General features: G+C 36.2%; 2 pseudogenes; one reads left to right on the top strand and one right to left on the bottom strand.

The window, feature by feature from the left end:
• Window positions 1-74,568: 74,568 nt before the first annotated feature.
• Window positions 74,569-131,317, top strand: LOC123824301 (annotated as a pseudogene).
• On the bottom strand, window positions 98,797-98,945 carry LOC123824852 (annotated as a pseudogene).
• Window positions 131,318-144,179: the final 12,862 nt, after the last annotated feature.

Genomic DNA, 144,179 nt, shown 5'->3' with positions numbered 1-144,179 from the left:
GTAGGGTTATGTCAGGAAATCATACTGCTAAAAAAAAGCCTCCACAACTTCTTAAAGAAAAAAGGATAGGCTGTACTATTCTTTGCATTTTTTCCAACATAACCACGAATGTTAACTAATTTTTTTCTAATGAAGCATTTGCAAAGAAATACTGTCACTAATCTTTGAATTTTGATATCTACTTCCTAGATTTGTGTCTCAAATTCATGGTTTATTATTTAAACAATAGAGAATGATCTATGTGATGCAAATTCCATATTTTTTAGTAAGACTAGTGCATTTTGACCTTGAAGAACTGTGCTAATAGTAATAAAAATAAATACTTCAATAAAGGATGACATCATATCTTGATTCAATTTGCATTGTGTATGTTTAATGAAATACTAGAATTTCCTTCTGATATTTTTAATACCTTGGGAACTATGTTGACTTTTCTTTCTGTCTTGCCCCAGAGTCATACTGGGAAATTAGAACCAGATTTAGCCAGTCAACAACAACATAGAAAAACAATGTTGAAATGTTTTTGGACTAGATAGCACTTTTAAAATATTTTCCTTATGTCAGTCATGTAAATGAAAAAATATATACACCGATGAAAGAAAAGGGAACCAAAATGTTGACAAACATCTTGATGAATAATTTAATATGGATCAAATTTTTGGAAATAAGATTTTTCTAGTATTACTTTCTGTTATTTGGGCCACATTTTAAGTTTCTTTGATAATATTTCCTGGAATGAATGGTTGAGATTATAAAATTAGAATAACTTGCATGTGCTAGCATAAATGTGAGTGTACTAGACATTAGAACTAAATTTAATACTAACCACAATAAGCTTGGTAAAAAATTCAGCTGTTGGAAGTAAGTACTTCATGCTTCATTATCATCAAAAGTATTTTATATTCGTTAAAAAATTTAGCATAGTTTTTGGCACATAGTAAGGGACAGTTATAGATGTAATTTTGTTGAATATAATACATGAAAGAATATTTCAAACAAATCAAGTACATTTCAGAAATTTTCATTCTTTAAAAACAGTGCTTAAAAATACAATTGTATAGAACAACTAAGAAAAAATGGAAAATAAACAGTGAGCAAATCATAAAGCAACAGAATTAACTGCTCTCTCAACTCCCAGTGAAACATGCACGCATTTGGTAAAATCTTAACTTTTGGCACCTGGTGCTTTTATTCAGTAATGCATACAGTATGGTAGATTAGTATTTTTTAAAAGATTTTATTTATTTATCTTTAAAGGGGAAGGGAAGGAGAGAGGTTGAGAAATATCAGTGTATGGTTGCCTCTTGTGTATCTCCTGCTGGGAACTGGCCTGCAACTCAGGAATGTGCCCTGACTGGGAATGGAACCATGATCCTTTGGTTTGCAGGCCCACACTCAATCCACTGAGCTACACCAGCTATGGCTGGTAGATTAGTATTTAAAAACTCCAGAGGGCAATTCATAATTGCTTTTATTAACATATTCCAATCCTGGCACTTTCCATATAAAGGAAACTTTTTGTTATAGCTAACACTTTGTTTCATTCCCTCTCTCCCTTTCTCTTCAATTTTTCTATCTCTATCTCTTTTACCCTATTTCTGGATCCTGAAATATTGTAATGGGCTCAAATAAGACCTTTTTTTACTTTCTTTCACTCATGCATTTATTCATAAACTCATTGTTTCTTTTATCCACATCTACCACTCTCATATGAACCACCCAATCATCTTAATATATATAAATATATATTGTGTTATGCTAATAATATAAACATATGTGTTGTGTATACATATATTTGTTTAAATGTGTCTTATTGAAGTATTTTTGCATATTTTTTTTAATTTTCACATATAATATTGCACATTGGATTTTTTTTCCTACCCAGATCAAGTTTTTATCCATCATGGTGCTTTATAAATCTCTTATCCATTTCTCCTGCATATAGATCTTGCTATCACACTACTTATTGGTTACATAATAATGGATACATTTCTTAAACTAAGAAAATGTCTTCATCTATAAAATCTGAATGATAGTTCAACTGATAAAATTGTGCAAAAATTAAGTTAACAACTCTGGTCAGGTGGCTCAGTTGGTTGGAACACTGTCCCATACACTAAAAGTTTGCAGGATTGATTCCTAGTCAAAGGCTGACAAAGTAGTATAAAAGATGGTGCAAGAATGTGGGTATTATATAAGATGAAATTGGAGCGTTGGAAGAACCAGATTACAAAAGATTTTTCTAAAATACAACAGGGAATTTGCATTTGGAATTATAAGTCGCTATTTCTACTAGAATCACCTGAGATAAAGAATTTATATTTATGGGTTCTACCTACAGAGATTTGGTATACTTATGTGATTAAAATAAACTTTTGTAATGCAATGGAGTTGATTATATGTTTCTATGATGTGTCATGTTGACTTCTGCACCTGATATTTGAGGTAGGAGAGGGATAGCACTCCTAGATCTGAGCTTTAAAAATATTAAAACTTAGAACAGGGAAGCACTTGAAGCACTTTGTTTAAAACAAGGTAAATAAGCCTGTGAATATGGGGGTGGTGGAAGTTAGGTCAGTACTGTATCAACCATTTTTCTGATCTTAGGCCAAAGCTATTAGTCTCCTTTCTTAGTTCTGTCCATCTCTAAAGAAGAAAAAACAAAGATAATCCCATCTAGCCTCATCACCTTCAATCTCTGGGGAAAAATAATTACTAATCTAGTAGGCAGGCCCTCAACCTTTTTCTTCTATAAGCAAATAAACAAGCAAATAAACAAAATAAAACATCAACATCTGCTTTTCTAATAAACTACTCAGAGAGCAATGTTTACTCAGGCATGTTTAAATTTGAGAATTTTTGGCAATGGCAAACTGTCACAAGGCACATATATTTTAGAACCATGATATCCAATATTATAGCCATCAGTCACATGCAGCTATTTAGATTTAACATGGTTGAAATTAAATAAAAACCAATGTTTATTTTGTTGCCCTAGACGCATTTTACCTGCCCAACAGTCATATTTGTCTAGTGGCTACTATATTGGACAATTCAGACATAGGACTTTCATTATATACTGTAATTGCAGAGTATCATTGATAACAATGTTTCAGAGAGTTCATTCTAGTATCAAACATAGCAGATGCATCAGAAGGGGGGGGCGCAGTTAAAAGCACATGTTACAAATTTTGACAAAAGACTCTTCTATGGAACAGAAACTGTAAAGATAAAGAAGATTGAATAAATATGAAAGATATTTTATTTTTACTAATTCTTTGAAAATATACTTATAAACATATTTTTTTCCTGAATTGTTCTTAAGAAAATGGAGATTCAAGTTACATTAGAGAAAAGGCAGAGTAAGAGATTTCCTTGGAATCTCCCTCTGAAATTTCAACTTGAACAGTGATAACTCAATGAAGGATTCGCTGGTCAACATACAGGCATGCTTGAGAGAATTGCATGTTGAAGCAATTAAGATGGGAAAGGGAGAACAAACAGGAAAGGTGAGGAGGGAAGAGAGTGTAGACTGGGCATGGACATTGTCCTGTAACTGGGAGCTCACTGTGGAATCAGCCCAGAGAGGGGAGAAAGCCAGCTGTGTCCAGCACTTCCTTCAGCCAAGAGGAGCACAGAGACTCACTGCAGGAGTGAGCACTGTGAACTGTGGCTGAACCAAGAGATCTGAGCAAAGACATAGCACAGAGGTTCAGCCAAGGCTGTTGAATGGTTGGCATTGCAGACAAAGAAAGAAAGCTGCAGAGCTCTGTTGCCTCATGGACTCTCAAAACTTGCCTCCTATCGCCCTTGGTGTTAGGTTGCAGAGAACACTATCTGAAAACTGAAGGACTAATACTAGAGAATAAAAGTTTCACTGAGCAAAGGGAACACTTTTAAGAGATCTCTGGTTGGGGCATGTGTATGGGATCCCTATGAAAGTCTACACTTGCCATTACTGAGAGGACAAAACAAAGAAGATGGTGGATTCCAATAGACAGCCCACCCCAAAGTATAACAGCTATACTTATGGCAGCTGTAGAGATCAGTTTTAGAATTTCAAAGAGCTACAAAAAACTTGTATTTAGTATCAACTACTGGAAAACAATAAAAAGACCTCTTCATAGCAATCTGCTAGACCCTGACAGAGAAGGAACACATTAAATAACATGAATAATCAAGGTAGTGAGGCAGTTCAGAAAGAAAAAAAAATATTCAGAATGCAAACTGAAACACATGGAAATATGTGATATAAATGAAAGAGAATTCAAGATTGCAGTCCTGGATATATTCAGTGAAATGAGGGTAAATATAGACAGGCAATTTAGCTAGCTCAGAAAACAACTAAGCAAACAAATGAGTGTGTTACCAAAGATATTGAAACTTTAAAAAAGAACCAAACAGAAATACTAGAGATGGATAATTCAATGAAAGAGATGAAGAATGAACTAGTGAGCATAGGTAATGGAGTAAAACAAATCAAGGAAAGGATCAGTGATATTGAAGATAGAAATCTAGAAATGACACAGAAAGAAGAAAAGATAATCTTGAACATAAAAAAAATGAAAGAGCTATATGAGAACTACCTGATTCTATCAGAAAAGACAATATAAGAAGAATAGGTGAATAAAAGTAAGAATAAGAATATGAATAAAAGAATAAGAAAGAGAAGGAGGAGAAGGAGAAGGGGAAGGAGAAGAAGAAAACAGAAGAAAAAGAGGAGGAGGAGGAGGAATGGAGAAAGGAAGGAAGGAAGGAAGGAAAGGAGGAAGGAAGGGAGAAAGGAAGAAAGAAAGGAAGGAATGGAGTATCTATTCTAACAAATAGTGAATTAGAAGTTTCCATTCTTATGGAAAAAACTATGTCCTTGAATCCAAGGGCAAACAGAGCACCTAGTTACCTTAATCCAAAGAAGTCTTTGCTAAGGCACATTGTATTAAAACTGTCGAAAATTAATGACAAAGAAAAAATTCTCAAAGCAGCCAGGGAAAAATATGAAGTGATCTATAAAGGAAAATCTGTCAGGTTATCATCACACTTCTCAGTAGTAACTCTACAAGCCAGAAGAGAGCAGAAATTAATACTGAAACTACTGAAAGAGGAATTAACAGCCAAAAATAATATTTCCAGCAAAGTTATCATTTAAATATGAAGAAGAAATAAAGACTTTTCCAGATATACAGAAGCTGAGGAAATTTATCACCAGAAAACCTTCACTGCAGGAAATGCTCAAAGTGGTTATTCTACCAGAAACAAAGAACAAAAGATCACAATACTATGAATAAGATCACCAAAAAAAAACTTACATCAAAAACAGGGATACTTTGTGACAACAAAAACATAAAAGGGGAAGGGGGTAAATGTCTGAATTTCCAAAGGAGAATGGAGGTCAGATGTACTCAAAAGGAAAAAAAAAGTGACTTCTGGTCAAGATGGAGGTGTAGGTAAATATGCTTTGCTTTCTTGCACAACTGCAGAAAAAAAGAATTACAAGTAGATTTCAATACAAATAATACCCAGAACCATCAGAAAATCAAACTGTGTAGAAGTCTGACAACCAAGGATATAAAGGAGCCAAATTCTTCCAAATAGGTGGGAGGGGTGGAGACATGAAGACAGGGGAAGAGGTGCACAGAGGTGGAGTGGTGTGATGAGGCAGTGGTGGTGGAACAGGTGGTCCTACATTCACATGTGGTGGATAAAAATTGGGAGGGATACCTTGGGAGCGAGCAATCCAGCCCTAGGCCTGGCAGCCCAAGGTTCCAGCACTAGGAATATAAATCCACATAAATTCTTGCTGTAAAAAACTAGTGTAGGTAGGGCTGGTGGAGGAAAATGTCATGTTTTCAGGAGACTCTGCTTAAAAGGCCTGATGGACAGAATATATGCAACCACTAACCTCTGGGATTCAGCACCAGGGCAACAGCTGGAAGTCCACCAGTCACATATGGGGAGTGGGTGAAGTGACTGTAAACATAGAGAGTGCTGGGAAAACTACCAGAAGTCAGGCAGCAGCACTGTCCCCTTTATAAGCTCTCCCATAACACACAGCAACAAAGTGGTGAAGCAGGGTGCCCCACCCTGGTGATTATCTAAGGTTCCGCCTCACAATTTATAGGTGCCTTTTCTACAACAGGCCAGTCTACTAAGACAAAGAGTCAAAGCAGTTCTACCTAAACCACAAAAACAAATACAAGGAGGATAACAAATTGAGGAGACAAAGATATTTAGCCCAAATTAAAGAGCAGAACAAAATCCCAGAAAAAGACCTAAATTGAAATGAAGATAACTAACCTATCAGATTCAGAGTTCATAACACTGGTGATCAGGATGCTCAAAGAATTCACTGAGTATGGCAACAACATAAAAAAAAGACCCAGGAAGAAATGAAGGTTCTACTAAATGAAATAAAGAAATATCTAAAGAAATAGTTGAGGGGATGAAGCCAGCATTCAAATCAACAATTTGGAACATAAGGAAGAAATAAGTGTTCGACTAGCACAATAAGAAGAAAAAAAATCACAAAAATTATGATAGTATAAGGAACCTTTGGGACATCTCCAAATGTACCAACATCTGAATCACAGGGATGCCTGAAGATGAGGAAGATGAAGAAACTGAAAACTTGTTTGAAAAAATAATGAAAGAAAACATCACTAATTTGGTGAAGGGAATAAACATACAAGTCCAGAAAGCACATAGAATATCAAATAAGTTTTAACTAAAGAGGACTACACCAAGATACATTATAATTAAAATGCCAAAGGTTAAAGATAGAGAATCCTAAAAAGAATAAGAGAAAAGAAGAAAGTTACTTACAAAGGAGTATCCATAAGACTGTCAACCTATTTCTCAAAAGAAACTTTGCTGGCAAGAAGGGACTGGCAAAAAGTGTTCAAAGTGATGAAAAGCAAGGACCTACAACCTAGATTACTCTATCCAGCAAAGCTATAATTTAGAATGAGTGGACAGATAAAGGGCTTCCCAGATAAGGTAAAGCTAAAGGGGTTTATTATCACCAAGCCATTATTACATGAAGGGACTTTTAAGAAAAACAAGATCAAAACTATGAACATTAAAATGGCAACAGATTCACAACTATCAACAACTGAATCTGAAAACAAACTAATGAAACAAAATAAAATGGCAAACTAAGCAAACAAAAGAACAGGAACAGAATCATAGATATGAATATGGTATAGAGGATTATCAGCTGGGAGGTGGAAGGGAGAGAATGGGGGAAAAGGTACAAGGGTTAAGAAGCATAATTTGTGGGTGTTGGACACCTCCCTGCCTGGTCTCAGGAAGCTGTAACCCCCTGTGACTTAAGCTGAGTGAGAGACCTCTGGGCCAGGGGCCACGAAGGAGACAAAACTTATTTCCCTGGCATGAACGCTGCTTATTCTGTGCCTGACCTCCTAAACTTGATCAGTTAGCCCATGATGGGTAAGATTTCCCATGGAGGGAATCACCTCAGACAGGCATGATCACAAGGAGACCTCTGGGAAGAGATTTGGAGCTGTGGAAATGAAGAGGTGATGGACATCAACCCCTGCCCCCTCATCTTTGTCAAAGCCTGAGTCCTTGTTCTTAGAAGTGAGAAATCCAAGTCTCCTGGCTGCCTTTGTCTCCTCTGTTGACTCAGGCCTATGGAAAGAGCAGGGGCAGTGCAGCCCAGACCAGAAATAGCGGAACCCCAGGGTAATCAGTCCTGGGACATAGAATATGCAAGATCCTGTGAGATCTGTTTGCTGGAGGATGTTATTAGATTAGAATTTGAAGGCACAGGCAGGAAACCAAAACTTGCCCTTTGAGCCATGCATTTTTTCATATGTTAAAACTCCAGGTTCTGCCCAGAATCACAGGAGGGGTTCTGTCTGCACCTTTGTAAGTCACCTACTTCTTTTGATGTTTTCTGCCAGACTGTGAATCCACAAACTAAGTCTGTATTCTTAATAAAATTCTGCTTGGGGATGGAGAATGGGCGCTGTCCACTAGAGAGAGTGTCTGTTCTATCCATATTTCCCCACAGGACCTGGTTGTCTTTGTGTATGTTTTTCTTGCATTTTTGATGAGCATCCACAGCAGAAATGGATTCTGCCGGTATCTGCCACAGGTGGGTACAAAATAGACAGGCTATGTTAAGAATAGTATAGGAAATAAAGAAGCCAAAGAATATATATGCACAACCCATAAACATGAACTAAGGGATAGATTGCTGGAGGGAATGGGGGTACTAGGTGGAGTGGGGCAAAGAGGGAAAAATTGGACAACTATAATAGCATAATCAATAAAGTATTTTTTAAAAAGGAAAAAAACTAATGTGTATATGAAACTTTATTTTTCATAAACCTAATGGTAAACACAGACAAAAACTGAAACAGAAGGATTAAATAAAAGAGGAAAGAATTATGGAATGCCACCAAACAAAAACAATAGACAAAAAAAGGAAAGGGACCAATGGAGGCACATAGTTACCAGAAAACAAAAGATAAAATGGCTATAGGAAATCCTCATACATCAATAGTTACCCTAAGTATAAATAGGACAATTCAATAATGAGGCACAGAGTAGCATACTGGATCAGAAAACAAAACCCAACCATGTGCTGCCTTCAGTACAAACATATAAGCTATAAAGATGAAGGTAAATTCAAAGTGCAGGGTGGGAAATGATTCTCCAATCAAGTAACATTCACAGAAAAGCAGGAGTAACAATATGTAGGGCTGACAAAATAGATTTTAAGATAAAAAGGTAACAGGAGACAAAGATAAAGACATTTTATAATGGTAAAAAGGACAGTACATCAAGAAGATATAACATTTCTCAATATATACACAGCCAATTACAGGCACCAATATATAAAGCAATTACTCACAGAACTAAAAAAGATTGGACTGAAACATAATCAAAGTTGGGGACCTTAATCCTCTACTGACAGTTTTAGATAGATTATCTCCAAACAGCAAATCAATTAAGAAATATTTGTCTTAAGTGACACATTAGATCAAATGAACATAATTTATATTTTCAGAGCCTTTCACCCCAAAATATCAGATTATACATTCTCCAGTGCTCATGGAACATTCTGAAGGATATACCATATATTGTGTCACAAAACTATCAACAAATTCAAGAAAACTGCAGTTATACCAAAAAATTATCTAACTACAACACCTTGAAATTAGAAATCAACTGCAAAAAGAAAATAAAGAAACCCATGAATATGTGTAAATTAAACAACATGCTACTAAAAAATGACTTGACCAATTAAGAAATAATGGATGATATAAAAAGATATAGAGACATATGCAAATGACAATACGACATACCACAATTTATGGGATGCGGTGAAAGCAGTAATAAGAGGGAAATTTATGAGGTCAGTACAGAAAAAGTCCAACCATTGTAAACATAACAAGAATGATTTGCACAACATCAAAGTAACCTGGCAGCCAAGGAAAGTGGACTGGAAATTTCATGCATGAACAATGGCAACTTCACTGTACTAGTCAAGGGCCAGTATATGCCATTGAGTGAGCATGTATATTGTGTGGCTGTCACATTCAAAATGGCTGAGTGAGTAAAGCAATGAATCAGCATCAAACTTTGCATTAAGCTTGAACATTCCTCTGAAGAAACTATTCAGATGATACAGAAGGACACAGCTATGGGCAACTGGTGATTGGCAGCTTCATCACAACAACCTGCCTGCTAAAACATTAAGTCATGTGAAGAGTTTTTTGGTGAAACATCAAGTCACTCATGTGACTTAGTCCCCCTGTAGCCCAGATTTGGCACCCTGTGATTTCTGGATATTCCTAAAACTAAAATTACCTTTGAAAGGGAAGAGATTTCAGATCATCTACAAGACTGAGGAAAATGCAATGGGACAGCTGATGGTGACTGAAAGAACTTTGTGAGGTCACAAGGTATGTACTTTGAAGGGGACTGAGGTTTCCTTGTCTATGTACACCGTTTCTTGTATCTTGTATCTTCTTCAATAAATGTCTCTATTTTTCATATTATATGGATGGATACTTTCTGGACAGATGTGGTGTTGCAGGCTTATTACAGGCTTATCTCAAGAAATGAGAAATTCCAAGTAAATGACCTAATTTTACATCTTAAAAAGCTAGAAAAAGAGAACAAAGCAATTCAAAATCAGCAGAAGAAAGTAATAAAAATTAGATCAGAATTGAGTGAGGGAGCAAAAGTATTTACAAAAAAATTAATTAACAAAGAGCAGATTATTTTACAAGATTAACAAAATTGACAGATCCCTGGCTAGACTCACTAAGAAAAAAAAGAAAAAAAAGACTTATATAAACAAAATCAGAAATGAAACAAAGTTACCACATATATTACAGATATACCAAGACTCATATTAGAATACTATGAAAGACTATCTATCACCAAATTCAATAACCTAGAAGACATGGATTTTCTAAAAATATATAACCTTTCTAGACTGAATCATAAAATATTGGAAAATCTAAACAGACTGATCAGAAGTGAGGAAATTGAAACTACCAGCAAAACCCTCCCCAGAAATAAGTCCCAGACCAGATGGCTTCATGAGGGAATTCTACCAAACACTCAAAGAAGATTTGAAACCTATCTTTCTCAGAATCTCCCAAAAATTGAAGAAGCAATACTTCTTAACATATTTTATGAAGCCAACATAACTCTAATACCAAAACCTGACAAAGATAACACACAAAAATGAAAACCACAGATCAATATCTCTGATGAATACAGATATAAAAATCCTAAATAAAATACTAGCAAATCACATACAACACTACATTAAAAATAAATACATCATGACCAAGTGGGGTTCACTCCAGGGGCACAAGAATAGTTCAATACATGCAAATTGATTAATGTAATACACCATATTAATAAAACAAAGAATAAATGTTATATAATTTATCAATAGATGCAGGAACAAAAGCATTTGATAAGATACAACATCATTTATGATTAAAACCCTCAATAATAAAAGCCACATATGACAAACTGTCAGCCAATATCATACTGAATAGTGAAATACTAAAAGCTTGTCCTCTACATTCAGGAACAAGACAAAGATCCCCCCTCTCATTCTTATTTAACATAGTTCGGGAAGTCCTAGACAGAGCAATCAGGCAAGAGAAAGGAATAAAAGGCATCCAAAATGAGAAGGAAGAAGTAAAATAGTCACTTTTTTAGGAGATGACATGATTCTGTACATAGAAAACCCTAAAAACTCCACCAAAATACTATTAGAAACAAAAAACAAAGACAGCAAATGTGGAGGATGCAAAATCAATATACAAATATTCACAGATTTTCTATGTCATAACAAAAATTTTAAAAAATTCCTTTTTCAATTGCAAACAAAAGAATAAAATGCCAAGTAATAAGCTTAACAAAGGATGTGAAAAAGATATACACTGAAAACTACACAGAATTACTAAAAGAGGTTGAAAAAAACACAACAAAATGAAAAAAATCCATTTTCTTGGATTGGAAGAATCGATACAGTTAAAATAGTCATATTATACAAAAGCAATAAACAGATTTAAAACATCCCCATCAAAATCCCAATGTCATTTTTAAAAGAAATACTTGTAGAACCAAAAAGCATAAGATGTGTGTGGAACCACAAAGGACCCAGAATAAGCAAAGCAATCCAGAGAAAAAGGAACAAAGCTGGAGGTATCACATTACCTGCCTTCAAATTTTACAGAGCTATGATATTCAAAACAGCTTGGTATTGGGTGTTTTGACACACAGATCAATGGAATGAAATTGAGAGCCAAGAAATAAAATCTCATGTATATGGGCAGATAATTTGCAAAAAAGGAGCCAAAGACACAAAATGGAGAAAATAAAGTCTCTTTAATAAATGGTGCTGGGGAAAGTAGAAAGCCATATACAAAAGAATGAAACTCAATTACAGTTTGTCCCTATATACAAAAATTAATTCAAGATGGATCAAAGACAAATAAAAAATCTGAACTAATAAATTACATAGAAGGAAACATAGGTACTATACTTATGGACCTTGGTTGTAGAGGATGTTTTATGAATCTGACGTCAAAAGGCAAAAGAAGTAAAGGCAAAAACAAATGAATGTGACTATGTCAAACTAGAAATATTCAGCACAGCAAAGGAAATTGACAAAAAAGGCAACTGACAGAATGGGAGATGATATTTACAAATGACAACTCCAACAAAGGGTTAATATAGAAAATATATAAAGAACTCATAAAACTCAACACCAAGCCAAGAAACGGTTCAACCAAAAAGGGGCAGAGGACACACACTTCTCCCAAGAAGACATACAAATGGCAAACAGATATATGAAAAGATGTTCAACTTTACTACATTTTAGGGAAATGAAAATGAAGACTACAATGAAGTACCACCTAATGCCTGTTAGAATGGCTATTATCAACAAGAAAGGAAATAAGTGTTGGAGAGGAGGTGATGAACAGGGAATCCTCACTGACTACTGGTGGGAATGCAAACTAGTACAGTCACTATGGAAGACTATGGCAACTACTCAAAAAATTAAGAGCAGAGTTATCATGAAGAGTATTCTGCATGTCAGTGAAAATAGTTTATGAGAATCTTAGGTAGGATCTAGTAGAATGGATTGGGCTAACTCATAAAAACTATTAGAATATTATAGGAATAAGATATATTTTTGTTTCAGGTGATAGATGTAAGAAAGAGAAGCAACAATTTTATATGAGTTATTTTGAAGTAATTAACATCTTTAAAGATTACCTAGATATATGGGATGAGGAACTATGAATGAGAGAGGTTTCTGCTTTTAACCCAGAACGACTGAAAGACTTGTGGACTAATGATTAAGAAAATTAAATTGGATGAAAACATGATATGTTTTGAAATGACTGATTTGGGAAAATAGACACATAACCAAGTGGAAACCAGTAGGTATTTTAAGGTAAGGAGTTAGAGCTCAGTCTAGAGGAAGGCAAAACAATATGGCTTTGGATTCAGAGAAAGTACTCAAACTAAGAAAAATAAAATTCTCTTAAGGAGATGTTTATAAAGAAAAGAACCAAATCTCCCAGTTCAAGCAATTCCCTTAATCCCTTCCTCTCTTCCCAGCTCCACCATGTTTTATGTGCACTTAGATATGAGTCACAACTCATTCTCTTTGTAGGTAATCAGCTCAAAACACATCTTCATCAAAGTTATACTGCTTTTTTCTCTATACTTCCATAGTCCCCATTACTTTGCCCCACTGCCAGTCTATTCTCAACACAGAAATGCTAACTATTCTGTGCCAATATCATTCCTCTACCTAAAACCCTGAATAAAAGCCAACATTCTTTTAAAGATGGCTTCCAGGCTCAACTTGTTTACACGGTCTACTCACACCCAATCGCTCTTTGATCTGGTTGCTTGCCTATAGCTCTCCCACTCATATTTGCTTTTCCAGCCACACTAATTTCCTTGCTCTTCCTCCACATGCCGTGCATGCTCACACCTCAGAACTTTGTCTCTAGCTGTTCCTTCTGCCTGAAACACCTCTCCCTAACTTAACACTTGACATGCTTTTAGATTTTCAAGTCTTTGCTTAAATTTCAATGAGTCTTACCCTGACTATTCTATCTATACTCCTTGAGTAGAACTGAAACTTCAAACTTTTATTCTATTTTTATCCACTGCATATCAACTTCTAACACACTATGTAATTTACTATGTTTATTATCTGTTTTTCTTACTCCAGAACATAAGCCCCATCAAGGCATCTGAATTACTCGAGCACAAAGACTGATACATAGTATGTGCTCAACAAATACTTCTTTGCTCTAAAATTAATAACTTCAGTGTTTTATACTTTTTTCTGTTAAGTAACTTTGCCATTTTTACCGTAGCTCAGAGCTGTGCTCTTAATTTTATTTACTTTTTCTGAAAGTCGCTTTATTGGACCAATGGTTTCAATACTACATTGTTTATCATTTTGTATTTGAATTTTATATAATCCACCAGCCTGCTTGTCTGAATGATTTGTGTCAGCAAAAATGGTGCTTACCAGCCACCCACCCCTGTCTTGCTGATGTTTGATGGCTTGGTTTATTTTATTTGGTTCATTTCATAATTTCTTGGGAAATTTGACACAGCCCTTTCCAATGGTGTGAAAGTATTTTCTATGGGTTTGCTGATACTGTGACTATTTCCCTCCAGTGTTATAACTTTCTGGTGTAAAATAACAGGCTGAATTATTCCTACACCCTGCAATCTTTGTTGTTGCACTTGATCAACTCAGTCCTACTATCACTAATTTATTTTACCTACATGCATACACAAGCATTGTGAAAAGGAATATGCAAAAATGCCACCAAATAAAGTGTCTTCTTCATTGTGCAACTGACATTTGTATAAAGCAGAAGACTTCTCTTGAAAATTCTCTTAAATTTTTCTGTAAAAAGTAATCTCCCTTTCGTATGGAAAGTAATCTCAATATGAAAATGGCAACAAAATCACTTTTATTACTTTTTAAATACTACAGAAAATCCTTGCATTGTCATCATTTACCTCATATGTTTTTATACAATCAGTGGATGAAGAAAGACTCAAGAACATTTTTACAATTCCACTTTTCTTAGATCCACCAGGGCATTATCTTCTCATATTTTTAAAAATTCAGAATGTCAATTTTCCTTGATATCTTTTTCTTTCTTTATGTTTTAATTTGTATATTTTATTGTTTATGCTATTACAGTTGTCCCAATTTTTCTCCCTTTGCACTGCCCTCAACTTACCCCCCTCCATTTGTGCAATCTCCACACCATTATTCATATCCATGGGTTATGCATATATGTTCTTTGTCTAATCCCTTCACCTTTTTCAACCTCTCTGTTATCTTTAACTTTAACTCAAAAGAAAATTAGAGGTTATTTATCTAGTTCTTGCACTGTTGGAAATTGATTGGAACACAAGACATTGGATTTCTTATTTAATGCTTTTCTTATACACACACAGAAGTGTCATATATGTATATGTTAATATAATATATAAACAAATACCTACAGTTTGGGGAAAAATCTGGTTCAGAATTGTTACTACCAAGTGGATAAAATACTATTTCTTCAGTTTACAGACAAGACAACTGAGATCTTCAGACTTTATGAAACTCTTCCAATATTGTAGTTAAGTTGCGCTGGAATTTATGCTGCTCAATTCATCAAGCCCTCCAGATTATAATGACATAAACAAAACTACTTAATATAAAGCATCATAGTGATTCAGTTAATCTTTTACTTAAATGAGTTGTTAGTTTATTTATAAATATTTGCAGAATTTTTGGCCCTGGTGATAGCCTGATCTTTGTATTGCATGTTTTGAAGAATATCTATTCTTCAAAGTATAGTCACTGTAATTTTTGGTTTCTCACAAAATATTTATTAATACTAATGATAATAAAATAATTCCATAGCAATTATGCTGTTCAGTTATTAATGCCCTAAAAAGGTAGTTTTTATTTTGGTTCACTGTTATTTAAAGTATTAACTTACATCATGTGTGTAACAAATTACTTCAGGAATCAGGCTAGACACAATTGTCAAGGGTCTGAAGATTGTCTTCCTTGTAGCATTCACATTCAATCTGTTGCCATATCTTCTAGAGCTGTTTCCATGATGCATCTCACATATATTTCCTATTCCCTTCATTGTATCATCACTATTGCTGCCTAAGTTAGGTCTTTCTTACCTCTTATTTAGAGAACTGCATTAGTAATTGGCTGCTTCACTGTCATCCTACCTATACTCCTAACTGTCCTATAAAGCTGCCAGATCAGCCTTCTCCCAACATGGCTCTGCTTCTTCATGGAAATTTAAACTTTGGACCTACCTTTAAATACCTTCATCTGTACACACACAGAATGGTCACAAACACACACATATACACACAGACATTCTCAACCTTGGTTCATATTAGCATCTTACATAGAACTTTACACATAATGATTCTGAGTAACAGAAGTGGAGTGTGGTCTGGGCATCAGAGTTTATGTGGCTCCCCAGGTGATTCTAGTATGCCCTCAAGGCTGAGAACCACTTAAAAAAAAACATATTAAAAGAGGTAAGTAATGTAAGAGCGAAGGTAATACCTCATAAAGTTAGCAAACTATTGCTCACTTCTAGATTTTACCTTGAAGATCTCAAATCTATCAAGTGCAATTTCACTAAACCTCCCTCATGTGTAAATGCAACATTAAATAATCAGGCCACATTCATATATTTAACTAACATTAACATAGCACTTGTCTACACTCAGCTCTGTATTTGAAGCTAAAAATTTAGCATTGAATAGGGCATAACAAAGTCTCTGCTGTAATCAACTTTACAAAGCATAAGAGACAATAAATAATTTAAGAAATAAAATACCACATTTTATGATGGTAGTGAACATTTTTTGCCCAAATTTTTGAGGGAAAAATAAGAATGTACATTATACATGGGTACGGCCTGAAATACCTTGTATCTGTTCTGGTGTTTTGTAATTATTTGTTATGTAAAATTTCCTGTACCATATTATGTTAAAGAATAAATGCTAAAATTACTTAATAATACAAAAACAAGTATATAAATACAAATGAATAAAAATTGAATTAAAAAATGAAAATCAAATATTTTTCCCGAGAGTTTGGGTCAAAAATATGGGCATGCATTAAAATAGCAAAATAGGATAATTACATATTAATGTAAAAACTGTGAGAGAAATAATTGATAATGTTATGACAAAAAAAACTGGGGGGTATTGAACACTGTATAAAAAGAACAGTCAAAAACTATATTCTCATATTTTAGATGATCCTGATCCCAATTTTGCAAAAATCAGAAAGTAGATTATACTAACAAAAGGAAACCACAAATTCCTTAAGGCTTTATATTTAACGTATAACATCTGATAGACTAAAATTTCTTGTTTGGCAGCACTAAGCAAGAGATTCTGTTTCAGTATTTCCCCACTTTATATATCGGAGTTTTTCTTTTTCTTTCTTTTTATTGTACTGTTTTACATTATAATTTAGTCCCCTTATACTCTCCTCACCCCAACACCACACTGTTGTCCATGCCCATGAGTCCTTTTTTTTCTTCAATCCCTCCATTTCCTACTGTCTATCCCTTAGCTGTCATCCTGCTTTCTATGAGTCTATCTCTATTTTGTTAGTTTAGTTTGTTCAGTTGATTCCACATATGAGTGAAATCATATATATACACACACACATATATGTATGTATATATATATATATGTAAAGTTTTGATGAATCAGTGATATACAATCTATTTTTGCACTCTTTGAAACTAACAAAAATTGATTTAGGATGATGAAACTCAAGATGAATAATTGTTTCTACTATACAATGAGGCTATAGTACAAATATCAAATTCTTTATTGGAGATTGAGGAAAACTAAGTCCATTGTTCCTGGAGCACAGATTCTGAACAAAAAACATTTCCAAACCTTATAAATTATCCAGATATTGCTAATCTTTGGTTGTTTATCCCCACTGACAGTGCTAAGCTGCTACTTTATTCTGCTTGTACTATCTTTGATCTCTTATGGGAAGACTTCTCAAGATTGCACTTGAGGCTAAGAGAGGCAATATTGAGGGCTATTGCTAGTGTTAGGATGTCTGGAACTTTGTAAGCTATTCATGAATTAGAAAATCTAAGTCCTTGTTAACAAGCCCAAGTAAAATAAGACAAGAAGTGTGAGCCAAGATTCTAAGCCAAGAAAGCCTGTTACCATGATTTGGCTACCACTGGGAAGAATCCCATAAATCAAAGAGGGGCAAGGAGATTATTGAGGCTGAAAATGGAGATGTATCTGAAAGTTTAAGAAAGTGTCAGGCAGTGAACACTTTTACTTTTTATCCAAAGAGATCTAATTTTGCTGTAGTTTTCCCATTTACTATGAATTCCAACTTTTTTGATGTTATTAATAAAGAGATTTGATTCCTCCAATTCTCATATAAAATTCTCTTGGGGTAATTTTTTTCTGTCCTTGTAAATGACTACCTCTATCTTCAGCCACAATACTAGTAGTAATAATAATCGTAATTATTACTATTAAACCATAACATTTATAGAAGACTTGTCATCTGTCTGGCACTGTGCTGAAATCTTAATTCTTTGGTTTATACTCTGCCTCTGTCTAATCTGAAAGCTAACCCTAAACCATGACTTTAAAAAGATTCTTGACTACTTGTCAAGAAGTTGACATAGGCAGAGATGCCTTGCCTTTTCTCACAACCACATTAAAATTACAACTAAAATATAGAACAACCATCACACAAAACTATCATAAATTGAGTTGAATGGAAGTCGGACAACAATGGAATTAAAGAAACTACATCCATCCAGACTGGTAGGAGGGACACAGACACAGAAGAAGCTGGTCCCATATATACATATGGGACATATGTATACATATGGTGGATAAAAATTATGGAGGGATATCTCAGGAGACAGGAGTCTCAGCTCCATACAAGGCTCCCCAGCCCAGGGTTCCAGTGCCAGGAAAATAAGTCCTCACAACTTCTGGCTGTAAAAACCAGTGGGGATTGAGCTGGTGGAAGAAACTTCTTGAACACCAAGCAGTTTCTCTTAAAGAACCCACACACAGACTCAGCTACTCAGACTCACTCTCTCTGAGCTCCAGAACTAGGGTAGCACCTGGAAAGGCACCAGTGGTATACAGGGAGAAACTGAATTGCCTGGCATCAAGATGAGCAGAGGCCATTGTCTATTTTCTAAATCTTCCTCTCACAGAGCTAGCAAGCTGGTGGCATATCTGAGACTTCATCAACCTGGCTAACATTGTTTGACCTGCCTTGGAGATCCTGATAGACTCTGCCCCATCCAACTATAGGCCCACCCAAGCTACTTTTCCAAATTGGTCTTGGATCATGCTTCACAACTTCCTAAATCCTACCAAACAAGCAGGAGCTAGCTTCAGTGAGCCCCTGACCTGGCACAAATAGCAACCAGCTTAAATTCAAAGCTTGGCTTCAATTTGGAATGTCCAAACCAGCACAAGTAACATCCATCTCAGATTGCTTTATAGCTCAGACAGGATGTCCCAGGAAAAATACAGTTGGGGGCTGACCTTGGCCTGTACCACCTGAAAACTCCAGGACCAGCACACCCAATATAGAGCTATGGAACACATCAGAGAACCACCACTTTGTCTCTGCACAGCTGATCCTCTATGTAGAGTAGATGTTGGATGTCAGTAGTCACAGCCAGTCCTTGCAGCTGACTGGCCTGGGTAAATCCCTCCCATTGATCTGCCAACAGCAACCAAGGCTCAACTACAAGAGAAGGGTATACTCAGCTTACATAAAGGCACACCTGGAGTACCCAACTTGGGTGATGGAGCGGCTGTGCCACTTGACCCTGTAGGACACCTACTACATTACGCCACACTGTCAAGACAAGGAGTCAAAACAGCTCTACCTACTAGACAGAAACAAACACAGGGAGGCCACCAAAACAAGGAGACAAAAAAGCATGGCCCAAATGAAAGAACAGATCAAAACTCCAGAAAAAGAGCTAAGTGAAATGGAGATAAGCAATCCATCAGGTGCAGTGTTCAAAACACTGGTTGTAAGGATGCTGAAGAAACTCAGTGAGGACCTCAACAGCATAAAAAAACCCAATCAGAAATGTATGATTCACTAATTGAAATAAGGAACAATTTAAAGGGAAACAACAGTAGAGTAATTGAAGCTGAGAGTCAAATCAATGATTTGGAACATAAAGAACAAAACAAAACCAACCAATTGGAACAACAAGAAGAAAAAATAGAATCCCCCCAAATGAGGAGAGTATAGACAACTTCTGGGACAACTTCAATTGGTCCAACATTCATTCACACCACAGGAGTGCCAGAAGGAGAAGAGAAACAGCAAGAAATTGGAAATCTATTTGACAAATAATGCAAGAAAATTTTCTTAATTTGGTGAAGGAAATAGACATGTAAGTCCAGAAAGCACAGAGAGTCCCAAACAAGATAGATGCAAAGAGGCTCATTCCAGGTATAATTAAAATGCCAAAGGTTAAAGATAAAGAGAGACTCAACAGCAGCAAGATAAAAGCAATTAGTTATCTAAAGGGGAGTTTCCATAAGACTGGCAGCTCATTTATCAAAAGAAACTTTGCAGGCTAGAAGGGATCGATTGGCAAGAAGGGATTCAAAGTCATAAAAAGTGGGGACCTACAGCCAAGACTGTTCTACCAAGCAAAGATATCATTTAGAATTGAAGGGCACATAAATAGCTTCTCAGACAGGAAAAAAACTAAAGGAATTCATTGTTACCAAACCATTATTATATGAAATGTTAAAGGGACTTATTTAAGAAAAAGAAGATCAAAAGTATGAACAATAAAATGGCAAAAAATGCAAATCTATCAGTAATTGAGTCTAGAAAACAAACCAAACAAAGAAGAAGAACAGAGAAAAATTGTGGATACAGAAAGCATTTTGATGGTTGCTCAATGGGTGGGGGATATGAGGGAATGGGTGAAGAGTTGAGGGGATTAAGAAGTACAAATAAGTAGTTACAGAGTAGCCATAGGGATGTAAAGTACAGTGTAGGAAAATGGAATAGCCAAAGAACTTATATGCATGACCCATGGACATGAACAATGTGGGGGGGTTGCCTGAGGGAATGGGGGTGCTGAGTGGAGGGTGGCAAAGAGGGAAAAATCAGGACAACTATAATAGCATAATAAATAAAATATAATTTAAATAAAGAAGAAAATAATAATAATGAATCTGCCTTTTGATCCAGAGATCCCACTTCTGGGCATATATTAGAAGAAATTCAAAACACTAATTTGAAAGAATATAAGCACCGCTATGTTTGTTGCAGCATTATTTATAATTTCCAGGATATGGAAGCAGCCCAAGTGTCCATCAGTAAATGACTGGATAAAACAACGATGGGGCATTTACATGATGGAATACTACTTGGCTATAAAAAAGGAGATTTTATCATTTATAACAGCATGGATGGACCCAGAGAACATTATGCTAAGTGAAAAAGCCAGTCAGAGAAAGAAAATACCATATGATTTCACTTATACATAGAATGTAATGGACAAACTGAACTAACAAGCAAAATAGAGCCCATCTCATAGATAGAGAGCAGGATTACAACTATGGTTGGGGGACGTTAGAGGGTGGTGGGATCAAGCAAAAAGTTAAAAATACTCATGGACATGGACAATAGGGTGGTTATTTTGGGGGAGGGCTATATGGTAATTAAATAGTAATGGAAAAACAATAAGAAATAAAAAGAGATAAAAAAACGTTCTTTATATCCAATTGCTTTGGCAGAGAAAGAATATCTAGAGAGAGTAGGTACATTCTCTTATGTATTCTGTCTGTATGCTTTTGGAAAACTGATAACTTTTCTGCTGTCAGGGTCTTGCTTCAAGAATTTCATGTAGAGATATAATGCTGTAGGTGTTATGAGGAGGTACGCAGTTTCAGTGTTAATGGTAAGAAAACAGCAAGTGTAGGCTAATTGGTTTTGCTACTATGCAGCCAGAGAGCAAAATCGGGGACTGGCACTAAGGGAATAATGCAGCAGAATTCTGGGGTCTGTGAAATCAGGAGGGGAGAGTGATTTACATTCATTGTCCTGAGAGTCCACAAAACATGTGTAACCTTCTGACTTGTAGCAGAAACTGGTTTCCACCTATGCTACCTTATCAGTCCTTCAGGAGTTATTGTATTCTCATTGTTTTACCTATTTTTTGGTGGGGGAAGGAATCACTTTTTGCAGCTAGAGAGGACTGAGAAGATCTGAACCACTGAAGGATCAAGTGCCAACTTTTACTATAGATCCTCTCATCTCTGCCACCTTCCTCCACAGACTGAAGAGTAGCCTAGTCACAGAAACCCTAATACCTGTTTTCTTTTTTGATTCAGCATATGGTTGTTCTTTCAAGTTCACAGGCTTCATTGCTTAAATGCACAGATTATATATTATAACTGCATGGGAGCACAGTTATAAACATTAGAGAAAGGTAGAGGACATTGATAGGCAGCTCACTAAAAAAGAAATGAAAAACAGTAGCACTGTTACAAAGACTAGTTATGTTAACTTATTCCATCTTTTTCATAATATTATAAAGTAGGTTCTATTATTACTCTGATTTTACAAATGTAGAGACTGAGGCATAGAAAAATGTAACAACCACCAAAGGTCAAAGAGTCACTTAGGGAATGAGCAGGACTTTTTAGCTTGGGAAATCTGACTCTACAAACTGTGTTTGTAACCACTACATTCTAGAGAAAGTTATATTTAAACATAACTTATAAATTTCCCCCAAGTTTTATGTAGTATTTAATAAAGTATATGAGGTGAGGTCTTCCACAGTCTGCCACTTAGGCACAAGATTAATGTGTTGAAGTATCATCAGGGTAAACTATCATGCTGTTCTGTAAGTTAATCTTGGTGTTCTCTAGTTAGACTGTATTGGAAAGTGAAAATTTTTTTTTAATTTTACGTCTTCCTCATTTACTCACAGGCAATGCCAGATAAGCCCAAACTTGCTTATTTCTGGACTATACTCTACTAAACTCTCCTATAAACCTACATTAATTTTATTTGGAAGATTAAAATGTGGTTATATAGATTTGTGAGGTACAAGATTATTTTTATTGTATTTGTCTATTTTTATTGTAAATAAAAAATTTTACCCCTCAATTTTTATTGTAAATATCACCTTTAGAGTAGTGCCAAAATGAGTCTTTTAGGATGTCATTTTTCTATGCATCTTTCATAAGAAACTGATACTTTTCTACTTCAATATGATGGAATCTCTCTCCATTGGTATGGTGTTACATGCTAATTGGAAACTGTTTAAGAAAAAGCTTAGTTGATGTAAATAAACTCAGACTATGAAGTACTGTATCCATTATGTAAAGCTACTCTTTTTAAAATATTTTTATTGTTTAGTTACAATTGTCCCCATTTTTCCCTAATTACTCTCCCCTGCCCTATCCACCCCCACCTCCCAAATTCAACTTTCCCTCCACATTGTCTTTACTCTAACTGGTTTTACCTTAACATAAATATTAGTACATGAATGAGCAACTTATGGTATTCAAGGCAAAAAATGAGAAAGACACCCATAATTTAAATAAATAAAGAGGGTGGAAAGGATTATTGGAGTAAAGGTAGAAATTTATGTTTTAGAAAACAGTAAATTTTTCAAGTAAATCCAAGCACATATTTAACCAACTGATAATACGTACAAACGATACATGTAGGGGCACTTCCAGCCAAGATGGAGCCATAGGTAGACACACTGTGCCTCCTCACACAACCAAGAGAGGGACAACAACAATTTAGAAACAGAATAACAACCAGAACTAATGGAAAATTGATCTGTATGGAAGTCAGACAACCAAGAAGTTAAAATAGACACGTTCATCCAGACCAGTAGGAGGGACGGAGTCAGGCAGCTGGGCGGGGTCACAGCGTGGAGAGCAGAGAACGTTGGGACCAGGCACATAAGGCATCCGGGGTGCACAAGACTGTAGTGGGCAGACCCTGAGTGCACAAGTGGCAACTGGCAGACCCCGGCTGAGGGGTGGCAACCAGCAGACCCAGCTAGGTGGTGACTGTGAAGCAAGGCACTGCATGCAACCCAGGATCACAGCGCTGGGAAACTGAACCTTGGGACACTGATTGAAAACACCTGTGGGGGTTGAGGTGTAGGGAGAGACTCCCAGCCTCACAAGAGAGGTCACTGGAAAGTCCCATGGGGTACACAAGCCCACCCACACCAGAGGGGCCCAGTTTGCTTGGGAGAAGTGGCGGAAGGGACTGAGGTCTGATGGGGAGTGGAGCAAGCACCATTGTTCCCTCTCGGACCCTGCCCCCACATACATCATCAAAACCCAGCAACTGAGGTGCCCTGCCCTGGTGAACACCTAAGGCTCTGCCCCTCATACGTAACAGGCACAACCAGACCAAAGGGGGAAAAAAGATGGCTCACTCAGAATTGAGAGCCCCACAATCAGTACTTTTAAGCAACTGAGAGACAGCCAACCTATCAGATGCACAGTTCAAAGCACTGGTGATCAGGATGCACACAGAATTGGTTGATTTTGGTCACAAATTAGATGAAAAAATGAAGGCTACAATAAGTGAAATGAAGAAAAATGCACAGGGGACCAATAGTGATGGAAAGAAAGCTGGGTCTCACATCAATGGAGTGGACCAGAAGGAAGAAAAAAAAAACATCCAATCAGAAAAGAATGAATTCAAAAAAATGAGGAGAGGCTTAGGAACCTCCAGGACACCTTTATACGTTCCAACATCCGAATTATAGGGATACCAGAAGGAGAAGAGGAAAAGCAACAGATTGAACACGTATTTGAACAAATAATAAAGAACTTCCCCACTCTGGCAAAGGAAATAGACCTCCAGGAAGTCCAGGAAGCTCAGAGAGTCCCAAAGAAGTTGGACCCAAGAATCAACACACCACGGCAAATCGTAATTACATTAGCCAAGGTAAAAATGAAGGACAGAATCCTAGAAGCAGCAAGAGATAAGGAGACAGTAACCTACAAAGGATTTCCCATTGGACTGTCAGCTGATTTCTCAAAAGACCTTACAGGCAAGAAGGGGCTGGAAAGAAGTATTTGAAGTCACGAAAGGCAAAGACCTATATCCCAGATTGCTCTATCCAGCAAAGCTTTCATTTAGAATGGAAGGGCAGATAAAGTGCTTCTCAGATAAGGTCAAGTTAAAGGAGTTCATCATCACCAAGCCCTTATTTCATGAAATGTTAAAGGGACTTATCTAAGAAAAAGAAGATAAAAAACATGTGCAGTAAAATGACAGCAAACTCACAATTATTAACAACCACACCTAAAACAAAAAAAACAAAAACAAACTAAGCAACTAGAACAGGAACAGAACCACAGAAATGGAGATCACATGGAGGGTTAGCAACAGGGGAGTGGGAGGAGAAGAGAGGAGGGAAAGGTACGGAGAATAAGTAGCATAGATGGTAGGTAGAAAATAGGGGGAGGGCAAGAATAGTATGGGAAGTGTAGAAGCTAAAGAACTTATGACACATGGACATGAACTAAATGTGGGGAATGTGGGTGGGAGAGGGTGTGCAGGGTGGAGGGGAATGAAGGGGGGTAATGGGACAACTGTAATAGCATAATCAATAAAATGTATTTAAAAAATCAAAAAAACCATAAATATAATTTTGTCAAAAAATTAAAACACATGCACATACAATGATGTAGTGAGTAATTTACCTCCCAACACCTTCTCCTGACATTACCCTTGATTTTCATGTAATAAGCTACTACCAAAATCTAGTAATTGGACTGTATGGCTACAAGGCTGATGTTGACCCCAAGAGAATAACTCAGGGCATTTTCTGGAATAAAATTTCTTGCTCTTTTAAGTTTTATTTGAAACTGGAAATATCTTGGGAGATAGTTGCTTCAGTCTGGTGGCATAAAAAAGAAACTATTTGAGACAATACTTAGAACAGAGGCTATATTGTTTTGTAAAATATTTTGAGTCACTATATTTAGTAATGCCTGGAGTAAAATGAAACTATTTTTTTTACAATGTAAATCAATGACATGCCACTATTGCTTAAGCTGATTTAAGTTCAGTTTTCTGTCACTTTACACAAAAATTTTTCTGTCCTATGTATACATTAAATTAGGTATACATACTAAATTAAGAATAGGGGAATAAAATAACAGACTTGGATTCTGTTTTATACAAAAAAAAGGTATATCTTTGCTGCAAAAAAAGGAATGACACACTTCTGTGCTGCTTGAGTATGTAGCTCAATGTGGAGCATAAACTGATAAAACTTTTCTAAGAGAAAATTAATAACACTAAGTCAAACCTAACAGAAACATAATTATTTGAGATTATTGCCCCCAAATATTCAGTTACCCATAAAGATTACAGACTGATGTGTGTCACAAGGTTAGTTACATTAATAACAAATTTATTGTAGAGTGCTTCTCAGGCATAGGAGACTAGTTAAGTAATTCATTTTATATTCAAGAAATGCAACATACACACCTTAAATTGTTGACATTGAATACTGTCTATTGGTAGGGGGAACTATTTTTAAAACTTTTGTCATTAAAGTTTGTAACAAATATACCAAAATGCAAAATAAAAGGGGATTGAATTAATAAACATTTATTTTTTTATGTTTTCTTCTGTTTGCTATACTTTTTCTGTTGAGTATGTATTATTTTTTTAATACATGTTAAAATTTAAGGTTTGGACTTTTCACTTGCTTTTATGTTTTTCAGAGCTTAAACATAACAAGTATAACTGAAACATCTCTTTGTAAAATAAACTGATAGATATATAAAAATATTTTATTTTACAATGAAGTACTCCAAATTGTGTGTACCTGGACTCTCAGAATCCAGAAACAAATTCTTCAGCTAACATTGTTGTTGACTATTAAGGCCACCCAAATGCATTTACCCTTGGATGTGTTTCAATGGATGTCACATGGATGGCTAGGTCTAAAAATGAAAATTGACCCTATTTAGATATTAACTGTTCCAGGTGAACTTCTGCTTATCCCATTTTTGGTCTCATTTCTCCTTTTTTCCCTCCCACTTCTTTGAAATACACACAAAAACAAATAATCTTCTTGTACAGAATTTTTATTTCTGAGTAAACACAGCTTTTGACTTTTCATAGTAATCTTAACTAAGAGGAGAGCAACATGTATTTCTTGAAGAGGCTTAAGACTTATTCTCTGACTCACCTTTTATCTAGCCTTTAACTGCTAAGCATTCTTCTCATATTTATTTTTTGTTGCTATCATTCTTATTTTTGATGAATATTAAGAGAATTCACTTTTTTAAAACAAAAAATATTCATTTTCATCATCCATGTTCATTTTTTGTACTCTATTTTTCTATACAAGTCTTGTCTGCTCTATTATCCACCCCCCAATAGTAACTGTAGCTATTTATTCATTCACCTTTTTTCTTCTCTATTTCATCTTGATTCTAAATCCTAAGGCATTGGCTTTTTGCTTATGACAGTTTCATATCCCATCTGCTGACAAATATTTTGCTTTGATTTACATAATCTTCATTAGAAAGTTGTAAGCTGATATGGTTTCCTATCCTGAGCCTGAAGCAAATTGAAAACTTCATTCTCATTACAGAAGGGAAAACAAAACAAAACAGAAAACTAAGCATTAGAATCCCTCAAAAATGGCACTTCTATTTTGACTTAAAGAGCTTAATTTAGTAATTATTAATACCATGCTGCCAGAACTTCTGATTCCCCAAGAGAAACTAAAAACTGAATAAAGTTGAACTACAATTTAAAAATTTTAGTTCAATTAAAAACAAATTAATATATAATTTCCAGGCCAAAACAGCAGGGCTGCAGGCCCCACCTGGAATCTAGGACACTGATGTATCCCTCTAATTCCAGATCATTCTTCCAGGTAAAAGTTATGGACAAACTGTGTTGAGTGGAGAATATTTTTCAAGACAATTCTTTTCAGGTATACTGTGAAATTTATTAAATTACAGAAATAATTAAAGTTTAGCATAATATTTATACTTATAAAGTCCTAGCATGTTTTCCTTGCAAAATTCTCACAAATGTTCATGCAACTTAAAAAGACTCTTTTTTTTTCTTAAATACTAGTGCAAAGGACCTTTAAGAGTGATAATGCTACCCAGAGTCACTAGGAAACTTTAATATTATATATACTAGAGAAACTTCCCAAGCCTATTGAATCAGAATGTACAGGGATGTAGACCTACAATTTATGTTTAGAAAAGATGTGTGCACACAGCTGAGAAATGCCATATTGGTCTGTGGTTGGTTTCTATTGTGCTTGCTACTAAATTCAGTTGTAAGTATACATAATTCTATTGATCTTATAAGTAACACAATGATATTGTTTCCATTTTAAGTAATAAACATTTCACACATGTTAAAAATAATACAAGAATAATTATAAGACCAGAAACTTACATTTAGAAGTAGAATGAAACAACTTATTGACAAATATTATATGTATTACATAATCATTACATTTCATACATGAAAGTTATATAGTACTTGTGATACCAAGTAGTCAGTAGAGGAGTAAGTATTGATATTGATATTGACCTGCAAATCTGAAATATTGATATTGACCTCCACTCAAAATCTACTTAATAGTTGTAACTATGACTCAAAAGTAATTAATATACTTCTCCCCAGTTACACATATTTTTGTCAATATAAAAGTTTCTAAATATGCATAAATTACTTGGACATAAATTTAAATATACTAGGCAGAATGAGAGGTTGGATAAAAATTTATTAATAAAGTACTAAATATTTGGCTTGTTAATTTTTAAAAAGGCTTTGAAAAAGTAATTCTTCTAGAAATCCTTTAGAACATTTTGGAGTTGGTGATAATCATATAACAATGAGTGCACTAACAGATTATTCACACAGGATTACCAATTTACAACAATGGTTTTTTTTTGCTGTTTTTTTTTAAATACATTTTATTGATTATGCTATTACAGTTGTCCCATTACCCCCCTTCATTCCCCTCCACCCTGCACACCCTCTCCCACCCACATTCCCCACATTTAGTTCATGTCCATGTGTCATAAGTTCTTTAGCTTCTACACTTCCCATACTATTCTTGCCCTCCCCCTATTTTCTACCTACCATCTATGCTACTTATTCTCCGTACCTTTCCCTCCTCTCTTCTCCTCCCACTCCCCTGTTGCTAACCCTCCATGTGATCTCCATTTCTGTGGTTCTGTTCCTGTTCTAGTTGCTTAGTTTGTTTTTGTTTTTTTTGTTTTAGGTGTGGTTGTTAATAATTGTGAGTTTGCTGTCATTTTACTGCACATGTTTTTTATCTTCTTTTTCTTAGATAAGTCCCTTTAACATTTCATGAAATAAGGGCTTGGTGATGATGAACTCCTTTAACTTGACCTTATCTGAGAAGCACTTTATCTGCCCTTCCATTCTAAATGAAAGCTTTGCTGGATAGAGCAATCTGGGATATAGGTCTTTGCCTTTCGTGACTTCAAATACTTCTTTCCAGCCCCTTCTTGCCTGTAAGGTCTTTTGAGAAATCAGCTGACAGTCCAATGGGAAATCCTTTGTAGGTTACTGTCTCCTTATCTCTTGCTGCTTCTAGGATTCTGTCCTTCATTTTTACCTTGGCTAATGTAATTACGATTTGCCGTGGTGTGTTGATTCTTGGGTCCAACTTCTTTGGGACTCTCTGAGCTTCCTGGACTTCCTGGAGGTCTATTTCCTTTGCCAGAGTGGGGAAGTTCTTTATTATTTGTTCAAATACGTGTTCAATCTGTTGCTTTTCCTCTTCTCCTTCTGGTATCCCTATAATTCGGATGTTGGAACGTATAAAGGTGTCCTGGAGGTTCCTAAGCCTCTCCTCATTTTTTTTGAATTCATTCTTTTCTGATTGGATGTTTTTTTTTCTTCCTTCTGGTCCACTCCATTGATGTGAGACCCAGCTTTCTTTCCATCACTATTGGTCCCCTGTGCATTTTTCTTCATTTCACTTATTGTAGCCTTCATTTTTTTCATCTAATTTGTGACCAAAATCAACCAATTCTGTGTGCATCCTGATCACCAGTGCTTTGAACTGTGCATCTGATAGGTTGGCTGTCTCTCAGTTGCTTAAAAGTACTGATTGTGGGGCTCTCAATTCTGAGTGAGCCATCTTTTTTCCCCCTTTGGTCTGGTTGTGCCTGTTACGTATGAGGGCAGAGCCTTAGGTGTTCACCAGGGCAGGGCACCTCAGTTGCTGGGTTTTGATGATGTATGTGGGGGGCAGGGTCCGAGAGGGAACAATGGTGCTTGCTCCACTCCCCCATCAGACCTCAGTCCCTTCCGCCACTTCTCCCAAGCAAACTGGGCCCCTCTGGTGTGGGTGGGCTTGTGTACCCCATGGGACTTTCCAGTGACCTCTCCTGTGAGGCTGGGAGTCTCTCCCTACACCTCAACCCCCACAGGTGTTTTCAATCAGTGTCCCAAGGTTCAGTTTCCCAGCGCTGTGATCCTGGGTTGCATGCAGTGCCTTGCTTCACAGTCACCACCTAGCTGGGTCTGCTGGTTGCCACCCCTCAGCCGGGGTCTGCCAGTTGCCACTTGTGCACTCAGGGTCTGCCCACTACAGTCTTGTGCACCCCGGATGCCTTATGTGCCTGGTCCCAACGTTCTCTGCTCTCCACGCTGTGACCCCGCCCAGCTGCCTGACTCCGTCCCTCCTACTGGTCTGGATGAACGTGTCTATTTTAACTTCTTGGTTGTCTGACTTCCATACAGATCAATTTTCCATTAGTTCTGGTTGTTATTCTGTTTCTAAATTGTTGTTGTCCCTCTCTTGGTTGTGTGAGGAGGCACAGTGTGTCTACCTATGGCTCCATCTTGGCTGGAATAATTTTTATACCAATATTTTTAAAAGTATATTTTATTGATTATGCTATTACAGTTGTCACATTTTTTCTCCCCTCTATACCCCTTTGCCCTGCAACGCCCCCTCCCACCATCATTGCCCCACCACTTAGTTCATGTTCATGGGTCATACATGAACATGATAATATAAATTCTTTGGCTTCCTCATTTCCTATAGTATTCTTAATCTTCTGTCTATCTAGTTTGTGCCTTCTATTTATGCTTCTTATTCCATGTACCCTTTCTCCATTCTCTCCCATGCCCTTCACCTCTGATAACCCTTCATGTGATCTCCATTTCTGTGATTCTGTTTCTGTGCTAGTTGTTTTCTTAGTTTGTTTTTGTTTTTACGTTCAGTTCTTGATAGTTGTGAATTTGTTGTCATTTTAGTATTCATAACTTTCATCTTTTTCTTCGGTACGTCCCTTTAACATCTCATATAATAAGGGCTTGGTGATGATGAACTCCTTTAACTTGACCTTATTTAGGAAGTACTTTATCTGCCCTTCCATTCTAAATGATAGCATTGCTGGGTGGAGAAATCTTGGATGTAGGTCTTTGGCTTTCATGACTTGGAATACTTTTTTTCCAGCCCCTTTTGCTTCTAAAGTTTCTTTTGAAAAGTCAGCTGATAGTCTTATGGGCACTTCTTTGTAGGGAACTCCCTTCTTTTCTCTCGCTGTTTTAAGATTCACTCCTTCTCTTTAATCTTGGGGAAATTTAATCAGTGTATCTTGGTGTTTTTCCTTGGGTCCAACTTCTTTGGGACTCTGTGAGTTTCCTGGGCTTCCTGGGCTTCCTGGAAGTCTATTTACTTCACTAGATTGACAAGTTCTCCTTCATTATTTGTTCAAATAAGTTTTCAACTTCTTGCTCTTCCTCTTCTCCTTCTGACACCCCTATGATTTGGATGTTGGAATGTTTAAAATTGTCCCAGAATTTCCTAAGCCCCTCCTCGTTTTTTTGAAATCTTGTTTCATCAGTCTGTTCTAGTGAAAGATTTATTTCTTCCTTCTGCTCCATATTGTTGATTTGAGTACCAGTTTCCTTCCCTTCACTGCTGGTTCCCTATATATTTTTCTTTATTTCACTTTTCATGACTTTCACTTCTTCCTCCGTTTTGCATTTCTACACAATCATTTCTGTGAGCATCCTGATTACCAGTGCTTTGAATTCTGAATCAGATAGGTTGGCTATCTCCTCATCATTTAGTTCCTTTTCTTGAGTTTTGATCTGTTCTTTCATTTGGGCCATATTTCTTTGTTTCAGTATGCTTGTTGTGTTGTAAGGAGTAGAACCTTATTTATTTGCCAGGGTAGATCACCCCACCTCACTGTGTTTTGGCACTGTGTGTGGGGGAGGGTTCAGAGGGAACAATGTCACTTGCTTGGCTCTTGCTCCACTTTCAATCACTTCCCCTGCTATCCAGAAGCAAATTGGCCCTTCTTTTGTTGATTCCTGGTGGGTGGGCTTGTGTATGTTCTAGGGCACCATGGGTCTCTCCAGTGAACCTTCCTGAGAGGCTGGGAGTTTCTCCCACTGCTCCAACCCCTGTAAGTTTTTACAGCCAGAGGTTTTGAGGCTTTGTTTCCCACACTGGAAACCAGGGTTGTGCTATCTATCTCACTCCTCAGTGGATCATCCACACACAAATGTGGGACCACCTCATCTGCTAGCTCCTGCCTGGATTGGCCTGGTCTGTTGCCTTGCTGCTTGTCATCTCTGCCCTGGCTGCCTGTCTCTGCCCCTCCTGACAATATGGATGAATGTTTCTTCATTAACTCCTTGGTCGTCAGACTTCCATATAGTACAATTTTCTGTCAGTTCTGGTTGTTTTGGGGTTTTAAATGTTTGTTGTCCTTCTTTTGGTTGTGTGAAGAAGCATAGCCTATCTAGCTATGTCTTCATCTTGGCCAGAACTCCTCCCAACTTACAGCAACTTTTGCAGTACTTTCTTGTCTTAATTCTTTTTTCAAGCTTGGTTGCCATAACAACGTAAGATAGGTCTTTTATTTGTAAGTGGAAGAATTGCTGTATTTTTTATTTTCTCTGAAGAACCTTAAAACATGATAGGTGAAATTTTATATTGAATAATACTAAGTTTGGAACAGTTAAGAGATACAGTTGAGGAAAAAATATCTCTAGAGTTCCATTAGCCATGTTAATTCTCCCTTTTCCTCTCTAGGTATTGGCCACATGTTTTGCCAATATAGTTTATATTTAGAAGTTGTAAAATTATTTTACTTACCAGTAGCTATATTTTTAATAGCATAGTCTTTTTACTTGAACTTTTTTGTTTTAATTTTGACACAATTACAAATTCTCCTTCCTTTGCCCACCCCCACCTATCCTCTACCACACCCCCTTCCCTCTGGCTATCACCACACTGTTTTCTGTGTCTATGTGTTATACATATATGTTCTCTGGTTCATGCCCTCACTATCTTTTATCCATCTCCTTCACCCACCTCTCTGAAAGCTGTCATTCTTAAATTAAAATACCTGTCATGGTAAACTATACTTAGGAAAAATATGTAAAAGCTATATATGCTTTAAATAAAGCAAAGATTTAAAAAGTTGAGACCCAAATATCTCTGTCATTCTAAGACTCTCTCTCCATAGCTGAATTACTTTAGATTATCTATGAGGCAGAGAAAATTATAGGTTAAATAGATAAAAACTTAAAGACTAAATGATCATTTAAAAACTAGGTTTAGTGTTGTGGAAATTCAGTTAGAACTGCTAGAGTTAAATAAGAAAAAATAAAGGACTATAGGAATAAATATAAAGCTTGATCTAGACCCAAGTCCTTTCTTTAGAAGTCTTCTCTCACTGTCCCTGAATCAGCACAGGGTCCTAGATGTGAGGTTGGCTCTGTGCACTTCTGATTCAAGGATGTAGATTTGACAATTCCTGGAAACCATATTAAAATTCTCATTACTATAATCAATTTCCTTGATGTCAATACTACAAAAAGAAGTTTTCATCTATTTATATATTTTTTCAGGTTTAAATGCATCTATTTGATTTTTCCATATGATACCTTTTTGTGCAGTTTATTTTTTATTGTATTTTTCCATTACCATTTGTTGCACTTATATCCCTCTCCCCACCACCCCTACAATCACTACACTGTCATCCATGCCCATGAGTCCTTTTTCCTTTTGGCTTGATCCTCGACCTGCTACCTCCCCCAGAGTTGTCCAGCTGTTATCTATGAGCCTGTCTGTATTTTGCTTATTGGTTCAATTTGTTCATTAGATTCCACAAAGGGTAAAATCATATAGTATTTATCTTTCTCTGACTGGCTTATTTCATTTAGTATAATGTTCGCCAGGTCCATTCATGCTGTCATAAAGGGTAAAATTTTCTTCTTTTTTATGTCTGAGTAGTATTCCACTGTGCAAATGTCCAAAAGTTCTCTGTTGGCAGAAGGGTCAGGCTATGGGAGTAGGGTTGGTCCCAGCTATCTTATCAAAATCTGGAAAATCTGTGTGGACCATTTGGCCATTTTTGGAGAGTCCTGCTCTTTTCACAACACTGAGATATTCTCTTTCTCTTATTATTTTATTTTCTTCAGAGCATTTATCAAAATCAATCTTACCTTGTTTATTTTTAAAAAAGAATTTAAATTTTTTCATTCATGTGCCATTATTCTAGATACTTGTTAATTATCTTTGTCCTTCACAGAAAGAGAAAATTACATGGGCAGGGAATTTTTCTTTTTTTGTTTAAAGCTTTATCTTCAAAATAGGAACTACATAAATATTTGTTAAGTGAACTAATGAATGAATTAATAATTTTAATAAGTTTTTAACTCTAAAAGAAACATTTAATTTTAACTGCTTATTAGATAAAAGATAAATGAGTTTAAGTTCTAATCTCAATCATGTTCTTTCAAGTGACACAGCTTTGTTCCCTTAATTTTAGCATATTCATAACATTTATTATCCAAAATGGCTAATTTTGAAAGTTAAAGGGAGGATATTAAATACACAGGAAGTAAATGGACTTTTTTTTTAAAGAAGGCATTCAAATAGCCAACAGTTACATAAAAGACACTCAGCATCACCAATCATCAAGAAAATGCAAATCAAGACCACAATGAGATATTGCCTCTCACTGTTAAAATGGCTTTCGTCAAGAAGACAAAACAAGTGTTGAGAAGGATGAGGAGAAAGGGGAACACTTGTGCACTGCCAACAGGAATGAATGTAAATCAGTTCAGCCCCTATGGGAAACAATATGGAGCATCTTCACAAAATTCAAAAGGCTACATATGATCATCCTGGGAAAACTGAGGTTGTTTCAGTTAATCCAAACTGTATGGTCAGCTCACTAAACTGTATTCTACAGTTACAAAGTCTGTTTCAACTTTCTAGAGTAATTTTCAAATCAATACATGGTGCATCTAAGAATCATTTGTAACTTAGATTTTAACAAGAGGAATAACTTATACTTTGATACTTCTCACCATGATAAACATAAAAATTAACACTTATGATTACTGCATACCAGGCTATACATCATTGACTTATTTTCATGTATTTAGTTTCACAACAATCTTACAATGTAGGCGATTGTTATTTCCCTCCTTTTAGAGATGAGTAAATTGATGTTATATTTTATTTTTAATTCTTGTAGTTTTAAAAAAATATTGTTATTCTATTACAGTTGTTCCAGTTTTTCCCTGTTTTCCCTCTTCTGCCCAGCCCATTCCCCCTCTCTTTTCACCAGTAAATGGCAGTAAACTGATATTACATTTTAAGCTTCAATCATTTTTAATTTTTTTGTTTCAAAATTACTTTTAAAATAATATAGTGATTTTCATTTCTGCCTCTAGGAAGCTTGGAAATTATCACTCTCTTCTCCTCAAAACTATAAAGCTGAACAGACTAAAAAGCCAGCACCTCTTTCTGGGTCCATAAGAAAGGGGAGGGCACAGGGCAAATGGATGTCTCCAAGACTGAAGAGACAGACGAATGGATACAGGGTGACAATGTGCCTGAGTAGAGACTCAAGAGCAGACATGACCACAGGGAAAAAAGCCAGGGTAGGAAAGTAGACAAATTACTGAAGGCTCAATGTGGAAAAGTCTAGAATTTAAAAATTCCAAGGGTACCCAGTCATAGAAGAGGCCTCAACAATATTTTGAGATTTATCTCTAGGGGCTCTTCTAGGTTTCCACAGTAAATACAAGAAAAATATCATCTCCTGCTCCCAGCAAGAGGAATGGAAATGAACAACTTTGAAATACTCCAGAGCTCTCTCTTCTTAATAAGGTCTGCCCTTAGGTAAAACTAATTAACTAAAGCCTAACCTGCTCAGATATTATTGGAAAGTAACTGACCTAAAGGAAGGGAAACACCTAATTAAGCTTTAGCCTTCCACATAGAAGAAGAGTAGACATACCTTATACCAGCCAACACATCTGGTCCTATCCAAAAGGATAGGAAAAAACTGAATGAAATTTGTGAAGTTCATGGTCCAGAGGTATAGGTTCACTATCAGACTGAGTCATAATCAAAGAACTATAGAGCATGCTTCCTTCTCACTACCACCACATTACTAAAAGCTTATTTATAGCTATTTCTTTTATATGGTATATCATGTCTGGCTATCAAGAAAATATGACAAGGCATGTCAAAAGGAAAAGAAGCACAATTTGAAGGGAAAAGCGAAACATCATAACTAGACATGGCAGGGATATTGAAATTATCAAACTGGAAATGTAAAGCAACTATAATTAACATGCCAAGGGCTCCAAATGGATAAAGTAGACAGTATACAAGAACAAATCAGCAATGTAAGGAGAAAGAAAGAGCTAAAAGGAAATACTAGAGATCAAAAATAAAGTAACAGAAATGAAGAATGCCTTTCATGGGCTCGTGAGTAGATTGTACAGTGCCAAGTTGTTAAAATACAAAATTCAACAGAATAAATTTGAAGATCTAATTGGTTTTATTAAAAAATTCATGAATTAAGCAACTTTCCATCTAACAACTAGAAAAGTGCTCTGAGGGGTTGTACAAAATGGATGATTTTTATAAGAAAAAGAATGTGATAAGGAAGCTATTAACAACAGAAAATATTATGTTTAGACCAAGACATCGTATTTTGGGTAGGGGAAAATGGCAAGGGTTTTTATCATGAACATTACCTTTTTTATCTATGGGGGATAGAGAGGTCCATAAGACAGATTTACCTTACTTGTTCTTGACCAGTAAATGCCAGGCTAGTTGATTAAGTTTATATTATTAGTAAAAGCTGAAATAGCAATTAGGCCAGGTATATATAGGCTTGATATCATGGGCTGTAGCATAAAATACACTGTTTTGGGTCTGTGGCTTTCTCTTTAACAGTGGAAACAATCTCTGAGTTTCAAGATATATCAATAGAATCCTGAGAATTTAAAAAACAAAGAAAGCAGAGACTAGGAAAAAAAAACCCCAGCAGCATATGTTACCAGACTAAAAGGGGTCTGTTTGCCAGCACTCATAAGAGCCCAGGAAAACACAAACAGAAGCTTGCAGTCAAGAAAATAAGGGTTTACTTTTAGGAAGTAGCCCATGCCCAAAGAGAGGTAAGCCAATGCTCAAAGTTCTGGCTCCCCAGTGGATTCCAGGTAATGGGAAAAAATGATTGATCATGGTGACTAAGGGAGTTAGTATCATGTTCATGGTTGTGTTTTTTAATTGATTGGTTGACACCAAAGTGGGGGTGGCTGATGAGTGCATCTGGTCCCGACATTAGCAATGGTCTCATTTCATCTGGTTTTGCCACTTCTGGGCCTGGAGCTGCAATATAACTGAGGCCTAGATGTCAGCTCTAGTTTGACTAAAACCTCTGTGTCTGTGGTCAACAGACAGGCTTTTGATATAGTAGGTAGTCAGATGGGCATGAGCAAAATAGGATCAATAGACCAAGTACAGAAGGTCACCAAGGTGGAAAGTCCCTGCTGTCTAGCAATGGACAATTGTAAGATGGAACCTTGCCCCCAGAGTGATATTTCCTCCCCTGACATATCAGTGATCATTTGATTTAGACCCCCTTGACCTTTCATATCATTGGTTATGGGATTCAAACTCTCCCCTCATCTCTCCCCTGGCATGTTGCTAGTATGTGGTAAACCCACTTAGAGGAGGAACAAGGGTGCCAGAGAAAAGTCACATACAACTTCCATGTAAACCCTTGCACTACCATTCCCTTAAGCATTGAGTCCTCAAGACAATGAAGGCTTGACCCACATCAAAAAATCTTAGGAACAAAGCCTCAAGTTTGTTGACTACAGAAACAGAGATTTGGACAAACTAGAGATAACATTTATGCCTCAGTTGCCTTTCAGATTCAGGCCAAGAATAGCAGTAAAGCCAGATAAAGTGACATCAATGGCATAATGGAGAACATGACACTGAAGACACACACCTGGTATTTGGTGAGTTCTACAATGAGATCCTCCCCTGAGACCTCCAGGTAAAAGTCCTTAAGACAAAGCACTCAGCATGGCACTTTCACTCAGATACGCACCTTGCATATTACCCTCTCCCTTTTCCTTGGGCACATTTTCTTCACCTTATTCTTAAACTGAAAGGTCCCTTCCCTTGCCTTTGTAACTTGTTTCCTGAGCCTGCATAGCCCAGCTGCCTCATTTCTTCTACCTCTATAACTGTCTACAAATACTTTTGATTGAATTTTATTCTTGGCTCTGATTTTTTTCTTAGCTAAAAATCAAGGACCAAGGTTTAGTATTCTGGTGCTATTTGCTGTTAACACTTTGTTCCTAAGATTATTTGATGCTGACCAGAAACTCATTGTCCTGAAGGTTTAAGGATTAAGGGAGTGGCTATATAAGACAGAAGCAGGCAGGTGAATCAGGATGCTGGATGTGGCTAGTTTGAATCAAAAGGAAAGAAAAGAGAAAAGACCATATTGAAGAAATGAAGTTTCTACATGTTTACAAATATTGAAAAAAAACACTATGAGACAACTCCAAAAGGTTTAAAATATGTGTAATAGAAATAACAGGAGGAGTTCTGGCCAGGAGGAGGTAGAAATGTTTCACTTCTTTGCACAACCAAAAGAAGGATATAACAACCAAATTAAAACAATAAACAACCAGAACTGCCAGAAAATTGAACTGTATGAAACTACAGCAACCAAAGAGTTAAAGAAACATTCATCCACAGGTTGCAGGGGCGGAGATGGGCAGCCAGGTGGAGAGGATCCCCAGCAAGATTTAGGACCACACAGGTGAGGAGGGGGATGGCTGACCAGGAAAATAAAGACTCAAAACCTCTAGCTATAAAATCTTGTGGAGGCTGCGAAGGCAGGAGAAACTCCCAGCCTCACAGGAGAGTTCGGTGGAAAGTGGGGCTATGGCAGAGCAAGCAAGTGGCATTGTTCCCTCTCTGACCCCTCAACCACAGACAGTGCCACAATGCAGCAAAGACAGTTGCCCCACCCTTGTTAACCCCTAAGGCTCCTCCCACTTACAACATAAAAAGGTGCACCAAGACAAACAAATATGGCCTAAATGAAAGAACAGATAAAAATTCCAAAAAAAGAACTAAGCAATGGGGAGACAGACAACCTATCTGATGCAGAGTTCAAAACACTGGTAATCAGAATGCTCACAGAATTGATTGAGCCTGGTTGCAAAATGAAGGAAGAAATGAAAGCTTTGACAAGTGAAGTAAAGCAAAATATACAGGGAACCAATAGTGAAGGGAAGGAAACTGGGTCTCAAATCAATGATTTGGAACAAAAGCAAGAAATAAACCTCCACTTGGACAGAATGAAAATACAAGAATTTGAAAAAGTAAGGAGAGACTTGGGAACGTTTGGGAAAACTTTAAGCACTCCAATGATGCTGACACCAGCCAGCAGTGTCCTCGACATTGTGGATTAGACACAAGACAAATTCACATGGACTACCAAGTCCTGTGGATAAAAAGGGATGGCACAGCCACTCTCTCAAGGGGAGAGTGCCCTGACCCTTGCCTTGACAAGCTTTTCTTGCTTTTCTGGGCACATTACATTGAGGATGGTCCTCATTTACTATGCACAAGTTTGCTTTAGGTGGTTACATTTTATAGAAAACAAAGGAGAGGATGCCACTAATCATATCACAGAAGAAGGATATTTGCAAATGCAAAGGGAAAAGTGGTTGAACTGGTTACACTTATCCTTGGAAGGCTTAGCATAGTTTTTAGGAAGTTACTTTAAAGATATGTAGTAAATGTTTGCTGCCTTAATTCAGGGTGAGGGAGTTTTAGCAAAAAGCAAGTCTCAAAGTGGCCTATGCAGGCTACAATGCAGGTCTGATTCTTCATGGGAGAACCTATCTGTGGGTATGACTCCTGTGCACCTGACCTCGTTTTCCACTGGCCTTTCTGAATGGGAGTTGGGCCCACTCTACGCAGAACAGCCTCCTATACTCCAACATATGAATCATACAGCTGCCAGAAGGAGAAGAGGAAGAGCAAGAAATTGAAAACTTATTTGAACAAATAATGAAGGAAAATTTCCCCAATCTGGCAAAGGAAACTAACTTCCAGGAATTCCAGGAAGACTAGAGAGTTCCAAAGAAATTGGACCTGAGGAGGAATATACCAAGGCACATCATAATTAAGTTATTTAATATTAAAGAAAAGGAGAGAATCTTAACAGCATCAAGAGAAAAAGAAAGGGTTGCCTACAAAGGAGTGCCCACAAGACTATCAGCTGTTTTCTCAAAAGAAACCTTGCAGGCAAGAAGGGGCTGGACAGAAACGTTTGAAGTCATGAAAGGCAAGGACCTACGTCCAAGATTACTCTAACCAACAAAGCTATCATTTAGAATTGAAAGGCAGATAAAATGCTTCCCAGATAAGGTCAAGTTAAAGGAGTTCACCATCACCAAGTCCTTATTATATGAAATGTTAAAGGGACTTATCTAAGAAAAAGAAGATAAAAAATATGAACAGTAAAATGATAACAAACTCACAACTATCAACAATTGAGCCTAAAGACAAAAACAAACAAGCAAACAACTAGAACAAACTAGAACAGGAACAGAATCACAGAAATGGAGATCACATGGAGGTTTATAAGTGGAGAAGGGGAGAAAAGTGGAGAAAAGTTACAGGGAATAAGAAGCATAATTGGTAGACATAAGATAGACAGATGGAGGTCAAGAATAGTATAGGAAATAGAGAAGTCAAGGACCTTATGTGTACAGTCTATAGACATGAACTAAGGTGTGGAGAGTGCTGTAGGGTGGTTCAGGGTGTAGGAGGGTTAAAGGGGAGAAACAATTGGGACAACTGTAATAGCATAATCCATAAACTATATTTTTTAAAATATATAAATAATTAAATAAATAATAAATAAAATTTATGGGGAGCAATATTCCCAAAATAGCCAATAGAATATTGAAGATGAACAAAGTTGGGGAATAGTCACTATCCAACTTGAGGACTTAGTATAAAGTTGTAAAAATAGAGATTGTGTGATATTGGCAAGAGAATAAACAAAGAGACCAAACAAATAGAGCAATGAAACAGAATAGAGAGCCCAGAAATAGATGCACATGTAAAAGTCAACTGATCTTTGACCAAGGAGCAAAGGCAGTACAATGGGGAAACAGTCTTTTAATAGGTAGTGCCAGAACATGTGGACCTCCATGTGAAATACTAAATAAATTTATACACAGAATTTATATATTTCATAAAAATTACATCAAAATGGATCATAGGCCTAAATATTAAACACAAAATTATAACATTTCATTATCCAGAAGATAATAGGAGTAAACCTAGATGACCTTGGCTATAAGGATGACCTTTTGGATAAAAGAAATATTTGACAAACTGGTCCTCATTAAAATTAAAAACTTCTGTGAAGTTAAGGGGTATATGGGAAAGTCTCTGTACCTTTCTCTTAAATTTACTGTGAACCTAAAACTGTTCACAAAATTAAAGTCTTAAAAATTTACATATTTTGATTATAAATATTTATTAATATAGAAGACAGTACAGTAAATGTTTAACAGTCAGTTAAAATCAAATAATCTGAAATATCATTATTAATTAAAATTAATATTATTTAATGTGCTATGTATTTAAATATAGAGTGATGAATAGATAATTTTATAATAAGACCATGCCATTATTTAAACTAATTTAAATTATTGGATTTAACAGAATTTAAATACTGAAGTGAAACTGATGAAATTTCTAAACTCTAGATAAACTTTATCATTACTAGAGATGTAATTTATCAAATAATCTATCTGAGATTAAGACAAATATAATACAAATATTGAATATAAAATAAAATTTTAAAGTAGCTATTTTTCTGGTGTGTATTCAGGTGAATGGGATAAAAGAACTACTCCAACATGCTCCTTCATTTCCTCTCCCAATCCTAATTGCTAACAAACTGGGGCTACTTGACTTGAATAACACAGTGCTGATGATTCCTACATAGAACAATATTTTGAAGGAGTGGTAAGTAAAAATTTCTGTACATAAATTAATTTTCTGGTTAGCTAAAGAGCTATTTTCCAAAGCATCACTTCCTCCCAAGTTTCCTAAGCCTTATTTTTATTTATATACATTTCCAAGAAAATAATATGAATTTTCTTTGATTTCTACATTTTAATTCTTTTATACATAAATGAATTAAAAACTCACTGTCATTTCTTTTCTCACTGTCAATTTCATTGTTTCTCAAGTCTGAACTTTAACTTGAATATAGTTTTAAAGTTTTTATTGTATTTCAATTATAGTTGTCCTTATTTTTCTCTCATTTCTTTCCCTCACCCTGCCCCATCCACCTCTCACAATCAATCCTTTCCCCTGCTGTCTTTGTCCAGAGGTTCTTTATACATGTTCCTTGTCAAGTCTGAATTTTTTTAAAAATCCATCTCTTGGGACAAATTTTCATTAATTATTTTTGTTTGTTTACTTATTATGCTTGCTTGCTTTTTTTTCTCCAGAAATTTTATTCTTGCTGCATCTCCTCTATTAATGAATTTTTTCCATTGTAATTGGCTGCCAACTTGGCTAAATATACATTTATTGACTCATACTTTACCTCATTGTTTTGTAGTTATTGCTTTACTATCTTTGGTCATTTCTAGAAAGCTTTCTTTTTTCTTTTACCCCTAGCATCTCCAGTCATGCATCTTTTTTTGGTTGGTTTTATAACATCAAGTATTTTCTTTCCTTTTTATTCAGGAAGGGCTTGTGGGTTGTATATTCTCTGAGTATTTTTTGGTAGTTGCTTTTTCTTTAAATTTATCAAATGTCTTTCTGATGACAAAATTGTTTGATAACTTAGTTGTGTATAACTATCTTTATTTCCCATTGAATGTTGCTAATATTTATTCCCTTTTTTTCTGATGTCTTCCAGAACTGGGTTAGGTTAATAGAACTCTGGGGTCAGTTACACATTTCACCTTTTATTATTTATGCACACATATATGTCACCCACATTATTTTTGACAGAAGAATGTTTTATGTACATCTAAGTATTAACATTTCATCAGTAGTTTTCTTTGTGTAGATTGTTGAATGGGGCTCTAGCAACTACAAAATTAAAGAAACCACATCCATCCAGACTGGTAAGAGAGGTGGAGATGCGGAGTTAAGATGGTCCCACACTCATGTGTGGTAGATAAAAACAGAGATAGATATCTTGGGAGTGAGGGTACCCAGACCCACACCAGTACCCCCAGTCCAGAGTTCTAGTACCAGGAATATAAGTCCCCATAACTTCTGGATATAAAAACCAGGTGGTTTGTATGAACCAGTCTATGGGAAAAATTGCTGGATTCTCAAGAACTTCCTCTTGAAGGACCCACACAGGGGTTTATGCACACTTACCCCCTCTGAGCTCCAGCACTGTAGTACAAGCTTGAAAGGATCAGTGGTAGAACTGAAGTATCTGGCATTAGGGTGAGAGAAGGGGAACAGCTTTCTCCCAGACAGAGCTGAAGGAAAAGGTCATCGTTCCTTTTCTGAGCCCTTCCCAAGAGTGACAGAGCCAGCAGGCAGGTGTGCTATCTGAGACTACACCAACCTGGATTACACTGTTTGCCCCACCCAGGTGATTATCTGAGCCTCTATGCCATCCATCTTACAGGCCCATCCAAGCTGTTAACACTGGCTTTTCCATATGGATGTCTTATCTTGGTTTATGCTTCAGATCTTCCTAAATCCTCTCAAACTACCAACAGCCAGCCTCAGTGAGTCCCTAGCCCCTGTATTTCTTGCTAAGGCCCCAGGCCTGGCACTAGCAGCAGCTGGCCTTGATTTACAGCCTGGCCTCACCAAGGCACCTCTAAACCCAACACAAATAGCAGCCATCTGCACATCACTTTATAGCTTTTGCCAAGTGGTACCAGACAGAATTTAGGTAGTGGCTGACCTTGGCCTACACCATCTTGGAAACCTCAGAGCCTGCACACCCAGTGAACAACTATGGATCACATTGGAGCACCACCACCCTACCTCTTCCACAGATGACACACTCAAGGGGCAAATTTAGCAGGCTCCAGAGCACTACTGAAGTAAATTCTGCTCTGTGGAGAGGGCTCCTGCAAAGCTGATCCTCCATGGAGGCCATAGGTTTGTGGTCAGTGGTCATAGCCAGTCGTTGCAGCTGACTGGCCTGGGAAAGTCTCTGTCATTGATCTGTCAAGAGCAATCAAGATTCAACTACAAAAAGATGTACTCAGCACACAGGGGGTGAATCCTAAGTACCCAGTTTGGGTGACAGGGGAGGCTGTGTCAAGGGACCCTACAGGGCACCTATGACAGTAGGTCATGCTCTCAAGACAAGTAGTCACTCTACCTAATACATAGAAACAAACACAGGGAGGCTGCCAAAATGGAGAGACAAAGAAATATAGCCCAAATGAAAGAACAGAGTGAAGTTCCAGAAAAAGAACTAAACAAAATGAAGATAAGCAATCTATCAGATGCCAAGTTCTAAACCCTGGTTATAAGGATGCTTAAGGAACTTAACAAATACCTCAACAGCATAAAATAGATTCGGTCAAAAATGAAGGAGACACTAATTGAAATAAAGAACAATTTATAGGAAATCAACGATAGAGGGGATGAAGTCGAGAGTCAAATCAATGTTTTAGAGTATAAGGAAGCAAAAATAATCAACAGAACATGAGTAAGAAAACAAAATCCAAAAGAAATGAGGATAGTATAAGGAGTCACTTCAAATGTATGAACATTTGCTTCATAGGGGTGCCAGAAGAAAAAAAAAGACAATAAATTGGAAACCTACATAAAACATAATGAAAGAGCCCTAGCTGGTGTAGCTAAGTGGATTGAGTATGGGCCTGTGAACCAATGGGTCATCAGTTTGATTCCCAGTCAGGGCACATGCCTGGGTTTCAAGCCAGGTCCCCAGTAGGGGGCATGCTAGAGGCAACCACACTTTGATGTTTCTCTCCTCTCTTTCTACCTCCCTTCTCCCTCTCTAAAAATAAATAAATAAACTATTTTTAAAAATAATGAAAGAAAACTTCCCTAATTTGGTGAAGAAGAAAACAGACACACTAGTCCAGAAAGCACAGAGAGTCCCAAACAAAATGGATACAGAGGCCCACACAAAGACTCATCATAATTAAAATGCCAAAGATTAAAGTAAAATCTTAAAGGCAGCAAGAGAAAAGCAGTTAGTTACCTACAGTAGAGAAATACTATTGGCTGATCTCTCAAAAGAAACTTTGCAGGCTGGAAGAGATTGGCAAGAAATATTCAAAGTCATGCAAAGTGGGGACCAACAGCCAAAATTGTTCTACTAAGCAAAACTATCATTAAGAATTGAAGGGAAACTTCTGGCCAAAACAGATGTAGGTAGACACACTGTGTCTCCTCATATAACAAAAAGAACAATAACAAATTTAAAAATAAAAAACAACCAGCACTGACAGAAAATTGAACTTTATGGAAGTCCAACAACCAAGGAGTTGAAGAAGAAACATTCATCCAGACTGGTAGGAGGTGTGGAGATGGGCACCCGATGGAGAGGACCCGCAGCAAGTCAGCAGATGGAGAACTGGGACAAGTGAGGAGGTGTCTGGTGGAGTGGTGGTCTCACATTTGCGTGCAGATAAACAGGGAGGAACAACTGGAGAGGGAGACAGGCTGCTCAACCCAGGGTTCCAGCTCGGGGAAATAAAGCCTCAAAGTCTGACTGAAAACACCTGTGGGGGTTGATGCCCCAGCAGGAGAAACTCTCAGACACACAGGAGAGTTCATTGGTGAGACCCATAGGGTCCTTGAATATACACAAACCCATCCACATTGGAATCAGAACCAGAAGGGCCCAACTTGATTGTGAATAGCCAGGGAAGTGACTGAAAACTGGCAGAGAGCAGAGCAAGTGGCATTGTTACCTCTCTGACCCCTCCCCACATATAGTGTCACAATGAAGCTACGCCGGATGCCCCACCCTAGTGAGCACCTAAGTCTCTGCTCCTTATTACATAACAGATGTACTAAGACAGGAAAAAAAATGGCCCAAATGAAAGAACAGATCAAAACTCAAGAAAAAATATAACTAAGTGATAAAGAAATAGCCAACCTATCAGATGCACAGTTCAAAACACTGGTAATCAGGATGCTCACAGAATATGGTTGCAAATTAGAGGGAAAAATAAAGGCTATGCTAAGTGAAATAAAGGAAAATGTACAGGGGACCAACAGTGACAGGAAGGAAACCAGGACTCAAATCAACTGTGTGGACCAGAAGGAAGAAAGAACATTCAACCAGAAAAGAATGAAGAAACAAGAATTCAAAAAAATGAGGAGAGGCTTAGGAACCTCCAGGACACCTTTAAATGTTCCAACATCTGAATCATAGGGGTGCCAGAAGGACAAGAGGAAGAGCAAGAAGTCGAAAACTTATTTGAACAAATAATGAAGAAGAACTTCCCCAATCTGGCAAAGGAAATAGACTTCCAGGAATTCCATGAAGCTCAGAGAGTCCCAAAAAAGTTGGACTCAAGGAGGAACACTCCAAGGCACATCATAATTACATTACCCAAGATTAAAGATAAGGAGAGAATCTTAAAAGCATCAAGAGAAAAGGAAACAGTTACCTACAAAAGAGTTCCCAAAAGACTGTCAGTCGTTTTCTCAAAAGAAACCTTTCTGGCAAGAAAGGGCTGGAAAGAAGCATTTGAAGTCATGAAAGGCAAGGACCTCTATCCAAGATTACTCTATCCAGCAAAGCTACCATTTAGAGTGGAAGGGCAGATACAGTGCTTCCCAGATAAGGTCAAGTTAAAGGAGTTCATCATTGCCAAGCCCTTATTATATGAACTGTTAAAGGGACTTATCTAAGAAAAGGAAGATACAAAATATGTACAATAAAATGACAACAAACTCACAAACTCACAGCTACCAACAACTGAACCTAAAAACAAAAACAAACTTAGCAAACAACTAGAACAGGAACAGATTCACAGAAATGGAGATCACATGGAGGGTTATCAACAGGGGAGTGGAAGGGGGAGAGAGGGATGAAAGGTAAAGAGAATAATTAGCATAAATGGTAGGTAGAAAATAGACAGGGGAGGGGGTGTTTGAGAATAGTATAGGAAATGTAGAAGCCAAAGAACTTACATGTCTGACCAATGGACATGAACTAAAGGGGGAATGCAGGAGGGAGGGGGTATGCAGGGTGGAGGGGAATAAAGGGGTGGAAATGGGACAACTTTAATAGCATAATCAATAAAATATATTTAATAAAAAAGAGGAAGGAAAAAAAAAGAATCAAAGGGCAGATAAAGAGCTTTCCAGACAGGAAAAAGCTAAAACAGTTCATCATCACCGGACCATTATTATATAAAATGTTAAAGGAACTTTTTTAAGAAAAATAAGATAAAAACTATGAAGAATAAAATGGCAATAAATACATATCTAACAATTGAATGTAAAAAACAAACTAAGAAACCAAGCAGATCAGAGACTGAATCTGGATACAAAGAGCGTTTTGAAGGTTTCCAGATGGTAGGTGGTTTTGGGTGAATGGATGAGCAGGTGAGAAGATTAAGAAGTATAAACTGGTAGTTACAGAACAGCTAGAGGGATGTAAAGCTGAAGAACCTATATGCCTTATCCATGGACATGAACAAAGGTGTGGGAACTCCCTGAGGGAGTGGGAAATGCTGAATGGAGGGGGGCAAAAGGGGAATATTGGGACAAATGTAATAGCATAATCAATAAAGTATAATTTAAAAATGGTAAAAACATTACAATTCTTTCTTGAATTATTCACTGTGATGCAATTACAAAACAGTAGTTTCATGCAACATAAAATTATTTTGAAGTCCTTTGTTGTCTTGATTGCAGTGATCATTGTGAGTAAAGAGCAATATAACTTTGTGAACAGAAATAGTAATACACACAGTCACCTCACTTATTTGGTTCTCATTTGAACTTCTCAAATTACTTAATGCTATATTATTTCAAAATTGCCTTAATTTTATTTCAAGTGTAATCACTGAGATATGTTTTTATTTTACTGCTTTGTCTCTGCCATGTTGTTTTGCTCAAGCTAGCCCAATATGATGATGATTCAAGGTATTTTGATTTTAGCCATAGTTTATCAAAATGTCAACTAGTAGTACAGTTTTCCTTTCCCCAAATTTTAAAAGTTCAGAGTACTCTTAGTACTCTTAGCTCTTTCATGGTACTTGAATAATGTTGCCCATCCCCTGAAGTTCACATCAGCTATTAAACTCCAATTTTTAACATTTGGAAGTCTCAAAGATCTGCAATTTCAAGTTCTGCTTCTGCTTTCCCAGAGTTATAAGTATTAAGTTGTACTTGCCCTGAAGCAAAAGTGTATTCACCAAGATATTTGCTGAGAACAGGAGTCTCTGAGCCTCATTTAAAAACAATAGTATTAATACCACAACACATATGAAATATGAAAAAAGTAATAGAAACAAAAATTCAGAATTTTTAAATAAAGTTAAAATATATCCATAGGTTGAAAGTTATTCTGAGTGATGAAGCAGAACATTTCACATAAGGCTGATGTTAAATATTTTTTTTACTTTTTTTAAGTTTTTTTAAAAGATTTTATTTATTTATTTTTTAGAGAGGGAAGGAGGGAGAAAGAGAGAGAGAGAGAGAGAGAGAGAGAGAGAGAGAGAGAAACATCAATGTGCGGTTGCTGGGGGTCATGGCCTGCAACCCAGACATATACCCTGACTGGGAATCGAACCTGCGACACTTCGGTTCGCAGCCCGCACTCAATCCACTGAGCTACTCCAGACAGGGCCTGATGTTAAATATTTTTTTCTTAAAAAATATTTATGACAGTGAAAGGCCTTTGGATTTTGACACTGTAATTACTACCCTTGGATTTCATTTGTGTGGACTTCCCAGATATTACATTTTTAGGAAATACTTCAGAAACTGATTATATATGGTAAGTTACAATTACATGTTTCAGTTACATAATAATGTTATTTGGAAATTAAATATAACATAACCATAAAAATTATTTATTGTTGCAAGTGTAAATGAAAAAGAATCAATTTTACTCCAAATAGAATTTCTTGATCATATCTGTCTTTGCTATCAGGAAAGCATATCAGGATGGATCATCCAGAAGTCTATAGGATTATGTCACTACCAATAGGACAGCTTCAAATTCTACTTGCTTTATTTGAGCTTTTATTTATTTTTACCTATTTAACTTATAAAGGAAAATAATTCACTATTTTTGTAATTTTTTACCTAGTCTTTGAAAGAAAGAAAACTTTTAATTTCAATGTTTTCCCAGACATATCTACAGAGACTAAAAGACCTCTGAATTTAAATTCCAAAGTGTGCAACATCATGCTGCATAGGTAGCAACCACAGTATACTATGATCAAAACTTCTGAGGCAAGTCTAGATTATCTACTCTCAGGAACTCTTGACTTTGTAAATCTCCCTAATACCAGAGCTAAAATCTTTTAAGTTGTTGACAATATTACAGATGTTCCCCTTTCCTCTCCTTTACCCACCTCCACCCAGCCCCCCATCCCAGTCCCGAACCTTTGCTGTATTGCTGTCTGTGTCCATGGGCTATGAATACATTAAGATCTATTCAACAAGACTGTCTCCCTAGGCTATCACATTCATTTTGTTTTTCTTACTCTCAGCAGGGAGAAACTTTTAGCACTCCTCTCAAACTACTCTCAAGTGTTAGATCAAATCTAGAAGATGTTCAAAGAATCTATAGATTAGGAAAAACAAAAACAGAATACAAAAAAAAGAAAAAAGATAACCCCAAACTCAGCTAACTATATTGATAATTTGGCTCCAGGTCAACAATAATAAAAACAAAGAGAAAATTCATATGTTACTAAAAAGAAGCAGTAGGCACTTTTAAGTAAATTAAGATGTTAAGTTCAATAATTGCATTCCACAGTCTTAAAAGTTTAATAGTTATGTATTGTCTAGTGAACTGAATCCAATTCTTGGTTAAATTAATGTTTAAGGATCCCCCCAAATTGGCAATTACCTAGTTTTCCAGTATCATTACACCAAAATGCTTTTTAAAATGTTCCATCCAAATACCTCTATTGCCAGCAAAAGTCATGTTATATCCCTGGGGTCTGATACACCTAGTATACTTTGATCTTTAAAATTTGTGCATTTTGTCTTAATAGGAAAACTGTCCTTAATATTGAATTAAATCCATATTCCCAGAAATGTACCGTCTTAACTCTGTAGCTCAAGTTAATTTCTAGCTCATTGTCCTATATAACTGAGGATATTAACATTCCAGTGTAGGGAAGTGGCAAGTGGAAAGATCTAAAGCCTCAGGTTCTAGTCCTAGCCTGAGATTCACTAGTTATGTGATACTGGCTGAACCTCTCAAATCTTTCTTTGCACCAGTTGCCTATCTGAGAAATGAAGTCATGTTACACTAGTGAATTTCATTTTTTCCTCTTTTGATCTTGTGAAATTGGTATGTGCAACAGATAAAAGTGGACCTTTTCATGTATAAGAGACATGGTCATGCAGTCAGCTCTGGGTTATAAGGTATAAAATCATAGGAATGGGTGGTATGAGTACCCTATACCTTCCTTCTCTTCTATTATACTTTTATAGTATTGACATTGCTTTTTCTGATTCTGTTGGAAATATTTGCACCCTCTCTGCAACCAGTATGGATTTCCCTTATCTTCATGTTTTCCAGTTGTTACTGAGCAGACCAGGGCTGTGCACTTGGTGCATTGGTGAAGGACCCAATTAATGCTGGAAGGAGCTGGTCTTTATTTACAACATTCCAACCTTAGGAGAGCTTAGAGCACCTCAGCTCGGAACCCTCCTTTTCTACCAGATCTAGCACTTCCCATGATCTCCACAAGGCTACTAGCCAAGAATATCCCCCAAAGCCTCCCATGTTCTTATCAGGTCTTAATTCAGATGTGCATACAGTTCTCCAGTCCCTATGTAAGGTACCAAAGTCACTATCCTCATGCAGTAGCTCTCTGCTTCAGGATCTGGGGTATGTAGCATCCAGCAAACACAAGAACAAATATAGGAGACTTTCAGGGTATCAAAGATGTTACTTTATTGGCCAAGTTTAACCTGCGCAGGGGCGAGCTCTCAAAGTGTCCAGCGACACAGTGCCCACAAGGAGCTGCAAACAAGAGCCCTGCCAAGCGCTTACAACTAAGTCCTTATATAGGGGCGGGCAAGCAAGCGTTATACAGAAGCAGACGTGGCAGTTAGCAATTCGCTTACAAAGACCGTGCGGGAATTTCAAACCAAGCATTCTGGTATAAGGCGGGAAGGCAGGATGTTTATTCATTAACCTGGTAATCTCCTGGCTCTAGCTAGCTAGGTTCCTATTTTCTCATGGTCTAAGTTTTTCCCTACTCCTTACAGGGTACTCATTAGCTTCCCTGTAACAGTCCAGAAAAGCACAAGTTTCAAGAGTCCAGGTAAAATCCAGGTGTAGCAGGTCAAAGTCTTGCAAAGAAGTCCTTCAAAGCTATGAAGTCAGCTAGAGCAGACATGATCACAGCAGCAACATCTACTTTCTTATTAGTCCAGGCCACATGGCTTCCTTCCTCACTATAAACTACATAGCTGTTTGCTAACTTCTCACGTCTCCCTGCTCTTTTTCAAAGTGCATGGCAAAAATCCCTTACTACAGACAGTGTGTCTCCCCACATAGGCAAGAGCAGCAGGGAAAGAGAGAGAGAGAGAGAGAGAACCTCACGGCTGTTACATCATTCTTTATGGCTTTTCTATTCCCTTAAAAGCTGCATGGCCTACAGCCCAAACGACTGCTGTGCCTAGTTTAAATTCTGGTGCCTCCTCCATAACTCCATTTCCAACTCTTCCCACAATTGGCTACATCTACCAATCCTCCATATCTTCTGCCTTTCTCTGACTGCTATTATGCTATTGTTATTCCAGGTAGGCATGGCCCAACCACCTGAAGCATACCGCATCCAAGCTCTCGCTTTAAGCTCTTGCTTAGGTGCGGTAAGCAGTAGTTACATCAAGGGTTAAAGTCATGCCCCTGCCCCAAGTGCTGAAGGTGCAGACTCAGCTACTTAGCATAACTATGAAGCTAGCCAAGTTGCCAAAGATATGCAAATTCTCTCAGTTGTTGTGCTCAGCTACTCCCTCCCCCAAGCCAAGGCAGTGAAGGCTTTCTCTTCTTTTTTTTTCCTGACACCTGCTCTACCCGCTACACTATCACCTGGCTTTTGGGCTGAATTTGTTCTGTACACAATACTCACCCATTTGCTCTAAAAATTTTGTGTACCTCGCACTGTCCAGATTTATATTATTATCTCATGGAAGACTTCAGTTTTCTTTGTCAGAAGAAATTCCTCTCTCTAAACTTATAAAAACTTTTTGTTTCTTCTATTTCATTGTCTTGATTACTTATTTGTTTTCTAATCTGTTAAATTATAAACTCCTTTATTGATAGAACCATATTTTGTTTATCTATAGTAGGAAATAATACATTCCTTCTTCTTACCCCCCAAATTATTAGATCTAATAGAAATAGCTGTTATACATTCCAGAGGACTAAATGAAAGCAATTTATAGTCAATATGAAACCAGGTGGCATCCGAGTCCAAGGCTCATGCTGTCTGCCACCACTCAGCCAAAAAGTAGAGACAGGGTTTGGATTATAATTTCACTTTTATTTATATCAGAGGCCAGAAATCTGAGAAGGTAGTGTGTAAAAACCCTAACATACACCTTACCTTGAGCTTTCAGAAGCAAGTTTATATAGTAGAAACTTGCTTATATAGTAGAAGTGAGTTTATATAGAGCAATTTGCCAGGGTGGGGTGAGTGTGCAATTCCTAAGGGGAGCTGTTAAACAAATTTGTTGTTTCTCTTGGAAGGGACAGTGAAAGGGGAGTCTCACAGATTCTTCCCAAACTGGGTCCCTTTGTTCTAGTGCACTTTGTTTGCATTAGCCTTCCTCTCTTCCTCTAGACACCTGTGGTTTATGGCCAGGGACAATGTGTATTCTCTGATTAGGGAGGAGATATACAAATGATTTGCTCTCAAGTGTCCTTGGTTAGGCAAGATACAGTCTTGTAATTCACCAGCTAGCTATCACATGCTCAAACTGTTTGACCTTTTTTAAAGTCTTAGTTTTCCCATTCCACTTGCCCAGGGATTTTCCTAGCTTCTTACTATCCTGTCTCAAATATAATTGTTTTAATGTAGGTTAAGTCTAAAATGAGTCATGCCTTCTACAGTAAACTAAGACTCACCTTGGTGAGATTTACTTTAGGGCTAGCTATGGGCCAAGAGTGCCTTTGAACAAATGAAGAAGAGACACTTTTCTTGGTGAATGTAGCCCTGTTACAGGGTACACACTGGAAGAGTCAAGTGCAGACTGGAGAGTTCATCGTCTACCTGTCCTTTCACCTGGGTGTTTGTAAAATTTGCACAAATTTGTGGGTTGATCCCAAATGCTTCTTTGGTAATTAGTGAGAAATTTAATTAGTAGAGAGAGTGAACTTGAATGAGCACCTGCTCTCTTACTATATCACAATAGTATATTTTCTATTTCAAGAGAACCTTTTAGAGTTTGTAGACAAAGCTTGAGTTCTTCAATTTGTAAACTCAGTGATGAAAGTGTTAGGGTAGGAGGGTGGTACTTCCTTCAACTGAAAGAAAGGGAAAGAAGAGAAACACTGAATTGCTGGGTGGGACAGGTTGAAAGAGGAGAATTGAGGCAAGTAGCCATGAGTGAGAGAGCAGTAAAGGACTGAAATGGTCTTTTCTAGAAGGCCTTAGTTTTTAACCTATAAGACCAAAAATGACTCTGCTCTGGTAAATTTTACTTTGTTCTGCTCTGAATAAACTTTGTATTCTACTGCTAGACCAGTGTTTCAACCCAGAAATTTGGTGAAGTAGGGCTCACATGGGTAATATACTTTCCTATATTATGTCCTATATACTCAGCATCATATATCCTCACTCCTATGACTACTTGGCTCAGTAATCTGCAGAGTTATGTCCATAGACGTATAGACCTAAAGGCTAAGAGCAAGAGAGATGACTCCGTAGGGAAAAAATGTGATGCTACTTTGACCATCTTTTGTTGAAAGTAAGAATAGGCACCTCTCACTGGTTCAATAAGCTTTTATCCAATGAATTAATGAGATTATGTAAATTATCTACCTTACTCTTAGTGTTTATAAATTAAAACATGATTCAACTCTGATTTCTTTTAGGATTGAGTGGACAAGTTTAAACTTGAATCTTTTACCTTAGAATTACAAGATTTTTCAGGATACGTTTCTGGTCTTGGGAAATAGTTCCATCTGCTCACTCTAGCTAGAAACCTGTCATTGCTATCTACACTTTTCTCTCCAACTTTAATAATTGCTTTAAATTCTTGCACTTAAACTTGATTTAAATTATTTTAAAAATTTTTTATTTTAATTGTTGCAGTACAATTTTCTATCTTTTACTCCCATCCCAACCCACCCACCCAGCCCTCCTCTTTTCCCTCCCATTTCTACCCACCCCTAGTTTTTATCCATGTGTCCTTTATACTTGTTCCTGCAAATCCTTCCCCTTTCGCCCTGAAATTCCCTCTCCTGTCCCCTCTGAACACTGTCAGTCTGTTCTCTATTTCAGTGTCTTTGACTATATTTTGCTTGTTTCTTTGTTTTGTTGTTTAGGTTCCTGTTAAAGGTGAGATCATATGGTATTTGGCTTTCACTGCCTGGCTTATTTCACTTAGCATAATGCTTTCCAGTTCTGTCCATGCTGTCACAAAGGGTAGGAGCTCCTTCTTTCTTTCTGCTGCATAGAATTCCATTGTGTAAATGTACCATAGTTTTTTGATCCACTCATTTACTGATGGGCATCTAGGTTGCTTCCAGCACTTGGCTATTGTAAATTGTGCTGCTATGAACACTGAGGTGCAAAGGTTCTTTTGGATTGGTGTTTCAGGGTTCTTAGGATATAACCTAGCAGTGGAATTGCTGGGTCAAAAGGCAGATCCATTATTAGTTTTCTGAGAAAATTCCATATTGTTTTTCATAGTGGTTGTAGCAATCTACAATCCCACCAACAGTGCACTAGGGTCCCCTTTTCTCCACAACCTCTCCAACACTTGTTTGTTGCTTTGTTTGTGATGGCCATTCTGACTGGTGTGAAGTCGTATCTCACTGTGGTTTTAATTTGCATCTCTCTGATAACTGGTGATATTGAGCATCTTTTCATATGTGTCTGGACCCTCTGTGTGTCCTCCTTGGAGAAGTGTCTGTTCAAGTCCTTTGCACATTTTTAATTGGGTTGCTTGTCTTCTTAGAGTGGAGTCCTGTAAGTTCTTTATATATTTTGGAGATTAAACCCTTGTCTGAGGTATCATCGACAAATATGTTTTCCGATACAGTTGGTTCTCTTTTTATTTTGATACAGTTTTCTTTAGCTGTGCAGAAGCTTTTTATTTTGATGAGGTCCCATTTGTTTATTCTTTCCTTTATGTCTCTCGCTCTAGGGGACATGTCAGTAAAAATGTTGCTGCATGAAATATCTGAGATTCTCCTGCCTATGTTCTCCTCTAGGACTTTAATGGTGACATGGCTTATATTTAAGTCTTTTATCCACCTTTAATTATTTTTGTGTATGGTGTAAGCCGGTGCTCGAGTTTCATTTTTTTTTTCACATAGCTGTCCAGTTCTCCCAATACCATTTGCTGAAGAGGCTATTTTTATTCCATTTTATGTTGCTGCTCCCTTTGTCAAATATTAATTGACCATAGAGACTTGGGCTTATTTCTGGGCTCTCAGTTCTGTTCCATTTGTTCATGTGCCTGTTTTTATGCCAGTACAAGGCTGTTTTGATTACAGTGGCCTTGTAATACAGTTTGGTATCAGATATTGTAATCCCTCCTACTTTGCTTTTCTTTCTCAAAATTGCAGAAACTATTTGGGGTCATTTATGGTTCCATATAAATTTTTGAAATGTTTCTTCTATGTGTGTAAAATATGCCTTTGGTACTTTAATAGGTATTGCATTGAATATGTAAATTGCTTTGGATTGTATGGACATTTTGATGATCTTAATACTTCCAACCCATGAACACAGTATATGTTTCCATTTGTTTGTGCCTTCCTTAATTTCTTTTTCCAGTGTTGTATAGTTTTCTGTATACAGGTCTTTTACTTCCTTGGTTAGATTTATTCCTAGGTATTTTATTTGTCTTGTTGCTATAGCAAATGGGATTTTTTTCTTGATTTCTGCTTCTGCTGTTTCATTGTTGGTATACAAAAATGCCTTTGATTTCTGGATATTGACTTTGTATTCCGCTGTTTTGCCAAATTTGTTTATTAGATCAAGTAGTTTTTTGGCAGTGTCTATAGGATTGTCTACATACACTATCATGTCATCTACAAACAATGACATTTTTGTTTCTTCCTTTCCAATTTGGAGGCCTTTTATTTCCTTTTCTTGTCTGATCACTGTGGCTAAAACTTCCAATACTATGTTGAATAGAAGTGGTGAAAGTGGACAACCTTGTCTTCTTCCTGATATTAGTGGAAAAGATTTTAGTTTTTATCCATTGAGTATGATATCGGCTGTAGGTCTCTCATATATGGCCTTTATTATGTTGGAGAATGCTCCCTCTATTCCCACTTTGCTGAGTGTTTTTATCATAAACAGGTGTTGTACCTTATCAAATGCTTTTTCCACATCTATTGATATGATCATGTGATTTTTGTCTTTGCTTTTGTTTATGTGATGTATTATATTTACTGATTTGAGAATATTGAGCTATTCTTGCATCCCTGGAATAAATCCCACTTGGTCATGGTGTATGATCTGTTTAATGTATTGTTGGATGTGGTTTGCCAATATTTTGTTGAGAGTTTTAGCCTCTATGTTCATCAGTGATATTGGCCTGAAGTTTTCTTTCTTTCTTGTGTCTTTATCTGGTTTTGGAATTAGGATGATACTGGCTTAATAAAAAAGAATTTGGGAGCCTTCCATCATTTTGGATTTTTTGGAATAGTCTGTGAAGGATAGGGGTTAGCTCTTCCTTAAATGCTTTGTAGAATTCTCCTGTGAAACCATCTGGTCCAGGGATTTTGTGTGTTGGGAGTTTTTTGATTACTGCTTCAATTTATTTTGCTGTTATTGGTCTATTCAGGCTTTCTGCTTCTTTTTTTATTGAGTTTTGGAAGATTATATTTTTCTAGAAATTTGTCCATATCACCTGGATTTTCAAATTTCTTGGCATACTGTTCTTCATAGTAATTTTCTTACAATCCTTTGTATTTCTGTGGTATCTGTTGTAATTGCTCCTCTTTCATTTCTGATTATGTTTATTTGGGTTCTTTCTCTTTTTTTCTTGATGAGCCTGCTTAAAGGCTTGTTAATTTTGTTTATCTTTTCAAAGAACCAGGTCCTGGATTCATTGATCCTTAGAATTGTGGTTTTAGTCTCTATGTCATTTAATTCTGCTCTGATCTTGGTTATTTCCTTCCTTCTACTTGCTCTGGGCTGTCTTTGTTGTTTTTCCTTGAGTTCTTGTAGATGAAGGGTTAGGTTGTTTGTCTGGAATGTTTCTAACTTTTATAGGTGGGCCTGTATCGCTATGAACTTCCCTCTCAGGGCTGCCTTGGCTGTTTCTCATAAGTTTTGTGTTGTTGTGAGTTCATTTTCATTTGTTTCCAGAAACTTTTTGATTTCTTCCTTTATTTCTTTCTTGACTCATTCATTATTTAATAGCATGCTATTCGATCTCCATGATTTTGAGTGTTTTGGGTTTTTTTCCCTTGGGGTTGGTTTCTAGTTTCAGTTCTTTGTGGTCACAGAAAATGCTTGGTATAATTTCAATTTTCTTGAATTTGTGAGGCTTGCTTTGTGTTCTATCATGTGGTCTGTCTTTGAAAATGATCCATGTGTGTTTGAAAAGAATGTGCATTTTGCTTCTTTGGGATGAAAGGGCTTTATATATATCAGTTAAGTCCATATCCTCTAGAGCATTGTCCAATGCTACACTGTCTTTGTTGACATTTTATTTGGAATATCTGTCCATTTTTGACAGTGGGGTATTAAACTCCCTAGTATAATTGTGTTGCTGTCCATATCTTTCTTGAAGTCCCCTAAGATTTTTTTTTATGTATTTGGGTGCTCCTATGTTGAGTGCATATATATTTACAATGTTTAAGTCTTCTTGGTGGACTCTTCCTTTGAGTATTATGAAGTGACCTTCTGGGTCTCTTTTTATGGCTCTTTTTTGAAGTCTATTGTGTCTGATATGAGTATTGCTACACTGGCTTTTTTTCCCCTTTCCATTTGCTTGGAAAATTTGTTTCCCGCCCTTTACTTTTAGTCTGTTTATATCTTTTGTCCTGAGGTGGGTCTCTTGTAGGCAACATATATGTGGGTCATGCTTTCTTATCCATTCGGCTATTCTTTTCGTTGGAGCACTTAACCCATTTATATTTAAGGTTATTACTGATAGGTACTTATTCATTGCCATTTTCATACCTGTATTCCTTTCTCTCTCTTTTCCTTCTTTTCCTTAAAGCAGGCCCTTTAGCATCTCTTGCAGAGCTGGTTTGGTGGAGGCCTATTCTTTTAGACTTCTTTTGTCTGGGAAGCTTCTTATTTGGCCTTCTATCTTGATTGAGAGCCTTGATGGGTAAAGTAGCCTTGGTTGCAGACCTCTGGCTCTCATTACTTGGAATATTTCTTGCCATTCTCTTCTGGCTTGGAGTGTTTCCATTGAGAAGTCAGCTGCTAACCTTATTTGGGGCTCCCTTGATTGTTACTTCCTGTTTCTCCCTTGCTGTTTTTAAGAGTCTCTCTTTGTCTTAGTATTTTGCCATTTTAATTATGATATGTCTTGAAGTGACCCTCTTTGGGTTCCTCTTGATTGGAACTCTTTGTGTTCCCTGGATTTGTGTGACTTTTTCTCTCATCAAATTAGGGAAGTTTTCCATCATTTTTCAAATAGGTTTTCTATCCCTTGCTGTTCTTCTTCTCCTTCTGGTATCCCTATTATACACATATTATTACACTTCATATTGTCTTGCATTTCTCTTAATCTCTCTTCATTGTTTTTGAGCCTCTTTTCCTTTTCTTAGTCCTTCTGGGTGATTTATTCTACTTTGTCCTCTAGCTTGCTGATCTGATCTTCTGCTTCATTGATCCTGCTTTTCATTCCTTCTACTGTGTTCTTTAGTTCAGAAATTGTATTCATTTCCTCTTGGCCCTTGTTGATAGTTTTTATTTCCTTTTTTGTGTTGATATAGTTTGTAGTGAGCTCATTGTAGCTTTCCTGTAGTTTCTGGTAGCTCATTGTGAGCTCATTGAGCTTCCTGACAATCATTGTTTTGAACTCAATATCTGATAATTGAGTTACTTCTATTTCATTTAGCATTCTTTCTGAGGCTTCCTCCTTTCCTTTTACTTCGGGATTTTTTTTTTGTCTTCTCATTGTTTGTGAGACTCTTCTTGTTAGCCTCAGCTTCTTAAATTGATTTGTTCTAGCTCCCTGGGTTTGTGGTGTCAACTTCTTTAGTAGAATAGCAGTGAGTTTCAGTGGTGAAGTTTCCTTGATCTCCTTAGCCCACTGGTCTTGGGCTGTCATTTAAGTTGGCTCTGTGTTTGTCTTTGGGTTTTGATGGTTGTTGGGTCTTTCTTTGGTGGCTCCTTCCCACCAGCTGGTTAAATGAGGGTCACTCTGTCCACCACCTTTTGTATTTTCTTGTGATGGTGAGGGTAGTTTGTGTTGAATCTGGTTCTTCTGTGTGTATAAGGTTTTGAGGATTCTCTCTTGCTCTTGTTCAGTTGTTTGTACTTGGATCTGTCTCTACTGTTTAGTTGTATTTCCAGATATGTCCTAGATTGAGGTTTGTGTGTTTTCCACTCCCTGCATCACCTTCTTCTGTTGTTATCTGTTAGTGGTTCCTTTGTTGTTGGGTTTCCTCTTCCAGTGGGTATCTTGGTGTTCACTGCTTCCACCTACTCTTTTTTTGTGATCAGTTGGAGGGGAAGGCAAAATGGTTCAAGACAGCAAGAGAGTATTGTATTATATTTACAGTAACAGCCAGAAGAGAAGGGATAGGAGATCCTTTGGCTATGTATAGTGTTAACCATGATCTTTCACCCAGTTAGCTGATTTTTAGAAAGGATGGAAAAAAGATAAGATTCTTGTGGAAGGAAGGATTGTGATTTGGATCTAGAAAGCAGTGATATTGTGGGAGGTCAGTTTCTGAGGTAAGGTAAGAGTAAAGGATAGTATATAGGTATAGTGTGTGAGAGAATAGAGTTAACCACTACACTAATAGAGCTCAGGAGACTTTGAAGTGGGCTAAGATCTGGGGTGGGGGTGGAGGTTGTTGTGAAGTATTTACAATTTCATGGAACAGCAATTATTTACAATAATATTAGAGGAACAATCATATGACAGAATCTATGAGATCTAGATAACAAGAATAGGGAGTATAAAACCTTGAGTAGTGTGCTGATGGGACACAGGTGAGCTGAAGGACCGTAAATTAGCCATAAACTATGAAAGAGATATCAGAGGAAACCTGTCAGGTGATACAGTATAACCAGCCTAGCAAATCAGACTATACAGAAAAAAGAGGAATGCAAAAATACTATTAAAAGTAAGAAAAATGGAAAAATTATAATAATACAAATATGCAATAACTTGCAGGTTCTCTGTAATAGCAGATTGAAATTTGTCTCACTGTCACAGATGTTGTGATGCCCCTTCTTTGGGTTCAACTCTGGTCTTTTCATAGATCCAGGTTTTTGTCTCACTTGTAGGTATTTAAAGAAAATAAAAAATAAAAAAGGCAGACGAAGGAAGAAAGAAGAGATAAAACTGGAGGAAAGAAAGGAGGAAGGAATAGAACAAGATAGCAGGAAGGAGAGGAAAAATAAATTAAAAGGGAATAAAAATAATAAAAATTAAAAAATTGAGAATTGTTAAAAAATAGAATAAAATTAAAAAGTCTCTTGGTTTCAAAATGGCCAAACTGGTTTTTCTGGTCTTTCTGGCTGCGGCAGGCTGAGGGGTGATTGATATGGCTTTTCTTCCTTTCAGATCTGCACTTGTTCAGCGGTGCTGCACTGTCTGGGGAGCCACTGTGGCTCCTTGGCCCTGCACCCTGGGTATGGGAATTAGGTCTTTCCGCAGGGTTACTGTTGTGGACTGGAGTGCATCTATGTGCTCCCATGCATGCACGCACACATGTGCATGTGCCCTCAGCCAGACTTCCTCACCCTTCCCAGTTCTATGGGGGTGTGCAGGGTCCTCTACACAAGCACAACCTTCTGTGCGAATTCAGGAGGCTGAAGGAATTGCTGTAGGAGAATTCCCCAAACAGTGCCTGTCTTTTCACTACTTCCCCTTGAGAAATTCCTCCTATTCAAGCCTGCCACTCCATACCTTGGCCTGGCTTCTCTCGCAGCCCAACTGTCCAGCCAGACCGGTGACCGTGGGGGTCAGAGCCCGTTGCGAGACACAACCCTGCCGGTGTCTAGAGACTCTGAGGGTGCTCACAGCCCTTGTGTGTTTGCTAGTAACTGGGTTCTTCCCAGTGCCTCTCAGACCTCGTTTGGCTGGGGAGGAAGCAGTTGTCCTGGCTCTCTCCCAAGGACTCTGTGGCAAACCTGGCAGTGGGCACTGGGCCTGGGGCTGCAGCCCCAGTTTAAATTCTTTATAGTCTTCTCATCTCCAAGAAAAGAGTTATAAGCACCCTGAACCAGCATCCTTGGGATGGTGGATTAGGAATCTCAAGGTTATTGCTTTCTCTTCCATCAGCATCGACCTCATCTGCCTTCCCTTCCTATTCACCATTCCTTTCACATCCTCCATTCCAATCTTTTCAGCCTTAATTTCCTTTTTGGAATAGCTCTTCTTCTGTGTCATATTTCTGGTATACTTCTCATCTTTCAAACTCAGTAAAAATACTGTTAAGAAATACTCATTAACTCATTTCTCACATTTTCATAGAAAGAAATGGGACTTCCTCTCCACCTACCAGGAGGATGTATTCACCATTTCATAAGAAACATGGAGTGATACAACATTTACAAACCTACTGTCCCTTTTGGAGCTACAGTTATGTCCTGCATAGCAACATTTCTGTCAGTAACTAACTACATATGTGATGGTGGTCTCCTAAAATTATAATGGAGCTAAAAATTTCCTATCATATAGTGATGTTGTAGCCATATTGACAGTTTAGTACAATGCATAACTAGACTGTTTGTAATGAAGCTGCTGTAAACAAACCTTCTGCACTGCTAAGTCATATAAAAATATAGCACATACAATAATGTATAGTGTATAATATTTTATAATGATAACAAACAGCTATGTTTATATATCTACTATAATATACTATTATCATCATTTTAGAGTATCCACTTTCTAATTATTAAAAAAGTTTTCTGTGAAATAATATGCCAACTTATGCTAGCCACAGCCTCATACATCTTGTGTTTACTGCAGTTCTTGATTACATCATTTCTCTTGGGCTTTATTTAATATAATATTGTTTTGTGCAGTAACATGTTGTACAAACTAGTAGACTAGGAGCAATAGCCTATACCATATAGTTTACATGTATACTAGGTTATACCATCTAGGTTTATATAAGTACACTCTGTTATGTTCACACAATGATGAAATTTTTAACAACTAATTTCTCAGAACATATCCCCATCATTAAATGGCATGTAACTGTATATTATTTAGTTTTATTTAAAAAATTATTTATTTTTTTATTTATTTTTAGAGACAGGGGGAGGGAGAGAGAAAGAGAGGGAAACATCAGTGTGTGGTTGCCTCTTGCTCAACCCCTACTGGGGACTTGGCCTACAAACCAGACATGTGCCCTGACTGGGAATTGAACTGGTGACCCTTTGGTTCACAGGCCAACATGCAATCCACTGAGCCACACCAGCCAGGGTTGTATTGTTTTATTTTAGATATACCTGTCTAATAATGTGTGGCTTTCTCTTCTCTTTCTGAATCCATAAGGAAATCACATTTGGGTTAAGACATGGGGCTTATATTCAGGAGGCTAAGCTAGAAGTCCATCTTTCTATATCCCCATTCTCTGAGCTCCATGAGGGCAAGGACCCTTTATGTTGCATGGTGGTTTGGTGTCCATTTTGCAGATCCTCATCTATACTGCGTGGACGCTGCATTCGAACATGTTGGGGAAATAGGGTAGGAAGTCAGATTCTGGCTATAGTCCTAAACTCTGATCTACAATCCACTTTTAATGAATAAGTCATCAAGTTGATTTCACTCTGACTTCCTACACATCGTGTTACAGAACAAACAAGGGGGTGATGGGATGATATACTATTATTGGAAAAAAAAAAGCCCTCAGGTCCGTTATGTCCGCTGCCAGAGGAGAGACGTCTCTCAATGCCAGAGATTTGTGAAAAGGAAAGGAAATGTTTATTTAATGCTATACAAACTTAAAATAGTCACCTAATGTCTTTATCACAAATCCTAAAGTCCCTTAAAACACCCACAAACAGACACAGTCCTTCCTTCCTTCCCCCTTTGCCCAGTCCAGAGTACCATATCTCAGGAAAGGAAATAGAAGTCCATGGCTCAGGCAGTCCTCTGGTTATTCCCAGTTAGTACTCCATCTTGACTGGGAGACCTCCCTGGGTTCCTGGCACCCTCAGCTGAGCTGCCAGGATCTCTGCTAAAACCAGGTGGTGGTTCCCCCTTCTAAAGCTGCGGGGGTCCCCACTCTGGCAAAGGCATGTGGTCCTCTCTCGCAGGGCCACAGGAGTCCCCACTCAGCCAAAACTGAGTGCTCCCCCCCCCCCCCACAAAGCTGCGGGAAGGGGGAGTTCCCACTCTGCCAAAGCCACGGGGTTCTCCCTTCAATGGCTGCCGTGTCTGGGTTTAAATCCCCGCGCCAATCTTCCTCTGCAGCCCCATTTCTGACTCCTCCTACACTCGGGCACACTTGTCCTCAATCTGCTGTCTTCTCCAGCTTTTCTGGTCGCCATCATGGGTCTGGGCAGGTGTGACCCCATGTCATGGAGCCAGTCTTCTCCGAGCTCCCACGCAGGCGCTGTAACTCGGGGGACCTGCCCCCCAGTCACATCTTGGAGGGAGGTCCCTTTCCATCCCCCTGGCCTAGAGCATGGCCATAGCTATTTAGCATATCTAAGTGACCAGCCAAAGGCTATAGGTATGTTAAATGACCATGCCATGGATTAGCTGCAAAGCTGCCCTGCATGTTCTTTCTCTGTGTACACCCCTTCCCCAAACTCACACCTGTTGGGGAAGGGGTGGAGACATCTTAAAATTTCCTGGACACCTTGAGTTCTGGACCCCATTTCAAATGCCTATTTGGGGTCCCCCCCTCTTGGCTGCACCCTGTAACAATGGGTGTACTACTTAGCAAGCATTTGATACAAATTTATTGGACTAATAAATCAATGGTGTTGACCCTTCCAATGCTTCAGAGCAGTTTATAGAAAATAATTTTAGAGGAAGATTTCTCATATTCCAACCTAAATTTTCTCAAAGTCATAGTGATCCATTAATCACACTAACCTCACAGAATTAAATAAACAAATTATGTTTTAATGCCTTTTGCTTCCTTTCCTAACCATGGACCCAGTAAGTAATCCCTTCTGTAATCAAAGGATCCTAGCCACTTGATAAACTATCTCAAAGTTTCTTTTCTTTAGTAGAACTTTTCTGCTTCTGGGTTTGCTAATTTCTTTCTTTTTTTTAAGACTTTATTTATTTATTTTTAGAGAGGGAAGGGAGGGAGATAAAGAGAGAGAGAGAGACATCAGTGTGCGGTTGCTGGGGGTAATGGCCTGCAACCCAGGAATGTACCCTGGCTGGGAATCGAACCTGGGACACTTTGGTTCCCAGCCTGCGCTCAATCCACTGAGCTACGCCAGCCAGGGCTGGTTTGCTAATTTCTTTAAATGCTATGGTTAAGTATATATTAGTAACTTACCTATAACTCCAAATAAATCACCCGCTTATACCATAAGACAATTACTTTCAGTAAGATATTGGGATTGCCAAATACATACATATATATATATATATATATAAACAATATATAAAATAAAAGCACAAGATATCCTAGCATTTAAAAATAAATGTGCATTAAAAATAAAGCAAAAGATTATTTGACTATATATATGCATATATATAAATATATGTATATAATTTGTTTATCCTGGAGGATAGAATATTATAAATACAACAATTATGCATTTTTGCTTTTCTACATACATTCCTTTTCCTAAATAATAAACACGAAACATTTTATGGTCATTACTCCAGGACTATACTTGTGAAGTTTCCTTCCTTTACGTATTCTAAATTTGAAGTTGAGCTGTAAACCATGATACAACTTTGTGGGGGGGCTCCACCCACAGGGCCCCCTCCCCTCCCCAGCTGCCACAGATGAGAATAAGTCTACCAAGACATAATCTGCTTGGGGAGGAAAGGTGGCCAGTCTCTCACAGGAGAAGGACTAAGAGCCTTTTCCTCAAAGGCTTTTATTGGGTTCATTTACACAGGAGTTCAGGTAAAGCTCATTACTCATTGCCTGGAAGTAGGGATCAAACAATTAATAACAAGGAACTCTGAGGGCCTATTTTGAGTCTAGGTCAGATAGCTAAAGAGCTGTAAAAAACTTTAAGGAACAAACTTACTTCTTCTGTGGACCCTTATCATTTAGTTGAGAGCATTCTAAACAAAGCAGGTTTCACAGGATTTTACATATTCTTACTTAGGCCTGGTCACCTGAGGAACCTGCCCTTTCCAGCCAGCACAGGGCAGCACCACCCTCTGTCATTGTTTCAGGTTTAGGTGGAGCAAGGGAAGTAAGGCAGCCAAAAGTTTAGGAGATTTTCTCACAGACAATGAGGACTCAGGCTATGTCAAAGCTGAGGGGCGAGGGTCCATCACCCCCTTTTGCTGTAGCCCCCCAAAGTCCTTCCTTGGGGGCCTCCCACGTGATCATGTCTGTCTTAGATTATTCCCCCCTTGGGGAATCTTACCTATCATTGGCTAACCAACCAAGCATTGGGGGCCAGTTATGGATAAAGTAGCAGAAGCACTGCTTCTGCCAGGGAGATAAGCTTGTCTCCTTGGTGGTTTATGGTTCCAAGGTCATTCCCTCAGCCTTAGCCTTGGAGGGGGTTACAGCTTCTGATACCAGGCAGGGCGGTTCCCAACACAACTTCATTATTTTGACCCAATCCAGATAACATTCCAATTACATGAATCACTTTGGCAGTGTTTTGATTGTTATGTTTTTTCAATCACATTCCCTATCTATAGCACTTTATTTGCCCAAACCAATCTTTCCAGCTTTCACTTTTTAACAATAGCTGTTTGCTCTTCTCAAAAAATCATGTCATAATAACAATGCACTAAATTCTTAACCTAGCTGATAGATGCATATAAAGAGCTCTTGGAACTGAAACAATCCCACTGTGGAATATAAGTATTTAAAAAAATAGCTTAAAATAAGTGAAAATATCTCCTTGTTAGTTCTTTCTTTTTCAGAAAGTGATGTTTCCTATTAAATTTATAGTGGAAGCATCATTTTGTGAGTGGATTAGCTGGAAGGTAATCTCCATTTTCACCAATACTTAACTATGATGAACAACTTTAGACAACACAAATAAGCTTCTTTATAAAAATAATGAGCAAAATAAGTTTTTATGCACTTTTCACAAAGTATGGATATTAATTTCTATTCTTAGCAACAATAATAATTATTATAGGAATTTTATTTTAGTACCTGCTTCTTTAAGCACACGTACTGGGTGTGTTACCTGCTCTAATTCTCATAATAACATTGTGAAAAAGAAATTATTCTTCTTGACTTACAAATAAGAAAATTCGGTAGAGAAAAAGTAATTTTCCATTATTTACAGTCAATAAGTGGAACAATTACAGATTAAATATTGTGTTTTAACTGCTCTTTTCCTAAACAGTATCCATAACTCTTTTTGTTTTCATTTTTTTCTAAACCATTCTGGTATTAGCCCTTAGTTGTTTCCTGTTTTGAAATGCAATAAAAATCCCCACATTAGGAGAAATGAGGGACTCTATCATCAAAAGAGTACTTCAGGAAAAATTATTTTACTTAACTTTGGATCTAGTGAACTTGGTATCAAATGTCCTCTCTTACCACTAAATACTCTCAGGTGTATCCCAATTCTTAGTTTGTAAAATACAACTTCTAAAATAGTAGCCCTAACACACTCAGCAGAATTTTCAAATTGAACAGAAGTAAAACCCATCTCTAGCAGAGATACTTCAGCAGATATTCTGGATGTATTTCATGAAGACTTTCTGTAGATCCATAAGTTATACTTTGTAGGTGGCCATCAACTTTGTTGCTTGATAATCTTGGTCCTGAAGCTTTACTTTTCTAAAAAAAATAAAGGGTTTCTGGAGAGTAAAAAGAACAATATTCTGGTTAGTGAGAAATGAGAGAAACCATGCAAAAGGGGAAAATTTGGACAACTGTAATAGCATAATCAATAGAATAAAAAAGGAGAGAGAGAAAAATAAAAGAAAAAGAATTTTACTCACAGGACTAGTGCATAAGTCAGGTAAATATGTTTCAAATGTTGTTTTAGATTCCATACATGAGTGACATCTGAACCTGGAAGTTGGTTGCATAATTTTTTTAAATGCAACATACAAACTTTATTTAACAAAAGTTACAGGTAAAGTCAAACATGCACTTATATTAAGAGAATAAGTAACCAGAAGAAATTTTATCTTAAACACCTTACAGTAACCTGCTTGCAGTTGCATTTAACTGAGCTCTGTTGCTGTGAGTAATACAGCTCTTGCACATGTGTATAATATATAAAAGTATTGAATTAATAAGTTGTATACCTTAAACTTATACAATGTTATATATCAATTATGTCACAATAAAAATAAAATTAATTAACTCATTAGTTTTTAAAGGTGTTTCAAAGTAAGGATTTATATGTGCAGAGACAACAGAGGAATCCATTTACTGGACACAAAGCCCAATGTCACACTGAAATATCAAAGAGATGAGCTTTGGAGTTACAGGTTCAGGCTTCTTAAACAATTCTTGATTTGTGACAAGTTGGCTCCATGGTCTTTGGACAAACAGATAGGAATTTTAAAACGCTAGTTGAAAACTCAAAGTGGAAAGGGGTAAGGCCAGAAAGCAGACAGCTGAGTAGAAAAGCATATAAGAAGCAGTCCAAGTTGGTATAAGTTCTTGATACTGTAGGAAATAGTTCGTCTATAGGTATAGCCTCCCTCTCCACTTTGTCTTTCCTCTCTTCAAGTTTCTTAACCTCACAGTTTTGTTGTTACTATTCAAGGAGTTAGGAAAATTGAGCTCTTTTGATAAACCTTTGTCTTCTACTTTTTTTCTCTTTGGATGATATAGAACAAACAAAAAACACTGTTCAAGGTTGTATTTCTAAGTGTGTGTCTCTGTGTATGTGTGTGTATGTGTAGATATGTCAAGCAGAAATGAAATGGATTTGTTATAACCTAAAGTTGGCTCTGTATGAAAAGAACTTTTCATTTCAATAAATTAAAATTATAAGGTAAATATCTGAAATATCTCTTCTTCATCATAGTTATGTTCATATCATCATATATAACAATGGTTATCAATCTTACTTGATCATTAGAACTACTTGGAAAGATTTTTAAAAATCCCAATGCCCAGGCTATACCCTAGATTAGTTACAGAATCATGGGACCCAGGCAACAGTATTTTTAAAGCTCCCAGGTGACTCTTATTATACAAAGTCAATGAGAACAATAATCATTATATCATTATCACACTATTTTCTTTGATGTTTAATTATGTAAGGCATCAATGTAAATGACACAAAATAATTGTTTTTAATTATGAGTGCTTTGCAGCTCTTCCTAATCTAGAATTTTAGCATTTGTTTTCCCTTTTGTTCAATAATAAACATATTCAATAAATATGAACTATAGGCTAAGGTACTGTGCGAGATAGTAAACATATGGTTTACTATTGTTAGTTAATTTTCAAGACTTGTGAATTAAGACGTATGTTTTAAATTTCCTACTTATATTCTTGATGCTCTGTAAAACTAACCACTACCACCAACAAAAGCTCTTCTGCCCAATACATTAAATAAATTTGTACCTCCTGATAAAAATCTTGGGAAGAGAAAGCATGATGTATCCTTGCTCATTGCAGCAATAGTCATTAGTTTTGAGAAAACAATTAGTCCAGAAAAAGACTAATAAAAACTTTAGTCATTTACTTGCTAACTAGATATAGTTCAATATCCTTCAAAATATATATATAAGTGGTCATTTAGAAATGCAAAATAGTTATTTCAGATAAATGCATTAGACTGATATATTAAAGAGATGTATAGAACACAAATTAGGAAAAATGTTAGAAATTAGAGTAAACAGTGTTTTTTAATTTTAATGAAATTGTTTTAATTGATTAAAAATTTTTCCCATTATGTTTCCTGATCAAACATCATTAGCATATAATAAACGTATCATGTGGCATACATCTGTGTCAAAATTACTGTGAGCTTTGGGGCTTTCTCGCTGGGACTAATATATAGTTGAGCTAATTAGTCTTCTATTGTTCTTTTAACAGCAAGGCCAATGAGATATTCTTATTTAGAATGACAACATAATAATTCTTTATCTAGTGGTTACATTTCATAGCAGGTAGTTTTTGACCATGCCATTTTTAAATCAAGTGTCTTTTAACATAGTTAATTTGTAGGTAATTATAGGACTATATATGCACATTGTACATTATGAATGGTAGAGCATTAATGAACAAATTATAACAAGTCTTTCATTTCTTTATTGAGGATTAAAACACAAAAAATATCTGTAACAATTTTGGTGATCATGGCTGATGCCCTTTTGATTGTTGCAATTTTAAAGATAACTTTAGTCAGCTGGAAAGCATATGTTAAAAGGGAATAGCTCAAGTGAAACAAATTCATCTTGCTTTTGTCTCCAAGTGAACTGCACTGTGAAAGGACACAAAATGTGTAAGATTTACCTGAGAGAATTTCCGTATTAGTTAAGGTGTATCTGTTGAATACCCCAAAACCTCTTTCTATTACCAGAATTTTTTTTTTAATTGGAAAACCCTGTTTTGTGTGTGTGTGTGTGTGTGTGTGTGTGTGTTAACAAGTGATACAAGCCATTTGATTTTTTTTTAAAATGGTTCTATGTAGGCATATACATTTTTCAGAGTTGTTCTGGTAGATTCCCTAAAAGCTGAAGCTAGAAGGCAAATATTGCTACACAAAGAAATGTATAATTACTCAGTTATATGAAGTGAAGTGCAGCTGAAACATATTTTTAAAGAAAAACTGAAATTTAAGAAATAAAGTTATTATTTTATCTTATTTATTAAAAGTCTTTGTTACAGAATGAGAATGGTTTATTGCTTTATTTTTGCATTGCTTTTCAAGGAAGCTATTCTAATAAGATTTGATGACCCTTCTTTCATCTTTTCCCTTAGATTGAAAAATTCTGTTATGTACATAGTGGAGATAGGTCACTGCTTTGAATTTGTTGAGAAAAGTTTTCATACAATTGAGAGATCAAAATATCTGTACATAATACCACCTTTCAGTAAAGGTCACATTTTACAATCCTATTTTGAAAAAAATATGTACAAAATAACTTCTTCATATATTCTGTTTTTACACAGTAGAATGTGATATATTATTTAGGTAGAAAACACATCTTTGGTAAACGTTGCTTTTATTTATAATGAAAAATAATGTAGTCCATGTATTTGAGAGAGACATTTATACATATAAGTAATATACTACTTAATATATTAATATTAATAGTATTACTTAATTTGATGAGTATTAAAATTTGGGAAAATTCATTTGACTATTTTGAATTTTTTAAATTAAAAAAACTACAATAAAGTGCTTCTCTGTGTTTTAAGTAGGTAATGATGCTATGATTCTGGAGCTTTTAATATTTAATACTCTTTTCCAGCACCTGACAGATAAATTTAGTATACTTTTCTCAATTATCTTTTCTTTCATTATTTATTTTCCTCTTCCTCTTGGCCATGATTTTTTCTCTGCTCTTCTTCCATCCTTTACATCCTATCCTTTATTCTCCTCCCAACTATAAAAAAACAAAGCAGGGCTAAAACTGACAAGGGAAAGTTTATTTTATTTCATATTTTTCCACATAAGGCATAATTTTCCTAAGAAACTGCAGTAGCTCAACTACTGATATGTTATTTATGGAAAATCCTGGGTTCATTTATATACTTTGGAAAAGAATACATGAATCTAGGTTTCTTTTGCTCTACTGGAATATTGAACAAAGAAATGTATGCATTTTAAGGATTACAAATACATGCTTCAAATGATTGTACTATGACCAGAGTATAAACTTAAATTTCAAAGTTCACTACCAGCTCAGAAGCATTGTCCTATTCTGTCTTGGTAGATCAGTATCACCGCCTTTTCTTGTGCAAGATGGCATAAAATTATGGGAGGAAATGATATAATTATTTTTCTTGACATATTCCTCCAAATTGTAGTAACTTATTACCATTATATGTTTAAAAAACATTTTATAGAGGACTTATTTTAGTTTGTTCAACTAGTTCTTTGAGTTATATATCATGATTTGTATAATTAGAGGTTGTACATTACTATAAAAATTTCTAAATCATTTTTTAAGAAAGCTGTTAGAACCACAAAATGTTAGTTTATCTTAATAACTTGTATTAGCTTTCTGCCTTTTAATAAATCAGAAAATTATTTTGAAAGTAAATATAAGCAGAATATGTGACACGTCATATAGTAGACATTTAAGTGAAGAATGAATTCTTTTTAATTTTGAACAAAGAATTAAGTGATGTCAGCTAATAGAGTTCACTTTTTATTAAAAATAAATCAGCCATAATAATTTTTACAAACTGACATACTGATAAATATAAAACATGTGTTAAAGTAGACAGATAAAAATTACTTTTCTTTGAAGAGTTCATGTAAGTTTCAAAAGTTACTCTCACATTTAGCCATTAGCTTTTGATATTAACTTCCCACTAAACTTCAACTAAAAACTTTCACTAAAAACTGAGTTGCCAAAAAAGCAGTATCAATATTAAAATAAAGCCTGATTTGTACCCTAATACCAGAATTTACAAGTTTGTTATTAATTATAAGACACATGTATTATATAAAGCACATTCATCATCCTAGTTTGCTCTTACCCCTCTCACTTTTTTAGTGCACGTTGATTCTACCTGGTGAAGCTAACAAGTCACTGGCCACTTCTATGTAACAAGTTGACCAGACCTTTGGTTTCCCCTGTCATTCCTGGACCTGAATGAAATACAAACTTTAGGATCTGACATCCTGAATAGCTGCCAAGGATCCAGGTGGTGCAACCTGGAAGTGTGGGAGAATTAACTTTCGCATAAGTAAATTATTCCAGTGGGAAGCAAGAAACAGAAAAAAAGCATGTAAATAATTTCCACCTTCTCCCTCCATCACCTGAGGTGCTATGAGGATATTTGTTCATGTAGCAATCTTGAGATCTTCAACATGCCCAGCAGAGGTATCTGCTGAATAGTCATTGCTGTGAAGCAGTAGTCGGTGTGGTAATGTTTGACTTTGCATCTTTAATTACCTCACCTTTTTTATGCCTTTCTCTTATTGTCCTTGGTTCATACAGCCTAAATAATCCTTGTCTTCGCCTCTGATTTCTAGAGAATCTGCAATGAAACACATATAAAAAGAAATATGCAATCACACATTCTTAATCTGATACTTTTTTGATTTAAGTGACAAGTGTACTATTTCTTTTTTTTAAGATTTTTATTTATTTTTACTTTTAGGGAGAGAAGGGAGGGAGGGGGAGAGAGAGAGAGAGAGGGGGAGAGAGAGAGAGAGAGGGAGAAACATCAATGTGCGGTTGCTGGGGGTTATGGCCTGCAACCCAGGAATGTATCCTGGCTGGGAATCGAACCTGGGACACTTTGGTTCCCAGCCTGCGCTCAATCCACTGAGCTATGCCAGCCAGGGCTTAATCTGATACTTTTACCTTCATACTATGAATTAATTTTCTTTTTTTCATGAGTGAAAGATATATCTACATCAAGATTTAAATATTCAGGAAATAAATTAACTGGGTGATTGCACAAGTGTTCTATTTACATGTGGGTCAGTGAGAATTAGTTTATGATTATATATTTTATTGAAGAAGAAAGAGAAAGAGAACAAATCAATGAAAACACCTGAACTGGAGTGGAATAGGGAGGAGGGTGAGAAGTACTGACAGTAGTTCACTGGATTAAAAGTGGAATAATTACCATAAGTAAAACTTAAAAGATGGAAGAGCAAACATGAATAACTCTGATAAAAAATTCTGGCTTTAAATTCTAAGGGTTGTTTTTGTTGCCGTTCAGTTACAGTTGCCCCTATTCCTCCCACCCCAAGACAACAGGGAGGTGAGAAGTGTTGACTATGGAAGGGATGGGGGAAATTCTAATTTTCATGTACACTTTATGTTCAGAATGACAGATACCAGGATGTAGAAATACTAAAATATTTTATCTTAGAAGACAAACTCCCACATGACCCATATTGTTCCATAGACAGACCCTTCCTCAGAGGTCTAGGTCTCATCTTTGGTGGAACCCTTTCCCAAACAAATGGAGCACTAGCAGCAGTTAGTAATACCATCTCCTCAGAGGTTTTGGTCCTAGCTCTACATGTTCAAATAGTTCACAGGTGTCTTCTTAGTCTTTCAGTTTAGGGTTATGTGCTCTTTCCTGTCATTACTAACTCACACTCCCTCAGTGTTCTTGTCCTCCAGTGTCACTAATTGTTTTTCCTGTATTACATTCTTTCAGTTAAAACAACTTGTATGATTTCTATGTTCTTGACTGGACTCTGACTAATATAGTATTTGGTATAATTTTAGAATTGGATTAGTTTGTTGTACCATTAATATTGAATTCAGTGATGAGCTCCTTGCCAATTCAATATGGATATACAGTGGCATCAAAATTAATTAAATTATCTCGTATTACTAATGGTAATAGAATCTTGCTGAGGAACTATCTTTAGGAACTAAGTGGCTGCTTTTATGGAAATAATAGTAATCTATAAGATGAAGGAGTTGAGGATCTTTTGGTTATATTGGAGAACTTACAGAAAAACAAAACTCTAGAGTTTTAAATTTTCAGTTCCAGCCAAGGTCAGACAGCCAGAGAACTTCTGTATGGCCCTAAAAGAAACTTTATTCATTATAGTTACATGATTCCCATAATTGAAAATCAGATTAAGATTTGACTTCTGGCCAAGATGGAGGCATAGGTGAACATACTGTGCTTCCTTGAACAACCAAAATTAAGGACAACAAAAATTTAGAAACAAAAAACAACCAGAACAGATAGAAAATTGAACTTCATGGAAGTACTGACAATCATTCATCTAGACTGGTGAGAGGGGAGGAGATGGCGGCCAGCGGAGAGGGGTCGCTGCAGGAAAACACACAAGCTAGAAGACTCCTGGTGGCAGACCCCAGGCACGGGCATGAGGAGGTAATGAGCAGACCCAGTGAGGTGAGCAAGGCAGCTGGCTGTCCTCAGTCACACATTGGCATTCAGATAAACCTGGTGGAAATGGGCAGCGAGACAGACAGCACAACCCAGGACCCCAGTGTCTGGAAATAAAGCCTAAAAGCACTGATTGAAAACACTTGTGGAGGTTGAGGTCCATGGAGAGACTGCCAGACACAGGAGAGTTCGTTGGAGAGACCCACAGGGTCCTAGAACATACACAAGTCCACGCACCTGGGAACCAGCACCAGAGGGGCTCAATTTGCTTGTGGGAAGTGGCAGAGGGGACTGAAATCTGACAGAGAGAGGAGCTAGCACCATTGTTCCCACTCAGAACCTGCCCCCACATACAGCATCATAACCTAGCAACTGGGTTGCCCCTCCTGGGTGAACACCTAAGGCTCTGCGCCTCAAACATAACAGGCACAACACACACACACACACACACACACACACACACACGCCCAAACAGAAGAACAGATCAAAGCTCCACAGCAAATACAACTAAGCGACCAAGAGATAGCCAACCTATCAGATGCACAGTTCAAAGCACTGGTGATCAGGATGCTCACAGAATTGGTTGAATTTGGTCACAAATTAGATGAAAAACTGAAGGCTATGCTAAGTCAAATGAAGGAAAATGAAGAGGTAACCGATAGTGATGGGAAGAAAGCTGGGTCTCACATCAATGGAGTGGACCAGAAGGAAGAAAAAAAACATCCAATCAGAAAAGAATGAAGAAATAAGAATTCAAAAAAATGAGGAGAGGCTTAGGAACCTCCAGGACATCATTAAATGTTCCAACATCTGAATCATAGGGGTGCCAGAAGGACAAGAGGAAGAGCAACAAGTGGAAAAATTATTTGAACAAATAATAAAGGAGGAATTCCCCAGTCTGGCAAAGGAAATAGACTTCCAGGAAGTCCAGAAAGCTCAGAGAGTCCCAAAGGAGCTGGACCCAAGGAGGAACACACCAAGGCACATCTTAATTACAGTAGCCAAGATTAAAATGAAGGTGAGAATTCTAGAAGCAGCAAGAGATAAGGGTACAGTCACCTACAAAGGATTTCCCATCAGACTGTCAGCTGGTTTCTCAAAAGAGACGTTATAGGCAAGAAGGGGATAGAAAGAAGTATTCCAAGTCATGAAAGGCAAGGACCTCCATCCAAGATTGTTCTATCCAGAAAAGCTTTCATTTACAATGCAAGGGCAGATAAAATGCTTCTCAGATAAGGTCAAGTTAAAGGAGTTCATCATCACCAAGCCCTTAGTATATGAAATGTTAAAGGGACTTATCTAAGAAAATGAAGATAAAAAATATGTATAGTAAAAAGACAGCAAACTCACAGTTATTGACAACCACACCTAAAACAAAAGCAAACTAAGGAAACAACTAGAACAGAAACAGAACCACAGAAATGGAGAACACTTGGAGGGATAGCAATGGGGAGTGGAGGAGGAGAGAGGGGTAAAAGGTACAGAGAATAAGTAACATAGATGGTAGGTAGAAAATAGACAGGGGGAGGGCAAGAATAGTAAGGGAAATGTAGAAACTAAAGAACTTATGACACATGGACATGAACTAAAGGGGGAATGTGGGTGGGAGGTGGTGTGCAGGGGGAGGGGAGTGAAGGTAGGGAAATGGGACAACTATAATAGCATAATCAATAAAATATATTTTAAAAATCAGACTAAGATTTAATTGGTCATATTGCATAATTACAATACAAAATGAACCCAGATTTGTTAAGGTTTTTATACAATAGTTTGGGCAGTATTTGGCAATGAAGAGAACCCTGATATTTGAAATGGGGATGTCTGGTGGACTCAGAGGAAGTTGAGAAACCTGAGTATTCCAGGGCTGTGTGTCTGCCTTACCAATAGAAGCTATCTGTTCTCCCATATTGTATCTTAGAATACTAGCCATTTGTTGCTTAAAAACCCAATAGTGAGTTTCTTTGGAGCACTGGGAAATTGCAAGGGGAATCTTAATTTTCTCAAGATTTATTCCAACCCTGTCTGTTGTTTCTAAATATATAACAATAGTCAGACCTTGGTATACTCCAGAGAGATAAATACAAAGCCTAATTTGGGAGAAAATAGTTTACACTTCAGTATAATTGAAAAATGTGTGTGTGTGTGTGTGTGTGTGTTTATGTGTGTATCAGCAGTAACCTTGGAAGTATGTATGGGAATGAATTCTAAGGGTCTTGAACCAAATGAAGGAATATGATGTTGAATTGAACCAAATTATTGATATGGGGTTCATTTACTGGCAATTCTGAATTAATGAGTTAATTTATGAAGCTGAATATGACTTGAACAGTTTACTTGTTTAGATGAGTGAAGCTTGAATTCAGTACTGGCCTACATTTACTGATATTGCGATTACTTCTTTGGCAGCATGTAGAGGAAAGAATCCAAATGCTTAGAGATACAGTAATGTTAGATAAACTTATCAGGTGTGGCCTAACCACCCTTTCCACCACATGCCCTAGGAGGGCACAGATGACATTCCCTTCACTAGGGAAATGAGAAAGATATTGGTGGGAGGAAAATGTATTAGTTCTCTGGGAATTCTCCATGATTTCAGGGGATGATGGAATCTCAGAGTAGTAGAGAATAAGTGGCAGTATTTAACTACTAAAAAAAGGAAGGAGCATGCACTATAGCTGTCAATAGGCATGAAAGAGTAATGAGATTTCTTTGGCCTGCAGGGAACTTTGGTGGCAAATAATTGATCAGTATCCATTGAGTGAAATGGATGAACAATTTATTAAAATATTAGTTGATCTTTACCTGTAGAAGGAAAAAAAAACACCTCCAAACCTGGTAGCCAAAATTTTGATTTAAGTCACCACAGGAAAAGACATATAGTCTTTTACTCAATTTCCTGAGATGACTATGTTCATAACAAAAGAACCACTAGAGTGAAAAAATAGGCAGGGTCTCCTATTAACATTACCACAAGTATATATCATGATTTTTCTTTCAAGCTTATACTACATTGCACCAGGAGAGGGAAACTGTTTCATTGCCAAGGAATTATGAACAAAAACTCCTAGTATTTTATGGACATAAGGAGCTTGGGAGCAGGGACGGGAAGGCAAATTCAGTAGCCAAAAACTGAATCAGAGTGAGGAAAAGTGCTTCAGCTAATCCATCCCTACCTACTACCACAGTCCTCCAAATGCATAACCTCTTGGTGATGACCCCAGGACTAGGAATTCAGATATACATATGAGTATGGCTGAGTCGGAGGGGCCTGAGTGCAGCAACTCCCTCCAGAAAACTATAATGCACTGACTGTATATCAAGTCTAATATGGAATGACATCTTTTTTCCATGAGATCTGTCAGACAGAACCTTTGACATTGCCTAAAAGATCACACATAAGATTTTGGCCTGAGGCTGAATTCAGAAAGTGATATTGATTTTTGCGATAGAGGTGAGCTAGACACCTGGTTGCAGCTTGATTACTTTGTATTCCTTCCATCTGTACTGGAGTAGAGATCTGTCCTCACTAGAATACATATTTTGGATATGGGTATTTTTTCCCTTGCCCACAAAGCTTCTACAGGCACTGTTTATCCATGAACTTATGAATGCTTTATTCATTACCATGGAACAGCAACATTGCTGCCTGCCAAGGAACTCATTTCATAGCAAAATAAATGTAGCACTGACTCATGTATATGGAATTCACTGGAATTACCATTAGCCCAATAACCCAAAAGCAGTATAATGGAACAGTTTCCAAATCTCAAGTTATGACACTATTGGGGTGATAATAGCCTGACATTATAGGAGATAAATCTTATAGGATGCAGTATATACTCAGAAACAAGACCAATAGCACTGTCTGAATCAAAGCCACAATACGAGAAGATAAGGAATTCAGGGATTGAAGTGGAAGTGGAGACTCTCATTATTAAAACTAGTAACAAACTTGCAGAATCTTTGCTTACTTTCCTCAAATTTTGAGCTCTGCTGATGAGAAATCTTAGCTACAAAAAGAGGAATGTTTTTTTCAACAAGGAACACAGCAATGGCATTGACTGGAGGTAGAAAATAGTCATGAGTATTACAGCACTTAAAGGTTGGAATGTCAATATTATAAATCTGGGGTTAAAACTTAATGTAATTTATTATACTTTAAGTGCTTATACTTAATTATACTTTAATAGCAATCTATATTTTAAAATGTGTAATTCCTAAAATCAGTACCAGAAATACTAGTAATATCATCAAAGCTTGAATAGTGTGCATGTGTGTGGAATTACAGGAAGGAAGTAAAATTTTTCTAATTAAAGAAGATGAACTTTTTTTATGATGCCAGTTAAATAACTTTTAGAATGCTTTTGAGAACTTATATTGTAGAAGGATTAAAATCAAGACATTTTCTGAAGCATTGAAGAATTTTTGATAAAAATTAAAATGCTCATATAAAATGAATCAGTTGCTTTACAAATTGATAATGTAAAAGATTAACATGAGTCAAATATATGTCTTCTAGACTACAAAATAAATTGGACTCAATTTACCAAAACAGTTCTAAGATTCAATTTTAAAAATTAAATTGAACTACGTGTTCTTAACTGAGACATTCTAAAACACACAAAATTTCAAACTATCATAATAGCAAAATTATATTAGGCAAACAATAAAAAACATAATATGTGTTGATATTACATTGAAAATGCATTATATAAAACAAGCAGCCACTGTATTTTGTAAAGAGTGTAATTCAAAATTCAGATAGGACTTATGAACCACTGAATGTCAAAGAAAATCAATATAAGATATTAATACATACTCATAAAATGATATATATTGTATATTCACATATATAGCATGAATCTTATAATGATATTAATATAGTATAGTATACTATAATGTATATCATATATATTCCAGTCATTTTAGCTAGCACAACCTTGGATCTCTGCCTCCTCATCTCAGGAGGACCCCATCCTTGCTCTCCTTGCTCCCTATGCTGTGAAATGGAAATTATCCCCAGAAGGAGAGCTAGAATAAACATGTGATTCATCTTGAGAGTTTTTCTCCTTTCAGATATTGTGCTCTTATGTTGCCTACTCCAATGCTTAAAAGAGCTGCCTTATATATTTTGTCCAGTTTCATAGTTGTTTTATTTTGGTTCAATTTTTAGTATATGTGTATGTGTGTGGCAGAACAAGTTCAGTACCAGCTACAGATATTTATCACAAGTAAAAAGAATATTTCTTTTCTTTTTCTTTTATTTATTTATTTTACTTCATGGAATTTTTGTACCAATATAATATTTGTAACTATAGCGTTTGTTCAGAACAAATATTTGTTTAAAATTACTTCAAAAGAATGTTTTGCATATCTGAAAAGAGAAATGGAACATCCTATATTTCACAGAAGTAGAGAACACTTGTTCTGAGATAACGTCATAGCCTTATTAGGATGTATTTTTATTTTTTAAATTATTTTTTATTTATTGTTCTTCAGTTACAGGTGTCCTGCCTTCTTCCCCATTGCTAACCCCTACACCATGCCCCCACTCCCACAGTCAATCTGACACCCCCCATTGTACAAGCCCATGAGTCCTCTATTCATGTTCCTTTGCTTGCCTCTTCCCCTTCTTTTCTCTGTTAACCCCCTCCCCGCTCCCCTCTGGTCACTGTCAGTTTGTTCTTTATTTCCAAGTTTCTGGTTCTGTTTTGCTCATTGGTTTGTCTTGTTGATTAGGTTTCACTTATAGGTGAGACATATGGTATGTCTTTCATTGTGTGGCTTATTTCACTTAGCATAATGCTCTCCAGTCCAATCCATGCTGTTGTGAACAGTTGGAGATCCTTTATTTCTGCTGTGGCGTATTCCATTATGTAAATATACCATAGTTTTTTTGATCCACTCATTTACTGATGGACACTTAGGTTGTTTCCAGCACTTGGCTATTATAAATAACACTGCTATGAACATTGAGATGGATAGGTTCTTTTGAATTGGTGATTCAGGATTCTGAGGGGATAGCACCAGCAGTGGGATTGCTGGATTGAAAGACAGTTCCATCTTTAGTTTTTTGAGGAAATTTCATACTGTTCTCCACAGTGGCTGTACCAAATTGCATTCTCACAAGCAGTGTACAAGGGTCCCCTTTTCTCCACAACCTCACCAGCAACTGTTGTTTTTTGATCTGTTAATGAGGGCCATTCTGAAGTGGTATCTCACTAGGGTTTTAATTTGCATCTTTAATGACTAATAATGCTGAGCATCCTTTCATATGTCTCTGGGCCCTCTGTATGTTCTCCTTATAGAAGTGTCTATTCAGGTCCTTTGCCCATTTTTAATTGGATTTTTTGTCTTCCTGGTGTGGAGTCCTGTGAGTTCTTTATACAGTTTGGAGATTAAGCCTTTGTCTGGGATATCATTGGCAAATATGTTTTCCCACATGGTTGGTTCTCTTTCCATTTTGTTGATGTTTTCTTTTACCATGCAGAAGCTTTTCAGTTTGATGTACTCCAATTTGCTTACTCTTTTCCTTATAACCCTTGCCATAGGGGATGTATCAGTGAAAATATTGCTGTGTGGGATATCTGAAAATTTCCTGCCTATGTTTGGCTCTAGGACTTCTGTGGTGTCATGACTTGAATTTAAGTCTTTTATCCATCTTGAGTTTATTTTTGTGTATGGTGTAATTTGGCAGTCTAGTTTCATTTTTGGGGGGTTGTACTTGTCCAGATCTCCAAACATCATTTTATTGAAGAGGCTATTTTTACTATATTTTATGTTCCTGCTCCCTTTGTCAAATGTTAACTAACCATATTTACATGTGTTTATTTCTGGCCTCTCTGTTGTGTCCCATTGGTCCATGTGTCTGCTCTTATGCCAGTACCAGACTGTTTTGATGACAGTGGCTTTGTAATATGTTTTAACATCAGGTTTTGTATTCCCTCCTACTTTGTTCTTCTTTATCAGAATTGCTAACACTATTTGGGGCCATTTATGGATTCATATAAACTTTATTAATTTATTTTTAGAGAGAAGGGAAGGGAAGGAGAAACAGAGGGACAGAAAAATCAATGTGTGGTTGCCCCCTGTGTGCCCCCTATTGGGGACCTGGATGGCATGTGCCCTTTTGACTAAGAATGGAACCCACAACCCTATGCTTTACATTCTGATGCTCAAGCCACTGAGCCACATCAGCCAGGGCTAAATTTTTGAAATATCTGTTCTATATCTGTGATATATGTCATTGGTGTTTTGATAGAGATTGTGTTGTATCTATAAATTGCTTGAGGGTACTATTGACATTTTAATGATGTTAATCCTTCCAATCCATGAACACAATATTTGCTTCCCTTTATTTATGTCTTCTTTAATTTCTTAATTCAGTGTTGGGTAGTTTTCTGAGTATAGTTCTTACTTCCTTTGTTAGGTTTATTCCTAAGTATATGACTATGGTAAGTGGCATTTTTTCCTAATTTATGTTTCTGATATTTCATTGTTGGTGTACAGAAATGCCTTCTTGTTTTTTAAAGTATATGTTATTGATTATGCTATAACAGTTGTCCCATTTTTTTCTCCCTTTCATCCTTCTACATCTAAGTTCATGCCCTGTCCCTTAGTTCATGCCAGTGAATGTAAATTTTTTGGTTTCTCCATTTCCTAATACTATTCTTAACCCCCGCCCCCATCGTTTTGTACCCACCATTTATGCTTCTTATTCCCTGTACTTTTTTCTCCTTTCCCTTCCCTCCCCCTCCCTGCTGATGACCCTCCATGTGATCTCTATTTTTGTGGCTCTGTTCCTGTTCTAGTTGTTTGCTTAGTTTGTTTTTTATTTTTGTATTAGGTTCAGTTGTTGATAGTTGTTTGTTGTCATTTTACTATTCATAATTTTGATTTTTTTTCTTAGATAAATCCCTTTAACAGTTCATATAATAAGGGCCTGGCAATGATGAACTTTAACTTGACCTTATTTGGGAATCACTTTATCTGCTCTTCCATTCTGAATGATAGCTTTGCTGGATAGAGTAATCTTGGATAGAGGTCCTTACCTTTCATGACTTCAAATGCTTCTTTCCAGCCCTTTCTTGCCAGCAAGGTTTCTTTTGAGAAATCAACTGACAGTCATATGGGAACTCCTTTGTAGGTAACTGTCTCCTTTTCTCTTGCTGCTTTTAACATTTTCTCCTTGTCTTTAATCTTGGGTAATGTAATTATGACGCACCTTGGTGTGTGCTTCTTTGGGTACAACTTTTTGGGAAGTTCCTGGACTTCCTGGAAGTCTATTTCCTTTGCCAGATTAGGGACGTTCTCCTTGATTATTTTTTCAAATAAGTTTTCAACTTCTTGCTCTTCCTCTTCTCCTTCTGGCATTCCTATGATTTGGGTGTTGGAACATTTAAAGTTGTCCCAGAGGTTCCCGAGCCTCTCTTCATTTTTTTTTTTTTTTTTGGAATTCTTGTTTCTTCATTCTATTCTGATTGGCTGTTATTTTTTCCTTCTGTTCTAAATCATTGAATTGAGTCACAGTTTCCTTCCCTTCACTGTTGCTTCCCATTATTTCATTTTTCTTAACCTTCACTTTTTCCTCTATTTTGTGACCATACTCAACCATTTTTGTGAGCATCCTGATTACCAGAGCTTTGAACTGTGCATCTGATAGGTTGGCTAGCTCTTCATTGCTTAGTTGCATTTTTTCTGGAGCTTTGGTCTGTTCTTTCTTTGGGCTATATATATATTCTTTGTTTCAGGATTCCTGTTACATACAATGGGAAGAGGCTTAGGTATTCACCAGGGCAGGGCAGCCCATATCACTGCCTTGCAGTGCTGTATGTGGGCAAGGGGTCCATGAGGGAATAATGTGGCTTGCTCAGCGCTTGGCCAACTTTCATTCCCTTTGTCTGCTACCCACAAGCAAATTGGTCCTTCTAGTGCTGATTCCAGAGTGGGTGGTTTTGTGTAAATTCTAGGACCTCGTGGGTCTCTCTTAATGAACTCTCCTGTGAGGCTGGGAGTTTCTCCTGCCACCTCAACCCCCACAGCTCTTTCCAGCCAGAGGTATTGCTTTAAATACTAGTACTTCTGTTTCTAATTTGGTTTATAATACAAACCATATCTTTTGAGGCATAATCACATACTGCATATTTTATAACAAAATAATGAAGGCTATCTGTGAAGTAAATTGAAGATAAAGTGATAGAAAAATAAGTGTAGTCACTGCTTTAATGCCTAAGCCTTAGAATCAATTTTACCCCTTTATTTCCCCAGAGACTCTATTTCATTCAGAGGTTTTACTATTCCCCAACCAAGAGTGGCTTTATTTCCCCAACCAAGAGTGGCTTTATTTCCCCCAACCAAGAGTGGCTTTATTTCCCCTTCCTCAACCAAGAACTCTGGGTTGAGGAATTTGTCTCACTCCCCAGTTGTTCTTCTTGGTTTATCTACATGCAAATGTGAGACTGACCAGTCCACCAGCTTCAGCCTTGTTTTGAGTCTTCTCCACCCTGGTTGCCTGTCTCTATCCCTCCTATTGGTCTGGATGAATGTTTCCTCTTTAACTCTTTGGTTGTTGGACTTCCATACAGTTTTATTATCTTGTAGTTCTGGTTATTTTTGTTTTTAAATTTGTTTTTGTCCTTCTTTTCTTTTTTTTGAAGGAGGTAAAGTGTATCTACCTATGCCTCCATCTTGTCTGGAAGTCCTCCAAAAATGCCTTCAATTTCTGAATATTAACTTTGTATCTTGACATTTTGCTAAATTCATTTATTAGGTCCAGTAGATTTTTGGTGGAGTCTATAGGGTTTTCCACATATTCTACCATGTTATCTGCAAACAGTCACATCTTTACTTCCTTCTTTCAAGTTCAGATACCTTTTATTTCTTTTTCTTGTGTTCTGGCTGTGGCTAGAACTTCCAATAGTATGTTGAATAGAAGTGGTGAAAGTGGACATCCTTATCCACTTAAGGGGAAAACCTTTAGTTTTTGACCATTGAGTATGATGTTGGCTATAGATTTCTCATATATGGCCTTCATTATGTACAGGTATGCTCCTTCTACTCTTCCTTTGCTGAGTAGTTTTATTATAAATGGATACTATACCTTATCAAATGCTTTTTCTGCATCTATTGATATGATCATGTGGTTTTTGTCTTTCCTTTTGTTTATGTCATATATCACATTTATTTATCTGTATCATCCTTGCATCCCTGGGATGAATCCCACTTGATCATGGTGTATGAACATTTTAATGTATTCCTGGATCTGGTTAGTCAATATTTTGTTGAGGATTTTAGCATCTATGTCCATCAGCAATATTGTCGTGTAGTTTTCTTTCTTTGCTGTGTCTTTATTTGGTCTTGTATGGGGAAAGAAGGAAAAGAGTCATCAAAGAACATGTGTGACAGGCCCATGGACAAAGCCAAGGGAGGGTAGGATTGAGGGTGGGAGGTAGGAGTGGGTGGATGGGGAAAAGTGGTGTTGGGAAAATGGAGGCAGCTGTATTTGAACATTAATAATAAAAATGATTAAAAATTAGGATAATACTGGCCTCACAAAATGATTTTGGGAGTCTTCTCTCTTCTTGGATTTTTTGGAACAGGTTGAGAAGAATCAGGGTTTACTGTTCTCTAAATGTTTGGTAAAATTCTCTGTGAAACCATCTAGCCCAGGGCTTTTGTGTGCTGGCAGTTTTTGATTCTTGCTTCAATTGCACTAGCTGATATTGGTCTATTATGGCTTTCTGCTTCATCTCGACTCAGTTTTAGAGGATTATATGTTTCCAGAAATCTGTCCATTTCTCCCAGGTTTTCAAATTTCTTGGCATATAGTTTTTTGTAGTAATTTATTATGATACTTTGTATTTCTGTAGTGTCTGTTGTAATTTCACCTATTTCATTTCTGATTTTATTTATTTGGGTCATCTCCCTTTTTTTCTTGATGATTCTGGTTAAAGGCTTGTCAATTTTGTTTATCTTTTCAAAGAACTATCTCTGAATTTATTGATCCTTTAGATTGTTCTTTTAGTCTCCATGTCATTTACTCTGCTCTGATCTTGATTATTTCCTTCTTTCTACTCACTCTGGTTTTGCTTGTTGTTCCTCTAGTTTTTGTAGATGTAGGGTTGTTTGTTTTTTTTTTTTTGAAAAATTTCTATCTTTTTAGGTAGGCCTGTATTGCTATGAATTTCCCTCTCAGGATTCCTTTACTGTGACCTATAGGTTTTGGGTTGTTGTGTGCTCATGTTCATTTGTTTTTATATTTTAGCTTTGAATTTTTATAAACTATACTAGAAATTTAAAATAAAATCCTCCCCCATGTGCTTATTTATTGATTTGGGAGACAGAGAGAGTGAGAGAAACATTGATGTGAGAGAAACAAAGATCAGCTGCCTCTCATAAGTGCCCCAACTGGGAATCAAACTTGCAACCTAGTTATATGCTCAGAGAAGGGATCAAACCCATAACCTTTTGGTATATGTGACAATACTCCAACCAACTGAGCTACCTTGCCAAGGCTTTATTAAATCTTGAGAGTTGATTAAAAAGAAAAAAAAATTGAAAAGGAGTGATGAACAGTAAACCCTGATGTTTAGCTTTTAGTTAATCTAAATAACTTAAAATTTTCTAAATCCTTGAATTCTAGGATTATAAATTTCAAGAATTCATACATAATGTTAAGTGTACTATGAAATACTAATAGGGATAATGATTTCTGAGTCAATATATATTTTTAAATATGTATGTATCATATGTCACGTGTTCTGTATATATGCTTATACATACATACATATATATGTATGCATATGTGCATTATTTTATTCAATTCTCATTACAGCTACCAAATGTGAGCAAAACTATACCCATTTTATTCCTATGAAGAAACAGATCAGTTAAGGAAGCTATTAGAAGTCCTTTCTTTTGGTAAAAAAAATTCCTGGACAAATATTAAAATTGATATCTTGGTGTGCACTGGCACAAAAGAGAGTAGGGGAAATTTACTTAGAATAAGACCTCCAACTCAGTTTCAAGGTTAGGTTTTCATTCAATGGATATCAACATATCAAGTAATACTAATGTAAGCTTTCCTATATTTACACTAGCAGAAGTACAAAAGAGGTAAAATTGATTTGAAGGCTTAGGCATTAAAGCAGTGACTATATTTATTTTTCTATCACTTTATCTTCAATTTACTTCACAGATAGCCTTTACTATTTCGTTATAAAATATGCAATATATGGCTATGCCTCAAAGGATATGGTTTGTATTCTAAACCAAATTAGAAACAGAAGTACCAGTATTTTAAAGCAAATTATTTGTTGTCCAGACTGTATAGAATAAATCTCTCCACATATGCAAAAAAGTCAACAATTATTTGGACCCAGTTAAGTTACAAAAAGAGTTCCAAAAGTAATTGTATAGAAAAACTTGAATAAAACCATCCCACTGGCAAATTAAATATCCAGTTCACAGATGAGGAATTATTAATTGTTTTCCTGACTTTTGCTGGAAGAGTGTAAAAACAATTAGATAAAATAACTAAGTATTTTTAGATCCTACATTAGTTGGGCACATTCTCATAACTCTATAACATAATGTGGCCAATCACATTTTACTGTTGATGAAAATGAGAATTAAAGTTTATAAATGCTGTACTTGTGGTTACACACATTTTAAGGGATGCAGCTAAGAGATGGGTCCAGGTAGACTGATTTTCAAGTTTGAAATCTTAACCACTATACTGTACTGCCTTAGAACTGATTAAATACATGAATCAATATATAGGAAAATGTATTTCTTTTCAGTCTTTTGTCACATATTAAACTGAGATACTGGTAAATTCTAACAGTTTGGGGGGTTCCCTTCATTATAAGGTTTTCAACTTTTGGTAAATGTTTTCTTAGGCAATTATTTGCCAAGCAGTTTTTCCTGTTGTCACCTTGTTCTTATTTCTAGCCTAATTTCTTACTACATTGTCCTACTTTGAGCTCTTCGAGAGCTTCATGGAACCTGTTACCCAAAAAGCATACACAGGGTTCCTAGCTAGTATTGATTTGTTCTTATTTTAAAGGTGATTTAGGTTTGAAAACTTTCAATTATGACGTGAATAAGGAACAGTCTCTTAGGACTAAAAGAAAAAAAACAGTAATTTTAATTTTTCTACCCTTAAAACAAGAAAGAAAGAATAAAATTATTTTTCAATTAAAGGCTCTATGTTAGCCTAAGGATTTAAGATGTTCAGTCTCTGAAGAATTTGGCTTCCCAGGAGTGGGAATGTCAAATTTAAGCTATAGAATTCACTTGAATTAAAACAAATTAGTAAAATGTGTAATTTTATTGGATTGATATCATCCCATTTTTGGTGGAAATGTAGTTACACTCATTTGTATGTCTTCTTTGCACCACAGTCACACTATCATTCCCATTAAATAGCTGGATATCAATACTTTTTTTATCACAATAGCAGTTGTTCAGTTACAATTATCCAATCCAAATTCCACTGATTCATTTGGGAAAAACAGAATCACTTGCAAATGAGAAAACAAAAGGTAGAGGAAGCATTATATAATAAACTAAGGCATTATTAGTATTTGTGATGGTGTTGTCGCTATTGTTATTTTTAAAGCTATATTTGGATATCAGAGAACTTTTTTTCCTGTGCCTAGGTAGACAGTCTTTAACCATGGTTTCCTATTTGCCTCATTCAGTTATAAGCTGTGCATGTCTGCTGGTTTCCCCTTCCTAAGGTTTTTCACATATCTTACTCTTAGGCGCCCAGCTAAACATGGCAGAGGAAGATGAAAAATAGTCTCTTCATTAAATGACTTTCTCATTGTCTGAAATAATGAAACTAGTAAGGTGACAATACATCATCCAAATTTGTACGTTTTGTCTAGGACAAATGCTAAATGGAATGGGACTCTGGGATAATAGATAAATCCAGGACTGTTCTGGGAAAACCCTAGAGTTTTAGTCACAATTTGTCATTGTTCCTGCATTTCCTTCACTGATCCCTCCAAGGTCTGGTTCCTTCGATCTTAGCAATTAGATATGAATATTGCCTCCAAATCTCAATTCTTTCCATCCCTACCATGTTGGCTTAACCCATTAACATAGAGTTTTTGCCTTGACCTTTACTCTCAATTTTGGTCCAATTTCCCTTTATGTTCAGTGCCAGAATCTTGCCAGGAACCTCAGCCTAAGACCTTGATATTTTGCTTTAAGCTCAATAGCTTTCTGTTTTTGCACTAAAACTTTACATTTAAAAACTAACACAGAGGTTGAGGCCTATCTCATCTGATTGGTCACCTGCCTGAAGCTCAGAGCACTGAACATTCTGATTTCTGTTGTTTTCATACCCTATAAACCTGGAGATAGGATCCACGACACTGACTACTTTCTTAATATTGGCACATGCTGCTTTGTTTCTGGTCTTTAAGACTTTTACATCTTATTTGCAAGGTACCACTGTTTAGGTAATTACTTCCTTAATTTTTACCCATTTTTTGAGTAAGTTTATATCAAATATTACTCTCTCATAGTCCAATAATGGCCTGTGTAGTCTTGAGAGGACCATCATTCTGTACACCAGAGGAATGAATTTTACTAAGGGACTTCTATGTCTACAAGACTGTGGTAGACCTAACCTGGAATATAGAGATTGAATATAAATTTGCTCATGGTGTAATTGAACTGAAGGGGTTTGCTGCCTATGCACACCCAAGCCAAATAAGAAACAAACAAGAGTGTGTTTGCAGCAAAATAATTATATACATACATACAAACATGCATACATGCTTATTTAAGAAAATGGCACCAAGCCCAGAGACCCAGGTGAGTTAATGACTTTGAACTTGTCTCCCTTATAGGTTCTAAAGGGAAAAAAAATAATCATGATGACTAAGGGAGTTAAAGTCATACAGATGGGTCATGGTAAGGGTAGAGGGTAGGGTAGTTGATTATTGTTACAGGTCTTGATATGCCTTGGCATCATTCTGTCTGGTTTCACAAGGATATAGTGAATAGGTTCATTCTGCCTTCATGGGTCTGGAGCTGAAACATAACTGAGGTCAAGATATTATCTTTAATTTGAAAAAATTTGATTCTTTTGATCCACAGATCTGAGGCTTTGTTCTTTTAAGACAGTTTGATGCTGACCAGAACCTAATTGTCCTTTCTGAGGGTTTATTAAGGAGTGCACGTGCAGTATATGCAAAGGTGGCAAGATCTGTTTGAAAGGAGGCAAGTGAGTAATGGTATCATTAGACAGGACATATCTGGCTTTAATTAAGGAAAAAGTCATATTAAAGAAATGAAGTTCCTGTATTGTTACAATGTCAGGATGAATTATAAGAGATTGGAAGCAGGATTCATGAGAATTATGTCACTCCAAACAGGAGATAAAGAGAATCACAATGGAGATAATAAAAAAAAATTGGGAACTGATTTTACAGAAGCATTGTATCAACAAAATTTCACTGATGGTAGGCAACATAAATTAACTCAAAATATAATTGAAAAATGTACTTGTTTGAAGGACATTGGATTACTATATAGAATAGAAGGAAGAGTTGTATGTATACCTGTAATATTGTTGGCTCCTGGTCTTTCAGCACTGAGGCCCTTATTCCCCAGGTGCTAAGTCATGTTGGAAGCTGACAGCTCTTGACTGGTCCCTCTTTGTGAATTGAACTAGGCTGAAGAAAATCACTCACCCAGGAGCGTGACTTTCATTGAAGATACTCTCTTTTGCTAATTTTAATTCCTATCCAATGATAACTCACCTTAATTTGGGATACCGCTAGTTCCAGAGCCATTCCAGACCCAGGGTTCTTTGCAGGAGCGATTGAGGACTCGGCTGCAGTGACGTTGCAGCCTAACTCTATTTCTTCTCAATCTGCTACATTTCAGTCCCTCACAGGTAGATGTTGATTACAAGGACAATTCTGTGGAATTTAGCATTTACTTACAGCTTTATGGAAAAACTCTGTTTTTATCTTGAGTGATAGTAGATGTCTGACTGTGACTCTTGGCCAAGATTAGGGAAAGGAGATTAACTATGTGCTGTTAAAAGTCTGATACTTCCCTGAGAACACCCAGCGTCAATTTTTGTGCAGATGGTTTCCAAATGGCTTAAAGAGTTAAATAGCCTGGTTTGACCACATGACCAGAAGGGCATAAAACCATATTAGGAACTTATGCTTTGAGCTCTTACAAAAACAAGATGTCTCACATCCATCTTTGTTCAGTTCAGATGTGAAGTGCAGTGCTGGTGTGTATAAGGACCTGTGGAAGCTAGCATCTGAATGTCTTCTTTACCCCATGCATTCTCTCTTATAGCACTTTGGCTTTTGCTTTTAAATTAAATCTTTACATAAGTATGCTCTGTGGAGTCTGTGAGTCCTTTAAATGCCTATACATAGGAAATCATTGCAATCTCTCATAAACTTCCAAAATACAGAACTCAATTTCAGATTCTGTTTCCTGGGAAACACTGACCTATAAAAACAAGAAAGTTTGAAATATATAGTAATGAGATCAGCTCTTGAGTTTTCAACTGCAGGAAAGTGGTGATTACCTATAAGTCCTCTTTAGCCTCTTTCATCTTCTATGTCTTTGTTATGGATTGAACTCTGTCTACTCTAAAATTCATATGTTCAAGTCCTAACCCCCAGAATTTCAGAATGTGATTTTATCTGGAAATAGGGTCAAAACAGGTGTAATTAGTTAAGATGAGGTCATACTTGAATAGTTTGACCCTTAATCAAATATGTCTGATGTTTATGGTTATTTTAAATATTCTAGTTTATAAACTGAAGTATGGGTTCATGGGTGTTTAGGGTACAATTATGTTCCATAGCTGGTGAATATGTTAGAAATGTTTCTGTATATATCATGTATTATGTATTTAATAAATTTGAAAGTAACTAAAACTAAAAACAGAGAAATTGGACAAGCAATAATACTATATGAAGTTGAAAGTAGATAGAGTGACACAACAAAAGGCAAGGAAGATTGACAGCAAAACACCACAAGCTGGGAGAGAGGCATGGAACAGATTTCTTCATCATAGCTCTCATAAGGACCTAACCCTGCTTATGCCTTGATTTTAGACTTCTAGTTTTCAGAACTCCAAGACAATAAATCCCGTAGTATGAACCCCCCTCCCCCAGTTTTTAGTATTTTGTTACAATATTCCTAGCAAACCAATACAGTCTTTGCATAAGATTCATATCCTCAGGAAAATAATTATGATTTCTTCAATGATCAAAGAAACAAAAAAATTGCTATACCAGATGATAGGACAACAACTGTGTCAGAAAGGACTTTGAGATTTCAGTCTTATTTATTGAGAAGATGATGAATTTCTTAATTGGAATTTAGAACATTGTAGTTGAAACAAGGTTTTTAGATAACACAAAGTTTTGTGTATTTGAGTTTGTGAGAGGGGGAACCCAAAAAACCAGGAATTATCTTCTGGAGAGTGGGCCCCTTGTAATACAGGCTTCCTATGCTAGGTGAGTGTTCTAAGGACCCATGTGTATCAGTGTACCAGCTGGCATTGTTGTGAGAGACTGTGTTCGACTTCAGTTAATTTATTTCTGAGGACTCCGTGCTTTTGTTAATTTAATGATAGGTGTGCACATGCCCGCACCTTGCTGTGTGTTCAGCAGTTTTTGAGCAAAAACAGCATGACCCCTGTGCCCCCCCTCCCCATTTACTCAATCTTAACAAGAGCAACGTGTGTTTGTTTGTTTCCTTGGGTGGAAAAGTCCTCAAAGGGAAATATTTTGCCCATGTGGTAGAAAAACAAAAAACGGCAGAAGCACTAAAAGGAGTCAAAATCGATGAGTTCGAAACTGTTTTGAGAAGTGGAAAATACATCTCAACAGGTGTATTGCATCAAATGGAAGGTACTTTGAAGGTGATGGTTTAAATATGTAAGAATAAATACACAATCAGGCCTGGCTGGCATAGCTCAGTGGATTGAGCGTGGGCTGCAAACCAAAGTGTTGCAGGTTCGATTCCCAGTCAGGGTACACGCCTGGGTTGCAGGCCATGACCCCCAGCAACTGCACCACACATTAATGTTTCTCTCTCTCTCTCTGTCCCTCCCTTCCCTCTCTATAAATAAATAAATAAATAAAATCTTTAAAAAAAAGAATAAATACACAATCTTTTATAAATAAATTTAATTTGGGGGTACCTCTTAGTATTCATGTGGAGGTGTACAATAAGGTATTAGAAAGTTAGGCTTAGAGCTTAAGAAAAGAAATGAAGGTGTAAATGTACACATGAAGATAGTTTTTATAGAGGTGACTTTTGAAGAAATTGGATTGTCGATCTTTAACTGTGGCCTCAACCAAGAGCAAGGCAACTATAACTTAGAGGTGGCACTCCAGCAGTAACAGAGATGGCACTCTAGCAGGGTTGTGATGGTTTCTTTGGGCAGTTCTGAAAGGGATGAAGTAAAACAACCACTGACAGTAAGTAAAGTTTTCAAGTGGCAAGTTTCATAGTGAGAAATGGTGTGGACTCCAGAAACTTGGAGACAAGGCTAAAAGTATAATAAGAAAATAAAAATTCAGTTGAAAGGTGATAGTAAACAGTTGGTGCTAAGACCTTCCTGGGGGTAAAATAGTCTTTTCAAAAAATGATGCCAAGATGTCTGGACATCTGCATGCAAAGGAATGAAGTTAGATCGGTCTATCATATCATATATGAAATTTACTCAAAATGAATTAAAGTCCTAGATATTAAAGCTAAAACTATTAAATTATTAAAAAAACATAAGCATAAACCTTTCTGGCCTTAGATTAGATAATTGTCTCTTAAATAATATAGTAATAGCACAGAAATAAGTAACTAGACAAAAATTAAAAATCTGTTGTAATTTAAAGGACACCATCAAAAAAAATCCACAAAATAGGAAATAAAATTTTGTAAGTTACATATCTAATAAGGAATTTGTATCTAGAATGTATGGAAAATTAGTACAATTCAATAGTTAAAAACAAATAATTCAATTAAATTATGGGCAAAAAATCTGAATAGACATTTTTCCAGCAGGGAGATACAAATAGCCAATAGGAACAGGACACAATTTCACACTACTTAGCCATCAGTTAAATGGAAATTAAAACATCCAGAGGTACAACTCACATGAACTAGAATGATTATAATAAAAAGAAAAATATTAATAAGCATTAGTAAAGAGGTAGAGAAAGTAAAACTCATACACTGATAGAAGGGAAGTAATATGGTGTAGTCACTTTGGAAAATAGCATTTTCTCAAAATGTTAAGAATGATCCAATAATTCTACCTACATGTATAAACCTGAGAGAAATAAAAAATATATTCACACAGAAAGTTGTACACAGATGCTGATAGCAAAATTATTCATAATAGCCAAAATTAGAAGCAACCTAAATTCCCATAAATTCATAAATGGATAAACAAAATTTGATATGTGTTTATAATGCAATATCATTTGGCAATAAAAAGGAATGAAGTATTGGTTCTTGCTACAACCTGGATGGATCTTTAAACATTACATTAAATTAAAAAAATCATGCAGACAGGATCACATATTTTATGATTCTATTTATATAAAATGTCCAGACTCAGGATAGGAAGTACATTAGTTGTTGCTTAAGGCTTGGGGTTGAGTGCAATGGGAATGGGAAACTATGGCTAAGGAGTATGGAATTACTTTTGGGGATGATAAAAATGTTATAAAACTGATTGTGCTGATAGTTTAACAACTCTGTTATACTAAGAAACATTAAACAATACACATTGGGTCACTTGTATGGCATGTCAATTGTATCCTGATAAAGCTGTTAAAAAATTCTACTTAAAGATAGAGTTGTGGTAAATGATGACATAGACAGCAGATGTCAGGTATTGGGTCCAGTTTTATCTGTGTGAAGTAGGATCAGATTGACACCAAAGGCAGCTTGTCATGTTGCTAATTGAAGGAAGAGGTTAAAAAAATTAAAACAAAAGCAAAACACCCTCTTCACTAGCAAACACATACTTCCTCATTTAATCTGTTCAGCTCCTCTAACAAAATTACCATAGATTAGATGGTTAATAAACAATAGAAACTTATATTTATTCCTTACAGTTCTAGAGGCTGGGAAGTCAAAGTTCAAGGTGTGGGCAGATTTGGGGTCTGATGAGGATCTACCTCCTGTTTCATAGATAATTATCATCTTCTTGTGTCTTCACATGACAGCAGAAGGAAAGGAGCTCTCTAAGATCTCTTTTATAAAGGCACTAATCCTGTTAATGAGGACTTCATCTTTACAACTTAATCACTTCCCAAAGTCTCCAGTTTCTAAAAACATCACGTTGGTGGGGTGGAATTTCAACATATGAATTTTAGGAGGACACAACCATTCACCCCATAGTATTTGTTCAGTGTTATGTCTTAATAAACATAAAAAGAAGTTGGTCTTTTAAAACAGACACCAGCTATTTTATATTGATTTCCTTTTATCTTTTCTTTCCATAGTAATATTTAAGCAAGGTCTCATATCTTTTCTACTATCTTTGGCTATTGGAACAGTCTAAGTGTGTGGTGTTCAAGAACTAATTCTCTATGCCCTGGCTAGTATAGCAGCTCAGTGGATTGATTGCCAGCCTGTGAACCAAAAGCTTGCTGGTTTGATTCCCAGTCAGGGTACATGCTTGGGTTGCAGACCAGGTCCTCAGTAGGGGGAACCACACATTGATGTTTTTCTCCCTCTCTTCCTATCTCTCTAAAAAATAAATAAATAAATCTTTTTAAGAAAGAATTAGTTCTTCAAGGTTAAAACCTAAATCTCATATCCAGTGCCAAGTCATTCTCCTTTTCCTTGTCAGCACACACTGGAGCTGTGCAGGAGGGGGCTGTTATCAGACTCTCAAACACTTTCTCTGTCTCCTCCCTTTTGATTCAAGTGGAAACACTGCTCCCCTACCTCTTCCTTCCACCTTTTAGTAGTAGCTATATTCAGGGTCATGATGAAGGAAATTAAGAAGCAACAACTTTATCATCATTCAGAAAAGATTTCTAGGTACACAAAGAGCCCCATAAGCTTGACCTAAGCACTAGCTGATGAGGACTTCATATGCAGAAAGGCTATGTCATCTTCTGCCTAAGTGAACTGGACTTTATTTACCCTTCTTCTTGTTTCTTTCTAAATGCTGATATTGACTTTTGTCCAAAAGATCATACCTCTTTCCCCAAACCTTACTGCCATTGAATCTTAAGCATTATCCCTTATTTTACTCAAGTCCTTCCTTGGAAAACATATTTAAACAATTCACTCCACTCGCTATCCTATGAGTTACAAATGAGCTATTAGTTGTTATAGATTGTTAATTCTAGAAAGTTATTGTAGGGGTTATTATACATAAAGTACTATACCTGCAGGGTTGAATTTTTTATTTTTCGGTTTGAGTTAATCTGAGGGGTGTGAAAATTAAATTGTAAAGGACATCAGTAAATACTGTCACCTCATGTCCCATCCTTTTTTGCTCCTCCTCCTTTATTATCTGCGATTTTTTCTTGTTCTTCGTTGCTTTCTTCAATGTATCAGATTCCAGCTGACACTCTATGCAAATATAATGAAATTATTGGCAGCTAAAACTGTGTGCCTGCATATGTAATAATGTTAGTTAATTGCTTCTTTCTATAGATTTAAACTACTTTATCTGGATGATGGCATGTTGAATACAAAGGTGCCCTAAATACTAAATAATTTACTGGTAGCTCTTCTAAACACTGCCACACTTTCTGGTAACTTGGGTAGCAGTGGTAATTATATTTGTAGGCTTGTCTTCTTTGTTAAAACTGGCAATAGCTTTTTTGACACCACTAAAAATGACACTGACAGTACAGAGTCATTGGGGTGGTCTACATGTATTTTTTAACAAAATAAATGTCATAGTACTGTAAAAACAATATTTTTTGGCACTCAAAATTATTGTAAAAACACAATAATTTTTTTGGCACTTAAAATCATACCTCTACCATGCCAAAGTAAAAATACTGGGTGCAACAAGTCTAATTTTGATTAAGAATGCTGTGAGAAACATAGTACTATTGAAATCATACATGTTTAATGTATGAGTTCTCCTATGCTAACTCCATAGGGTACAGCTACCCAAATATACAAGGTCTGTCCGGAAAGTAATCAGCCATGTGCTATAAAAAATACAGACATTTATTGAAGAAGATACAAGATACAAAAAACATTGTACATAGGACAGTGACACCTCAGGACCCCTTCAGATTAGGCACCTTGGGACCTCACACAGTTAACCCAATAGCCATCAGCTGCCCCATCGTATTTTCTTGAATCTCATTGATGGTCTGAAATCTCTTCCCTTTCAAAAGTAATCTTAGTTTTTGGAAAATCCAGAAGTCACAGGGCACCAAATTTGGACTATAGGGAGGCTAGATCACCTGGGTGATCTGCTGTTTCACCAAAAAATTCTGCATAAGATGTGATGAATGAGTGGGCATATTGTTATGATGAAGCTGCCAACCAACAGTCACCCATAAGCTGTGGCCATTTTCGTCATATTGCATCTCTTAACTGATGAACAACACTGAGGTAATACTCCTTATTAATTGTTTGGATGGGAGGGTATACTCGTGAGGGAAAACACCTTCCCATTCAAAAAACACAGTTAACATGGTTTTGATCTTGCTGCAACTTTGGTGCTCTTTCTTTGGATACGGAGAATAAGGCGACTTCCATTGGGACGACTGAGTCTTTGCTTCTGAATCATAGCCATAGATCCACAATTCATAACTTGTTATGACCTTCTTTAGGAAACCAGGTTCATTGGTAGCAGTTCAAATGAAATCATTAGCAACTGCAGCATGATGTTTTTTTTGCTCTGGTAGCAGAAGCCACAGAATAAATTTTACCATAAGGCATTTCATGACAAGATCCTATGTCAAAATCTTGGACACAATAGTTTTTGGAATCCCCAGATCAGCTTCTAGTTCTTGCACTGTCAGTCACCAATCTTGGCTGATTGCAGTCTATACTTCAACATTCTCAGGTGTTCTGCTTGTTGCAGGCCTTCCAGAATATGGATCACTTTCAATAGATTCTTGACCACCTTTGAAGCACCAATGCCACACTTATTTGCATTGTACTCATTGCATTGTCCCCAAAAGCCTATCTGAATCATTCAAATAGTTTGAATGTTCAAACATAACACAAAATTTGATGTAGATTTGTACTCTACTTGCTCAGTCATTTTGAATGTGACAGGTGTCTACTGCCCCCACTGATGAGTGCAGTGAAGTTGTCATTGTTCATATGTGTATATTCCAGTTCACTCTCCTTAGCTACCAGGTTCTCAATATATTAACAATGGCTGGCCTTTTTGTGGATAGATCTCATATGAGCTCGTCAGGCATGAAAAACTCACTTCTCTTTATGCTCTCTCCCATTAGATAAGTTTGGGTCCACAATTGGTAACTTCTCCAGATGTCAGGCAATACTGATTTTCAGACAACTTTCAGAGCTACAAAGGAAAAATGGGAATACACAAGTGGGAAAGGATAATTCAATACTATTTGACTTGAGATTTCAAAGTATGATTATCACTTAACTACCAGCCAAGGAAGGTCATATGCTAGAAGAGGCAAATACATAAAAAATAAAAAGACATTTACTTATTTTCTTTCCATATGCTTGTGGGCAAAGCTACTTTTTTAAACTAGTTTCAAACTTGGTCATCATACACATAACTGAAAAGAGAAAATAAACCTTGTTTACTTATTTTATTACTATTTTTCCCAAAGTAAAACAAAGAGAATGCCTATCCAGAGGGAGAAATTATACCTCAGCATAAAATACATGGTGGAACAAAAGTATGTTTACGGTTATTTGTATAAAAAATAATGCAATAATTAATAAATAATACCCACAATGATAAGCTTACTTTTATACCATCCTGTATACCGAACCCTTGAATCTGGGTCCCACCCTAAAGTGTTGACCATGTTTTTCAACTAACTGCCCTTTTAACTGTGTGTGAAAAGCATGCCTCCATACACACTAGGGAAGGAAGGTTGAGAGTATGGGTATGGTTATAATAAATATTATTTTTTTCTTCAGGGGAAAGCATGAACACAATTCCCCACTACTACAAATTAGACATTTTGAGAGGTTGCAGGGGTCAGTACATCTGAAATGCAATAGGTAAGCCTCGCCCTAGGGAAATCACATTTGTGATCATGGTATCTCCCAAGCCAGGGAAGCATCAATAAGTCTATTTTGTTTTCCAGACTTGAAATCATACCTTTTTTTCTCTTTGGGACAGAGAAAAATCTACTAACCTAACTTTACCTTAAACCCTGGATCATCATGGCTAACCTTTTAAATATATTTCTAAATCATTTATTGTTTTCTATTTTTCCTCTTTCAATCTTCATTTTTCAATCTATATACCAATGTCTGATAGACTAGCTTTCCTAAACTGCATTTATCTTAACAATCCCATGCTTAATAATCAAAGATTGCTTTTGTTTTTCATCAAATCAAGACCAGTCATTTTCGCTTGTCACTTCATCTTTCAATGGTGTCCCTATCCACCAGGACCCCTTTCATCTCCAATCTACTTTTTATCCCAAACATTTTAAAGTCTTTCTCACTTCCTCCCCCATAATACCTCTGCCTGGAGCACATCCCCCTCTCCTTTGTTCCCTCCCACAGGGTTTATCGACTGTGATAAACCAAAACTTCTGTTGACCCTAGAGATTCTAATATGTCCCTTATTCTCACACTCCATTAAGAATCATAGTTTTTGTTTATCCTACTAGCAAGGGATTTTTAAAATTTTAGTTTTCTTGATTTGTATCATGAAAACAAAAATCATTGATTTTTTAAAAGTATAAAATTGTTATAATACAGAATATGTTTTTTTTGTAAAATAACACCTTTTCTTTCCACTTTGAAAAAATTATATTATTCCTCATTTAAAAATCACAAACATAGTTAAGTCCTATACTTCTCCCATGGCAACATAATCTCAACCTTTCCTAAATGTTATCTGTAATTCTTCTTTTTTTGAACTCCTATAGCACTTAGTAGTGACATATTTATTTATATCTTGTGTATTATTTTTAATTCTTTAATAAAATTGGGTGAACTTATGGAGAATAGTAGACATATATTTCTCTCTAGCCTAATGCCAAGCGTATGATAAACATTTAAGTTCCTATTATCAATCTGTTCTAGTTAACAATTACAAATTTCTATCATAGAAAATATGTCTGTCTGAATTATGGTTGCTTATCAGTATTTGTAAAAACCAAACATACTGATAATTCCAGTAATTATAGAAGAAAAATTACAGTCTCTAGTCTCTGGGCAATTTTGCATACATGCAAAATACTCAGAAAAATAACATTAGGGAAAATGAAATGTATATAAGTCTAAGATGAATGAGGTTTTCAAGCTAATCATTACCACATATTTAGTGACAAGTCCTCTCAATGCTTAACAGTTTCTTGGAGCCTATGGATGGTTTATTTATTAATCTGTTGCTTATAATGTGTCCCAACTTGTTTTTACCTTCACGAAACTATCCCTTTACAAATTATCCCTTGTTCAGGAAAAAAATATGTATGAGAAATACTTTCCATTCATCTTGCCAAACCTGTTAAGAAACATTCCATTTGTTCTTCCAAAGCTAATGTTTACTTTTTCTAATAGACATGATTTCCATTTAAAGTCTGCTATCTTAGTAATCTTTATTTACCACTTTGAAGCAATATTTTGCGTATGTTACATAGGTATTTGCCACCACTAGTTTCACTAAATTCTGTGTTAAATGATTATAAAACAAATCACTAGAATATAATAGGAGAAAATTATTTTTAAATTATCTTAACATATACCTAGTGTACCCTAAATTTTTATAGATAGGTGGAAAATTCCACATATATATAAGCATACTAGGCTTGTTTACTAAATAAAGTTTGATAATGTATTCAGAAATATCCTCCTATTCTTGGTTTTAAGGCACACAAGGAAAAACAAACACCCTCTGCAATTTTATTTACTCAAATGGATTTTGAAATATATTACTCAACAGTAGCTTTTTTAAAGAGAAAAGCAAATAAATTATTTCATTTCTTCATAATTCAAGTACCCTTATTATACATTCACTTGTTCATTCATAAAGCACCAGGTTGACTTCATATATGTATAACAAATAATCTTCCAAGATAAAGATGTTTTTAAGCTTTTTCTTGATGTTGGTTATTGGCTCACCAACTATTCCCAGATAAAATGAGGTGAAATACTTACAAATATGCCCCTTTTCACTTTCTTCTTCACACCTCTCTTTCCTGCCAAAAATCTTGTTTTCACAGTCGTATTTTGTTATTGATGTTCACTTTGTGTGGCCCCCCTCGGAAACTGAGAAATATCCTGATTGATTTATACTTACTGTGTGATCCTAGACTTAGAGATTTGAAGGGCCAGTAATTTGCCCTGTCTCCCTCTTCCTTTCTTTCCTCCTTGGATCTGAGATTATTGGATGGAAATATAATAGAACATTGGTGCCTTGTGACTGTGAAATGGAACAGATGCTTATCCCAGTGCTTTTCTCTAGGTACATTTACACCTGTAATGCAACTTTTGTGCTTGAATTGACAGATTAGTCAGTGAAACAATTTACTCTTTCAGTGAATTAATTAGACACAGCTAAAATGGTAAACCACAGTCCTGAATTGAGAGGGGTAAATGATGATTTGAATAAGGATACCCTAACTTATTTTCAGGAAAATATACAGTAGTGTCATGCTCAGTATGCAGCCTAGAAAATATAAACCTAATATCATCTGCTTCAGCCGTTGCACAAATAGGGTGTTAAGTGGATGGTATTCTTGCTTTTATTACTCAAGTATACTATATGAATGAAGGTTTAAATACAATATCTTCTGAAATGTTATTGTGTTGAACTAATTCAATTAGGGAAAATCAATTATTTTAATAATGCTGGTACACTGGAAATTTAAAACAAACAAACAAAAATCCTCTAGAGATTATGAGTTTAGCTTGAAACTGTGTCATTACTCCTTCTCTTTGGAATACAACAGAGAACAATATATCCTCATGTTGCTACATTGCTTTTTGTTCTGCAATCCTAGAACACTTAATGAATACAGTTAAAATTAGCAAAAAAAACAACAACAACAACAATAGATTCCCTATAGGAATTATTGTAGACAAATGGAAGCAACACAAATCAGCTAAGCTGAGATTGAAGAAATTGACCATGAAAGCTTTCTCTATTCTGTTTCATAACTTCCAAACCAGAAGCCACTTGACTACACATGTAACTGAGTTAGAATTTTGCTGGTAATAACAACAGACACAACAACAACTGATCTTCAATTTGTATAATTTGTTAAGTTACAGGCACTATGAATTTAGCATATATTATCTTCTTCAGTCCTCACAGTGATCCTATGAGGTAGTATATTAGTTTCTTTGTGTTGCTGTAAAAATTTTCTACAGTCTTGAAGGTTTAAAACAACAAAAATTTACTATACTAGGGGCTACAATCCCAAACTACAGCAAAGACACACTATCTCTGGGGGTTCTTGGGAAGAATCTATTCTTTGGCTCTTCCAACTTCTGGTAGTTGTTGGCATTAGATGGCTTGTGACTAGTATTGCTTCAATTCCTATCTACATGGTCACATTGCCTTCTCTTCTCCTCTCTGTGTCTCTTTTCTTTGTCTCTTATAAGGATATATGTCACTGGATTTAGAGTTTACCTGCATATTCCTGGATGCTTCCCTCATTTCAAGATCTTTTGCTTAATTACATCTGCAAAGAATCTTTTCCAAATTAAAGTAACATTCACAAGTTCCAAGGATTAGAACATGGAGGTATTTTTTGAAGGACACCATTCAACCCCCTACAGGGAGGTATTATTACTGTATCCATTTAAAAAATGAAGAAAATGAAACACACTGGATAAATTTATTGGACTATGTGTTGCATGTTATAGTAAGTGTTTTATATATGTTGTGCTATCTATTTAAATTTAATAAACATTGTATGAGTAGGTATAGTTATTATTATAGATATTTTACAAATAATGGAATAAAGACAGAAAGAATTGCTCAATATCACACAGTATCTAAATGTCAAAGCCAGAATTCAAATGCAGAACTGTTTGATTTCCCAGCCTACACACTGAGACACTAAGTAACACTATTCCTCTAACTTTTACCACTTAGGGGGATCAAAGGCGATGGGGATCTCAAAGTGTGGATATAAAATATTAGACTTCCAATTACTACTCATATTCAGTTGCAAGCACCATGATCTTTTGAAACTAGTTTTGTTATGCATAAAATTGCAATAGTAATTACAATATTTTATGTATCTTACAAGTTGTCCCTTTTAGCCCTATTGATGCTAACACTTTTTAGACATGTTATTGAGGAATTATTTAAGTACAATAGACTGACTCATTTAAATTGAATATATTGTTCAATATGTTTTGAAAGTTGTATGAACTTGTGAAAGTACTACCACAATGAAAACACAAAAGATGTTCATCACTCCAAAAAAAATGGTTTGTGTCCCTTTGAAATTTATCCCTTTTCCTATTATTGTCCTCAAGCAATTACTGATCAGCTTTTGCATTTCATAAAAATGCAATCATACACTATTTACTCTTCTGTGTCTAGTTTTTTTTTCCTTTCAGCATAAAGTTTTAAAACCTTATCCATGTTATTACATGCATCAAAAATTAATTCTCTTTTATTGCTAAGTAGTATTCTATTGTATGGATACAACACATTTTGTTGATACTTTCCTTTGTTGATGGACCTTTGGGGGTAATTCCAGTTATTAGCTATTGTGGATAAAACTAGCTATAAATGTTGTTTACTAGTTTTACAAAAACATATGTTTTTACTTCCCTTGGGTAAATACCTAGGAGTAGAATGTTGGGGCCATATGAAAGACATAGGTTTAAATGTTTAAGTAACTATCAAACAGTTTTTCAAATTGATTCCACTAATTTACATTCTGAATTACATTGTTGAACTAGGTGCTTCTGGATAGTAAGAATAGATAAGAAGATATTAAAATAGATCAGGTATAAGGCATTAAAAGCTAAAAATGTGATAGTTTCAAAGATGGAGGATTTGTCTTTAAGAACTACATTTCTTGGAGGAGAAGAAATATGGGACTTAATGATTCATTGGTTATTGAATGTATGTAGTGAGAAATGAGTCAAGATTGACTCCTACTTTGCTAGTAAAGCCAGTGGTATCAATTTAAACTTAAATTGCATCTATACTTACTTGGTTTTAAGAGAAACCTATGACTGTCTGGTGGGCAAATAACAGAATTCTAAGATTCTAAGATTCTTTGTGAGAGATACAGGCACCTCTTGGGAGTTAGAAAGTCATAAGGGAAGCATATAAGAGTCAGACTCACAGACTCGATATACTAATAAAGCCTTAGTTATGAGAGGGATGAATAAAGCTTATTTTCTGATTCTCAGATCTATCTATGGCCTTTTTTTCCCTTCAGTTTGTTCTATAGATTTCCGGGGAAAAGATCATTTAAGTAAAAACACCACATCAAAAGCCATTGTCATTTGGTGCCTCTTATTTTATCTCACCTGATTTTTGTTCCTGCTTCTCCTTCCCTACCTTCTTTTGAGTTGATAGATATTTTTATTTTCAATTTTAATTCCTATTCTGTCTTTCAGCTGTATTTGTGTACATTTTAATGGTTATCTAGGGATTACATTATGCATCATTAAGTTATCACAGTCTATGTGGAATTAATATTCCACTACTTTGCATAAATGATAAGAAACTTGTAATAGCAAAGTCCTATTTACATTTTGCCCTTTGTATTAGTGTTATCTATATATCTACAGATGCATAACCTCACAATATAAGGTATAATTGCTTTAAATAGTCATGTGATATTTACAATGAGAGAAGAAAAATATATATATAGTGGTGGCAAAATAGTTTTTCCATTGTTCATATAGAAAATAATACAATAATTAACAAATAATTATACAAAAATAAACCTTATATTTCATGTACTCACCATTGTAAACCTATTCCGCCCATGGCTATAGGTGTAATACACAAACACACACACACATCTTTGCCAGAGCTCTGAACTATACATTTCTTGAAGAGACTTCAAGAGACATAATGGAAAGCAGCAGATTGAACTGAAAGAACTAAAAGATATTTCAGCTGCTACCTATTTGAACAAAGACAGTGTTCAAAGTTTGACTCAAGCCAAATTAACTACAAGCTAGAACAAAATTAACACACTTCAAAGGGTTATAAGACAATCAAGTATTTCTATAATAGATTATATATAATATATACAGTACAATAAAAACTGGTAGAAATATAAAGAAATAGGGAAAAATGATTTGTACTACAGAAAATGGAGCAGTAAATAGAAATTGGACCCAAGATGAAGCAGATTTGGAATTAGCAGGCAATTAGCTAGTATAATATGTTCAGAACTTAAATAAAACAAGCTATGAGTTTTGAAAAATAAAATTACACAAAGGAATACAAAATGGAATTAAATCTTTTAAACTGAAAAAGTATAATAATTAAGATAATAATATGCTGAACTGATTTAAAGCAGCTTAGTGATGGCAGAAGAAAAGAATCAGTAAACATACAGGTATATCAACAGAAACAATACAATCTGAAAAACAGAAAATATTTGAAGAAAAGTTAATAGAGTATCAGTAAGTTCTTGGACAAAATAAAGCTAATATACATGTTATTGGAGTTCTAGAAGAATAAGAGAGATGCAATGGAGTAAAACAAAAAGGTTTAAAGAAATAAAATCCCTTGAATTTGATGAAAAACATCAATTTACATATTCAAGAAGCTCAGCAGACCCATGAATGATAAGTACCAAGAAAATCAGATTGAGCACATATAGTGAAACTGCTGACACCAGAGACAAACAAAATTTTGAAAGCACCCAGAGAAAAATAGATTATACACATGAAAATAATGATACATATGATATTGATTTTCTAATAAGAAAAAAATGGATGAAAAAGGCAATTAAATGAAATATTTAAAGTAATGAGAGGTTCTGATCCAGATGGCAGAGAAAGCAGATGATGTACTCACCTCTGTCCATGAACACACCAAAATTAAAACTAAATTATAGATCATTCATCTTGGATAACCATTTGAAGACTAGCTAAACAGAAGTCATAACTAATGATATAAAGAAGAAACCATGGTAGGAGGGCTGGAGATGTGAAATAGCCTGACCTCACATTCATATGTGGCAGTTGAGAGAATAGAGGGACATCTCAGCTGCAGAGGTTCTCCCTGAAGAGTGAGGGGTCTCAGCCTTATGAGCTCCCCAGCTCAGAACACCAAGGCTACTAAGAGAAGCACACATAACATTTGGCTATCAAAATCAAAGGGGATTCCTCCATCTGTCCCTGTGAGATGGAAGGCTGCTGGAAACCCAGGCATCCTCTTAAAGGGTGAGAGCACAAACTCTTCCTCACAGGCACTCATCTTGGTTTTTAACAGATAGTGGCTCAGGAAACATTAGAAACATACAAAGAGAGACATGCCTGACTTTGGTGCAAGGGCTGGACTAACGGCCATCGCTGTCCCTGCATTGAGACCTCCTCCTGCATTGTTGATGGGTATCATCTTTCCTGTGTGGAGTTCTCTCCCCACCAACCAAATATGAACCTACTTTAATCCTGGTGAATTCTGCTAGTTCAACTCTGAAGACTCCCTGAGACTTTGTCCCAGCCAACTTGCCCACAACTTGAGGGTTTTTTTTTTGGTTTGTTTTTTTTCCAACAACAACAACCACTGTACTGCAGTCTTTCTTACACAACTATTAAGGAAATATGGTCAATCTCAGGGGATTACAGAGCCATATAATGAGGAACTGAGTTGTGTGGCTTCAAATGAAGACTGGAGAGATAGCTGCCAATGTTTCCGTGTTGAGATGTCCTTCCACATGGTTGACAGATGGCATCTTTCCTGTGACAAGCTCTCCCTACCAGCAAAATCTCAACTTGTGTTAACTTGGTGAACTTCACTAGCTTTACCCTGATGACTCCCTGAGATCCCACCCCAATCAAACTTGGCCATAACAGCAATTGGCTTGGGCCCACAATGCAGTCTTAATTTAAAAAATATTAAGGAATTTTGTTCAAGCATGGGAGTACCAGAGACATGCAGAGAGAAGCTGAAGTGTATAATTCCTGGGCAAAGGCTAGGTGGACAGGTGTCATTATCCCTGTGTTGAGCCTTCATCTATGGCAAAAAGGCACCATCTTTCCTGTGTTTAGCCTTCCCCCTACCAACAAACTCTGAATCCACACTAGCCTGGTAAATTTTACTAGTTCCACTTTGATGAATCCCTTAGAGCCAGCCCACCCAAGCTGCCCATGGCTGGAAGCTCTTTTGGTGGTGCAGCCAGGGCCTGGGTTATAGTCTTTCTTAAAAACCTTTGGTCAAGTTCAGGGATGACAGAGACATACAGAGAGACACTGAATTGTTTGCCTTCAAAACAAGAAATAGAAAGACAGCTGCTATTGTCCCTCTGTTTAGCCTTGCCCCAACATGGCCATACCTGATTCTGAATTAGTGTTGTGAACTCTATTAACTTCACTCTGATGACTCCCTGAGACCCTGCCTCATCCATCTTGCATTCTGCCAAAAGCTGTTTAAGTGACTGAACCTTATGGAAAGCCAGCAGATGGTGGCATATCTCAGAGTGTGTTGGACTTTTTGCTGACCTGTTCCAGACCCAACACTTTTAACAGTTGGCCTCAGTTTATAGCATGACACCTTTCATATGCATTCCAGTTGGACAAAGGCTGCTGCTGTCAATGGTGGTCCACTTTGGGGCTCCTGACAAGTAGACCAAGGATGGTCACAGGCCGTGTATAATATTGAATACATGAGTCTCTCCCAAATAGCCCTGGAACCAAAACACACAAAGACCAGGTTCAGAACATGAGAGAACACCACCAAATTGGCTCCACAAGTGGCACCCTCAAAGGGAGGTCTGGGAAGGCACCAGACCCTGCAGAGCACCTTATATACTGTGGTCCTGGTCAATCTTCACAGCCAATTGAACTGAGTTTCTACCACACCCGCTGATGTGCCAAACAATCAAGGCTCAACTACAACAAAGGAATTTACACACCCACATAAGGAGCACTACCAGAGCACCTGGCTTAGGTGATTGGGGAAACTGCACTGATGGGTCTCCAACAGACTACTTGATATATAAGGTTACCCTACCAAGATGGGAAATATAGCAGATCTACTTAATACCTAGAAACAGAGAGGAAGCCATAATGGAGAGACAATCCCAAATGAAACAAAAATAGGAGAAATCTCTCTCTAAAAAAAGAATGAAATGAAATGTAGGCAAAAAGTCCACCAGATATGGAGTTGAAAACACTGATTATAAGGATGCTCAAGGAACTTAGTGAAAACTTCAACAAAGAGATAGTGAGCATAAAAAAGAACACAGAAGCCATAAAAAACAGAAATGAATAATATAATAACTGGAATGAAGAATACACTAGAAAAAATTGGATCAACGATTCTGAAGACAAGGTAGAAGAAAACAACATTTAGAGCAGCAAAAAGAAAAAAAATTAAAAATAAGAATAGTTTAAGGGATCTCTTAGACAAAATAAATTGTAACAACTTTTGCATCATAGGGATAGCAGAAAGCAAGAGAGGAAGCAAGGGTTTGAGAAACTATTTGAAGAAATAATGACTGAAAATTCCCTAAACTGCTGAGAGAAATGGACTTACTAGCCCAACAGGACCTAGAGTCTCAAAACGGATGACCAAACAGGTCCACAACAAGACACATTATAACTAAAATGGAAAAGATTAGACTTCCAGCTAAGATGGAGGCATAGGTAAATATGCTTTACTTCTTCACACAGCCAAGGATGATGACAAGTTTAAAAACAAAAAACAACCAGAACTGCCAGAAAATTGAACTGTATGGAAGTCTGACAACAGGAGTTAAAGAAGAAATATTCATCCAGACAACTCCTGACAAGGAGTTAAAGAAGAAATATTCATCCAGACAAGTATGAGGGGCAGAGAGGGGTCCCTGGGACAGAGAGGATGCACAGCAAGGTGGTGGAGCAGGCAGGCAAGGCAACTGGTGAAGGACCAAGTGGCCCTATATTCACATGTAGATAAGCTAGGAGGAATAAGTGGGGAGCTAGACAGACCACAAAACCCAGGGTTCCAGCATAGGAAACAAAAGCCCCAAAACTTCTGGCTATAAAAATACGTGGGCGTTGTGGCAGCAAGAAAAAATCCCAGCCTCAGAGTTCATTGGAGAGACCCACAGGGTCCTAAAAAATATACAAGCCTACCCACTTGAGAATCGGCACCCGAAAATGCAAAATCCACTTGTGGGAAGCAAGGGAAGTGACCGAAAATGGAGCAAGAGCTGGACAAGCAGTATTGTTCCCTCTCTCAATCCTTACCACATATAGTGCCACAATGCAGCAGAGTGGGTAGCCCTGCCTTGGTGAATACCTCAGGCTCTGCCCCTTACAACAGAACAGCTGCACTGAGACAAAGAAATATGGCCCACATGAAAGAACAGATCAAAACTCCAGAAAAAGAACTAAGCCACAAGAATATAGCTAACTTACCTAATGCAGAGTTCAAAGCACTGGTAATCAGGATGTTCAGAGAAATGACTGATTATGGATGCAAAATAGAGGAAGAAGTGAAGACTATGGAAAGTGAAATAAAGAAAAATATACAGGGAACTAACAGTGAAGGGAAGGAAACTGGGACTCAGTCAGCAATGTGGAACAGAAGGAAGAAACAAGAATTCAAAAAGAAATGAGGACAGATTTAGAAACCTATGGGACAATTTTAAATGTTCCAACATCCAAATCATAGGGGTGACAAAAGAAGAAGAGGAAGAGCAAGACCAAGAAATCGAAAACTTATTTGAACAAATAATGAAGGAAACTTCCCCAATCTGGTGAAGGATATAGATTTCCCTAAAGTCCAGGGAACTCAGAGTCCCAAAGAAATTAGGCCCAAGGAGGAACACACAAAGACACGTCATAATTAAATTACCCAACATTAAAGATAAGAAGAGAATCTTAAAAGCAACAAGAGAAAGGGAGACAGATACCTACAAAAGAGTTCTCATAAGACTATCAGCAGATTTCTCTATAGAAATTTTGTGGCAAGAAGACCCTGGAAAGTATTCAAAGTCATGAAAGGCAAGAACCTCCATCCACCCAAGATTACTCTATCCAGCAAAGCTCTCATTTAGAATGGAAAGCCAGATAAAGTGCTTCCAAAATAAGGTCAAGTTAAAGGAGTTCATTATCACCAAGCCCTCATTATATGAAATGTTAAAGGGATTAATCTAAGAAATAGAATATCAAAACTATGAACAGTAAAATGACAACAAACTCACTTCTATCAACAACTGAGCCTAAAAAAAACAACAAAAATATTAAGCAAACAACTAGAACAGGAACAGAATCACAGAAATAGAGATTACATGGAGGGTTAATAGTGGGGAGGAGGAGGGGGAGAAAGGGGGAAACTACAGGGAATAAGAAAGATAATTGGTAGGCATGAAATGATAGGGGGAGGTTAAGAATGGTATAGGAAATGGAGAAGCCAAAGAACTTATATATACAACCCAAGGAAATGAACTAAGTGTGGGGAATGCTGGTGGGAGGAGGGGTACAGGGTGAAGGGGGAAAAAGGGGAGAAAAAAATTAGACAACTGTAATAGCATAATCAATAAAATATACTAAACAAATAAAATGGAAAAGATTAAAGAGAAAGAGAATCTTGAAAACAACAAAAGAAAGACAGTTAGTTAGCTGCAAGGGAGCTCCTAAAATATTGTCTGCTGATGGCTCCACAGAAACTTTTCATGCCAGAAAGGATTGGACAATTTTTTCAAAGTGATGCAAAGCAAGGATCTACAACCAGTACAACTCTATTCAGCAATAACTACCCAGCAGTGTGTTGATACCATTCCAATTATTTTAGATGCTGTAAACATTGTAGCTTTAGGATGTGTTTTGTTTAAGCTACATAAAAACAATACTAATTTTCCCATTTCTTATATCCTTTGATAGGAATAAAACATTATTTTGGTCACACATTTAAAAAAACAAAAGGGAAAATAAACATCCTCCAAGACAAGAAAAAGCAAAAAGAGTTCATTACCACAAAAACAGTAGTAAAAGAAATGTTAAAGGAACCCTTGAAGAAAGAAAAAGGAAAAGGGGGACCATAAATATGAATGGCAAAATGGCAACAACTCTTTGGGCAAAAACTAAAAGCTTTCTCACGAAGATCAGAAACAAGACAAGGATGTCCACTTTCACCATTTCTATTCAACATAGTATTGGAAGTCCTTGCCACAGCCATCTGACAAGAAAAATAAATAAAAGGCAACCAAATAGGAAAGGAGGAAGCAAAACTGTCACTATTTGCAGAAGACATGATAATGTACATAGAAAATCCTATTGACCACCAAAAACCTATTCAACCTAATATGTGAATTTGGCAAAACAGCCAGATACAAACTCAATATTCAGAAACCAAAGGCTTTTTTATACACCAACAGTGAAATATCAGAAAACAGAAATCAGGAAAAAAGTCCCATTTGATATAGCAATAAGAAAAATAAAATACCTAGGAATAAATCTATGCAAGGAGGTAAAAGACCTGTACTCAGAAAAGTACACAACACTGAGGAAAGAAAATAAGGAAGACACAAACAAATGGAAGCATGTACCATGTTCATGGATTAGAAGAATTAACATCATCAAAATGTCCATACTACCCAAAGCAATGTATGGATTCAATTTAATCCTTATTAAAATAACAATGGCATACTTCACAGATATAGAACAAACATTTCAAAAATTTATATGGAACCCTAAATGACCTGAATAGCCACAGTAATTTTGAGAAAGATGAATAAAGTAGGAGGGATCACAATACCTGATATCAAACTGTATTACAAGGTGACTGTAATCAAAGCAGCTTGGTACTTGTATAAAAACAGACACATAGACCAATGGAACAGAATAGAGAGTCTAGAAATTAACCTGTCTTTATGGTCAATTAATATTCAAAAAAGGGGCAAGAAACATAAATTGGAGGAAAAAGAGCCTCTTCAACAAATGCTGTTGAGACATCCGGACAGCTACAGGAAAAAAAAAGAAATGAGACTCAAGCACCAACTTACATTGTACCCAAAGATAAATTCAAGGTGGATAAAAGACTTAAATATAAGTTGTGACACCATTTAAGTCCTAGAGGAGAACATAATGAGGAAAATCTCATGTATTCCACACAGCAATATTTTCACCAATATGTTCCCTATTGCAAGGGACATAAAAGAAAGAATAAGCAAATGGGATCTCATCAAAATAAAACACTTCTGCACAGCTAAAGAAAATTGCATTAAAATGAAATGAAAACCAACTGTATGGGAAAACATATTTGGCAATAATAACTCAGGTAAGGGCTTGGTCTCTAAAACATATAAAGAACTCCCACAACTCCACTCCAAGAAGACAAAAAACTCAATTAAAAATGTGCAGAGGACTTGAACAGACACTTCTCCAGTGAGGACATACCGAGGGCCCAAAGACATATGAAAAGATGCTCAGCATCACTAGCCATCAGAGAGAAGCAAATTAAAACCACAGTGAGATACCGTTTCACGATGGTGGGAATAGCCATCATAAACAAATCAAAACAAGTGTTAGAGAGGATGTGAAGAAAAGGGAATCTTAGTGCACTGTTGGTGGGAATGAAGACTGGTGAAATCACTGTGGAAAACAGTATGGAATTTCCTCAGAAAACTAAAAATGGAACTGCCTTTTGGCCTGGCAATTCCATTGCTGGGACTATACCCTCATTATCCTGAAACATCAATTCAAAAGAACCCATGAACCCCAATGTTCATAGCAGCACAATTTACAATAGCCAAGTGCTGGGAGCAAATGGTCATCAGTAAATGAATGGATCAAAAAACTATGGCACATTTACATGATGGAATACTACACAGCTCCTACCCTTTGCAACAGCATCAATAGAATTGGAGAGCATTACGCTAAGTGAAATAAGGCAGGTGGTGAGAGACAAATATCATATGATCTCACGTATAAGTAGAACCTAATCAACAAAACAAACAAGCAAGCCAAATACAACCAGAGTCATTGAAACAAGGAACAAACTGACAGTAAACAGACAGGAGTTGGGAGGGGATAATGAGGGGAGAAAAGGGAAGGGTTTTTAGGAACATGTATAAAGGACACATGGACAAAGCCAAGCGGGGGTAGGATCAAAGATGGGAAGTGGGGATGGCTGGGGTGGGGGAAGTGGTGGGGGGAAAATGGAGACAACTGTACTTGAACAACAATAAAAATATGGAAAAATGGCAATAATTATGTACCTATCAATAATCACTTTAAATATAAAGGGATTAAATACTCCAATAAAAGATATAGGGTCGCTGAGTAGATAGACCCATATATAGTATGCTGTGTTCAAGAGACTCATGCAAGATCAAAAGACACACACAGACTGAAAGTAAATGGAAAAATATATCTCATACGATGGAACAAGTGAAAAATCTGGGGTAGCAATGCATATATCAGACAAAAATAGGCTTTGAAACAATGGCTATAATAAAAGATGAAAAAGAACATTACTTAATAATAAAAGGATCAACCAAAAAAAAGGACATAAGCCTTGTATTCTTGTAAACATTTATGCACCAAACATAATAGCACCTAAATATAGACAGCAAATATTTATGAATGTAAAGGAAAGACTGACAGTAATACAGCCATCACTGCCATCATAGGCATAAGGGACTTTAGTATATCATAGACATGAAATCCACAAAGCAACAGTGGCCTTAAGAGGCACATTACACTAGGTGGATTTAATTGGTGTTTTCAGAATATTTCATCCCAAAGTAATAGAATATGCATTCTTTTCAAGAGCACATAGAACACTGTCCAGGAGAGCCCACACATTAGGCTGTAAAATAAGTCTTGGCAAATTTAAGAATATTGTAATAATATCAAGAATCTTCTCCAAAGAAAATGATGTGAAACTAGAAATCAATTAGGGAGGAAAAAGAAAACACACAAACATGTAGGAGCAAAATTACATGCTACTAAACAATAAATGAGTTAACAATGCAATAAAGAAAGAAATAAAAAGATACCTGAGGCAAATGAAAATACAACTCAAAATTGATGGTACACAGAAAAAGAAGTCCAAGAGGGAAATTCATAGCAATACAGAGTTACTTCAACAAACAAGAAATACTTCAAATAAACAATCTAAACTTACACCTGAAGCAAATAGCAGAAGAACAAAACACAAAGTTCAAAGTGAGTAGAAGCAAAGAAATTCTAAAGAACAGAGGGGAAATGAACAAAATAGAGTCTAATAAAGCAGTATAAAAGATAAATACAATCAAGAGCTGGTTCTTTGTAAGATAAACAAGAGTGATAAACCCTTAAGCATACTCAAAAAATAAAGAGAAGACTCATATACATAAAATCAGAACTGAAACAGGAGAAATAAACACTGACAGCATAGAAGCACAAAGAATTAAAAGAAATTTTTATAACAAAACATTAGACAATTTTGAAGAAATGGATAAATTTCTTAAAACATAGTATCTTCCAAGACTGAATCAAGAAGAAACAAAATCTGAGCATAGTTTACTACCAGTGAAATCAAATTAGTAATTAAAAAAAAAACTTCTAAAAAAGAGAAGTCCTGGGCTGGATGGCTTCAAAGGTGAATTTTATCAAATATTCAAAGAAGAATTAACAACTATCCTTGTCAAACTTAAAAAAAAAAAATTCAAGAGATGGCAAGGCTCCCAAGCTCATTTAATGAGGCTAATATCCTCATTGGCTGATATCCTTAATAAACATAGGTGTAACAATTTTCAGTAAATATTAGAAAGCCAAACAAAGCAATATATTAAACAGATAATGTAATACTCAATACATTGGGTATTAAACAGATAATACCCAATGACCAAGTACATTTATTTCTGAGATTCACATTTGGTACAATATTTGCAAATTAATTAATGGCATATACCACATAAACAAAATGAAGGATAAAAATCATATCAAGAGATGCAGAAAAAAACATTTGACAAAATCCACCATCCATTTATGATAAAAATTCTCAGCAAAGTAGAAATAAAGCGAACATCAACATAAAAAGGGCCACATATGACAAACCCACAGTTAACATTATATTCAATGAGGGAAAGCTAAAAAAGTTTTCTTTAACATTAGGAACAAGACAAAGTTGTCCACTTTCTCTACTTTTATTCAACATAGTATTAGAAGCCCAAGCCTCAACAACAAATAAGAAAAAATAAATAAAAGCATCCAAATTGGAAAAGAAGAAGTAGAACTGTCATTCATATTTGAAGATGACATGATACTATATACAAGGGGGAACCTCCCAAAACATAATTTATTTATTGATAATTGTGTATTTATTCTTATATGTTCAAACTTCTGTCAGCTTTAAAGTACCCTCCACTTGATGAAATACACCTATTGAGACCTTTTTTCCACTGCTCAAAACAGTTTTAATATAAAATAAATATATTAATATAATAAAAAATACACATAGATCAATGGAACAACATGAAGAACCTGGAAATAAACCCATGCTTATATGATCAATTAATACATGGTAAGGGAAGCAAAAATGTAAAATGGTGTAAAGACAGTCTATTCAATAAATGTTGTTGGAAATAATGGACAGTACATGCAAATAAATGAAAGTAGAAAACCTTCTTATACCATGCATTAGAATAAACTACAAAAGGATTAAAAATTTAAATGTAAAAACTGAAACCATATAACTCCCAGAAGAAAACAGTGAAATCTCTGACATTATTCTTAGTAATATTTTGTTGTTGTTATTGTTTTGTTTGCTTGTTTTTCTGACACAACTTTCTGGCAAGAGAAATGAAAAAAATAAAAAGTTGGGATTACTTTCACCTAAAAAGTTTTTGTATAGCAAAGGAACCCACCAATAACCAAAAAAGACAACCTACTGAATGGAGCAAAATAATTTGTCAATGATATATATAATAAGGGGTTAATATCCAAAATTTATAAAGAACTCATACAACTCAACACCAAAAGCACAAAGTCCAATTAAAAAGTGGTTAGAAGACCTTAATAGACATTTTTCCAAAGAGAACATACACATGGCCAAATAGACCTAATAAGAAGCAAGCATCACTTATGATCAGAGAAATGCAAATTAAAAACACCATGAGATATCACCTCCCACCTGTCGTAATGTCTAATATCAATAAACCAACAAACAGCAGGTGTTGGTGAGGTTGTGGAGAAAAGAATCCCTGGTGTACCCTTTCTGGGACTGAAAATTGGTGCAGCTACTGTGGAAAACAGTGTAGAAGTTCCTCAAAAATTAAAAAAATTAAACTTCCTATAACCCAGCAATTCTACTTCTGGGAATATATCCAAAGAAATTCTAACACTTCTCAAAAAGTTATTTGCACTTCAATATTCATTGCACTGTATTTACAATAGCCAAGATATGGAAGCAATCCAAGCGTCCTTCAATAGAGGATTGGATACAGAAGATGTTGCACGTATATACAATATAATATTACTTGACCACTAAAATGAGTGAATTCTTACCATTTGTAACAACATGGATGGACCTAGAGGTCTATCACTTATGCTAAGTGAAATAAGTCAGACAGAAAAAGACAAATACTATATGATTTCACTTGTATGTGGAATCTAAACAAATTAAACAAAAAAGAACAGAAACAATCTCATTTTCTGTCATTAACCTAATATTTAAGTGGTTAATATGATGAATATTGAAGAGATAAATGTTAGGATTATCATACACAGAAGAATTTTTTTCTAAATAAACAGATTAAAACCTTTTTAAAAAGTATAATGTGTCCTACCTATTTAAAGAATCTACAACTAAAGTCAAAATTAATAAAGTATTTCATAGCCTCTGCTTTACCTACCTCACAAATTTTCTATTGCAATCCTAAAATTCACCTGAATTTAACTGATTTTAACTGAATTTAACTAAGAAATTGAACTGATTTGGGTGGGACCAAGGCATTTACACAGAATCTTAAATATTTAACACAGCTAAATTTTAGGATGGTAATTAGAGTATTTATAATAGGGAAAAACTGAAAATAATTTAATGGTCCTACTTAAAATAGAGGTATTACTTTTAAAGTTTCCATAGCATGTTCTCTATATTTTTTTGCTCAAATGCAGTCAGCTGAATTGGATTTTCCTTATGAGTATGTGTGAAATATAACATGCCCAAGAGAGAGAAAGAGAGATGGAGATGAGAGAGACAGAGAAGCAGAGAAGGTTTAAGCACTAATGACTTTGTTTAGGATTCCTCCTGAAATGAATTTGGATGCTGAATTTACAGGTGGCTCACCTTGCCTATCCAGCCCCTGTGAGCTACAGACCCATCAGAACTCAAATCCATTGACTGAAGAATATGTGAAAAATGGGAATATTTCACAATTATCTTCAACTGTGGGGCACAAAAGTCTTTAGTTCTAAAACCGAAAATGCTGCTAAAAATGGAGCAGATGATAACCCAGCACTTTTGGCAGCTTGATCAAAAGAAGAACTAGGTGTGGTTACATTTATCAAAAACAAAACAATGATGGATTTTTTTTCATATTTAAAAGGGTTGTGGCAGAGAAATGCCCTTCTACTTTTGTCATCCTTTTCTGGGACTGGGCCTGAATCTATCAAGATAAGTCCTGAAGTTGCCCATTAAGGCCTACCATCATTTGTGCTTTTCAACTGAATTCAGAGAAGAACAAAACATCACACCTGGAAATTTAGTAATAATCCACTCTCCCCACATTTTGAAGTGAAGTAGGTTAAGCCCAGGAAAATCCTGTGACCAAATACAGTCCAACATGTTTCCAGCTGAGCCCACTGTCCTGCATGCTCACATCAATGGCCTTCGAAGTGGTTATCTCCTAAGAAAACCCAATCCAGTAGAACCAAGTCAAAATACTAAAAAGGAAGGAAACCTGTGAACACAGGGAAAATTTTGCCATACAAGTTTTAAGATACCTGTAGTGAAAAGCTCCTATGAGCCAGGCTTTGCTACCTCAAGAATGAGCAAAACATAGACTCCAGGTCTGGCTCAGTCTAGCTTTCCACTGTTCTAAGATTTTTAGGAATTCATAAAGAAAAAACAAACAAACAAACAAAAACCCTAACCTAAAACACACAAAGCTGATAAGGTTGATTTTTAATGGTTTGTTAGAGTCTGGTCAGGACTCAGGATTTTTAGTATCATAGACCTGGCAAAAATTGATGTAAAGCAAGTCTGTGCAGAGACTGAATCAGGATACAAAAGATTAAAAAAAAAAGTCAATCAGATGTAGTATTGAGCAGTTGAGTGGCTGGGAAAGTTTAGACCCTAGAAAAAATAGGAATACACATGAAATTCCCAACAGAAGAAGTCTTCTTGTTACAGAACAGAGGCTGGGGGTGCAATCATTGGCCCACCCACTAGGTTCAATTGTGTCTCTCAATGCCAGAGATTTGTGAAAAGGAAAGGAAATGTTTATTTAAAGCTATACAGACTTAAAGTAGTGACCTAATGTCTTCATTAAAATATCAAAGTCCTTTTGGATACCCACAATGCTTCCTTCTCCCCCCACCCTAATTCGGGGTACCGTATCTCAGGAAAAGAAGTAGACATCCGTGATTCAGGCTCCTGATGCTGTCAGCTGTGTCGCCGTCCAGGCATGATCTCCAATTAATCCAAAGCCATGTGGCACCTTTTCATGGTTTACTGGCAAGAGTTCTTTGTACCCATTTTCCAGGCAAATTCTCTGCTGCTTCCTAGGCCACTTGGACAAAGGGAACACCCCAAAGATGCATGGTACTCTTCTACCAAAGCTGCAGGGGTCCCCACTCTGGCCAAAACTGCATGCCTCTTCTCAGCAAAGCTGTGGGGAGGGGGGTTCACCACTTTGCCAAAGCTGAGTGGCGGTTCTCTGCTAAAGCTGCATGGTGATTCTCTCTACCCAAGCTGAGGCAGTCTGCACTCTGGCTAAAGCCGTGTGGTTCTCTCTATTGCCACAGCCGCATGTTCTCTCCATGCAATGGCTGCGGGGGGGCGGGGTCTCCACTCTGCCAAAAGCACATGGCTCTCCCCTCTATTGCCGCAGCTGCAAGGCCCTCTCTACACTGGATGCCGAGTCTTGGTCTAAATCCCTGGCGCCAATCTTCCTTTGCCAACCCATTTCTGACTCCTCCCACAATCTATTACACTGGCCAGCACTCCCGTATCCTTCCAGCTTTACTGGGCTGCCATTGTGAGTTTGGGCAGCCGTGGCCCCCTGGTGTGGAGCCAATCACCAAGCTTTCACACAGGCACTATAATCAGGGGGACCTGCCCCACCCCAGTTACATCTTGGGTGGGAGTCTCTCCCTTCTCCCTGGCTCAAAGCAGGGCCATAGCTGTTTAGCATATCTATGAAACCAGTTAAAGGTTATAGATATGTTAAATGACCATGCCAGAGGTTTGCTGCAAAGCTGTTGCTATACAAAACAGCTCTCAATGGCCCTGCTCCCTATGTCCCTTCCCTTAGCTCACACCTGTGGGGGGAAGGGGTGAGGACATCCTAATATTTCCTGGACACCTTGAGTTCTGGACCCTATTCCAAATCCTTATTTGGGGCACCCCTCTTGGCTGTACCCTGTTATATTCTCACACCTGCATTTTTTGGAGGACTTCTAGTAATAAGCCAGACATCTCATTTTCTATTCTATTCTATTCTATTCTATTCTATTCTATTCTATTCTATTCTATTCCATTCTATATTTTTATTCTTTCTAAATTTTGACAGTTAAAAAAGCTGAAGCTTCAGTTGCAAATTTATTTTTCTAAGACATATCTTAGAAACTGTAATATCTTCATAATACCACCCTTCTTTAAGAAAAGAAGGCATGTTAATTTGTTAAGAAAAAGATAAATATAGTGAAGGAAAAGAAAGAAAAGGTGGCTGAAAAAACTTAATGCCATATAAAAAAAGCAAAAAGCAAAAAAAAAGACATATTTTTTTGAGTTTTGATGATAATAAAAGTACTTGCAAGAAGAGAAAAATAAAACATATAGTAGGTGGTGGTTTCCTTTAAAATAATCTTATACTAAGGTTGTACATGGCTTGGAGAAGTTTGCTGATTCTCAGGCACTCAATTGGTCATGGGCAAACAGGTTAGTATAAACAGATTGAATAAAAATATGTCATCTATTTCCCCCCATGAAATTGAAGAGAGTTGTAAAAGTAGACTTTTTATTTAATGTCTGTGACACAACAGTGGTGTATTTCACCTAATATCAAGCTGGATTGCTGTGACAGAATTTGCTCGTCAACATCATGCTGCATTATGTATTAGAGAGATTACACCTCTTCTTCATTTGGCTGGAAGATGTTAATTAGCAGACAAGTGCTCTCCTGATACTTATGGAGGGAGCAAAATGGAAGATCAAGTGTTTCCTACTCTCTATAAATAACTATGTGCAAATGCATGGGTCTGTCAGGATTCCAGAAGAAAGTGAACATTTCACAGCTGTTGAAGCACTGCTTCTTTGACTGTGAAGTCTGCATCTTATTGTGGCATTCAAATTATTTAGCAAGTGCCATGTTACTTAGAGGTATGAATTGCACAAATTAATCTCATAAATAATTCATTTGGAGGACTGTGAATTAACAGTAGACCACAATAAGATAAAAATCAATTTTTTCAAAGCTGATATTGAATATCATTTTAAGTTAGATTTTATTGTTTTCCTTTTTTAATGTTTTAATTTTGATATTATTTTGTATAGGTTTCAAGTGTGCAGCATAGTGGTTAAAAATCATATCCTTTACAAAGTGACCCCCTGATATTTCCAGTACCCATATGGCACCCATAGATCAGTAATATGTGATGACCATTCATAGTCATCACATATTACTGACTATAATTCTTGTGATGTACTTTACATCCTTGTGACTATTTTGTAAACCAGAAATATAAACTACCCATTTATATTTCTTCTTCCTGTCACTGCTTTCATTCATTTTCCCAATGGGTCACTCCATTTGTTCATTTATTTTGTTATTTCTATTCCACATATAAGTGAAACAATAGAAGATTTGTTTTTCTGATTGACTTATTTTACTTAACAAACTATCCTCTATGTTTATTAATGCTGTCATAAATGGCAAATTTTTATTCCTTTTTAATAGCTGAGTAATATATTGTGTACATGTACTACATTTTTTATATATAATCATCTATTGAAGGGTATTTGGGTTGTTTTTATATCTTGGCTATTGTAAATGAGGTGGCAATGAACATAGCAGAGTGTATATTCTTTCAACATAATGTTTTAGGTTTCTTCAGATATATGCCGTAAGTACAATTCCTGAGGCACAAGGAAGTTTCATTTTAATTTTTTGAGGAAACTCCATACTGTTTTCCATAATGGCCGGATCAGTCTGCATTCCTACTAACAGTGCTTGAGGGTTCCATTTTCTCCACATCCTTGCCAACACTTGTGGTTTGTTGATTTACTGAAGAGAGCAATTTTGATAGGCATAAAGTGCTGTCTCATTGTAGTTTAACTTGCATTTCTCTGAAGATTAGTGATGTTGAGCATCTTTTCATATGCCTATTGGCCATCTATATGCCCTCTTTAGAAATAAATGTCTCTTAAATTCTTCTGACAACTTTTTAATTGAACTGTTTGTGTTTTTGCTGTTGAGTTGTTTGAGGTCTTATAAATTTTGAATACTAACCTCTTATCAGATGTGCTACTGGCAAATTATTTTCCTCCATACAGTATGTTGTTTTTTTTATTTTATTGACATTTTCCTTTTTTGTAAAACAACTTTTTAGTTTGATATGGTCTCATTTATTTATTTTTTCTTTTGTTTCCCTTTCCTGGGGAAATATACCAGTAAAAATGCTTACAAAAGAAATGTTAGAGATTATACTATGTTTTCTTCAAGGAGCTTTATGGTTTCAAGTTTTGCATTTAAGTCTTACATATTTAAAAATTTTTTATATGGTATAAGAGGTGGTCTACTTTCATTTTTTTACATCTGACCAATTTTCCCAGCACCAGTTATTGAATAGACTTTATTTACCCCATTGAATACTGTTGCCTCCTTTGTCAAATATTAATCGAGAATAAAGGCACGAGTTTATTTCTGAGTTCTCTATTCAGCTCCATTGATCTATATTTCTGTTTTTATGCTAGTACCATGTTCTTTTGATTACTATGGCCTTGTAGTTTAGTCTGATATGTAGTAGCATGATACTTCCAACTTTATTCTACTTCCTCACAATTGCTGAGGCTACTTGGAGTCTTGTGATTCCATACAAATTTTTAAATTATTTGTTCTTATTTTGCAAAATGTGCCATTGGTATTTTGTTAGGAATTGCATTGAATCTATAGGTTGCTTTAGGTAGTTGTCATTTTAATGATGTAAATTATTCCTGTCTGTAAGCACAATATACAAGAGGGGACCCTCCAAAAACAGCAATTGTCTTCTGGAGGGAGGGGCCCTTTCTAGTACAGGCTTCCCTTGCTAAGTGAGTGTTCTAGGTAGGAACACATTTGTATCAATGTACCAGCTGGTGCTAATGGGGAAAGCTGCATTCAGCTTCAGTTAATTTTTTTAAAGACTCAGTAAATTTGTCCATTTCATGATGGGTGATGTACTAGCACACTTGGCCACACTGAGCTGTGCTGAATGTTCAGCTGTTTATGACCAACAATGGCATGACCCCTTTGCCTCACCCTCCCTATTCACCCAAACTTGATCCCAGCAAGTTTTTTTTTTTCCCTGAATTACAAAAGTCTTCAAAGGGAAATGTTTTGACAATGTGAAAGAGGTGAAACAAAAAAACAGCAGAAGCACTAAAAGCACTAAAATTGATGAATTCAAAAACCGATTTGAACAGTGGAAAAAATATCTCAGTAAGTGTATTGCATCAAATGGAGGGTAATTTGAAGGTTACTGAAGTTAAAGCATGTAAGAATAAGTGCACAATTTTCATAAACAAATTCTGGTTTTTTGGGGGTCCCCCCTCATGTTTCCTTTAGCTGTATGTTCCTTGATTTCTTTCTTTAGTGTCTTAAACTTTCTTAAGTACAGATCTTTTACCTCCTTGATTAAATTTACTCCTAAGTATTTTCTGATGCAATTGCAAACACAATTGTTTTCTTTGTTTCCCTTTCTGATAGTTCATTATTGGTATATAAAATTGCAACTGATTTCTGAATATTAATTTGGTATCTTGCTACACAGCAGTTCTAGAAATTTTGTGGTGACAATTTTAGAATTCTCTATATACAGTATCATGTCATCTGCAATGTTTTCCTTCTTTCTTTTCAACTGGATGCATTTTATTTATTCTTCCTGTCTGATGACTGTGGTTAAGATTTTTCCAGTATTATGTTGAATAACAGTGGTGAGAGTAGACATCCTTGTATTGTTCCTTACCTTAGAAAAAACCTTTCAGTTTGTAGCTATTGAGCATGATGTTGGAAGTGAGTTTTTTGTACATGGCCTTTATTATGTTGAGGAATGTTCCTTCTATTTTTAATTTGCTGAGAGATTTTGCCATAAATGTATGCTCAATTTTGTCAAATTATTTTTCCATGTTTGTTTATATGATCATGTGACTTTTATCTTTGATTTTGTTTATGTGGTGGATCACTTTAAATAAATTGCAGGTATTGTACCAACATTGCATCCTGGAATAAATCTTATGTGATCATGGTATAGATCTTTTTAATGTCATGCTAAATTTGGGTTGCTAATACTTTGTTGTGAATTATTGCATCTATGTTCATAAGCAATAATGACCTATAATTTTCTTTTTTGTAGTGTCTTTGTCTGGTTTTGGAATGAAAAGTTAGCTTTGTAAAATTAGCTTGAAATTTCTCTTGACATTTTTGGAATAGTTTGAGAAAGACAGATAGCATTTCATTTTGAATGTCTGATAAATTTACCTGTGAAGCCATCAGGTTCACGATTTTTGTTTGTTGGAAGCTTTTTTATTATTGCTTTGATTTCATTTGTTGTAATTGGACAGATATTCTATTTCCTCTTTATTCAGTTTGGAAAATTATATGTTTTTATGAATTTATCCATTTCTTCTAGACCATACAATTTTTGGCATATAGTTTTTTGTAACATTTTATTATCATTTTTTCTAGTTCTGTCATGTCAGTTGTTTCTTCTTGTCTTTCATTTCTGATTTTATTTATTTGGGTCCACTCACTTTTTTTCTTAATGCATCCAGGTACAGGTTTATCTATCATGTCTATTTTTTTCAAAGAGTCAGCTTTTAGGTTCATTGATCTTTTGTATAGCTTTTTTTTAGACTTTATTTTATTTATTTCCACTCTGATCTGTATTATTTCCTTTCATCCATTTACTTTGGGCTTTGGTGGTTGTTCTTTTTTCTAGTTCTTTTAGGTATAAGGTTAGGTTGTTTATGTAAGATATTTTTTTGCTTCTTGAAGTAGGCCAACAATGCTATAAACTTCCCTCTTAGGACTGCTTTTGCTGTGCCCATAGATTTTGTATTTTGTTCTGTTTTTCTTTTGTCTGAAGGTCTCTTTGATTTCTTCCTTGATCTCATTGTTAACCAACTCATTGTTTAGTAACAGATTATTCAATCTCCATGTTTTTGTGTGTTTTATAGTTTCTTTTTTCCTTGCACTTTATTTCTAGTTTCATTCCATTGTGGTCAGAGAAGATGCTTGATATGATTTTAATCATCTTAAATTTATGAAGACTTGCTTTGTTTCCTAACATGTGGTCTATCCTAGAAAATGTTGTATATATACTTGAAAAGAATTCAATTATGCTGTTTTGGGGTGAAATGCTCTGTAATATCTACATTAAATTCATATGATCTAGAGTGTCATTTAAGGCCACTCTTTCTTTGTTGATGTTTTGTCTGGAAAAATCTGTCCATAGATGTCAGTTGGGTGTTAAATTCCCCTACTATGATGGTATTATTGTCAATCTCTCCCTTTGTGTCCATTAAGAATTGTTTTATGTATTTACAAGCTCCTATGTTGTATGCATGAATATTAACAAGGGTTGTATCCTCTTGTTGAATTAATCTCTTTATCATTATTCAGCATCTTTTGTTTTGAAATCTGTTTTGTCTGAGGTAAATATTTCCACCCCTAATTTTTTTTGTCTCCATTTGCATGAAATATCTTTTTAGTCTGCATGTGTCTTTTGTTCTGAGGTGGGTTTCTTATAGACAGAGTAGTATATGGGTATTGTTTTATTATTCAATCAGCTACTTTACATCTTTAGAGCATTTAATTCATTTAAATTTAAAATGATTGTTGACAGGTACATATCTATTGCCATTTTATTGTTTATATTGTGTTTCTTTTTTTTCTTTCTTTTTCTTAAAACAAGTCCTTTAACATTTCTTATAATACTGGTTTGGTAGTAACAGATTCCTTTAGCTTTTTCTTGTGTGAGAAGCCTTTTATTTTACCTTTAATTTTATATGATTGCTTCGCTATGTAGAGTAGTCTTGGTGTAAGTCTGTGCTTTCATCACTGAATATTTGTGCCAATCTCTTCTGGCCTAAAATATTTCTGTTGAGAAATCAGCTGAAAGTCTCATGGGAGCTCCCTGGTAGGTATTTCTAACTTTCTCTTTCTTCTTTAAGATTTTCTCTTTGTCTTTAAATTTTGTCATTTTAATTATGATGTGTCTTGTTAATGGCCCCTTTAGGTTCATCTTATTTGGAACTCTCTGCAATTATGGCCACATGTGTCTTTTTTTCACCACATTAGGAAAATTTTCAGCCGCTATTTCTTCAGTTAGGTTCTTGATACTTTGCTCTCTCTTTTCTTTTTCTGGTACCTCTATTATTTTTCATGTTTCTCCAGAGGTCCCTTAGACTATCCTCACTTTTAAAATTCTTTATTCTTTTTGCTTCTCTGATTGGGTATTTTCAGTTACTTTGTGTTTCAAATCTCTAATTCTCACTTCTGCTTCATCTAGCCTGCAATTAATTCCTTCTATTGTATCCTTCATTTCACATAGCATATTCTTTATTTCTGACTGGTTCTTTTGAATGGTTTCTATGTCCATTTTCATGTTTACTATCTTTTTGTTTAAGTTCTCACTGAGTTTATTCATTCTTCCCCTAAGTTCCTTGAGCATCCTTATAACCATTGTTTTGAACTCTGGTAGCTTGCTTGTCTCTATTTCATTTAGTTCTTTTTCTGGGAATTTCTTCTTTTTTTAGAGGCATCTTTGTTTGTCTCCACATTTTAACTTCCTATCTGTATCTGTTTCTGTATATTAAGTAGATCTACTATGCCTCCCAGTCTTGGTATGGTTGCCTTATATAGTAGATGTTTCATGGTGCTCAGCAACACAGTCTTCCTGATCAGTTAAGCAAGGTTCCCCAGGAATGTATATTTTGTGTGCAGCATGTCCTCCTGTTGTAGTTGACTCTTGACTGCTGTTGGCCTATCTGTGGGTGGGTATGCCCCTTTGGCTGGCTATGCTGATCAACTCTGACCACAGTATATCAGCTGTTGTGTGGCAGATGATGCCACAATGTAGAGTCTTCCCCAAGAGGATTTGTTGCCTACTGAGATCTCCCTGTGGGTGTGCTGCTTTTGGAGCAAATTGGGCTGTGCTCTGATGTGTATATTCTCCCAACCTTGTGTTGATTTCAGGGCCACTTGGGAGGAATTTCAGTGCAGGTCAATGTTAGGCACAACCTATGACATGCCCTGGGCTACCTGTTTTTGGAGCTACTGTTTGTAGCTGCCTCTGCTGGTCCTGGGTGTACATGGGAGGGGCAAAGCTATACACCAAGGCTGCTTTTCACCAACACTGAGCCCAGGGTAAGGCCAGCAAAAGTCCAAGTCTCTCCTAAATCCACCTCCTCCTTATATCTGCCTTTAGGCCCAGTCATATAAAGAGCTTCTAGTGGTGAAATCCAAGTGCATGAGGTAGGTTTTTAGTGAGTCACCAGGTAGGGGTTAGTGGTGTTCACCAGGTTAATACAGAGTCAAACTTGTTGCTAGAGCTATATCTAAAGCCATTCAACCACAGTCTAAGGGTACACCAAGGTCAGCCACTGCATGCTGGATGCCCACATATGTTTTTATGTTGGAGTGGGGTCTCAAGTAGTTGTCAATATGAGTCCACAAAGTCCATGAGACCCAAACAGACCAAGATTTATTTGTCTAAAGCAGGGAGTCTCTGTATAGGAATAATGGTGCCAATCAGACTTGTGAGAGAAAAATGGCCCCTGTTCTGGAACCTCACAACTCAGTATTTTTCAGAGTCTTATCTGACCTCCTTAAGAGCTTTCCAAAATATTCTGTCCTGTGGGACAAGGCTGGCCACAGCCTAGTAACAGTTTTATAGAGTGTAAACTTGGCAGTGTGGGGCCACTGGGAGTCACGAGTATAAAATTAATGGTTCTCTTTTGGGTGGGAGAAATGCTGCTCTTCTGGCATGCAGGTGGCAGGGCTCTGCTCCTCTGGCATATGGGGCACCTCCCACTTTTTAGGTGCTGGGGTGGATAGAGCACTACTGTTCTGACATGTGGGGGAATTCCACTACTCTGGTGCTCAGGCAATGCAACATTGCTGTTGATTTTATCAAGCAATACTTTAGAACACAGATTTTTAGACTACTCCATTTAAATTCTCTAAAATATAAAGATAATTGAGGGAAATAAGTATATTGTTCAAATAATTACATCGATGTTCCAATTCACTGTGTGTGTATAGACATACTAATATTGACACACACATATTTTTAAAAGTTTTTTTTTTCTAAATGAGATTTCCTAAATATACATACTCTAAATAGAAATACATTAATAGAAAAAAATGGTAGGTTTTGTCCTAACAGAGGGCAGGCTGCCCAACTCACCAATCAAGAAATAAGGATCTGACTCATATACCTCTTAATTCATTTTTAAAACTTGAAATAGGGACAAATCTCACACTTTCCCACAATAACACACAAGAATGTCACTGTGGACCTAAGAAAAAGACAGTCGCAAGTTTGTTTTCCAGTAGACTCCTAGGGAGCTGAACACAAAAATCCAATAAATAATTAGCTCTCATGTGACAGGCTTCTGAATTACTGTGATACATTAATTGGACAAAATTAGCATGAATTAAGGCAAATAAGTATAACATGTAATTTATTACTTACTAAGCATGGTGCTACAGTGGAAGCTTCAGATTTCCCTTAAGATTGCTTTAACAGCTATAATGCATTCCTTAATTTACTCTGTGGAAAATCAATTTTTTCAGAGTTCATTAAGCACCAATATGTTACAGTGCAACTCTCTAGAGCATAGATCTTCAATACATTATGCAAATCCATGCCAGTGTGGTACCAATATGTAAATAGCAATAATATTATTGTTAGCATACTATTAGTAAACCTGAGCAGAGTGAGAACATATAGAACTTCTTGAATCTATTGAGTTTGTGTGTGTTGGGTCAGTTGCATGCTGTTATTGATGATTATAGTGCCAATATTTCTTTCAAGATATGTCAAAGCTTTTGTAAATGGCTGGTAACAGTGTCATTTCTTTCTAAATCCCATGTCTTCTTATTTATGCTAAAGAAATAATCAACAAGCATTTAGTAAGTATATAGTATGGGCCTAGTGGAGTAATTTTAAAATTTTAATTGATTCTATATGCTTCATATACCTTGTTTGAGTCAGGTAAATAATTTAAGCTATTAAAGACACAATTACCTTAAAGCATATCTGAATTTCCTATTTCACTTTGTTGCAGGCTATCTAGGTTACATTAATAACAAAAAAATGCAACATATTATTTGACTAAAACTAATTTTGTAAAAAGCAGTGTGTTCAAGCAAAATGTATTAAAGAAACTTGGTTGGCTCTAAATTTTTATATAAAGGATGTTAGTAAAAAATGAATATCCACAATATCTGGTTTTAAAAGGATTGGTGATTTGGGTGCCTCAATTATGTTTGAAGATCTATAATCTTTACAACTTTTTTCCCCAAAAATAATCTACTTTTAATATCTAATTAATTTTTACTCTTTATCTGGCTAACTTATAGCATTAAAAAATCAACTGAATTTCTATGTTCATCCATAGGATGATATGAACCAAATTGTGTCCTCCCAAGGTTCATATCTAAATACCACTGAGATGGTATTTAAGGGAGGAGCCTTGGGAGATAATTAGATTTAGATGAGGTTATAATGGTGAGGCAATCGTGATATCATTAGTGTTCTTATAAGAAGATACATAACAGAGTTTGCTTGCTCACTTTCTTTACATCATATGAAGACACAGTGAGAAGATGACCACCCACAAACCAGGAAAAAAGTCCTCACCAAAACCCAATCACCCTGGCACCCTGATTTCAGATATCCAGCCTCCAGAACTGTGATAAATTTCTATTGTTGAAACCACCTAGTCTGTAGTATTTTGTTATGGCAGCCTTAGCTGATTAACACATAGAGTAACAGATATAACAATCTAAATATATTCAACTTGGTAAGTTACATAAATAAATTATGTTAATTTAAAATATCATGTAGAGATTCCTTTGGTATTTTGTTTGTTTGGTTGGTTGGAAAATGCTATACATATTGTGTAGAAAATCTTCATGAAAGATATAAATCTAGGAGTTGTCTGTAACTAACTCTTTGGTTTTCTATAATGTACTTCCATTATTATTATAAAAGCTAAATATTACTTCAACAAAAATGGAAATCTATTAGACAATATAAATTTTTTTTCCCATGGAAAATATTTCTTACTTGCTCCCCTGGTCCACTTGGTTTCAGCTACTTTGTCCTTGCTCTTTCCTAGCACACTCAGTAAAGTGCATACAGTGAGGCCTTGTGCTTGGCATTATCTTTACTTAGGGATTTCTGCCTCCAGACAGAGTCTTGCCAACTTCCACAGCTCCCCAAGTGATCTCAATTAAATTTCACCACAATGGGGCCTACCATTCCCCCATAAATAAAATTTCATTCAGCTCCTATCCACTGTACTCCTAAACACTTAAATTGCCTAGCTTTTTCTCATAAGAAAATCATACTTTTCTTCCTTATTATATCATACCATGCTGTATAAAATTTACTTTTTATTTCATTTTTTAACTTTATTTTTATTGTTTACAGATGTCCCCATTCCACCTCCCTTTGCCCACCTCCACTCTTGGCCCTCTCTTCAGGCCATTGCCACACTATTGTCTGTGTTCTTTGGCTAATCCCTTCATCTTCTTTCATCCAGTCCTGCCACCCCTTCCTCTGACAGCTGTCAGTCTGTTCCATGTGTCCATGCCCCTTTTTACATTTTGTTTGTCAGTTTATTTTGTCCATTAGATTCCACATGTAAGTGAGATCATATGGCATTTGTCTTTATGACTGGCTTATTTCACTTAGCATTATAGTCTCCAGGTCCATTCATTCTGTCACAAAAGTAAGAGTTCCTTATTTTTTACAGCCATGTAGCTTCCTTCTTTCCTTCCTTCCTTCTTTCCTTCCTTCCTTTCTTCCTTCCTTCCTTCCTTCCTCCCTCCCTCCCTCCCTCCCTCCCTCCCTCCCTCTCTCTTTCTTTTTTCTTTGGTTTATTGTTACTTTTGTTCACAAGAATGCAAATTTTGGCTTCTCTTCTACATGGCTCTGTGGCTGTGAGGCATCTCTGTAGTGGGGCACCAGGTGCAATGGGGAGGGGGGTGCAGATGTTGTGGTCCCTGAAAGGCTGCCCACTCCAACCTTGCTGTCCAAGGAGGAGACTAGGAACCTCTACAATATCCAGTTTCACAATGTGAAGCTCCAGTGTCTGGATGTCTACAATAGCCTGAGGGAAGCTTTGCTGCCCAAGCTGCACTTGGATGAGGACTACTCATGATAGCTGGTGGGAAACTGGAACACATGGTATTGGGAGCAGGAGCAGGCAACATACCTGTGGTGATGCTTAGATGGCTACCCAGTCCTCATGGATTTCATAAACAAGCTCCAAAACAAGGAGTACCTGGATTTCCAAAAGGAGTGGAGCCAGATGTTGCTGTCCAGGAGAAACCAGATGCTCCTTGAGTTCAGCTTCTGAAATTAGCTATAGCCCTGAGTGGATTCCAATATTTATGAGCTGAAGGCAAACAAGCTCAATCTAGGAACCATGATGGAGTGGGGGAACAACTGGGCTTGGGTCATGTACTGGCAGGAGAACCAGGAGGCAGTGGGTGGCTTCTTCTCACAGATAGGAAAGCTCTGCATTATGCACAATTTCTGGGTCTATAAAGACCTGCAGTCTTGGGAAGAGACTAGAAATACTGCTTGGAGGAATAAGGGTTAAGATGAAAATGTCTACAACACAGTCTGCTTGCTGCAACACATGGAGTGTTGGATCATGATCCCTTTGAAAACCTCCCCTCTTCAGTGATATTTCTGCTGCCTCCTCTTTATTTCCTGTCTCCTTCATGGCAGCCACAGACAGAGAAGCTCCCAGTCCTGCTGTTTTTGTTCTCATATCTGGGAGGATTCTGGAGGCTAGTGCTCAGCTCAGACAATGGGGAGCTAAAGGATGACAAGGTTTTGAGGACTTCCAACTCTTGCTGGATTCTTCCCACCTTCCCCACCCACTCCTTCCCCTGTGCTAAAAGCAGTCTTTAATTTCTTTGAATGAGGAACAGCAACCTTTTATGTTTCCCCTCTAAGATTTCCTCATCTCAAGGCCACCAGTCCCCAATTATCACCATGGAAAAATCTCAGTTTAGCTTTGGTTATACAAAAGGTAGTGTGTCTAGTGGTTAGATGTGGGCAGGAAGGGAAGAGGTCAAACCAGACCAGGCTCTCAGGAATCCCCTGGTCTCCACTGGGCCATCCACTTGTTGAACAATCTGAACCAAGTCTCTCCTGTTGGGGAAAAACCTAGAACTGCCATGGAAAGTAAAGAAAAACCCTCAAGTTAGCAAAGTCAGCAGAAGGTTCACCTAATTTACCCCAAAAGGCTGGAAAAGGGGAGCTGAAAAGGATCTGGGGGCAAGAAACAGAAAGGAACAGGAACAACAACCCAGAAACAGTAACACCAAAGGTAGAAGTTAGAATTTAGAACTTGGATTTGAACTGCAGATTTTGGAACACAGAATGGATTAGGGTCAGGGTTAGGGTTCCTAATACAAGGCAGCTGGAAAAAGGCTCATCTGTTTCCCTCTAAGACAGGGGTGTCAAATTCATTTTCATTATGGGCTACATCAGTCTCCATGTTGCCTTCAAAGGGCTGAATGTAATTTTAGGGCTGTATAAATGTAACTACTGCTTAACTAGGGGCAAGGAGTTCGGCACTGCCATCAGGTAATAAACAAGGTGCCTGGCTGGATAAAATAAGATGGAGGGCTGGATTTGGCCCACAGACCTTGTGTTTGCCACCTGTGCTCTATGATGTAATGAGGTTGTAAACTTGAATGTTTACTTCCAACCCTTTTGTGCAGGGAGAGTCTCTGGCCTTCCCTTTTCCTTCCTGTAGGCAAAGAAAGGACTATCCTTCCTCCCTTTTCTCCCTCTTCACATTTGATCATCGCAACCCTCATTTTACTGGGCCACTGGGTATGTGGAGTGGGGTCAGTGACTTTGCAGGCCTCCTCAGTGACCCCCCACACTTCATGAACATCTGGATAGATTGCTCCTGCCTCCCTTTCAGGAAAACTTGTGCTGGACTTGCAGAGAGAACCAATCAAACAATTAGTATTAAAAAATAAGGTAAATTCCATAAGAGCAGGGATATTTGTTTTATTCACTAATGTATCGGAAATGTCTAGAACAGTATGTGGCACATAATAGATGCCTGATATTTTCATTCAGAAAAAAATATTCTGACTCTGGTTGTTTCGTTGTATGTGTGTTTGTGTGTGTGTGTGTGTGTGTGTGTGTTTACACAGGAAAAATTATTTAATTAGTTCCAAATCTTTAAAATGGGAAAAAAATACTTGAAAGTTATAGAGTTGATATGAAGATCAACTTATATAACTAAGTTATGATCTTACATAAGATCAACTTACATAAGTTATGCAAATTATATAACATAGAAAAACATGATAGGCATTTGATAAATGTCATTTTAGTTTATTTACCATTTAGTTTCCTGCTATTGGAGGCAAGCTCTTTAGTATTGTGTAAATTATATTTTTTACCTGTATATCATTTATTCTATATTTAATTTTTATAACAATTTTAAAAAATATTTTTTAAAAATATTTTATTTATTTATTTTTAGAGAAGGGAGGGAGATAGAGAGAGAGAGAGAAACATCAATGTGCGGTTGCTGGGGGTTATGGCCTGCAACCCAGGCATGTACCCTGGCTGAGAATCGAACCTGTGACACTTTGGTTCACAGCCCACGCTCAATCCACTGAGCTACGCCAGCCAGGGCTGCTTTTTCTGATTAATATTTTTTTTCTAGATATTTAAGCTCCAACTTTTGACTAATATGAATATTTATATTATTTTGTCATTTTTTTCATGTGTATTTTTCTTACTTCATGGTACTTAACAATCTATAATTACATATTTATTAAAATGTACATTTTCTAAATGTGTTTTCATGATACACTATAATTTCAGTGATGGAATATACCCATGTAATTTGTCATATTTTATACTTGTAACTTGGCAGCGTGCTTGGAACATAATAGGTAGTATTTATGAAATGAAATAAATATTAAAGATGTAAGACTAAATTAGAAAACTTAGGTGGTAAACTTCTTGGTATTGGTCTTGGCAATAATTTTTGTATTTAACACCAAAACCAAAAGTCAACAAGTGGATATATGTCAAGCTGAAAGCTTCTCATACCAAAGAAAATTATGAACAAAATGAAAAGGCAAACTATCAGATGAGAGAAATATTTGCAAATCATATATCTAAGGGGTAAATATCCAAAATATGTTAAAAATTTATACAGCTCAATGGCAAAAATCAAACAATCTAATTTTAAAAAATGGGTAGGTGATCAAAATACACATTGTTCCAAAGAAGAGATGCAGATGACCAATAGGTACATGAAAAGGTACTCAACCTCACTAATCATCTGGGAAATGCAAGTCAACCACAATAACTCATCACCTTACACCAGCTAGAATGGCTATTATCAAAATGATAAGAAATAACAAGTGTTGGTAAGGATGAAGAATAAAGGGAACCCTTGAGCACTGTTGGTGGAATTGTAAATTAGCATAGCTACCATGGAAAATAATATGGAGGTTCCTCAAAAAATTCCACTTCTGAGCATTTATCCAAAGTAAATAATAAAAACACTAATTTGAAATATTATAGGCACCTTTATTCATTGCAGTGTTGTTTATAATAGCTAACATATTGAAGTAATCTAAGTGTATATCTATAAATGAATGGATAAAGAAAATATGGTGTACACACATACACACACATATTGAAATATTATTCATCTATAAAAAGGAAGAAAATCTTGCCATTTGTGACAGCATAGATGACCTTGAGGGCATTATTCTAAGTGAAATAAGTCAGGCAAAGAAAGATAAATACATGATTATGTCACATCTAGAATCTAAAAAAAACAAAACAAAACAAAAAAAACAAATAAACAAAACCAAGCTATAAATACGGAAAACAGGTTGCTGGTTGCCAGAGGTGGAAGTTGGAGGGTGGGCAAAATGGGTGAAAGAAGGTCAAAAGATATAAATTTACAGTAATAAACAAAGTCATGAAGATGTAATGTATAACACAGTGTCTATAATCAATAATATTATATTGTATATTTAAAAGTTTCTAAGAGATTAGATCTTAAAAGTTCTCATCACAAGGAAAAAAATTGTAACTATGTATGGTGATGGATGTTAACTAAACTTACTGTGGTTTATTATTTCACAATGAATACAAATTTTAAACATTATGTTGTACCAACCTGAAACTAGCATAATGTTATGTATCAGTTATACCTCAAAATAAATGGTAAAGTAAAAATAAAGTTAAAAAAAATCAAGAAATCTATAAAGTACAAAAAATTCCTTAATGATTCTTAAAAGATTACAAAATGTTTTCATGTTATACTAATATGATCAACATGCTCCACACATTATTTATTTATTTCATTTTTCAAAATAGTCACTCCACTGAAGGGTGGTGTCAACTTCCAAGTTTTTGTCCAATCTGCTTTCAGTCATGTATCTGAAACAAAAAGACTCATATTCTGTATAGTTCTACAATATGTTCTACACTGTAAAGCATTACCTGATTATAAAGTATAGTGACAGTGATTAGCTGCTGAATTTTACAAAATTGGTCATAATGATAATCACCAAAAAATATAACCAGAGACATTGGAATTAAGAACAAACTGACAATAACGAAAGGGGAGATGGGAGGGGATAATGGAAGGGAGAAGGGGGCAGTATTTTCAGGAACATCTATAAAGGACAAATGAACAAAACCGAAAGAGGGTAGAGTCAAGGGTGAGAATTGGGGATGGTTGGAGTGGAGGGGAGTAGTTGGGAGAAAATGAAGACAACTATACTTGAACATCAATAAAAAAAGTAAAAACAAACAAAGTACATTTCAGACATTCACACACACAAAAAGTGATCAATATTTTGGGGAGAAAACCCTAGATCTTTCTTTATCTTGTGTGACAAATAATACTCTATCAGTTTTAGTAAATAAGTTTTGTTGAGGCAGTAAGTTTGGGGAAGCTAGTTTATCTTTTAACTGATGGAAAATTGGATTGAGGACTTGAAAACTGCTGTCTTTCTCAGCTAGTCCATTAGTGTATACTGAAAATTTACATAAAAATGAAGCAATTTTGAGGAAAAGTGAAATTTTTATTATTCGGTACCTAATGTATTTTATACTTTATTTTGAAAGGGAAAGATGATGAGAATTGTGAGAATATTGATATGAATTAGAGTGAAAAAAGTTAACTCAAAAAATGGAGAAAGGGAAAACTACCAGACAATAAAAGTAAAAAATATTTTTGCTTAAGTAAAAGTTAAAAAAATTACTGCTAATTCCATGTAATGTAATTTCATGTAGAAACCACAAGCATATTATCTCAATGAATATCAGATAGCATGTTTTCATCACTGAATTCTTAGCGCTTGGAACATAATGAAGGAGACTTGTGTCAAGAAGGTGACTGCAGAACTAATATTTAATGTGTAACAAAAATATTAAGGACTCCAAAATATCTCTGGAAACATAACAATATTGTTTAAATAGCATTTTTATATTTTTTCTCAGGGAGAATAGTCTGTGAGGCAAAAAGAAATATTTGCTATTGGCAGGATGGTTGAATAAAACATGGACTCTGTTAAGTAGCATATGTAATTTTCTTGGGGCTCTGATTTTGCTGAATGGGGTGTCTGTCTAAGGGACCAAATTGACTCACCTGGACTAAGAAGAGTTATTGAGCTTCATCTCAGTCTAACAATACGGAGGGATGGTCCATTTTCACTTTCTTTCATAAATTCTCAGCCTTTAATCTAAATACATGGAGAACAAAATATAAAGAGCATTACTTTTTTAAATCCTTACCAAGGGCATTTTTTTCATTGCTTTTTTAGAAAGTGAGGAAAGGAGTGAGTGGAAAATTGGTGTGAGCGAGAAATATGATTATTTGCCTCCTATAGTACCTGCACTGGAAATCATACATGTCCGGACTGGCGGTCACAGACTCCTGTGCTGGGACCTGTGTGCATTGAACCCACAACCTAGGTATACCCCCTGATCAGGGGAAATCAAACCCACAAGCCTTGGGTTATGGGACAGTGCTCCAACCAATGGAGCTGCATGGGCCAGGGCAAAATAGTATCACTTTTGAAGGATGCACTAGTGATCCCATCTTGCACCTGCATCCCACTGCTTCCCCAGATCTTTGGTCACCACAACAAAGAAACTTTATTAAAATCATGACTTCTAGTATAGTCACCATCATACTTGGATAATAGGAATTCAAATCAGTGGGGAAGAATTCAGATGCTAAAGAGGATAGGGAAATTATATTTGCAGTGAAATGTTTGATTCTATGACTTCACAACTTTATATGGTCATACATTATGAGGGAATATCCTGACACCTTCAGATGTCTTTGACCACAGCTTGTTAGATTTTGGCAATAAGAGTCCACAAATGTTTATTTTAAAATGTAGGTTTTGTGAATATGTTTGATAAACAAATATGATGGTAAGGTCAACAAAGCATGACTCAAATTACACTTACAGGAGAGACTGTTAAAATATTTTGCCTCAGACCCCTGGTTTATAAGGAATAGCTAGAAATAAATTTACATATTAAAATATAACATTTACCACCTGTAGAATATATAAAATTTTAACACAATCTGTACTGCAGAAGTTTGTGTGACTTTTATTATAGGTACTTTGTTTCTATCTGTTGGATAGTTTTTGGGGGGGAGGTCTGTGTAATATTCATTCAAAAATTAATACTCTAAGATCTAATTAAAATCTAAGTATCTGGTAAGTAACATACATTATGAGAGATTACATTGTGAATGAGAACATTTTTATGAGTGTAAGAGCTATGGAATCTTTCCATAATTTAACTAAATTATACTGTTAGAAGGAAAGCTTTTAAAAATACCAAATTTCTCACTTTCTGAGTATTTTTTCCCTTTATAAAACTATGTGTCCTGAAAGTGTTTTGAATAATAGACTCTTCTGGTTTAAGATTAGTAACCACATTTGCTATTTGTTTATTATGTGCTTAATAATAATAATGTCATATTTGTACAGCTTACAATAATCATACAAATATATCCCTTCCTTGTTAGGATCATTTTACATAGGGTTCTTAAAAATATATAAACATGAGGCAAACATTTGGATTCAAATTAGGTCTTTGCATTTCACCTATTCAGAAGACATACTAGAATGCGTAACATTTATTGAGCACTTGCAACAGCCATCCATTGTGCTTTACATAGTTCATTCATTTTCACCCTTACAGTGACCCCTGGCATAGGCACCTTAACCACTTTTTCTTTATAAGTTAGGAAATTGAGGTTTAAAGATATTAAGGGATTTGCCTGAGGTTACACAACTTGTGAATGACAGAGCTAATAATGGAACCCTACCCTTCCTGAACCATAAACTTGTTTTTAATATAACATTAAATATTTATATTTATTTGTATTTTATTATTTTATTTCATTGTTATTTTTAGAGAAAGGGAGGGTGAAAGAGGGGGAGAGAAACATCAGTGTGAGAGAGAAGCATCTATTGGTTGCCTCATGTGTGTCTCCTGACTGGGGACTGAACAAGAAGTCTAAGGATGTGCCCTGATTGGGAATCTACCTGGAGACCTTTCACTTTGTGGAGTGATGCCCCACCAACTGCACCGCTCTGGTCAAGGCTTAACACAATATTAGATTTTACTTTTTATTTTTTAAATATTTTATTTATTTATTTTTAGACAGAGGTTAAGGAGGGAGAAAGAGAGGGTGAGAAACATCAGTGTGTACTTGTCTCTTTCTTATATGTCCCCAGCTCAGGACCTGGCCCATAACCCAGGCATGTGCTCTGACTAGGAATTGAACTGGCACTCAATCCATTAAGCCACACCAGCCAGGGCTAGACTTTATGTTTTAAACCAGTGACTAAGGACACAGTCCCCACAGAATAATACTTTTTGTCAATGATCTTGCCCTTCCTGAGATCTAAACTGTGGACTTATGGAAGCTATATGAGGAGCCTAATGTTAATTTCCTTTTTTATAACCATCACTTCCCTATTGCAAGAAGATCTGTCATGGGATTTTGTCATTATATCTGTCCAAACACTACCCAATCAAATAGAAAACAAAGACAATTTTTTCCAGTTTCTCACTCTTAACATTCCTGATTTTGCTACCCCAGCGATTAAATTCATTTATAAATCAGAGCAGTCAGACTCAGAAGCATCCATCAAAGTATCATGAGTGAGAGGAGTCCTAGAGTAAACCAAATAGGACAGCCCAAGGAAGCATAGCATGAGGGAGACATTCAGTGGTAGTGGGTAAAAAGCCATGAAGACAGAACCAAGTCTCAATTCTGAATGGGAAATAAGACTTGAGGAAAGCTGTGAGAGAAAGGCTTGGATGAACAATTTAGATCTAAGGATGCAGTAGTAAACTTGGTGAGGAGTCAAGGTGAGCAGAGATTAATTAGCATGACTAAATTCTACCATGTGCTAAAAATTTTATATGTGTCATGTGTGATTTATCCAATAATCTTGTTAAGGAAAAATAAACACTTCCATTTTATAAAGAGGAAATGGGCTCACAGAGACAAAATAAAAATGAGTATAACATTTAGGACAATAACTGATAGACTCTATAACCCATTAATTTTCCACTGCCATGAACATAAGACAATACCTGAGCTTTTTTTTCCCCCAGAGCTCTTTTTTTTTTTTTTTTTTAATGTAGAGCCTGTGATTAACAAGTATGTGACTGCTCAAGGGAACCACACAGGGCCAGATGTTAAGAGTTATATCAGCAGTGATTGAAATGTCTCATGTCTTTAACATTTCAAGGAAATATTTTGAGTAACTTTTATTAACAACCAATCATATTAGAGTGGTTTAACTTTTGCTCGTTGATTGTCATGAATTATTAGTCAAACTTGTTTGCATATCTAGACAGACCCTTAGTTAAAAATTTCATAGTTATACTAGAGTCCTTCTTGCTTTCTGTCACTTTTAGTTGAGAACCAAATTATTTGAGTTTACTTCTAAGATGGCTCTTGAAATATGCATCTTTCATTCCTATATCAATACTCTAGAAAATGTCATCTTCATCTCTCACCTCACCTATCAGGTTCCTGTTAACAGAGTTTCTGTATGCCAATATTCCTTTACCCAGTCTCTCCTCCTAACTGCCACTCCACTTACTGATAGCCATCTATGAATATCTCTTACAGAATAATTTCAAACACAATAGCATGGTAAATAAGGCCTTCCACAATTTAGTGCTAATCTATTTTATCAGCCTCATGTCTTGCTACTTTGTTCCTAAGTAGTAATTCTTTTGTCCACTGGGGCTAAACCATTAAGAATTTGGAAATTCTTCCTACTTTGTTCTTCTTTCTCAAAATTGCTGCACAATTTACAATAGCCAAGTGCTGGAAGCAACCTAAGTGCCCATCAGTAAATCGGTGGTACATTTACACAATGGAATACTATGCAGCAGAGAGAAAAAAGGAGTTCCTACCCTTTGAGACAGCATGGATGGAACTGGAGAGCATTACACTAAGTGAAATAAGCCAGGTGGTGAGGGACAAATGCCATATGATCTCACACTTAACTGGAGCTTAATCAACAAAAGAAAAAAGCAAACAAAATATCACCAGAGACATTGAAATTAAGAACAATCTGACAGTAACCAGAGGGAAGATGGGAGGAGAAAATGGGGGGAAGGGGGGAAGGGTTTTCAGTAACAACTATAAAGAACACATGGACAAAACCAAGGGGAGGTGGAAGCAAGGGAGGGAGATGGGTTTGGCTGGGGTAGGGGGGAGTGGTGGGGGTAAATGAAGACAACTGTAATTGAACAACAATAAAATAATTTAGAAAAAGAATTTTGAAATTCTAATTTTACCCTATTTACAAGCTGACAAGCTTATCAGTAATAGTTTTATGAGTTTTGTCAAGCTACAAGAGATTTTTGGGTCAGAAACAAAAGACTTTATTCCTTATAGCAATAGCAATAGCCAACATATCAGTATTTCCTAGCATCAGTTCTCATCAGTCCTTGCTTTCACATAGTGGCTCAGACAACCAGGTGACACCTGCACATGCAGTGGGTTGCATTATAAGAGAAAATTTCTGAGTTTAGTTTAATTAATTTTTTATAATGAACAGTAAGCATGACAGCCTTTGCTCAGGAGGGAGACATTATCTTTATTTTATTAAACAATAAGTATACCTCAATTTGATCTGGAGAAAGATGCCATCTCTATCTCATTTTCTTATAAGGTTAAGGTGAGGATTATCAAATTATGTTAATAGAAATCTGGTGGGGAATGGGAGACTAGGCAAGTAGTCAAGTATAAGACTCTAGCAAATTTGGTAGACTCATACTAGGATGTTTTTGTTCATGAGAATGTCTTCAGGGTGTCTCTGAGAGTCCACAGATCTTAATATCCATCTCCTTACCACCACCCAAGTGTCAGAGTTGTTTTAGTTCTACTGCCAGAAAATCAGTGTGTCATATATATATAGCTATAATGCCATCTTTTCTCCAATTATCCAATTTTCTCCAATTATTTGCATCTAGATCTCTTATCTGGAAACATCAAATACAAGAGGAATAGTGTATTTCTTATAAACTAACAGAAACACATTATGCCAACCACTTTGGCCCATATGAGCCATTTTAGGGGACTTAGTAAGCATTATGCTCAGATAATTATTCATTATTCTTGTAATGTAGGATCATAAATCCAATAAGAGAATTCACAGAATTGAACCACAATTAAGTTTGAGTCCCCTAGACTTCCTTTTTACCAGGATAATACCCAAAAATTATAGCAACCAGCCTGCCTAAGGTTACTGTTAAGGGAAAGAAAGGTACATCAGGTCATAGTCAGGGCAGAATGCTAAATTTTCAAAATTTTCCATATGACCCCCAAGGTTTTTTGGACTTGCTTATTACTCATGAACCACGTGGAAGGAAAGGATTCCTTATTGGAAAAAAAAAACAACTATAGCAACTAAATTGTTGTGTTAAAATTGTGAATCAGAAAGAATTTAAAAAGCCAGAGTTGGAAATATTTTTGACTTGACATTTGAAGAAGCCTTTCCAATATTTAATTGTATCAAATACTATGGAAAAATGGAAGGCCTACCAAATATCTAGAATATAAGCTACTATTGAGTGGTTTTTCCAAGCAAAAGTAAAGCATTGACAAGTGTAAGTTGTTTTAAAAGCCAAAAATATTACACAAATAATTTCAGGGACCATAATGGCAGAGCCATTTGATCTGAGAAGAACATTAGCACTGTAATTGAAAAAGTGTCAAAAGTGGTAAGGTACCACTGATAGCCCCAAGAGGAAGATCAAAGTTTCAGTGGAATTTATCTGCTAAGACTGAGAGGAAATAACACCTCTCATGATGTATCTTCTCTCTGTGTTAGAGATGGGTCAACTTTTGGCTGGAGCTGCATTCTGGCATGTGATAGGAGCATCTGCATCAGAATACAGAGCCTCTTACTTTGTGTTTGGCTTATGATCATGATTGTTTCAATTTCGGTTAAGATGATGCATCCAGGAAGTATTCATGGCAATCTAGGCTGTTCGGGTTCAATCAGCAGCTTAATTTCATTGGTCTCATAGGAGAGCTGGCTTTTACTATGGGCATCTGTGTTGCAGACAGTTTAAGCAAAAGACACAATTTGTTTTTACAATTCACAACTGTAAAGAGGAGTATCTTTAACTGGTTCTGAAGGGTTTAAGTGTGTCAGTACAAAGTTAAAAATAGTGCCTGGTAGCCCTGGCTAGTGTGGCTCAGTAGATTGAACGTTGGCCTATGAACTAAAGGTTCTCTGGTTCAATTCCTACTCAGGGCACATGCCTGGGTTATGGGCCAGGTCCTAAGTAGGAGGCACTCAAGAAGGAACCACACATTGATGTTTCTCTCCCTCTTTTTCTCCCTTCCTTCCCCTCTCTAAAAATAAATAAATAAAATATTTAATAAAGAATAGTGCCTCATAAAAATGTGTACCCAATAAACAACTCAGCAAGTAATGGAGTAAGGGCAGGGATCCAGGAAAAATGGGCACTAATTTTGTAACCTTTCCATCAATGGATCTAATAAAATTTGTATGGCATTTTATGTTTTAAATTTATATTATCTTATTTGATCCTAAAATACATCTGTGAGATAAGTAGTACAGGTAACATTTCTTTATCTTGTTTAATGGTGAAAAGACAAAGTCTCAAAAATAATCTTCTATATATTGTCACAGTTTGTTAATAACTGAGATTTTTATCAAAATCTTCTGATGCCATTGTCTATACCCATTGCATGAGACCACAATACTTTAATTTATTCCCTCTCAGCCAGAAGATGCTCAGGAGTCTGCTCAATGCAAGTATATGACCTTCAAATAGTTTCCAAGATTTTAAAAATAAATGAATTTTGAACAACTACCTCAATGTGTATGAATATTTTAACCAGGTTTCCATCTCATTTTAAATCTACAACAAACTATAAATAAATATGGTAATATTTATAAATACAAGAATTTTAGTAGCACCAAATAGTTTTGGGAACAGGAGGTTTGTAAATAGTAAGTGTAAAAATGACTTTCTTTAAATCAGTGTATTCTTAACAGTGGATTTATAATGTTTTAGTAGCTTTGCTCAGTGTGCATCTCAGGCTACATCTAACCTCCTTTTGTCTGTGGTTTGCCATCTTCTAACGTGTCTCCATGCTGTCTTTGTTACTCAGTCTAACTTGGCTTTTGTTTTTCTTGGGAATACTTCAATTTCTGTTACTTTGCATGTTTCAGAAGCTTACAGACTTCTTTCAGTAGTAACCCAATGTTAGATTGTTGTTCCTATTATTATTAGGGTTTACTGTCTTTACTGTAAAAGCCTGTATAGTCATATGTTATTATTTTCTAACAGGGTTTTTTTTGTACTTTAAACATTATTTTTTTTTCTGCTTTTGCACACAAGATCCCATGGTAGATACTTCTTCATATGCTTAACTACTTTGGCTCCCTTTTGACCAAGTACACACTTGGTATTTTCATAGGCTCCAATGTTTCACATGACATTTTTTTTTTTCTAATTTCACAGTACAAGAGGGATTCTCATTCACTCTTCTTTCAGGAACTCCTCAATATGACTTGGGAAGAATTGTTTCTGAGCAGGACTATCTAAAATTCAGCTCCCCTAAGGGAACAGCAAAAACTGTTCCTGCTGGATGTTCCTCATCCCCTCATTTTGTAAAGACACTTTGGCTAAAGTACAAAAAGTCTATACATCAGAGGTTTTTGTGACATGACTAATTTTTCTGTTTAACTCTTTATATTACTTGAGGTATAAAATGCACACTTTCAAATAAAATTTAAAAATTCAAAATTTTTATTACAGGCAAGAACAAAGTGAGAAATATCATGAATAAAACACATCTCTTTGTTATTTTATACATAGGCAATATGTTGTTATTTAACAGTAGATATATATTTGTCAAATGTAATAAGGGTCACTTTAGTCTTAGAAGGAGGTAAGGAAGAGAACTTGAATGAACTCTCTATAGTCCTCTTTAACCA

The sequence above is a fragment of the Phyllostomus hastatus genome, unplaced genomic scaffold (assembly GCF_019186645.2).
Source record: "Phyllostomus hastatus isolate PE091 unplaced genomic scaffold, TTU_PhHast_1.1 phas_contig_118, whole genome shotgun sequence".
NCBI classification, from domain to species: domain Eukaryota; kingdom Metazoa; phylum Chordata; class Mammalia; order Chiroptera; family Phyllostomidae; genus Phyllostomus; species Phyllostomus hastatus.
This window is presented reverse-complemented; position numbering and strand designations above follow the sequence as displayed.